The sequence below is a fragment of the Trichomycterus rosablanca genome, chromosome 17 (genome assembly GCF_030014385.1).
Source record: "Trichomycterus rosablanca isolate fTriRos1 chromosome 17, fTriRos1.hap1, whole genome shotgun sequence".
Classification (NCBI taxonomy): Eukaryota; Metazoa; Chordata; class Actinopteri; order Siluriformes; family Trichomycteridae; genus Trichomycterus; species Trichomycterus rosablanca.
The window spans coordinates 10899522-11022364 of record NC_086004.1 but is presented as its reverse complement, the minus strand read 5'-3'; the positions used below and the strand labels follow the sequence as shown (position 1 = coordinate 11022364).

Genomic DNA, 122843 nt, shown 5'->3' with positions numbered 1-122843 from the left:
TAATAGAAACAATGTTGTGCCTTGAATCATTAGTTGCATTAACCAATTTTATTTAACCAAGATTATTTATTTATTATTTATTAAAATGGTTTGATAGATGGTAAAGTTAATAGCTCTGTCTACCATGAGGACCTAGGTTCATTTATTTCAATCATTTGCTGCATCATCTGTGAAAGGATTGATATGTTCTCGTATCTAAATGGGTGTCCTCTGGGTACTTGGTTTTCTCTCATTTCCCAATAACATACAGATGTTGGGTTGACACCTTTGTACTGCCTTTAAGAGTAAGTAAATACATAAATAGAGTGTGGGTTCACATTTATACTGGCCATTTTGCTTCAAATAAATGAGCAACCCCAAAATGTACATACTTCATAATCATTGTAATTATATCAGATATATAAATGATTAATATAATTAACAAATCACAGATTTGTCCTAACTTTTCCAGATATGGGGTTTGTTTATGCACTGGTAAGTACTACTAAACCCAATTATGCCTCTCTGTGTGATACAATTGGTGCATCGGGTGTTTCTAAACATAGGTCCTGGGTTTGATTTTTTAATTGTTCCGTGAGGAGTCTGGTTTGTTGTTCATGTAGGTTTTTCATGTGATCTTTCAACCAAAGATCCCGGACCGCTCCGCCTGGGGATCGAACCCAGGACCTTCTTGCTGTGAGGCGACAGTGCTACCCAGGGGCGATTTAATGCATGGGCTTACCTGGGCTTCAGCCCAGGGGCCCCGAATAATTGAGGGCCCCGGATTGGCTGTTTCATTTTTTTTTTATTTTGTTAGTTATTTTGGTTGATAAGAATAGGGAAGCTTACATTTTTGTACATTTTTACATTTTTTTATTACATTTTGTAAATCATTTACGTGTTATTCATATTTCTCACTGGTGATTGGCCAAATAAACGAGCTGCCGTAATTCTGATTGGTGGTTTCAGTTAAGCAACGTGAACGTTAGAGCAGAGCCGTAGATAGAGAGAGTTGCGACACTCCTTGATCTCGCCGCTACGCGGTCACGTGGTTCATGTAACCCTCCAATAGTTCCAAACAAACCCGGCGCTGTCATGTTCTCATATGGGACAGGCAGCAGTGAGTGAAATATTAAACAGTAAATAATAAACATTTGTACAATTTCTGGGTATTTTCAACTGCGTTTACATTTACTGCATCTGCTTTAATATCAATTTGGTATATGAAGTGGAAGATTGATGTTTATAATGACTTAATAGGTCGTTCTTGTTAACACACAGTACATTATATTAGCATACATTACATAATGCGATATCATTAAGTAGTAGAGACAATATACAGTACAGAGATTAGACAGTTTTTTATGTTTTGTTTTTTACATAAACTAATCTCCCTTCACTTTCCTGAGGATTCATAATAATAATCATTTTGGTTAAACACTAAGCCATGTGGCTGGATTCATAAGGTTTACCTGCACTGAATGAACAGATTCATAAACACACTACCGTACCAATACCTTTAACATTATAGTGCAGGTACATGAAATAGCATTAATTCATGTCTTATTTCATGAGTAAGTAATAATTTATTCCTACATGTAATACATGAATTAATTCATAATTAATATGCACTAGTTCATTTTGTCTAATGTAAGTGGTGGACAAGGTACACAAACCATGTAGTTGAGTTGAAGTAGAGATATCCAAGGTAACATATTACTCCAGTAAAAGTAGTAGTAAAAGTAAAAATACTCTTTACCTCCACTAAAGTACTAAACTAAATTTACCTTCAAATGTACTTAAGAATGAAAGTAAAAGTATAATGATTTATTATGGCTCTGATGTTTTATTATCATTTCTGTAACAAGACTCTTGATTAATCAACTTTTAATTAATCAATTTTAGGTGAAAAGACTCTAGTGTCAATAATTTAGCTTAGCTGACTAAGCTAAATTCAGTTATACCTATTAATTAAGATAAACATGTAACATTTAGTGCTGAGCAAATGCTAAATAATAACAGTATTACGTATATTAATGACATCAAATTCATTATTTTTTTTAAAACAAAGCAACAAACAGCTAAAAATGCTTGATAAGTAGTGGAAATGAATGGGGCTCTATGGGATGTTTGGAACTATACAGAGCTCCACAACCCGGAAGCTGCACAGAAAATATGTCCCGCCCCCTTTCCAACGGTTCCCTATGGGAGTGTCGCCACTCTGTTCTCTCTACCGCTCTGCGTTAGAGCTAGTATGTGAGTGACATTCAGCTCAGCCAATCAGAATGCAGCACCAGGTTTATACACGTGTGTTCGGACGTTCTGCAGTTAGTTTTGTTTATGAGTCTCGCCTTATGATCCCAACATTGAAGTTCGGGTTCTGGAACTAGGCGGTCTAAAGTGCTGTAACGCTCATTGAAGTCCTGACTAAACAGTTAAAGTGACTCGACCCTGTCGTGTGTGTTTATTCCCACACCTCCACCACCGCACAGCAAAAGACCCGTAACATCCCCACCGGACAGCGGCTAGGTGAGCCGAGCCTCTACGGTAGCAAGTGGCTAATGCTAGCAGTAAAGTGCCGCGATAGCAAAAGAAAAAAAAAACACGGCAATGTTTTCGTTAAGTAAAATATAAAAATAACTAAAAGACAATGAAATATCAGAATGCATGTAATCACAATACACAGTGAGTGCACAGCAAGGGATTTTGGGAATCTGTAACCTGCTTAACGTTACTAGACTATATATATATAATTATTTTTTTGTACTGGGGCCCATGAGCTCCTAGTTACGCCACTGAACTCTGTTGTCTTGCGTTGTGTACTGATTTTATGAAAACTATACGTGGGGGCCCACAAGCAGCTGTAGCCTCTGGGCCCACAGGCAGGTTAAATCGCCTCTGGTGCTACCCACCGAGCCACCGTGCCGCCCGGATAATATTAAGAGAAAGTTGACAATTTAAGTCTCATCTGAATTCAATATGTCACTTTTAGTTATTCCAAATAGAATGAATTCAGTTTTCAATTTAAAGTTATAGCAAATTTTTCTATTAATAAAATTATTTAAATCAGTCCAAAAAATTTAGCAAAATGAGCAATCCCAAAATAAGTGAGAAAGGGATTCTTCATATTTGTGACAAAATGAACATTCAGTATTTATATCTTTTTTAAATTTAGCAAAGGTTTTATTGATTGGGTAACATCTATGCAGAATCCTTAGTTACTTCCCTTACCTTATTTGTGATAAAAAAATTTCTACCAAAATTTGCAGTATCGCGCATCACTAATGAAACTGACGTGATGCCTCAACCGTATAAAGCTGCACATGCACTCACGCACATGCAGAGTTTCTCCGTTATAAAAGCCCCACACACACAGAGAGAGAGAAGAGCCACTGAGGATGCTGAACTATCCAGTGAAGGGTGTACAGCCATGGCGATGCCAGCATCTCTCTTGACTATGAATGAGTCGAACTTTACCAACGACTCCTGTGAAGCTCCGTTTAAGTGTGAAGATGTGAGCTACAACCCCGCCGTGCCATATCTAGTGGACGCCTGGCTGGTACCGCTGGTATTTGCTCTCATCATGGTGGTGGGACTTATAGGAAACTCACTAGTACTGCACGTCATTTCAAACCACAAGAAAATGTGGACAGCGACTAACATCTATATAGGTGAGTTTCAATCTCTCTCCTTCCCTCGCTCTTTTTAAGGCTTAAATAACAACTGTAAATTAATTACTAACTTCTATAAACAAGCAATGACCTCAAGTGACAGACAACATACAGTGGTACTCTAAAACTCATCAATTGGTTCTGGGAGTGGCGTTGAGTTTAAAAGACATTGAGTTTCAAGGTATTTTTTCCCAATAGGATGTATGGAAAACCTGTTAATGTGTTCCATGATCCTGTAGAACTGCATATATTTTTGACTAATGTAAAATATGGGGGGTTGTTCTTGACACTTATACACTTGTACTTGTTGTACTAAAACAAAGAGTAAGGAATGTCATTAGTGGAGAGAACTTATGAGAAGTAATAATTAAGAGAGGTTTAGTGTTTCTATGTCATTCTTATAATACATTGTCACGTTAAGATTTTGTTTTAACTCTCTTGAAAAAAAAGCTGATTTTTACAATTTCTCAGAACTACGAGCTGTAACACAAGTTTAAAAGTGAAACAGGAAAATCCAGATAAACAAAGATAACTGTGTGTAATTTTAGAGTGGATTTGATGGTTATTTCACACAAATGCAGATTCGTCTTACTGGATCGCTCAAACAAAGCGGCTGTTCATTTTTCATTTGAAATTAAATAAATAAATTAAAAAAAAAGAACTGTACACATTGAGGTTAAGGTAAACATTGAGTTTAATGGTGCAATATGTGGGCAAGCCGTAGTCTTGTGGTTAAGGTAATGCATTAGTGATCAGAAGGTTGCTGGTTCAAGCCCCACCACTGCCAGGTTGCTGCTGTTGGGCCCTTGAGCAAGGTCCTTAACCCCCAATTGCTCAGACTGTATACTGTATCTGTAATGTAAGTCGCTTTAGACAAGTAAATTTCTTGACTTGGCGTTGAGATTCAAAGATTTTGAGTTTAGGGGACGTTGAGGTACAGTTAACGTACCACTGTATTTCAGTATGTAGGCATTCTATCCAAAAAGAAAAATTGGATAGAATTGTGGAAAAGTTAAAAATAAATTAAAACGAATATAATTCAGTATTGTGCAATAATCTCCTTTGTCAACAATAACGTGAAGTCAACAAAGTCAGCTCTTTTTATACAGCACTTTTACAATGAACATTGTTTCAAAGCAACTGTAGTTTCATTAATCATTTTGAAGAAAATGTTTGCCCCCTCTTTGTTACGAAATTGTGTCGGTTCATTGATGATTTCCGCCATTTATTTATGCATAGCTCTCTTAAGGTCCCACTACAGCATCTAGGTCTAGACTTTGACTTTTTTTTCCTTCTTCACTATTCAGATGTGAATTTGTTGGTGTGCTTGGGATCATTGTCATGTTGCTTGGCACTCCTTAATCTGCTGGACAGACTACTTCACATTTGTCTTATGAATGTTCTGGTATAAATTGTCTCATTGTCTCAAAGTCCTGTGTCTAAAAATCAAGCCCAAAATATTTTGTTTTATCCCTCACTGTTTCTGTTTCTTTTTCTAATGACAGACTTTGCATCATAAGATGTATGAGAGTGCTGTTTTATTGAAAATATAACATTGTCAGACATCCCAAGTTGCAAAAACTCATTTCAGGGAGGTACCCCCGGACCCTGACCTTGACCCCGACTTCCCAAAAAAAAAAAAAAAAAGCTAAAAAACCTCTCGCACACACCAAAGGATAGGGGTGATAACAGTACTTTTAGGAGCTGCTAACCGAGCTACTAAGCTAACTGTTCGCGTCACAATCAAATTAATGTGTACTACATAGTGCACTAGAGAGTGTGAAAGATAATAGATTTATGTTCCCTACATACTGCACTAGATTGTATATTAGAAAAAAATTTATGTTCCTTACTTAGTGCACTAGATAGTGTACTAGATAATAGACTTATGTTTCTTATATGCTTTAGGTAGCGTATTAGTTAACGGATTTAGGTTCCCTACATAGTGCACTAAATTGTATATCAGATAACGGATTTATGTTCCCTACATAGTGCACTAGATAGTATTTTAGATATGAATTTATGTTCCCTACGTAGTGCACTTGATAGTGAATTAGACAATTGGTTTATGTTTCCTACACAGTGCACTAGATTGTATATCAGATCACGGATTTATGTTCCCTACATAGTGCACTAGATAGTGTATTAAATAACGCATTCATATTCACTACATAGTGCACTAGAAAGTATAACTAGATGATGATTTGTGTTCCTTACATAGTGTATTACATAATTAATTATGTTCCCTACATAGTGCACTAAATTGTATATCAGATAACGGATTTATGTTCCCTACATAGTGCACTAGACAATATATTAGACAATGGATTTATGTTCCCTACACAGTGCGCTAGATTGTATATCAGATAACGGATTTATGTTCACTACATAGTGCACTAGAAAGTATAACTAGATGATGATTTGTGTTCCTTACATAGTGCGCTAGACAGTCTGTGTCGCCTGCATGTGTGTGCGCGTGTGTGTCGCTCTTGGCCGCTCGTTCTAGATTCAGGGAGATTTTATCTGACTTGCGGGCATCAGGGAACCGCTATGTACAGTGTATCACAAAAGTGAGTACACCCCTCACATTTCTGCAGATATTTAAGTATATCTTTTCATGGGACAACACTGACAAAATGACACTTTGACACAATGAAAAGTAATCTGTGTGCAGCTTATATAACAGTGTAAATTTATTCTTCCCTCAAAATAACTTAATATACAGCCATTAATGTCTAAACCACCGGCAACAAAAGTGAGTACACCCCTTAGTGAAAGTTCCTGAAGTGTCAATATTTTGTGTGGCCACCATTATTTCCCAGAACTTCCTTAACTCTCCTGGGCATGGAGTTTACCAGAGCTTCACAGGTTGCCACTGGAATGCTTTTCCACTCCTCCATGACGACATCACGGAGCTGGCGGATATTCGAGACTTTGCGCTCCTCCACCTTCCGCTTGAGGATGCCCCAAAGATGTTCTATTGGGTTTAGGTCTGGAGACATGCTTGGCCAGTCCATCACCTTTACCCTCAGCCTCTTCAATAAAGCAGTGGTCGTCTTAGAGGTGTGTTTGGGGTCATTATCATGCTGGAACACTGCCCTGCGACCCAGTTTCCGGAGGGAGGGGATCATGCTCTGCTTCAGTATTTCACAGTACATATTGGAGTTCATGTGTCCCTCAATGAAATGTAACTCCCCAACACCTGCTGCACTCATGCAGCCCCAGACCATGGCATTCCCACCACCATGCTTGACTGTAGGCATGACACACTTATCTTTGTACTCCTCACCTGATTGCCGCCACACATGCTTGAGACCATCTGAACCAAACAAATTAATCTTGGTCTCATCAGACCATAGGACATGGTTCCAGTAATCCATGTCCTTTGTTGACATGTCTTCATGTGGGCTTTCTTGTGTAGAGACTTCAGAAGAGGCTTCCTTCTGGGGTGACAGCCATGCAGACCAATTTGATGTAGTGTGCGGCGTATGGTCTGAGCACTGACAGGCTGACCCCCCACCTTTTCAATCTCTGCAGCAATGCTGACAGCACTCCTGCGCCTATCTTTCAAAGACAGCAGTTGGATGTGATGCTGAGCACGTGCACTCAGCTTCTTTGAACGACCAACGCGAGGTCTGTTCTGAGTGGACCCTGCTCTTTTAAAACGCTGGATGATCTTGGCCACTGTGCTGCAGCTCAGTTTTAGGGTGTTGGCAATCTTCTTGTAGCCTTGGCCATCTTCATGTAGCGCAACAATTCGTCTTTTAAGATCCTCAGAGAGTTCTTTGCCATGAGGTGCCATGTTGGAACTTTCAGTGACCAGTATGAGAGAGTGTGAGAGCTGTACTACTAAATTGAACACACCTGCTCCCTATGCACACCTGAGACCTAGTAACACTAACAAATCACATGACATTTTGGAGGGAAAATGACAAGCAGTGCTCAATTTGGACATTTAGGGGTGTAGTCTCTTAGGGGTGTACTCACTTTTGTTGCCGGTGGTTTAGACATTAATGGCTGTATATTGAGTTATTTTGAGGGAAGAATAAATTTACACTGTTATATAAGCTGCCCACAGACTACTTTTCATTGTGTCAAAGTGTCATTTTGTCAGTGTTGTCCCATGAAAAGATATACTTAAATATCTGCAGAAATGTGAGGGGTGTACTCACTTTTGTGATACACTGTATATGCAGGAGACTCCCGGGACTTCCGGGAGACTTGGGATGTCTGCATTGTTCAGTAAAATCAATCATCACCCCTCCATCACCATGCTTAGAAATACGCTTTGTGGTAATATGCTTTGTTTGGTTTTTAGCACTTATGGGACTGTGCATAATGACCAAACAGCTGCACCTTGGTCTAGATAGACAGGAAGATAGATGGATGAATGGATAGACAGGTGGATCTTTTTTTTAAACTCAGATAGACAAAACTTAAACAGAAATGTAAAGCAAATGACCCACTGTGCATTGTTGCCTGTGCAAACATAATCTGCATTAAAGAGTCCTAAAAAATAAACCTTAAAGTCAACATAAAAGTCTTTATGCACAATCACCTGAGGCATCTTTGAAAAAAGGCATACATTTTCAGGTTATCGTTAACTTGGACTACTTCAAGAAATGTTGATGCTGAAGCTTTTGGAATGGTCCTCACATTCCCCTGACTTAGACGTTGTTAAAATCTGTGAATAGATCTTAAATACACTGATCAGCCATAACACCAAGCTCCACTTACCATATAGAAGCACTTTGTAGTTATACAATTACTGACTGTAGTCCATATGTTTCTCTACATGCTTTTTTAGCCTGCTTTCACCCTGTTTTTTAAAGGTCAGGACCCCCACATGACCATCACAGAGCAGGTATTATTTGGGTGGTGGATCATTCTCAGCACTGCAGTGACAATGGCATGGTGGTGGTGTGTTAGTGTGTGTTGTGCCGGTATGAGTGGATCAGACACAGCAGCGCTGCTGAAGTTTTAAAATACTCTGTCCACTCACTGTCCACTCTATTAGACACTCCTACCTAGTTGGTCCACCTTGTAGATGTAGAGTCTACGAAGAGACAATCGCTCATCTATTGCTGCTGTTTGAGTTGGTCATCTTCTAGACCTTCATCAGTGGTCACAGGACGCTGCCCACGGGACGCTGTTGGCTGTATGTTTTTGGTTGGTAGACTATTCTCAGTCCAGCAGGGACAGTGAGGTGTTTAAAAACTCCAGCAGCGCTGCTGTGTCTGATCCACTCATACCAGCACAACACACACTAACACACCACCATCATGTCAGTGTTACTGCAGTGCTGAGAATGATCGACTACCCAAATAATACCTGCTCCGTGGTGGTCCTGTGGGGGTCCTGACCATTTAAGAACAGCATGAAAGGGGGCTAACAATGCATGCAGAGAAATTGATGGACTACATTCAGTAGTTGTAGAACTAAAGGTGCTCCAATATTGTAAGTGTTCGAAGATAAATCTAACATCCAATATTCACTGACTGACTGATTGTAACACCTGAAGAGCTGTTCAGTATCTACTCATAAACACAGTGAACCTAACTGCCTACTTTTCTCCACAGCTAACTTGGCACTGACTGACATCACCTTCCTTGTTTGCTGTGTGCCCTTCACTGCAGTGCTTTATCCTTTACCCAGCTGGATCTTTGGGGATTTTATGTGCAAATTTGTTAGCTACATCCAACAGGTGAGTTTTAACTCTGATGTGTGGTTTTACTAAACATTTTTATAAATGAAAATTGCAGTTTGATCAGATACAGCTGTTTTATATCTGCTTCTTGTTGGTATACATATACGTACTGACTTGAATCCTAGCTTCTTTGCACATTTGGCAACCACCCTCTAGCCCTTCAGATTTCAGTACAAAGGGATCACCACTGACAAGATATTGGATATCAATGACATAATGAAGATATAAATGACATACTGGACCTAACCCAAAACTGTTATGTAGTGTGCAGATTCACATACAAAATACTAGTCTGGGTTGATTCTTGCAGTGTACAACAAGAGAGTACTACACCCTGTACTGCAATACTACGGTTGTTTGATTTATATACGGCCAGACTGAAAACTAACCCCAAAGCAACAATGACATTAACTCCTATTAGCACTGGAGTACAGTATTTTTTCTTAGAAAAATATACAGTTATGTATAGATATGTACGCTAATGTGTAGTCAATATATGTTCCAATGTTTGTTATGCTTGTTTGTGTATGGATACAATAGAATTATTAGTTATATGGTTATTTTTGTTGGTACTTCTGTTAGAATGTAAAAAACAAAACAGTATTCCTGGAATGACTGAGTAGTTTGGTACAGTCTAAAGAAAATAAGCACATTTAAAACTGAAACTTACATCACAGAAAATATCTATCACCTAATTATACACTGATTAGGCATAACATTATGACCGATTTCCTAATACTGTGTTGGTCTCCCTTTTTGCTGCTAAAACAGCAATTTCAGCTACAGTAGCTCGTCTGTTGGATCGGACCACACGGGCCAGCCTTCGCTCCTCACGTGCATCAATGAGCCTTGGCCGCCCATGACCCTGTCGCCGGTTTACCACTGTTCCATTCTTGGAGCACTTTTGATCGATACTGACCACTGCAGACTGGGAACACCCCACAAGAGCTGCAGTTTTGGAGATGCTCTGACCCAGTCGTCTAGCCATCACAATTTGGCCCTTGTCAAACTCGCTCAAATCCTTTACTTGTCCATTTTTCCTGCTTCTAACAATGTTCACTTGCTGCCTAATATATCCCACCCGCTAACAGGTGCCGTGATGAAGAGATAATCAGTGTTATTCACTTCACCTGTCAGTGGTCATAATGTCATGCCTGGTCGGTGTATATAGCCTGGAATATCACATTATAACTAATAATATATAGAGTAATTAATAGACATTTGAGTCATCCATAGCTAACACCATTTAAAATGTTAGGGAAGGGAAACATTGTAACAGTGTTCTGTACATCATCTTTGGCTATTCTTCTATTGGTGGATTTTAGACGAACCTTATAGAAGGGGTCACACAGAGTTCTATGCAAAATTTCTGATGCTGTCAGAACTTGGCTGTCTTTGGTCGCAGCAGCACTAAACATTCCACCAGCGAGTCCATCGTTTTGTGCGCCGAGATCACAGATCCTTACGACCAAAGAAAATCTTGTGTTACACTAGCGTCAACATGAACTGGTATTGCATGACAGTGTGATCATTCCTGCACATCTATACAATAATGTACACTGCTACAGAAGCTATATGTAGAATGTCATTTATAGCACAGCCTATCTTTTGCCTGCCTTGCTAGGCCTGTTCCACAGGTAGACCATTATAAAGCAAATTTTCCTGCTGGGTTGGGCAGAGGAGTGGTTACCCATTATATATAGAACTAGGCCATCCCTCACAACTGGATTGGGATTCCCATTCCTAGTGTCTTTTTGATGATGTCTACAATGGTTACAAAATAGCTTTCTGTCTATTATCCAATCCAGTTACTTTTTTACTTTTGTAATAGGTATCTGCACAGGCTACCTGCATGACATTGACGGTGATGAGTGTGGACCGTTGGTACATTACTGTGTATCCACTGCGCTCTCTAAAGCATCGTACACCAAGAGTGGCAACTATGGTTAACCTGGGTATCTGGATGGGTCTGTTTCTTTTTATGTTTTAGGATTTACCACTACTAGAAGGCAAAACATATTCAGCATTACACTGATCAGCCATAACATTAAAACCAGCTCCTCTACACTCATTGTCCATTTTATCAGCTCCACTTACCATATAGAAGCACTTTGTAGTTCTACAATTACTGACTGTAGTCCATCTGTTTCTCTGCATGCTTTGTTAGCCCCCTTTCATGCATCCGTTCTTCAATGGTCAGGACCACTACAGAGCAGGTATTATTTAGGTGGTGGATCATTCTCAGCACTGCAGTGACAATGACATGGTGGTGGTGTGTTAGTGTGTGTTGTGCTGATATGAGTGGATCAGACACAGCAATGCTGATGGAGTTTTTAAACACCTCACCGTCACTGCTGGACTGAAAATAGTCCACCAACCAAAAATATCCAGCCAACAGCGCCCCGTGGGCAGCATCCTGTGACCACTGATGAAGGTCTAGAAGATGACCAACTCAAACAGCAGCAATAGATGAGCGATCGTCTCTGACTTTACATCTACAGTGGGGCCAAAAAGTATTTAGTCAGCCACTGATTGTGCAGGTTCTCCTACTTAAAAAGATGAGAGAGGTCTGTAATTTTCATCATAGGTACACTTCAACTATGAGAGACAAAATGAGAAAAAAAAATCCAGGAAATCACATTGTAGGATTTTTAAAGAATTTATTTGTAAATTATGGTGGAAAATAAGTATTTGGTCAATAACAGAAGTTCAACTCAATACTTTGTAACATAACCTTTGTTGGCAATGACAGAGGTCACCAGGTTTGCACACACTGTAGCTGGTATTTTGGCCCATTCCTCCATGCAGATCTCCTCTAGAGCAGTGATGTTTTGGGGCTGTCGCTGAGCAACATGGCCTTTCAACTCCCTCCACAATGGGGTTCAGGTCTGGAGACTGGCTAGGCCACTCCAGGACCTTGAAATGCTTTTTACGGAGCCACTCCTTCGTTGCCCGAGCGGTGTGTTTGGGATCATTGTCATGCTGGAAGACCCAGCCACGTTCCATCTTCAATGCTCTCACTGATGGAAGGAGGTTTTGGCTTAAAATCTCACGATACATGGCCCCGTTCATTCTTCCCTTAACACGGATCAGTCGTCCTGTCCCCTTTGCAGAAAAACAGCCCCAAAGCATGATGTTTCCACCCCCATGCTTCACAGTAGTTATGGTGTTCTTGGGATGCAACTCAGCATTCTTCTTCCTCCAAACATGATGAGTTGAGTTTTTACCAAAAAGTTCCATTTTGGTTTCATCTGACCACATGATATTCTCCCAATCCTCTTCTGGATTATCCATATGCTCTCTGGCAAACTTCAGACGGGCCTGGACATGTACTGGCTTAAGCAGGGGGACACGCCTGGCACTGCAGGATTAGTGTGTTACTGATGGTAGACTTTGTTACTTTGGTCCCAGCTCTCTGCAGGTCATTCATCAGGTCCCTCCGTGTAGTTCTGGGATTTTTGCTCACCGTTCTCATGATCATTTTGACCCCACGGGATGAGATCTTGCCCCAGATCGAGGGAGATTATCAATGGTCTTGTTTGTCTTCCATTTTCTTACAATTGCTCCCACAGTTGATCTATTCACACCAACCTGCTTGCCTATTGTAGATTCACTCTTCCCAGCCTGGTGCAGGTCTACAATTTTCTTCCTGGTGTCCTTCGACAGCTCTTTGGTCTTGGCCATGGTTGAGTTTGGAGTCTGACTGTTTGAGGCTGTGGACAGGTGTCTTTTATACAGATAACGAGGTCAAACAGGTGCCATTAATACAGGTAACGAGTGGAGGACAGAAGAGCTTCTTAAAGAAGAAGTTACAGGTCTGTGAGAGCCAGAAATCTTGCTTGTTTGTGGGTGACCAAATACTTATTTTCCACCATAATTTACAAATAAATTCTTTAAAAATCCTACAATGTGATTTCCTGGATTTTTTTTTTCTCATTTTGTCTCTCATAGTTGAAGTGTACCTGTGATGAAAATTACAGACCTCTCTCATCTTTCTAAGTAGGAGAACTTGCACAATCAGTGGCTGACTAAATACTTTTTGGCCCCACTGTACAAGGTGGACCAACTAGGTAGGAGTGTCTAATAGAGTGGACAGTGAGTGGACACGGTATTTTAAAACTCCAGCAGCACTGCTGTGTCTGATCCACTCATACCAGCACAACACACACTAACACACCACCACCATGTCATTGTCACTGCAGTGCTGAGAATGATCCACCGCCTAAATAATACCTGCTCTGTAGTGGTCCTGTGGGGGTCCTGACCATTGAAGAACAGAGTTAAGGCAGGCTAAAAAGGTATGTAGAGAAACAGATGGACTACAGTCAGTAATTGTAGAACTACAAAGTGCTTTTATATGGTAAGTGGAGCAGATAAAATGGACAGTGAGTGTAGAAACAAGGAGGTGGTTTTAATGTTATGGCTAATCAGTGTATAGCATTTCATTTTTTCCTTTCCATTAACTTACCATTGAATAGAATTCATAAAAATGACATTAATGACTAAAAGCGCTTGCCCACTTCTTCTGGGATCCAGGGTTTGAACATACAGAGGTCCTATCGGCAGGTCGGGTGTCTACCTGACCAGGTGCTAAAAAATTTATTACAAATTAAAATACATTAAAATTAAAATACATTAAAAACATGAATTTGTATTTTGGCTTTTCTAAATTTTATTATGTTAAAGAAAGCCCTCAGTATTTTTGTATTTACAAAGGACAACAAGCTGATTTATATAGATTAGAGCAACACATTAAAATGAATTCTAGTCTCTTATGCAATCCGTAGTCCTTTGCTGCATCCCAGCATAATTTGGTAGAAACTAATGGTGTTTTCAAAGCATATACACAAATATCCACCCACGGAAGAAAACCATAGTAGTGCCATCTCTAGAAGAGCAACTGTTTGTTTCTTAATAACTTTATTAATAATCTGTTCATTTCTCTCTTTGTTTAGGATCTTTTTTGGTGTCTCTGCCAGTACCACTGTACACTAAGACTTTAACTGGAGAATGGTATGGCCCTCAGGTGTTCTGCACAGAAAGCTTTCCAACATCAACTCACAGGAAAGTCTTCATCCTGTATAACTTCCTGGCTGTGTATTTACTTCCACTGGTGACCATCTGTGTGTGTTACCTGGTCATGTTGTACCAGATGGGCCGGCCAGCTGTTGAACCAATTGACAATAACTATCAGGTAATGTTAGTCTGACCAACTTTTTTGCAGTAATAGTTTAACTAAGGTTTAAATCGAATATGGGTAACTAATACAAAGTGGAGCTGATAAAATGGACAGTGAGTGTAGAAACAAGGAGGTGGTTTTAATGTTATGGCTGATTAGTGTATATGTCTGTGAACCATGCCATGATCAGACCAAAATCCGGTTTTAGTAAAGCTATCTTAGATACGCATGAAAAGTGATGTCATTTGTTTTTCAAATTCTTAATAAATTGAGTTTTAAAAGTGCGGAAACTTTTTGAAGAACCCTTGTACTACTATTTTAATAATATTAAATAACTTATGCGTTTCTTTCTTTTTTTTTTTTTTTGCAACTCTTGGATATATCAGCTCCCAGTTCAGGCAGAGCACAGTGCTGCTGTGAGGACCAGGGTATCTCGCATGGTGTTGGTGATCGTACAGCTGTTTATTCTGTGCTGGGGTCCCATCCAGCTCTTCATCCTAGCACAGGCATTCAGCCCACACTTCCGTCAGGACTATTACACGTACAAGGTGAAGATATGGGCACACTGCATGTCCTACAGCAACTCGTGCATCAATCCCATAGTCTACGCCTTCATGGGTGCCAACTTTCGCAAGTCCTTCAAGAGATCCTGTTTTTGCCTCTTTAAACACCGGCTAACTGTCGCCCAACAGCCGAATGTGAATGGTAATACTGAGATGCACTACGTGTCTTAGATTCTATCACTGTGGTTGCAGCAGTGTTTAACATTTGCATTTGGCATGGTGAGAGAATATGAGCTAAATCTTCAATACCATCAGAGAATAAGTGGCTAAGAGAGGAAATTATTGGATGCTGCTGTAACAATGATCCCAGCTTAAGCAGTGGAGGAATACAAGGAGCATAGCATGTTCTCAATACATGTAAGAGCTTTAATTCTTCTGCTGTCCAATAGAAAAGGTGCATCCAGCAGCTACATACATGTTGGAATGTGCGCAAACAGCCCTCCTCGACGCAGAAAAACAGTAAAGTGTGTACAAATATTAAAAGGATTTTTTTGTATAGAAAATATTTAAATTTATTAAGTATACAGTATTTTATACACATGGTTTTCGTAGGGTCATACCACCTGACAGTAAACTGAACCAGTCTAAATCAATCACTTTCTTAAATGCTTATCCAATCAGGGTCGCAGGGGGGGTGCTGGAGCCTATCCTAGCTTTTCAATGGGTGCAAGGCACACAGTAACACCTGGACGGGGCGCCAGACCATCGCAGGGCAGACACACATACACACACACATTCACCTATAGGGCAATTCAGTGTCTCCAATTAACCTGGCTGCATGTTTTTGGAATGTGGGAGGAATCCGGAGCTCCCGGAGGAAACCCACGCAGACACGGGGAGAACATGCAAACTCCACACAGACCGCCCCGTTTGGGAATCGAACCCAAGACCTTCTTGCCGTGAGTCGACAGTGCTACCCACTGAGCCACCACGCCGGAAGTCAAATCAGCGATATGATTATTTGTAAATGACTATTTTTTTATATAGAGTATCTGCATTGACATGAATTGGATTAAGCATTTGCCATACTTTATTAATTCATATCTTCAAAAAAATAATTGCATTTTTTTAAACAATTATTTCCCACACCGACTGTCCTGTGTGGAAAAGTAATTGCCTCCTTGGTAACTTCATTAATAAAACAAAATGTAACTGATACTTCAGCTCAAATAGACACACTTAGGTTTGTTTACTGTCAGTCTCAATAAATCTTAAAATGATTTATTGCACACTGTTCCTCAAACAAAAGACTATTTAAAATCAATGAAGCATGGCAAGAGCCATCTTCCGATGGAGAAAACTTAGAACCGTGGCCAGTCTACTAAAGTTATTTAAGTGCATTTTTGAATAATTGAGGAAATCACAAAATATCCTGGGTGCACATCTAAAACAATGCATGCTGTGCTTGCCTTAGATAAGCTCAGCGTTGAAGATTTTACCATAAAGTACCACAAAGTAAAATCCATTGCTTGTCGTCATGTTCCTCCCGATTTAGAGCACTCAATTTTGTCTTACGCTGCTGAGAGATACCCGATTACATCCGAGGAGAGCACGTCACTGTACACGCCTCTTCCGACACGTTCACAGCCCTCCTCTTCTCGCCCCTGCATTCTGCACAGGCGACTCATCCGCCAATCAGGGTCCTTACAAAGCGTATGAAGACCCACCCACGCTGCTGATACGGTGGTTTGTTTATTGTTTGTTTGTTTATTATGATTTTAACGTCATGTTTTACACTTTTTGGTTACATTTTAGTGTCTCTAATTCACCTCACTTGCATGTCTTTGGACTGTGGGAGGAAACCGGAGCACCCGGAAGAAAACCCACGGAGACACTGGGAGAACATGCAAACTCCACACAGAAAGGACCCAGACCGCCCCACCTGGGGATCGAACCCAGGACCTTCTTGCTGTGAGGCAACAGTGTTATGCCTAGTTCACACTACACGATTTTTGCCCTGATTTTCGCTCGGCGACTGGTCGGCGCTTGATTTTCTGGGTCGGGAGCAACTCAGCGTTCGCTCGGCGATCAAAACTCGCCTCTCAATCGCTAAGTGTGAACTATCCAACAACTCGATCCAACCGGCTCGCCGAGTGCTCGGCGACTGGATTGAGTTTTCTAGCACGTCAGTGAGTGACATGTCGAACAGCCAATAAGAACGCAGGATACAGTGTGAGGGGAAACGCAGGAGAGGATTGTAAACACTGGGACAGGGGCTTAATTAATATAGTTTATATCAGAATACACCGACACACACACGTTTTACAGTATTTCTGATTTGATCGTCCTCTACAAAACATAACACCCACGCTGCATTGCAAAATTATTAATTAACCTCCAACTTACTACAGAACAAGCCATATACTGTTCGTGTTGCCAAATCCACTCAGATTCATTTATTTTTCCTCCTTGATATTACGCTGCACATCAGCGCACAAACCCTTTGATCTCTCGCTACTTGTTGATGTGCATTTTTGGACGTGGTGTCATTAAACCCCTCGTCACTTCTCACGTGTGTTTTTGTAAAAAAAAAAAAAAAAGGGAGACCAGAGAAGCTCGCCTGCGATTCCAGTTGGTGATGGATCGTGTAGTGTGAAACCCCCTATCGCCGATCAGTCGTGTAGTGTGAAATATACACCGACTGAAAGACTCCCGAGTGCAAGAGATTCAGTCGTATAGTGTGAACTGTACAGCGACCTGACGACTTGGAAAGTCGTGTAGTGTGAACTTGGCATTAGACGCACAGCCACCGTGCCGCCCCAGATACGGTGGCCAATTAGTATCTGCTGCAGGCACTGCCAATCATGCCCGCCAGATGGCGCCCAGCCGACTGGTGGCAACACCGAGTTTTGAACCGAGGAGTTCAGAATCTCGGTGCTGGTGTGCTAATGGAATATCCCGCTGCGCAGAAAACACCTTTGTGATTCAATACAATTATACCATTTGAACAATCATAAAAAATCTAACAGGTAGTGGTAGTGGGATGATTTGGAGATGCTGTTCTGCTTTAGGGCCTGGGCCACTTGCCAACATGGACAGAAACATCAATTCTGCTGTCTACCAGAAACATCTGGAGATCATTAGTTCTTGATTTAAATCATATTGTGATTAATTTATTATCAAAACAACAATTCTAAGTCCTGTAGTAAGTCCACCTTGAAATGGCTCTAAATCTTAAATCCTTAAATATGTGATTCTGTGGCAGGACCTTAAACTGTCAGCTTATTTTTAAAAGCAGTTCTGCAAAAAAAAAGTAGTCCACTGCAGTGGCGGCTCCTGCCAAATCTCTCAGGGGGGCAATTATTGCGATGATGGCCAAGGTGACCCGTTCAATGGGTAAATTAAAGCTTAAATAATGAACATCTTAAGTCATCTGTCAGTTTGCCCTCACAAATAACTTGGACATGGAGACAGACCAGCATCGGGGCTGATGTGCAATGAATAACGAAGTACAATTAAACAATTGGGGAGATACAATAAGTGCAATCACAATTTTAAAATGACATTACTTACTTGTAATTTACTTGTAACTTATATGATTTCCCCCCCTTTGTAGATACTTGTTGTTTAAATTTGGTCTGGGTGTCCCTAAGTTGCTAATTTATCCTGATTACACGATGGAGTTGCTCCGAACTGAGGTAATGGTAGTCATGGTGACAAGATCGCGACACCAGGTTACGTGTGACGCAAGCACGTAAGTGCGAGCCCTCCCGGAATCCATTCAGATTGTATTGCAGCGCCTGCAGTTCGAAAAAAAGTGCCTTAACATGAGAGTCTATGAGAGCGATCCGGGGTGATTTTCAGTCAGACTGAAATCGCCCCAAAAGGGGCGGTACTGTAAGGAACACAACTCGACGCTGATTGGACTACAATATTCCAAGGCAAGACAGACTGTCCAGAACAGTCACAGCTGTGATCGCCCTAAGGAACGAGCTGCCCCTGGTCCACAGCAACGTAAAAGATTGAACTCCTTCTTACAGCAATGTATGTTGTAAAATGAGTCTTTGTGGCTGCTCCAGGCTCTGTTAACAACAAAATAAACCGAGGTGGCATGCAAAATTCAAACCATCACCACAAAGATGCTCTGCTTGACTGTCAGTCATGTATGAAAGCATGAATGCATATGTATGGGGTGTAAATTTCAAAGTAATACAAAGGAGGGAGGTTAATTTAGTGGTTGCTGAAAAGCAGCAAGGTGACATGGCTACAGAATGTGTTTTTACTCCTAAGCTCTGTGTTTTTGGGTGGCGCTGGACAATGGATAAATTAATAAATGGTTGTAGGCTTTTAGGCTGTGGTCCATTCCGAAGTGTTCAGGTGCACCTGGTGAACATTAAAGGGGGGACTGCCTGTGGCAACCGTTTGTAAGGTCATTCCAAATCAGGTGTGGTAAAGCCATACTTCAAAAGGGCGCTTTCAAACGATCCTGTTCAAAGGGAGCAACTGATCTTTACTACAGTCACTCAATCATTTGGCTGTGTTTTTACTCGGAATTAAATAATCAAACTTGTTCAAGTAATAACACTATAATAACAACAATAAATGATGCCTTTAAGGCTTTAAAAATGGCATTAACAGTGTAATTAGAATGGCTGGTGTGAGCCCTTGAAAGTTACAGGTGGTGTAGTCTGCAGAGGGGTGAGGGCACAGTCATGATCACTCAGTTAAAAGTTAGAGTCTTTAAAGACATTGTTGGTCATCCCATTTCGGGTAATGGCATTAACATGTAGCTGCTATAACTGCAAAGGCTTTCCACAAGATTTTGTAGCGCATCTGTGAAAATTTGTGCTTATTTAGTATTAGTGATGTCTGAGAATGCCTTAACATCACAATACATTTTCAGTTTTGTTTCATTGATTTAATCTCGTTGTAGTTTGGTTTTAAATATAGCTTGTTTGTTGTTGCTAAAGGAAAAACAATCGTTCAATGGTTTGTGGTATATAATGTCTGGAGGGGAATATACACCGATCAACCACCTCCTTGTTTCTACACTCACTGTTCATTTTATCAGCTCCACTTACCATATACAAGCACTTTGTAGTTCTACAATTACTGACTGTAGTCCATCTGTTTCTCTGCATGCTTTGTTAGCCCCCTTTCATGCTGTTCTTTAATGGTCAGGACTCTCCCAGGACCACTACAGAGCAGGTATTATTTAGGTGGTGGATCATTCTCAGCACTGCAGTGACACTAACATCGTGGTGGTGGTGGCAGCGTCCTGTGACCACTGATAAAGGTCTAGAAGATGACCAACTCAAACAGCAGCAATAGATGAGCGATCGTCTCTGACTTTACATCTACAAAATGGACCAACTAGGTAGGCGTGTCTAATAGGGTGGACAGTGAGTGGACACAGTATTTAAAAACTCCAGCAGCACAGCTGTGTCTGATCCACTCATCAGACACTCACAACACACACTAACACACCACCACCATGTCATTGTCACTGCAGTGCTGAGAATGATCCACCACCTAAATAATACAATTGAAGAACAGCATGAAAGGGGGCAAAGAAAAAAGGATGTAGAGAAACAGATGGACTACAGTCAGTAAGTGTAGAACTACAAAGTGCTTCTATATGGAAAGTGGAGCTGATAAAATTTACAGTGAGTGTAGAAAAATGGCTGATCAGTGTACACTTCTACGATTAAATCTTTCTCACATTGTATTTCAAAAATGTATAGACGTGAACGGAAATTAAGTTAATGGCATTAATAGTCGATAATATGATAGCTTATTTGGCCAAAGTGTGTATTTCATTTCTCCCTGTGGTCCACTAGGTGGAGACACAGTGCAATAAACCCAGCATCTTCATTTGTAGTTAAAAGGTAATAGAAACGGCAAAGTTAAAAATAAAATGTAAATGTGAAATGTAAATAATGTTAATTCAGTGTTTGAAAGGAGCTGATTGTGTCTGCTTTTCTTGTTTCTATACACCACTCTTTTTTAATTCAATAGTTATTGTTTAATTCAATAGAAAAAAGTACACTGAAATGAATAGAAGTTACAAACAAATGCAAGTTATGCACTACTTTTGTTCTCACTATATTCTAAAATATAATATCTACGATAATTGTAAGATTTTGTATTTATTTAATGTCTTGAAACATAAAGAAAATGTCTCTTTGATTTGAAACTAGTCTATTTTTAAAAGTTAATCACTGGTTTTGTGTGTTGCACTGAAAGTCTCTATGTATGAACTCCTAGGAGGTTGTATACTTTATTTACTATATCACTATGGCATGAGTATGTATAGACTTGTCCCTTGCAACCACCAGAACAATCAGCACTGCATAACTGATGTTACATAATGTTATTTGCAGGAATATATTGTAGAATAATTATACCCAGAGATTATGTGATGCAGCTTTAATACATGTCCTATTGCTACCAATTTTGAGACAGTAAAATATTTTGGAAATGTTTGTCTCCTGATTTCGGCTTTTCATTTTTGGGTAGGTGGTACAACAGTTACCAACATGTAGATTCTGCAAAGCTTGAGGGTCTTAGTGTGAGTTTTATAATCAGTAAGCAATGTACACTCACTGACCAGTTTATAAGGAATGTCGCACTATTGCCATGTAGGATCCCAACACCCTGTTCTCAGAACAGCCTCAATTCACTGTAGCATAGTTTTTACAATGTGTTTAAAACAATCCTGTGAAATTTTGGTTCTTGGTAAAATATTACAGCAAATGATCTAACTGATTTGTTTACATCTGTTGACTTGGGAGGTAAAAGTAGAGTTTAAGATTCGTTTTGATTTGTGACATGATGTATTATCATGCTGGAAGTAGCTATAATGAAACTATGCCCATACATGTATGCACATGATCAGCAACAATGCCTAAAAATATCAACCCTAAATATGTAAATGACAACACTCACAGCAGAAAACCAGGAAGACCTAAGAAAGTTAAAGAATGGAATGAAAAATGAGACGGCAGCTCAATATGAGAAAGAAGTCAGGACAACAGAAAAAAAACACTAACTTTACCTTTAATGGAAGTGGTTTGCAGCTTCTGCTTACTCAGGTCAATTATTAACAGCAAATAATCCAGCAGTTAGAATATACATTACATACTGGCACTTGGCAGACCAAAAATGGAGGAACTAAAAAAGCTGTCCAAAAGCTGGAAGTATATCGATTCCTTTGAACTTTGGATGGCAAAGTACCTTGGATGGCAAAGAAGACAACCAAATGGATTTTTGAACAAATTAAATCTAACTTCTTACTTAAAACCCCAAAATCAAACTTAAGCACGCTAGGTTTGTACACATTATGAGAAGAATCAATTCACTGGAACAGACGAGTAAGCTTGGAAGAGGACAGCCAACAACAAGATTCTTGGATATGATTAGAGGAACAATTAACAAGTCATTAAAAAGCCTGAAGACCCATATGGTCACCTCGTCTGGACGAACCTGTCTGGCCATTCTCTCCTGATCTCTGAACAACGTGTTTTTAAAAGTAAACTCTAGAGACTATTGTACTGGACAATCACAAGAGGAGTTTCTGTCATACTCATACTCCAGCCAGTCTGGCACCTATAATGCCACGATCGTTCTGATGTTTAATGGGCAGTGATAGCTCAGCGGTTAAGGTACTGGACTAGTAATCAGAAGGGTGCCGGTTCAAGAAGATATACTTTATTTGACATATATACATACACATTTGTACAGTACAATAAAATTCTTGTTTGGAAGCTGGGGTCAGAGCGCAGGGTAAGCCATAGTACGGCGCCCCTGGAGCAGACAGGGTTAAAGCACCACCACTCCCAAGCTACCACTGTTGGGCCCCTGAGCAAGCAGTAATTGTTTTGTGACATGAAAGACAACGACACTCTAAAAACAAGCATTTGTTTATGTTATTAAGCTTCTTTCAAAACGAAAAGAAGTAGACGTGTCCTGCTGATCAGAAGGTTGCCGGTTCAAGCCCCACTACTGCCAAGCTGCCACTGTTGGTCGTGTAAGTCGCTTTGGATAAAAGCGTCTGCTAAATGTTGAAACTGTAAATGTAATGAGAACAATAACTAAAGCTCTTTGTCTGTATGATTGTACACATTGCCTCCATACGTTTAGGAGTTGTACAGGTATTCCTAATAAACTGGCCGGACACATAGAAGGACAAAGAGTGAAATGGACTCTATTTTAGCATTGTAGACTGTCGTTTTGTGACAAGAAAGACGACGACTCTCCAAAAACAAGCATTTGTTTATGTGATTAAGCTTCTTTCGAAACGAAAAGAAGTAGACGTGTCCTGCTAATCAGAAAGTTGCCGGTTGAAGCCCCACCACTCCCAAGCTGCCACTGTTGGGCCCCTGAGCAAGCAATAATTGTAAGTCGCTTTGGATAAAAGCGTCTGCTAAATGCTGAAAATGTAAACGTAATGCGAACAATAACTCAATAAATGTAATGAGAACGTAATGAGAAGAAAGGGCGGTGGTAGCTCGGTGGTTAAGGTACTGGACTAGTAATTAGAAGGTTGCCGGTTCAAGCCCCACCACCACTGTTGGGCCCCTGAGCAAGGCCCTTAACCCTCAATTGATAAAAGCGTCCGCTAAATGCCGAAAATGTAAATAACTAAAGCCCTTTGTCAGAAGCTATTGTCTGTATGATTGTACACATTGCCTCCACACGTTTAGGAGTTTTAGGAGTACAGGTATTCCTAATAAACTGGCCAGACACGTAGAAGAACTATTTTAGCATTGTAGACTGTCGTTTTGTGACAAGAAAGACGACGACACTCCAAAAACAAGCATTTGTTAATGTGATTAAGCTTCTTTCGAAACGAAATAAAGTAGACGTGTCCTGCTAATCAGAAGTATTCGGTGGTGGGGGGAGATTTTCACTCAGGCGACTGGAATTTGCATCTAAATGTTGTTTGTCATCCAATGAATGATTTGACTCAACGGCTGTGGACACGCCTCAGATTAGTCAAAGATGTATCGTTACGAACAAATTAGCTCAAATGTGAAGCTAAAACCGAATTAACTGTGAACGCGGGCTGGACGGTACAGCGTACTTAACAATTTAATGTTTAATAAAAGTAGGATGAACACCTTGTTTTCACGGGGAAATCAGGAATGATTCTTCCGCTTCCCAAGAGTCTGAACAATCAAACGGAAGCTGAATTGGTAAGGATTTTGATTTAAGTACTCAATGTTCTGTCACGCTTTTGACCCGAACGTCTTGTTTGTTGCATTATTTCTTAATTTTTATATAGATCTATATTGGTAAATATTGTGTCTACATTTCTATTAATTTTCCACACCGGACACGATACAGTAACTGTGTGTTGAATTTACTGTAACGTTAGTAGCCATGGTATAGGCTACTTCAACCCGGTTGTCATGGCTGCGTCTAAAAACTCTCACTATTGTAATATATAGTGAGTCTAAATAGTGAACTCACGCGGGTACACGATGTACTGTTTCAGCGCGTCACGTACTACGATAGTGAGCGGTTTGGAACGCGACCGCATTTGTATTAATATAGAAAACCTTGCCTTATTGACTGACCAGCGCGAGCTGACTTGACAAAGCTTTACTACAGCAAGATATTCGTGAGCACATAAACCTGTGTGGATTAATAGTTTTTTATTTATTTATTTTTTTACATTTTTTACTCTTTCTGACAAGGTAAGGGGTATTTAAAATAATACTACGTGTGTCTGAGTCACTTCTTAAAGTATTATCTACAGTTAGTAAAACCTTACAAATGCTGCTTATCAATGCTGCTTCGACAGGGGAAGTCGAGTATTGGTTTCAACCCTTTCCAAAATACAGTATTGGATTACTGGTCGAGTCTGGATAAAACCGTTAAAGTGCACATAAAGCGATATAAAAAGCTTTAATGAAATGAAAATTAGAAATTAGTTGTTGAGAAAACCGTTAAAAAGCGATTATATTATAAAGTAACCGAGTGTTAAACACTCCCCCCCCCCACACACACACAGTAGTCCGACTACATACTATATATGCTACACTATATATAGTCTATACCATGGTATACAATAAAGCTCTTTAAATGTTCCACAAGCTACACAGTGTAGATAGTGTAGCCTATAGTAGGTAAGATATTCAGCTAGGTTTCCTTCTCAGTTCGTTTCCTTTCCGAGACATTTAACGTAAACAGTTTGGCAGGAAGCCCAAATGTATGTATGTATGTAAGCCTCTCCACGTGGTCGGACCTGCTGCTTCTGACAATCTGAAACACACATTCCAAAAATACCATTCTATTTACATCTGTACGTGTATAATTTGACGATCAAGCTTACTTTTAATACCTAAATCAGTCTGTAAAATAACCAGGTAGGCATATGGATTCGGAAAGGTTGTGTGTATGTGTACTATAGACTTTTTGTGTGGTGTTCTTCCTCTACTTCCTTTAAATTGAGTTCAATATAAGAGCTGAGCAGCATGACTATATATACTGCCCGATAGAGATTTGATCTTATACCATTCGTGATATAAAAATCAAAATACTGGCACAAAATTACTGAATTCCACTGTAACAAACTGCTATATGCCATTTAATTGTAAAATGAGAAAAGGGATTTAAACAGAGACCCCTAATAGAAGAACATAGTTAAAGCTGAAAATTATGACCCTTTGTAACACTTCTCTATATGTACGTATGTCAGTATATAGTCACCATTGAGTAAAATTCACTTCATCATTTCCGAACGCATTAACCCACAAAAAATCCTGCATTTTCTGAATTACCTAAAGATTAAAAGCCAAATATAGTACATTAACTTTTACTCAGCTTAAACTTGGTTTTGAACCCACCTCTAATGCCATGTACATAGCCTAATTAAGCGGGAATGGCAATAAACACAAACAAACAAAACACTTCATCATTAGGTCACAAGCATGGTTTGACATGATCTCAATAATCTATCTGGTCATTGAATTTAGAATCAGACTGTTAATTCATTAATTTCTCCTCTTCCAGCAAAGTCAAACTGGTCTTTGTGAAGAGTGTCCCAGAACAAAGTGGCTCACAAAAGCTGTGAAGGGTATTTAAAGGAACAAATTATGTTTCATTGTTTTCTTTAAAAGCTGCATTTCTTTTATTCTGTTCAAATTCAGTTATGTTGAATTAGAGAGAATAATACTTCATGCTGTTCTGGATTAGGAAAGTTGTGAATTACCAGCAAAAACTATATAACAATATTCATTCAAATGTACATTTGTCAGGTTATTATCTGCATTGTTACTAGTAAATCATACCATCATAGTAACCTCTGATCTCCCACTGCATTTTATTGCAATTTCATTAGCTGCTTTATTCCGTTCAGGGACCCAGCAACGTGACTACCCAGGACAGGGTGCCAGTCCATCGCAGGACCCCCCCCCCCCATACATAGCCATTGATGTCTGTGTAGATGCTTGGTTGTGGACTGGTGTAATAGACTTCGGCGCCACCCAAGCTCATAAAATGAATTGAAGTTTGAATTGGCAATGTCAAATGTAAATTCTGATGCATTAAAACAGACAAACAAGGCTTGTTGTGTGAGTTTAAATAAAAATTAACCTGGGTAATGCATCAAAAAAGCTGAACAAAGTATTTGTTTTAAGTGATTTTTACCTGTTAGAGGACTGGGCAATGCCTTTCATAAAAACTTAATTCTAAGTCTGTCGGATATTTAGATTTGGTGGTTTTGTTCATGTACTCTGACTTCATTAGCTCATTTGTCAAGTTGAAGTACCAGATGATCCTTCATGGTTCTTGAAGGTTGGACTACTAAGCAAATCTGATGTTAAAGAATTGAGGTCTGGTTGAAAAACAAGGCCTCGGTGGCTAGAGATCAAGCCGAGGCCTTCAAGAGCCGGGGCTGCATAATGATGGCTGGCCGATGAATAGTGTGCCTTGTTCAAAGTGAATACATACTACAAGACTTGTTCATGCACAGATGTAAGGAACGGCAGCATGTTTGCCATATGTCACACCGGGGCTGCAGAAACCGAACAATCGTGAACCGGATTTTTGTTTCCTGAATGAATTGGACATAAATTACTACAACATCGAAACTATATTAAAACGTAGGACGGCAAGGGGGGTAGAATGGGTACCACAGAGCAGCGTGGGTCCTGGGGACCTGGATTCAATCCTATCAATCACTTTCTGTCTGTTAAGGATTTGCATGTACAGTCTGTCTATGTTTACCTTATGAAACATGCAGACGTTGGATTGGCTGTTTAAAATGACCTATAGGTGGAATTGTGTAAATGTGTGTGTGGTGCCTTGCATAACTGGGACCTGGAAAAAAATTCCCTCCCAAACCTCCAAAGAAAGTGCAGAAGGTGAATTGGCATCTATTAAATACGGGCTTAAAATCAGTCTGTTCCAGCCCAGGTGGCGCAGCGGATAATCCGCTCGCACACCAGCGGCAAGATTCTGAAACTCCCGGGTTCGAATCCCGCCTCTGCTACCGGACGGCTGGGCGCTCTCTAGCAGGCAAAAATTGGCTTCCATTCTGCAGGGTGGGAAAGACCGGACAAAGGGTGGGATTATCAAAGCTGTGAAAGGATTTTGGTTGCGGAGAACGAAGCCGACCTCACACGCAAATCCACCAAGTATGGGAAAATAAGAAGGCGCACACATCAGTGGGATTGTGTGTCAGGAGAATAGACACCCTCCTTGGACGCCGTCGGGGTCCTCAGCAACGGATTGGCTAAATTGGGAGAAAAAGAGGGAAAATGCAATCTGATCATTCAGTTCCTCACATCTTAATTAAACGTAACACTAAGGAGAAGTCTATGACAAGAACAGGAAACAGGTTGATTTTGCCTTAATACTTCATGGGCCCATATGTCTCCACACTGTTGTGAAGGACTTATCCTCAGGTGTTGAAAGCGTTTGGCTGCTGTTGTTGCTGCTGAAGGCAGCAAAACCAGTTACAACCAGTTTAGGGGGCTATTACATATCTGAAGCCATTTATTGTGCCAAATATTCAAACCTAAAGAAAACAGGGTGAGGTGAATGCTTTACATTCATAGCACTGTAAATCACAAGATTTAAGTTTGCTTCAAATCTTGGCTTTACTAAGACGTGGGGGAGGGGGGTGTACAATTTGTGTGTGTGTGTTTTTCTTTTTATTGTTCCTTGGTTGAATTGTTTAAATCTTCAGATATCATTCAGATTATTTTGTTCTTTACATGACCTGATTTTTTGTGTTTGGACGTTCTGTACTCGTGTAATCATTTCCTGAATTGCCTGTAGGTACAACAATGTGATTCATATCAAGATTAAGAAATGGTTGTTGATGGAAGGGGAAGAGAAAGGGGGGTTTAAAGATAAATGAGGAACATTTAAACAGACAAAGTTTGTGGTATTCTTTTAATTATAAATATCTTTTTATTACATGTTGTATGATTTTTGGCAACAGATACAGTTGTTGCTTTGAATGAGATACATAATTAAATAATGCACACATCTAAATCAAGTGAATTAAAGCTTTCCAAATGTCTGCGGCGGAGTGTTATGCTTTTATAGATGAATTACAGTGCAACAGGTTCATTTATGCTAAAAAACAGGCTGAGGGGCCTCTACCCTATTTCAATGACACAGCTGGATAAAGCAGGTGTTTATTTGAGATGTGTTTTTCAATACACAGGGGTACGATACATAGTTTTGTGTATTAATAATACATGGGAAAACAATGAGTCTGTGCGATTTTGGCCTGGAACCCTTGATGGTGTTATATTTATGATAATCACAACCAGTTGTTTTGAATCAAATCTGCTTTCTAGGTTTTTCTTTGCAAATCCTCGCTCAAGCTGGCTGAACAGGTTTCTGCTTGGCACGTTACCAGGTATAATCGTATCAGATTTCTCGTCTTGCAGTTTTATTCAACCATATACAGTGTATCACAAAAGTGAGTACACCCCTCACATTTCTGCAAATATTTTATTATATCTTTTCATGGGACAACACTATAGAAATAAAACTTGGATATAACTTAGAGTAGTCAGTGTACAACTTGTATAGCAGTGTAGATTTACTGTCTTCTGAAAATAACTCAACACACAGCCATTAATGTCTAAATAGCTGCAACATAAGTGAGTACACCCCACAGTGAACATGTCCAAATTGTGCCCAAAGTGTCAATATTTTGTGTGACCACCATTATTATCCAGCACTGCCTTAACCCTCCTGGGCATGGAATTCACCAGAGCTGCACAGGTTGCTACTGGAATCCTCTTCCACTCCTCCATGATGACATCACGGAGCTGGTGGATGTTAGACACCTTGAACTCCTCCACCTTCCACTTGAGAATGCGCCACAGGTGCTCAATTGGGTTTAGTCCATCACCTTTACCTTCAGCTTCCTCAGCAAGGCAGTTGTCATCTTGGAGGTTGTGTTTAAGGTCGTTATCCTGTTGGAAAACTGCCATGAGGCCCAGTTTTCGAAGGGAGGGGATCATGCTCTGTTTCAGAATGTCACAGTACATGTTGGAATTCATGTTTCCCTCAATGAACTGCAGCTCCCCAGTGCCTGCAGCACTCATGCAGCCCAAGACCATGATGCTACCACCACCATGCTTGACTGTAGGCAAGATACAGTTGTCTTGGTACTTCTCACCAGGGCGCCGCCACACATGCTGGACACCATCTGAGCCAAACAAGTTTATCTTGGTCTCGTCTGACCACAGGGCATTCCAGTAATCCATGTTCCTGGACTGCTTGTCTTCAGCAAACTGTTTGCTGGCTTTCTTGTGCGTCAGCTTCCTTCTGGGATGACGACCATGCAGACCGAGTTGATGCAGTGTGCGGCGTATGGTCTGAGCACTGACAGGCTGACCTCCCACGTCTTCAACCTCTGCAGCAATGCTGGCAGCACTCATGTGTCTATTTTTTAAAGCCAACCTCTGGATATGACGCCGAACACGTGGACTCGACTTCTTCGGTCGACCCTGGCGAAGCCTGTTCCGAGTGAAACCTGTCCTGGAAAACCGCTGTATGACCTTGGCCACCATGCTGTAGCTCAGTTTCAGGGTGTTAGCAATCTTCTTATAGCCCAGGCCATCTTTGTGGAGAGCAACAATTCTATTTCTCACATCCTCAGAGAGTTCTTTGCAATGAGGTGCCATGTTGAATATCCAGTGGCCAGTATGAGAGAATTGTACCCAAAACACCAAATTTAACAGCCCTGCTCCCCATTTACACCTGGGACCTTGACACATGACACCAGGGAGGGACAACGACACATTTGGGCACAATTTGGACATGTTCACTGTGGGGTGTACTCACTTATGTTGCCAGCTATTTAGACATTAATGGCTGTGTGTTGAGTTATTTTCAGAAGACAGTAAATCTACACTGCTATACAAGCTGTACACTGACTACTCTAAGTTATATCCAAGTTTCATGTCTATAGTGTTGTCCCATGAAAAGATATAATAAAATATTTGCAGAAATGTGAGGGGTGTACTCACTTTTGTGATACACTGTATATGCGTTCAACCATGCATACGCAGTATATGTACTCATATATACACCGATGAACCATAACATTAAAACCACCTCCTTGTTTCTACACTCACTGTCCATTTTATCAGCTCCACTTACCATATAGGAGCACTTTGTAGTTCTACAATTACTGACTGTAGTCCATCTGTTTCTCTGCGTACTTTGTTAGCCTCCGTTCATGCTGTTCTTCAATGGTTAGGACTCTCTCAGGACCACTACAGAGCAGGTATTATTTAGGTGGTGGATCATTCTCAGCCCTGCAGTGACAAATGTAAAGTCAGAGACGATCGCTCATCTATTGCTGCTGTTTGAGTCGGTCATCTTCTAGACCTTCATCAGTGGTCACAGGACGCTGCCCATGAGGCGCTGTTGGCTGGATATACTTTTCTCAGTCCAGCAGGGACAGTGAGGTGTTTAAAAACTCCAGCAGTGCTACTGTGTCTGATCCACTCTTACCAGCACAACACACACTAACACATCACCACCATGACAGTGTCACTGCAGTGCTGAGAATGATCCACCACCCAAATAATACCTGCTCTGTGGTGGTCCTGGGAGAGTCCTGACCATTGAAGAACAGCATGAAAGGTGGCAAACAAAGCATACAGAGAAACAGATGGACTACAGTCAGTAATTGTAGAACTACAAAGTGCTCCTATATGGTAAGTGGAGCTGATAAAATGAACAGTGTGTGTAGAAACAAGGAGGTGGTTTTAATGTTATGGCTGATCAATGTATATAATAGCAAATAGCAATTTTGAGAACGTAAGTTGATGTCATTTTGAGGTCAGTTATTGAACCCCCAGTCTCACTACTTAGTGAAACATCCTTTTGCTGTGATGACCTTTAATGAGTGGTTTCACTAAGTGCTAACAAGCTTCTGAAACCTCACGTGCAACTCCTTTTTTCTTTTTTAAATCACACCAAAGATTTGATTGGATTTAAATACTAAGACTATGTACGCCACTCTGGAATATTCCAGGACTGATTAGATTCCACCCTAACCAAGCTTTGGTTGACTTGGAAGTGTGCTCAGTGGGATCACATTTACATTTACATTTACATTTTCGGCATTTAGCAGACGCTTTTATCCAAAGCGACTTACAGTTGTGACAGTATACAGTCTAAGCAATTGAGGGTCAAGGGCCTTGCTCAAGGGCCCAACAGTGGCAACCTGGTAGTGGTGAGGCTTGAACCGGCAACCTTCTGAATTCTGGACCAGTACCTTAACCACTAGGCTACACTGCCGATCACTGTATTGCTGGTGTTACCATCAAGATTCACAAAAGACATAACATTCCTTTTTAAAATGCTTTGGTATTTCAGTTACAGTCAAGACTGCTCATTTCTGCAGCAGAACAACCTCCCGACTGACCCACCTCCATGCTTGACCGTGAGGAGGGTATTCTCCTGGCTATAAGCCTTGTATTTCTCAACAAACCGCTGATCCGTATGGCCGAACAGTTCCAGTTTTGATACATCACTGGAAAGGACTGTGTCCCAGAACACAGCAACACTGCCACTGATCATGTTGTCCCAGCATTCAACTCCCAGTCCTCTTAAGGTTTTACACTGGGATTATTTTTCATTGTCCTGATAAGATTACTAAAACCCATAGATTAAATTTTAGTCTCTAATTCAATACAAAGACAGACAGGTTGGGGGTCCTTGTCCCTGTTGCTAAAAAGCACCCCCATAGCATGATGCTGCCACCACCATGTTTTACAGTAAGGATGGTATTTAGCCAGGTGATGTGTGCACTGGTTGTTTATCGCCAAACATAGCGCTTGCTGTCTTGCCCAAGAGAGTTCATTTTCCATCTCGTTGAGCACAAAAATATTGCATCTTGTCACTCTGTTATAAAATCCTGATTTTCTTACTGCTGCATAGGTTGTCTGTTCTCACACAGGACATTCAGAGTTTCTTTAAAGGGACTGTTGTACACTCTACCCACGATGCGTTGCGATTCACGATATTCGGTTCACGATACGTTTTTTTCCCGATTTTTATTTTTAACTGAAATTGAAGACAAATTATGACAGTTTCCTTTTATTATTTCTTTTAAAAAAGAAAATACTGTATTTGTGATTATAGTTTATTTATCTAAATAATAAATGTCCTTTTATTTCTGAGGTAGGTACAAACTATGCAAAATAATTTGTAATTAAGCCCAATCTGGCTGAAAAACCCCGAATTTGGCAACCAGGCATATAGCGCCAGTGACGTAAACAAGGCAAGGTGTATAGCGCTAGTGCCCTCTGCTGTTTAAAGTGAATATCGATTCAATTTACATGACAATCGTGGTATTTTTGAATCGGTTATTAACTGTATTGGGGCGAATCGTTACATCCCTAGACTGTTGTGTTTCTTTTTATTTCCCTGACCAAGGTCCTTTATGTTTGGCCAGCTGTAGAGAGTCTGTGTCAAGCTTCTACCATTTCAGAATGATTAATGATTGAGACACTGTTGTCCTTAAAACCTTAGATATTATTTTATATCCTTACCCTGATCTATGACTTGCCACAGTTAGAATTTGGAAATTCACTGACAGTTTGTTGGGGTTTAGGGGTTTTGGACTATGCCCAATCAGTTCAAATTTGGACTGTCACAGCGCCCAGGTGGCGCAGCGGGATATACCGCTAGCACATCAGTGCCGAGATTTTAAACTAGACAGACCGAAACTCGGCATTGCCACCGGTCGGCTGGACGCCATCTGCAGCAGACATGTTTCTGCTAGGGCGGGATGACCGGACTATGTGGGTGAGGTCTTTAAATGCTGTGTAAGGACCCTGATTAGCAGATAGAGAGGCGCCTGTGCAGAATGCATGGGTGAAAAAGGGTTCCGCTAAGGGCTGCGTGTGGGTCAGAGGAGGCGTGAGCAGCGATATACTCGCCTCAACTGCAATCAGGAATCCCCCAGCAGCGGAAGACAAATTGACTACTACACTAAATTGGGGAAAATGGGAAAAAACGGATAAATAAAGTAGAAAAAATGGACTGTCACTGCAAAGACAAAACTCAACTCTTAAAATTAGAGATGGGACGATCGGGGTTTTGGGCACCGATTCTGATCTGCGATTTCCTTTCAGGGACATCGGCCGATATCCGATTGCGATCGGGGGGGGGGGTAAATAAAATAAATACACTTAAAAAGAGCCTCACATTGAAGATAAACCGGAGCAGCGCGCGCGCGCGTGTGTGTGCGCGCCTTTAGAAGAGACGCTTTGTTCACTGTATCGCTATAAGTGATTCATTGATTCACGAGTCATTTTTCGCGAAGCGTAAGTTTCTCTTCTCAGTTATCTCTCCGTGTTTACTGTTATTAATTAAATGTCGTGTTTTTAAATAAACACCAACTACTACAGAACATTTTGTGTGACTCTCTTACATTAAAAAGCTTCATTAAAAAGCTTAATTAAACTGCTATTACCACAGATCTGTAACTGAGTCAGACTCGTTCCGTCTAAGGAGCTAAAAGTTCAGCAGATGATCCTGAACTAACGAATTTGGTAATGAATAAACTTTTGCCTCTGATTGGCTCTGTAACGTCTTCTGTTCTCATCTACATCACAAGTAAGAACCGCTTACGATTTACCAAAGTGAACCAGGAGTTTATATAACGTGCTGATAGAATCGACTCAGATGTGACCGGGTTGAATGATCTTTTTAAAGTAAATATTACAATCAGCAAAATTACATCATATGTATGATGCACAACGTTAATGATGTTATTTTAGGTCATGAAGAGCTTTCACTGTGGTTTCTGTACGATTGTTGATGAATGGTGATGTGATGGTTGGAGCGTCGTAGCTCAAAGTCTGGAACAATCCACTAAGCTGTTAACTTAACGTGATCTTTATATATCACACGATCGGATCGGCTACTTTCGCCGATCGCCGATAGCATATTTTGATTAAAAATCGGCCGATACCGATTCATAGCCGATCGATCGTCCCATCTCTACTTAAAATGTTTTCAGTTTATTAATGATTGGTTGATTAGGTGTCGATTGATGGATAAAGGTTATTACTATTATTATAAAATAAACATGAATTCACATACAAATGGAACATGCTCTTTATGTTGCTTATTAGCTTGACCCGGACTCATCTTTTTTTGCATTTTAAATCTATTATCATTAGTAAAACATGCTTTAAGACTTAAACAACATGTGTTCACAGAGCAGAAGGTGCTGACACAGAGGCGTGAGCGTGTATTAACACTGCAGCCGTGGAATCAGCTGGTTTGGCTCGCAATCAGTTCTTTAAGGGCTTTTGGCACGGTGTTGCTGCAGCCCTGTCAAACAGTACAATACTGAGCAGTAATCTGTGCCCTGGTAGTGTACCCATGTAACATTTAACTGATTATGATCTATCTCTCCAACCCCCCAATTTAGAAGATTTAATGCAGGACAGCAAAAGTGACAGCGGCAATATGCTTCTATTTTGCATACACTATATGGACAAAAGTATAAGGACAGCCCTTGAAATGACTTTTAGGTAACTTAGCCTCACATTTTGGTGAACAGGTGTGTAACACCAATAATTGAATATATATTTTAGACTTGGCAGTTTTAACTTACCTTGCAGCCATGAAAATGAAAATATAAAATGGACCAAAATATAAAGACAAGATAAAATAAACAGACTGAAACATTGTACCTATTTTGCCATTAAATAACACGTGTGAAACGGCGTTAAAACCTAAATGAATCAAATAAATAAATTTTAACTTTGTGGCAACCATTTGAAAAACATCCAGAAAGCTTGATCAGTTTGGTATAATGGAACTTCGGTGACCTGCTCATGACTTGAAACAGCGATTGCAAGCCTGGCCTTCTCGTCTAACATCGGTACTTCTTCACAAATGCTCCCCTGTGAGGCTAAAAAATGTCGGCAGTTAACTGATAACCAGAATCTAAAACATCGCTGCTCAGGTGGCGCAGAGGTAAAATACGCTAGCACACCGGAGCTGGGATTTCGAATACACCGTATCAAATCTCAGCTCTGCCACCCGGCTGGGTTGGGCGGCTACATGTACAACGATTGGCTGTTGTTCACAGGGTGGGATGAGCCGGACCAGGGTTCCTCATAACGATCACTCATCTATTGCTGCTGTTTGAGTCGGTCATCTTCGAGACCTTCATCAGTGGTCACAGGACGCTGCCCATGGGGCACTGTTGGCTGGATATTTTTGGTTGCTGTACTATTCTCAGTCCGGCAGGGACAGTGAGGTGTTCAAAAACTCCAGCAGCGCTGCTGTGTCTGATCCACTCATACCAGCACAACACACACTAACACACCACCACCATGTCAGTGTCATTGCAGTGCTGAGAATGATAGACTACCCAAATAATACCTGCTCTGTAGTGGTCCTGACCATTGAAGAACAGCATGAAAGGGGGCTAACAAAGCATGCAGAGGAACAGATAGACTACAGTCAGTAATTGTAGAACTACAAAGTGCTCCTATGTGGTAAGTGGAGCTGATAAAATGGACAGTGAGTGTAGAAACAAGGAGGTGGTTTTAATGTTATGGCTGATTGGTGTATAATATACATTCATATTTTTTCTGTTAGGGTTAAATGCATCTGTAAACTGAGATAATGCGCTAAAGTGCATTTAATATCAGCGGTTGTACAGACTGCAGCTTTGCTCTCAATTGGAATCGAGTGTCAGCTGTTGAAAATCAATAAAAATTAGTTCTTCAACCAACAGCTTTAATCGAACAATGACGACTTTGTCAGTTATTGGTGAACTGGTTAATCATTAATGTCCCTAGCTCATATAATTGAATGGACGTGAATTCCCACAAGCGTAGATCCACAAGTGCGGAGTGAACAAGCGCTCAGACTCCATACTGACGCTACACAGCTCACGTTTGTGATTTTAACACATGACTGTTCCATTCTTCATTTTTTATTTAAATCAGCTCAATGCATATCTGGGGAGATTCGGACCCGGATCTTGGCATAATGGGTTACTGTAAATGACCACTGCACCACATAAGCGCTCATATTATTGATTTTAATATTGTACTTATTGTACTTAATGTACTTTTGGGACTGCACGGTGGCTTGGTGGGTAGCACTGTTGCCTCACAGCAAGAAGGTCCTAGATTCGATTCCCAGGTGGAGCGGTCCGGGTCCTTTCTTTTTTTTAATTTTCTATTTTTCCAACCTCCTCCCCCCCCCCCCCCCCATTTTCTCCCCTAATTTTCTCCCCTAATTTAGTCGTGTCCAATTACCCTGATTGCATCCTCCACTGATTCAACCCTCCACCGCTGACCTCAACTGACACACGCCCCCTCCGACACGTGCTCAGTACAGACTGGATTTTTTTACCCACACGAGTCGAGTTCATTTAAATATATCCTGATCAACACTGTGCACGGAGAGCCACACCCTGATCAGCATTATTCCTCAGCCCTGTGCAGGCGCCATCAGTCAGCCAGTAGGAGTCGTAATTGCACCAGTTATGAGGACCCATGATCCGGCTTGCCCCTAACGCTATGAACAACAGCCAATCGTTGTTCATGCAGCCGCCCAGCCCAGCCGGGTGGCAGAGCTGAGTTTCGATATGATGTATTCGAAAACCCAACTCTGGTGTGCTGGTGTATTTTACCACTACGCAGCGGCTGGTCCGGGTCCTTTCTGTGTGGAGTTTGCATGTTCTTTCTGTGTCTGTGTGGGTTTTATTTGGGAGCTCCGGTTTCCTCCCACAGTCCAAAAACATGCAAGTGAGGTGAATTGGAGAGGCAAAATTGTCCATGACTGTGTTTGACATTAAACTTGTGAACTGATGAATCTTGTGTAACCTGTAACCACCTGTCATGTCATGAATGTAACCAAAGTGTGTAAAACATGACGTTATTTTGGTCATTTAAATACTAAGTAGTGTATTTTATATGTTGCTTTGATTGGTGTCTTATTAATACAATTAAAATACTCTCCAGCCATAAAGAACAAAACATTCACACGTTATCACGATTATTAAATGGTACAGATTCTGTTTTTCCAGTTTTAATCCTTACTATTCAAATCTTGAGTATCATCTCTTACTAGAAACAGCGTCACCTCAACTCTGTCACGGTTCATGATCTCACTGTCCACTTTTTCAACATGCAATACCCGCATCATTTGCATTATCTGTTACCATCAGTCCATTTGTTTTGCTAAGACAACAGCTTCCAAATTTCTCCACAGCTGCCAGTTGATATTTAAATTAGCAGTGAAGTATTGCAACAGTGCCATACAGAGAGAGAGAGAGAGAGAGAGAGAGAGAGAGAGTCTGTACTGTGCCGAAATATTATTTAGAAAAAGTTACATACCCATAACACGAAATTACCAGTTTGCCAAAGATGCAATTTCGACTTGAATAGCATTTTTGCCATTGGATGCAGAATGAAATAGTGGGAATTACATTTTATATTATATGTATTAATATGTGTCCACTGATCAGCCGTAACATTAAAACCACCTCCTTGTTTCTACTCTCACTGTCCATTTTATCAGCTCCACTTACCATATAGAAGCACTTTGTAGTTCTACAATTACTGACTGTAGTCCATCTAATTCTCTACATACCTTTTAAGCCTGCTTTCACCTTGTTCTTCGATGGTCAGGATCCCCACAGGACCACCACAGAGCAGGTATTATTTAGGTGGTGGATCATTCTCAGCACTGCAGTGACACTGATAAGGTGGTGGTGTGTTAGTGTGTGTTGTGCTGGTATGAGTGGATCAGACACAGCAATGCTGATGGAGTTTTTAAATACCGTGTCCTCTCACTGTCCACTCTATTAGACACTCCTACCTAGTTGGTCCACCTTGTAGATGTAAAGTCAGAGACGATTGCTCATCTATTGCTGCTGTTTGAGTCGGTCATTTTCTAGACCTTCATCAGTGGTCACAGGACGCTGCCCACGGGGCGCTGTTGGCTGGATATTTTTGGTTGTTGGACTATTCCCAGTCCAGCAGTGACAGTGAGGTGTTTAAAAACTCCATCAGCGCTGCTGTGTCTGATCCACTCATATCAGCACAACAAATAATACCTGCTCGGTGGTGGTCCTGTGACCATTGAAGAGAGTAAAAGCAGGTTAAAAAAAAGTATGTAGAGAAATAGATGGACTACAGTCAGTAATTGTAGAACCAGAAAGTGCTTCTATATGGTAAATGGAGCTGATAAAATGGACAGTAAGCGTAAAAAACAAGGAGGTGGTTTTAATGTTATCGCTGATCAGTAGGGATGTCCCGATCACGTTTTTTTGTTCCCGTTCCCGATCTTTAATTTTAATCCCGAGCCGATACCGATTCTCAAACCGATACTTGTATTTTCTAGATATTGTCTAGATAAGAACTAGATAATACTGTTCACACAGTGCACACTTCAAGTACATTACAGTTATTCAAATTAATCCAATGTACGTACATGTTTAACAACTGAATAGCTCTGCAGTGCTGTAGGAAAAATATTGCCTGCATCCAAGCTATTGCTTAATGTTCTTTTACAAAATAAAAGTAAACAAACCTAGTGCAGCATTGTAGTAAAAATGAAGTGAGATAATTACAGTTTCACTTTGAACTTTATATTCAAAGAACATAATTTTGTTTAATGCAGTGATACACTAAAAATGAACAAAAATCTCCACTCACAAGTGGTGTAGCAGCTTAACTTGAATATAAAAAAACAAAGAAGTTACTTAACAGCATTACAGTAAAACCTGAATACCAAAATAAAATGGAAAGTCACTCTTTTGTTATAAAGGAAAGCCAGTTCTTAAAGTGCTTGTATTGTGACAATGGTTTGATGGACGTTTCTATGCAAAGTGAGTGTGTTTTGTCCCTTTGGGGCTTCCATAGTGCATGGAATAGCGTGCTCGGCTCTAGCTGTCCGCAATTCAGTACAGTAACAGAAGAAGTTAATAAAGTGTTTTGCTCCCGACAATTTGTGAATATAGCGTGTATTTATTTCTTTATTAAGCAAGTGCATCGCTACGACGCTCGGTTACATAACTAAGCCAATCGGAGAGCTTGATACTGAGATGTCGTTCAGTCTTGTAACACGTAAACTCGTAAAAGCTTTATGTTATGGTCCTGAAGTTTTCATTCTCGGATTAAAAGTTATTGTTTTGTAAACCGGTGTGATCCTCGACTCACACACCATATAAACAGTAAAATTCTACAGTAATGAACGCAGCTCTGCTCCTACCGCCTCGTGAAACGCTCACATTACAGACATTACACCGCTGTTGGACTCGTTTCACTTTCCAATTTAAAGTATTTCCACACAGCGGACATGCTGACGTAAAACAAAAGATCGGGTTATGATCGGCATTAGTAAAGCCGATTTCCGATCAGTTAAAAATGCCTTGATCGGCCCCGATTCCGATCTTTGAGATCGGATCGGGACATCCCTACTGATCAGTGTATATATATGAAATATTTGGTACCCAGTCTGTAGTGAGTGTGAGACAGATAGCATGATATCATCAACTTTGGTATTTTATAGCTCTGGCAGTGTTTTTCTGACCCTAATTATGCAGCAGAATACTTCATGGTAGCTGCCAGGGTCATGCTGCTTCACCAAAAGATAAGATCTGTGTAATAACACTACTATTAGATATAAACCCGCATAGCTTGTCATGTTTTAAATCCTGTTGATTATTCTCTATCAGTCAGTCTGTCAAACGGTGCCTCAATGGAACATGTTGTACTTTCCACTTAGGCAATGCATATAAAATGAGAAATATTTTTACTAGAAGCACTTTGTAGCTCACGTTAGCCAACGCCATGTAACGGTATGCAGTAAAATTGTGAGACCTCGCATCCCGTTCGAAAACACAGCACTGATAGAATGCTGCGGATCATAAACTCAGGTGCCTACTTCAGTCACCCTGTATTTAATATGGAAATGCTCTAATTAAAATACTTGAGTTGTTTTTGTGCAGCTCTTCTGATAATGACTTTGTAGAACAGGTCGATCCGGACTTGATCATGAGGTATTAAAGAGGAACCGACATGTTTCGTTCTCAACCTAAATAACGTATAATGCTAAAGCATTAAAACAGTGTCACCGACCAATAACTACGCAAGTTGTAAGGTAAATTACGATTTTATAGTTACCTAATGTTTAAAACAATATTTACCTGCTGTGGCTGAACATTGTCTAATGTTACAGAGCTACATTACTAACTAAGCTAACTAGTATTGCATTTGGACATAAATGAACAGTGAAGTGAAGCTTTATTTAGCTTTATTTAGTGCTGTTGGACGATTTTCCTGCTCTGATTTTTTGCTTGAACTTTAATGAATGATTTCAGCCTACACATGGCTGTAAAGCCAAAAGCAAACAAGATATGATTGATTCAATATGTATAAAGCTCACAGGACAAAGAATTATGCTTGACTGCTTTCGAAAAATCTCAGTCTCAAATCGTTTTCTAATACGGCGCTGACGTTACGGTCCAGTGTTTAACCAAATAGGCCGTAATTGACTAGTTGGCCATCTGCACAGACATGTTTGGCTGATGTCTGGTGGAAGTGGGTGGCTAAACAGTCTAAAATAATGAGGGTTGCATCAGGAAGGGTCCCGATTATCTTTTTGCATGTAGCTTTGAAAACTTTGTTATGCATTTATATTACTTAAATCATGACGGAGCTACTACACATTACAATCACAAATGAAGGCTTTTTAGTGTTTTTGTGCATCATGATCGAGTAAAAAGATGAAACTCTTATTATCTTACAATCAAACACTATTGTTGTCAGGAAAAGCTTTAACATACTGAATGCATCTTCATTCTGTGGTTAGTACGTGTAGGTAACGCTCGTTATTAACTGTGGACCGCCAGCTGCTGTGTAAAATCCACATTCTTAATGTTGAACTGGTTCTGCTGACTGTTTGTTCATCTTACTCATCTATTTTGTAGGTAGTGACAGGAGGAACATGATTTCTGTCTGTCTATCTACCTTTCTGTCTGTCTGTTCATCTGTCCGTCTGTCTATCTATCTGTCTATCTGTCTGTCTTATCTACCTTATCCATCTTATGTATCTATCTGTCTATCTATCCACCTGTCTGATTGTTTATCTATCTATCTATCTATCTATCTATCTATCTATCTATCTGTCTATCTGTCTATCTATCTGTCTATCTGTCTATCTATCTATCTATCTATCTGTCTATCTGTCTATCTATCTGTCTATCTGTCTATCTATCTATCTATCTATCTATCTATCTATCTATCTATCTATCTATCTATCTATCTATCTATCTATGTACTTAATGTACTTTTGGGACTGCACGGTGGCTTGGTGGGTAGCACTGTTGCCTCACAGCAAGAAGGTCCTAGATTCGATTCCCAGGTGGAGCGGTCCGGGTCCTTTCTTTTTTTAATTTTCTATTTTTCCAACCTCCCCCCCCCACCCCCCCAAATTTTCTCCCCTAATTTAGTCGTGTCCAATTACCCTGATTGCATCCTCCACTGATTCAACCCTCCACCGCTGACCTCAACTGACACACGCCCCCTCCGACACGTGCTCAGTACAGACTGGATTTTTTTACCCACACGAGTCGAGTTTAAATATATCCTGATCAACACTGTGCATGGAGAGCCACACCCTGATCAGCATTATTCCTCAGCCCTGTGCAGGCGCCATCAGTCAGCCAGTAGGAGTCGTAATTGCACCAGTTATGAGGACCCATGATCCGGCTTGCCCCTAACGCTATGAACAACAGCCAATCGTTGTTCATGCAGCCGCCCAGCCCAGCCCAGCCGGGTGGCAGAGCTGAGTTTCGATACGATGTATTCGAAAACCCAACTGGTGTGCTGGTGTATTTTACCACTGTGCAGCGGCTGGTCCGGGTCCTTTCTGTGTGGAGTTTGCATGTTCTTTCTGTGTCTGTGTGGGTTTTATTTGGGAGCTCCGGTTTCCTCCCACAGTCCAAAAACATGCAAGTGAGGTGAATTGGAGAGGCAAAATTGTCCATGACTGTGTTTGACATTAAACTTGTGAACTGATGAATCTTGTGTAACCTGTAACCACCTGTCATGTCATGAATGTAACCAAAGTGTGTAAAACATGATGTTATTTTGGTCATTTAAATACTAAGTAGTGTATTTTATATGTTGCTTTGATTGGTGTCTTATTAATACAATTAAAATACTCTCCAGCCATAAAGAACAAAACATTCACACGTTATCACGATTATTAAATGGTACAGATTCTGTTTTTCCAGTTTTAATCCTTACTATTCAAATCTTGAGTATCATCTCTTACTAGAAACAGCGTCACCTCAACTCTGTCACGGTTCATGATCTCACTGTCCACTTTTTCAACATGCAATACCCGCATCATTTGCATTATCTGTTACCATCAGTCCATTTGTCCATTGAAGACAACAGCTTCCAAATTTCTCCACAGCTGCCAGTTGATATTTAAATTAGCAGTGAAGTATTGCAACAGTGCCATACAGAGAGAGAGAGAGAGAGAGAGAGAGAGAGAGAGAGAGAGTCTGTACTGTGCCGAAATATTATTTAGAAAAAGTTACATACCCATAACACGAAATTACCAGTTTGCCAAAGATGCAATTTCGACTTGAATAGCATTTTTGCCATTGGATGCAGAATGAAATAGTGGTAATTACATTTTATATTATATGTATTAATATGTGTCCACTGATCAGCCGTAACATTAAAACCACCTCCTTGTTTCTACTCTCACTGTCCATTTTATCAGCTCCACTTACCATATAGAAGCACTTTGTAGTTCTACAATTACTGACTGTAGTCCATCTAATTCTCTACATACCTTTTAAGCCTGCTTTCACCCTGTTCTTCGATGGTCAGGATCCCCACAGGACCACCACAGAGCAGGTATTATTTAGGTGGTGGATCATTCTCGGCACTGCAGTGACACTGACATGGTGGTGGTGTGTTAGTGTGTGTTGTGCTGGAGTTTTTAAATATCGTGTCCTCTCACTGTCCACTCTATTAGACACTCCTACCTAGTTGGTCCACCTTGTAGATGTAAAGTCAGAGACGATCGCTCATCTATTGCTGCTGTTTGAGTTGGTCATTTTCTAGACCTTCATCAGTGGTCACAGGACGCTGCCCACGGGGCGCTGTTGGCTGGATATTTTTGGTTGTTGGACTATTCCCAGTCCAGCAGTGACAGTGAGGTGTTTAAAAACTCCATCAGCGCTGCTGTGTCTGATCCACTCATATCAGCACAACAAATAATACCTGCTCGGTGGTGGTCCTGTGACCATTGAAGAGAGTAAAAGCAGGTTAAAAAAAAGTAGAACCAGAAAGTGCTTCTATATGGTAAATGGAGCTGATAAAATAGACAGAGAGTGTAGAAACATGAAGATGGTTTTAATGTTATGGCTGATCAGTGTATATATACAGTGTATCACAAAAGTGAGTACACCCCTCACATTTCTGCAAATATTTCAATATATCTTTTCATGGGACAACACTATAGAAATAAAACTTGGATATAACTTAGAGTAGTCAGTGTACAACTTGTATAGCAGTGTAGATTTACTGTCTTCTGAAAATAACTCAACACACAGCCATTAATGTCTAAATAGCTGGCAACATAAGTGAGTACACCCCACAGTGAACATGTCCAAATTGTGCCCAAAGTGTCAATATTTTGTGTGACCACCATTATTATCCAGCACTGCCTTAACCCTCCTGGGCATGGAATTCACCAGAGCTGCACAGGTTGCTACTAGAATCCTCTTCCACTCCTCCATGATGACATCACGGAGCTGGTGGATGTTAGACACCTTGAACTCCTCCACCTTCCACTTGAGGATGCGCCACAGGTGCTCAATTGGGTTTAGTAAATCACCTTTACCTTCAGCTTCCTCAGCAAGGCAGTTGTCATCTTGGAGGTTGTGTTTGGGGTCGTTATCCTGTTGGAAAACTGCCATGAGGCCCAGTTTTCGAAGGGAGGGGATCATGCTCTGTTTCAGAATGTCACAGTACATGTTGGAATTCATGTTTCCCTCAATGAACTGCAGCTCCCCAGTGCCAGCAACACTCATGCAGCCCCAGACCATGATGCTACCACCACCATGCTTGACTGTAGGCAAGATACAGTTGTCTTGGTACTTCTCACCAGGGCGCCGCCACACATGCTGGACACCATCTGAGCCAAACAAGTTTATCTTGGTCTCGTCAGACCACAGGGCATTCCAGTAATCCATGTTCTTGGACTGCTTGTCTTCAGCAAACTGTTTGCTGGCTTTCTTGTGCGTCAGCTTCCTTCTGGGATGACGACCATTCAGACCGAGTTGATGCAGTGTGCGGCGTATGGTCTGAGCACTGACAGGCTGACCTCCCACGTCTTCAACCTCTGCAGCAATGCTGGCAGCACTCATGTGTCTATTTTTTAAAGCCAACCTCTGGATATGACGCCGAACACGTGGACTCAACTTCTTTGGTCGACCCTGGCGAAGCCTGTTCCGAGTGGAACCTGTCCTGGAAAACCGCTGTATGACCTTGGCCACCATGCTGTAGCTCAGTTTCAGGGTGTTAGCAATCTTCTTATAGCCCAGGCCATCTTTGTGGAGAGCAACAATTCTATTTCTCACATCCTCAGAGAGTTCTTTGCCATGAGGTGCCATGTTGAATATCCAGTGGCCAGTATGAGAGAATTGTACCCAAAACACCAAATTTAACAGCCCTGCTCCCCATTTACACCTGGGACCTTGACACATGACACCAGGGAGGGACAACGACACATTTGGGCACAATTTGGACATGTTCACTGTGGGGTGTACTCACTTATGTTGCCAGCTATTTAGACATTAATGGCTGTGTGTTGAGTTATTTTCAGAAGACAGTAAATCTACACTGCTATACAAGTTGTACACTGACTACTCTAAGTTATATCCAAGTTTCATGTCTATAGTGTTGTCCCATGAAAAGATATAATGAAATATTTGCAGAAATGTGAGGGGTGTACTCACTTTTGTGATACACTGTATATATATAATCAACGTTTGAACCCAGGACCATGGTGCCATGCAGCACCCACATTACCTGCAGCAGTTGTGTGATTAACTATTTATTTCCTAAATAAAAGTTTAGCTTCAGGGGTAACTCAGTTTATTACAGGTACTATAGTGTGTTACTGACCAATTTTTTTCAGACTTCCTAGTGCTTCCTAGTATTGTTAATGTTTAACATGATTGAAGTGCCCACTGGATGGCACGTAGTACAGTGAAAGTTTAATCAATGGTTAATTTCCTGCATAGTATGTTGTATTTAATCAAACTAGTGTAGATTTCATCTGCAGATCTGTAGTTTTGAGCAGTTCCATGTTTGAATCTCAATATTTCAAACTCGATGTTAAAATTTAGGCACCGAATGAGGGAAATATTTACTGGTGGGAGTGGGACACGTGAGCTTCATGTTAGGAAACAGAAGCTGAGGTTAGTCGGCAGCAATACCATAGCTAACAATCATGGACCTCACTTGTTTATTAAATAACACAAAATATAGCTAATGCCTGTGTGTACCAAAGCACAGAAACGTTTTTTGTCCTTTCTAACAAACAGCACCCGGGTGGCACTGCGGTCTAAATGTTTAGCCCATCATCACTGGGATTTTAAGCTTTCAAGTATTATCGACCAGCCAGGTGACTACACAGACATGCGATTAGCCGTTTGTCGGTAGGAAGGGCCAACAACGGGTTGGGGGTGGGGTTGGGGGTGGGGTTGGGGTTGGGGGTGGTGCCAGCGACAAGAGCGAGAGCTAGACGCCTAACGGACACGACTGGATTGGGTGAAAGTAATAATTAATTAATAGAATAGAATTATTTGGTACCCCTGGGGGCACTTAGTTGGTGCAGCGGTAAAACACGCTAACACACCAGAGCTGACATTCCGAACTCATCTGTTCGAAACTCAGCTCTGCCATCCGGCTGGGTGGCTTTAAGAACAACGATTGGCTCTCCTCAATCAGGGCGGGGATTGTGTGTATATATATATATATATATATATATATATATATATATATATATATATATATATATATATATATATATACAGGGGTTGGACAAAATAACTGAAACACCTGTCATTTTAGTGTGGGAGGTTTCATGGCTAAATTGGACCAGTCTGGTGGCCAATCTTCATTAATTGCACATTGCACCAGTAAGAGCAGAGTGTGAAGGTTCAATTAGCAGGGTAAGAGCACAGTTTTGCTCAAAATATTGCAATGCACACAACATTATGGGTGACATACCAGAGTTCAAAAGAGGACAAATTGTTGGTGCACGTCTTGCTGGCGCATCTGTGACCAAGACAGCAAGTCTTTGTGATGTATCAAGAGCCACGGTATCCAGGGTAATGTCAGCATACCACCAAGAAGGACAAACCACATCCAACAGGATTAACTGTGGACGCAAGAGGAAGCTGTCTGAAAGGGATGTTCGGGTGCTAACCCGGATTGTATCCAAAAAACATAAAACCACGGCTGCCCAAATCACGGCAGAATTAAATGTGCACCTCAACTCTCCTGTTTCCACCAGAACTGTCCGTCGGGAGCTCCACAGGGTCAATATACACGGCCGGGCTGCTATAGCCAAACCTTTGGTCACTCGTGCCAATGCCAAACGTCGGTTTCAATGGTGCAAGGAGCGCAAATCTTGGGCTGTGGACAATGTGAAACATGTATTGTTCTCTGATGAGTCCACCTTTACTGTTTTCCCCACATCCGGGAGAGTTACGGTGTGGAGAAGCCCCAAAGAAGCGTACCACCCAGACTGTTGCATGCCCAGAGTGAAGCATGGGGGTGGATCAGTGATGGTTTGGGCTGCCATATCATGGCATTCCCTTGGCCCAATACTTGTGCTAGATGGGCGCGTCACTGCCAAGGACTACCGAACCATTCTGGAGGACCATGTGAATCCAACGGTGCCGTGTATCAGGATGACAATGCACCAATACACACAGCAAGACTGGTGAAAGATTGGTTTGATGAACATGAAAGTGAAGTTGAACATCTCCCATGGCCTGCACAGTCACCAGATCTAAATATTATTGAGCCACTTTGGGGTGTTTTGGAGAAGCGAGTCAGGAAACGTTTTCCTCCACCAGCATCACGTAGTGACCTGGCCACTATCCTGCAAGAAGAATGGCTTAAAATCCCTCTGACCACTGTGCAGGACTTGTATATGTCATTTCCAAGACGAATTGACGCTGTATTGGCCGCAAAAGGAGGCCCTACACCATACTAATAAATTATTGTGGTCTAAAACCAGGTGTTTCAGTTATTTTGTCCAACCCCTGTATATACAGTGTATCACAAAAGTGAGTACACCCCTCACATTTCTGCAAATATTTCATTATATCTTTTCATGGGACAACACTATAGACATGAAACTTGGATATAACTTAGAGTAGTCAGTGTACAGCTTGTATAGCAGTGTAGATTTACTGTCTTCTGAAAATAACTCAACACACAGCCATTAATGTCTAAATAGCTGGCAACATAAATGAGTACACCCCACAGTGAACATGTCCAAATTGTGCCCAAATGTGTCGTTGTCCCTCCCTGGTGTCATGTGTCAAGGTCCCAGGTGTAAATGGGGAGCAGGGCTGTTAAATTTGGTGTTTTGGGTACAATTCTCTCATACTGGCCACTGGATATTCAACATGGCACCTCATGGCAAAGAACTCTCTGAGGATGTGAGAAATAGAATTGTTGCTCTCCACAAAGATGGCCTGGGCTATAAGAAGATTGCTAACACCCTGAAACTGAGCTAAAGCATGATGGCCAAGGTCATACAGCGGTTTTCCAGGACAGGTTCCACTCGGAACAGGCTTCGCCAAGGTCGACCAAAGAAGTTGAGTCCACGTGTTCGGCGTCATATCCAGAGGTTGGCTTTAAAAAATAGACACATGAGTGCTGCCAGCATTGCTGCAGAGGTTGAAGACGTGGGAGGTCAGCCTGTCAGTGCTCAGACCATACGCCGCACACTGCATCAACTCGGTCTGCATGGTCGTCATCCCAGAAGGAAGCTGACGCACAAGAAAGCCAGCAAACAGTTTGCTGAAGACAAGCAGTCCAAGAACATGGATAACTGGAATGCCCTGTGGTCTGACGAGACCAAGATAAACTTGTTTGGCTCAGATGGTGTCCAGCATGTGTGGCGGCGCCCTGGTGAGAAGTACCAAGACAACTGTATCTTGCCTACAGTCAAGCATGGTGGTGGTAGCATCATGGTCTTGGGCTGCATGAGTGTTGCTGGCACTGGGGAGCTGCAGTTCATTGAGGGAAACATGAATTCCAACATGTACTGTGACATTCTGAAACAGAGCATGATCCCCTCCCTTCGAAAACTGGGCCTCATGGCAGTTTTCCAACAGGATAACGACCCCAAACACAACCTCCAAGATGACAACTGCCTTGCTGAGGAAGCTGAAGGTAAAGGTGATGGACTAAACCCAATTGAGCACCTGTGGCGCATCCTCAAGTGGAAGGTGGAGGAGTTCAAGGTGTCTAACATCCACCAGCTCCGTGCTGTCATCATGGAGGAGTGGAAGAGGATTCCAGTAGCAACCTGTGCAGCTCTGGTGAATTCCATGCCCAGGAGGGTTAAGGCAGTGCTGGATAATAATGGTGGTCACACAAAATATTGACACTTTGGGCACAATTTGGACATGTTCACTGTGGGGTGTACTCACTTACGTTGCCAGCTATTTAGACATTAATGGGTTATTTCAGAAGACAGTAAATCTATACTGCTATACAAGTTGTACACTGACTACTCTAACTTATATCCAAGTTTCATTTCTATAGTGTTGTCCCATGAAAAGATATAATAAAATATTCGCAGAAATGTGAGGGGTGTACTCACTTTTGTGATACACTGTATATAAAAATTTTATCAGCTCCACTTACCATATAGAAGCACTTTTAAGTTCTACAATTACTGACTGTAGTCCATCTATTTTACATACCTTTTAAGCCTGCTTTCACCCTGTTCTTCAATGGTCCCCACAGGACCACCACAGAGCAGGTATTATTTGGGTGTTGGATCATTCTCAGCCCTGCAGTGACAATGACATGGTGGTGGTGTGTTAGTGTTTGTTGTGCTGGTATGAGTGGATCAAAGCATGCAGAGAAACCGATGGACTACAGTCAGTAATTGTAGAACTACAAAGTGCTCCTATATGGTAAGTGGAGCTGATAAAATGGACAGTAAGCGTAAAAAACAAGGAGGTGGTTTTAATGTTATCGCTGATCAGTAGGGATGTCCCGATCACGTTTTTTTGTTCCCGATCTTTAATTTTGATCCTGATCTTTAATTTTGATCCCGATCCGATACCGATTCTCAAACCGATACTTGTATTTTCTAGATATTGTCTAGATAAGAACTAGATAATACTGTTCACACAGTGCACACTTCAAGTACATTACAGTTATTCAAATTAATCCAATGTACGTACATGTTTAACAACTGAATAGCTCTGCAGTGCTGTAGGAAAAATATTGCCTGCATCCAAGCTATTGCTTAATGTTCTTTTACAAAATAAAAGTAAACAAACCTAGTGCAGCATTGTAGTAAAAATGAAGTGAGATAATTACAGTTTCACTTTGAACTTTATATTCAAAGAACATAATTCTGTTTAATGCAGTGATACACTAAAAATGAACAAAAATCTCCACTCACAAGTGGTGTAGCAGCTTAACTTGAATATAAAAAAAACAAAGAAGTTACTTAACAGCATTACAGTAAAACCTGAATACCAAAATAAAATGGAAAGTCACTCTTTTGTTATGAAGGAAAGCCAGTTCTTAAAGTGCTTGTATTGTGACAATGGTTTGATGGACGTTTCTATGCAAAGTGAGTGTGTTTTGTCCCTTTGGGGCTTCCATAGTGCATGGAATAGCGTGCTCGGCTCTAGCTGTCCGCAATTCAGTACAGTAACAGAAGAAGTTAATAAAGTGTTTTGCTCCCGACAATTTGTGAATATAGCGTGTATTTATTTCTTTATTAAGCAAGTGCATCGCTACGACGCTCGGTTACATAACTAAGCCAATCAGAGAGCTTGATACTGAGATGTCGTTCAGTCTTGTAACACGTAAACTCGTAAAAGCTGTATGTTATGGTCCTGAAGTTTTCATTCTCGGATTAAAAGTTATTGTTTTGTAAACCGGTGTGATCCTCGACTCACACACCATATAAACAGTAAAATTCTACAGTAATGAACGCAGCTCTGCTCCTACCGCCTCGTGAAACGCTCGCATTACAGACATTACACCGCTGTTGGACTCGTTTCACTTTCCAATTTAAAGTATTTCCACACAGCGGACATGCTGACGTAAAACAAAAGATCGGGTTATGATCGGCATTAGTAAAGCCGATTTCCGATCAGTTAAAAATGCCTTGATCGGCCCCGATTCCGATCTTTGAGATCGGATCGGGACATCCCTACTGATCAGTGTATATATATGAAATATTTGGTACCCAGTCTGTAGTGAGTGTGAGACAGATAGCATGATATCATCAACTTTGGTATTTTATAGCTCTGGCAGTGTTTTTCTGACCCTAATTATGCAGCAGAATACTTCATGGTAGCTGCCAGGGTCATGCTGCTTCACCAAAAGATAAGATCTGTGTAATAACACTACTATTAGATATAAACCCGCATAGCTTGTCATGTTTTAAATCCTGTTGATTATTCTCTATCAGTCAGTCTGTCAAACGGTGCCTCAATGGAACATGTTGTACTTTCCACTTAGGCAATGCATATAAAATGAGAAATATTTTTACTAGAAGCACTTTGTAGCTCACGTTAGCCAACGCCATGTAACGGTATGCAGTAAAATTGTGAGACCTCGCATCCCGTTCGAAAACACAGCACTGATAGAATGCTGCGGATCATAAACTCAGGTGCCTACTTCAGTCACCCTGTATTTAATATGGAAATGCTCTAATTAAAATACTTGAGTTGTTTTTGTGCAGCTCTTCTGATAATGACTTTGTAGAACAGGTCGATCCGGACTTGATCATGAGGTATTAAAGAGGAACCGACATGTTTCGTTCTCAACCTAAATAACGTATAATGCTAAAGCATTAAAACAGTGTCACCGACCAATAACTACGCAAGTTGTAAGGTAAATTACGATTTTATAGTTACCTAATGTTTAAAACAATATTTACCTGCTGTGGCTGAACATTGTCTAATGTTACAGAGCTACATTACTAACTAAGCTAACTAGTATTGCATTTGGACATAAATGAACAGTGAAGTGAAGCTTTATTTAGCTTTATTTAGTGCTGTTGGACGATTTTCCTGCTCTGATTTTTTGCTTGAACTTTAATGAATGATTTCAGCCTACACATGGCTGTAAAGCCAAAAGCAAACAAGATATGATTGATTCAATATGTATAAAGCTCACAGGACAAAGAATTATGCTTGACTGCTTTCGAAAAATCTCAGTCTCAAATCGTTTTCTAATACGGCGCTGACGTTACGGTCCAGTGTTTAACCAAATAGGCCGTAATTGACTAGTTGGCCATCTGCACAGACATGTTTGGCTGATGTCTGGTGGAAGTGGGTGGCTAAACAGTCTAAAATAATGAGGGTTGCATCAGGAAGGGTCCCGATTATCTTTTTGCATGTAGCTTTGAAAACTTTGTTATGCATTTATATTACTTAAATCATGACGGAGCTACTACACATTACAATCACAAATGAAGGCTTTTTAGTGTTTTTGTGCATCATGATCGAGTAAAAAGATGAAACTCTTATTATCTTACAATCAAACACTATTGTTGTCAGGAAAAGCTTTAACATACTGAATGCATCTTCATTCTGTGGTTAGTACGTGTAGGTAACGCTCGTTATTAACTGTGGACCGCCAGCTGCTGTGTAAAATCCACATTCTTAATGTTGAACTGGTTCTGCTGACTGTTTGTTCATCTTACTCATCTATTTTGTAGGTAGTGACAGGAGGAACATGATTTCTGTCTGTCTATCTACCTTTCTGTCTGTCTGTTCATCTGTCCGTCTGTCTATCTATCTGTCTATCTGTCTGTCTTATCTACCTTATCCATCTTATGTATCTATCTGTCTATCTATCCACCTGTCTGATTGTTTATCTATCTATCTATCTATCTATCTATCTATCTATCTATCTATCTATCTGTCTATCTGTCTATCTGTCTATCTATCTATCTATCTATCTATCTATCTATCTATCTATCTATCTATCTATCTATCTATCTATCTATCTATGTACTTAATGTACTTAATGTACTTTTGGGACTGCACGGTGGCTTGGTGGGTAGCACTGTTGCCTCACAGCAAGAAGGTCCTAGATTCGATTCCCAGGTGGAGCGGTCCGGGTCCTTTCTTTTTTAAATTTTCTATTTTTCCAAATTTTCTCCCCTAATTTAGTCGTGTCCAATTACCCTGATTGCATCCTCCACTGATTCAACCCTCCACCGCTGACCTCAACTGACACACGCCCCCTCCGACACGTGCTCAGTACAGACTGGATTTTTTTACCCACACGAGTTGAGTTTAAATATATCCTGATCAACACTGTGCATGGAGAGCCACACCCTGATCAGCATTATTCCTCAGCCCTGTGCAGGCGCCATCAGTCAGCCAGTAGGAGTCGTAATTGCACCAGTTATGAGGACCCATGATCCGGCTTGCCCCTAACGCTATGAACAAAAGCCAATCGTTGTTCATGCAGCCGCCCAGCCCAGCCCAGCCGGGTGGCAGAGCTGAGTTTCGATACGATGTATTCGAAAACCCAACTCTGGTGTGCTGGTGTATTTTACCACTGTGCAGCGGCTGGTCCGGGTCCTTTCTGTGTGGAGTTTGCATGTTCTTTCTGTGTCTGTGTGGGTTTTATTTGGGAGCTCCGGTTTCCTCCCACAGTCCAAAAACATGCAAGTGAGGTGAATTGGAGAGGCAAAATTGTCCATGACTGTGTTTGACATTAAACTTGTGAACTGATGCATCTTGTGTAACCTGTAACCACCTGTCATGTCATGAATGTAACCAAAGTGTGTAAAACATGACGTTATTTTGGTCATTTAAATACTAAGTAGTGTATTTTATATGTTGCTTTGATTGGTGTCTTATTAATACAATTAAAATACTCTCCAGCCATAAAGAACAAAACATTCACACGTTATCACGATTATTAAATGGTACAGATTCTGTTTTTCCAGTTTTAATCCTTACTATTCAAATCTTGAGTATCATCTCTTACTAGAAACAGCGTCACCTCAACTCTGTCACGGTTCATGATCTCACTGTCCACTTTTTCAACATGCAATACCCGCATCATTTGCATTATCTGTTACCATCAGTCCATTTGTCCATTGAAGACAACAGCTTCCAAATTTCTCCACAGCTGCCAGTTGATATTTAAATTAGCAGTGAAGTATTGCAACAGTGCCATACAGAGAGAGAGAGAGAGAGAGAGAGAGAGAGAGAGAGAGAGAGAGAGTCTGTACTGTGCCGAAATATTATTTAGAAAAAGTTACATACCCATAACACGAAATTACCAGTTTGCCAAAGATGCAATTTCGACTTGAATAGCATTTTTGCCATTGGATGCAGAATGAAATAGTGGGAATTACATTTTATATTATATGTATTAATATGTGTCCACTGATCAGCCGTAACATTAAAACCACCTCCTTGTTTCTACTCTCACTGTCCATTTTATCAGCTCCACTTACCATATAGAAGCACTTTGTAGTTCTACAATTACTGACTGTAGTCCATCTAATTCTCTACATACCTTTTAAGCCTGCTTTCACCCTGTTCTTCGATGGTCAGGATCCCCACAGGACCACCACAGAGCAGGTATTATTTAGGCAGGGCTCTAGACTAACTTTTTGCACTGGTTGCACTGGTGTGCCTAACGTTTTTTCTTAGGTGCACCAGCACAAAAGTTAGGTGCACCCAAATTTTCGACTGCATCGCATTTAACACCTCAGTTTTACAGGTTCAATTATTTTTTTTTCACTGTCCATATAGGCAATATTGCCTTGTAAATGATCAACTAACAATCTGGTCAACATAAAGTTCTTTATTTGAAGCACAATTATACAAGAAAGGTAACTTACTGAAAAAGTGTTGGTGCTTAAAGTGCTTCACTGAGCTGAAATTTAAACTCAAGATAAATGAAATAAAAAGAAAATCTAAATTAACAGTGCAAGTGTTTTAAGGGCTTCAAATCTCATTTAATGATACGAATATTACATATGGTTAATGCAGTAACGAGACACATATTATTGACATAGGCTACATGACATGACATTATTACATTTTGAGTCAGTTTGCTGCTGATATTTTTAAAGTGCCTTAAAAAAGATGAACTGTGTGATATGACGTGGTAACAGTGACCCAGACAGAACGAACAACGCTTAACGTGAAATATAAACAGCACACGTGAAGTAAATCCAGCTAAACACAGATACATGTGGAGCTGTTAGACTGGGTTTGATGGTTATTTCACACAGATGTTTGTTTGTATTATGGAACTTTAATGATGTTTTATCTATCGAGTCGAGCGCTGATCAAATCGGTTATTTGTGCCGAGAGTCGCGGTGAAAGCGAAGCGCAAAACTCTTCTCACGTCAGTGAGCTAAAGAAAACAACAACTGAGACAAACACGTCACGTCTTCTAATCACCGATATTTGTTTGATGTTTTTACATAAAAACCAACATCTGTAACAGCAGCACAGACACTCACGCCCACTGTTGAAGACGCTGGTCCTGCCCTTCACTATCTCCGATTGGTTAGATATGATTAGATATGATTAGATATGGATCTAATGACTTTCAGAGTCACAGAGACTTTTTTTTGCCTCGAACGGCTGGTCGCACCGGTGCGACCTCAGATTTTTTTCAGTCGCACCATTGAGAAATTAGGTCGCATGTGCGACCAAATTGGTCGCACTCTAGAGCCCTGTTAGGTGGTGGATCATTCTCGGCACTGCAGTGACACTGACATGGTGGTGGTGTGTTAGTGTGTGTTGTGCTGGTATGAGTGGATCAGACGCAGCAGCGCTGCTGGAGTTTTTAAATATCGTGTCCTCTCACTGTCCACTCTATTAGACACTCCTACCTAGTTGATCCACCTTGTAGATGTAAAGTCAGAAACGATCGCTCATCTATTGCTGCTGAGTCGGTCATCTTCTAGACCTTCATCAGTGGTCACAGGACGCTGCCCATGAGGCGCTGTTGGCTGGATATTTTTGGTTGTTGGACTAATCCCAGTCCAGCAGTGACAGTGAGGTGTTTAAAAACTCCATCAGCGCTGCTGTGTCTGATCCACTCATACCAGCACAACACACACTAACACACCACCACCATGTCAGTGTCACTGCAGTGCTGAGAATGATCCACCACCTAAATAATACCTGCTCGGTGGTGGTCCTGTGACCATTGAAGAGAGTAAAAGCAGGTTAAAAAAAAAAGTATGTAGAGAAATAGATGGACTACAGTCAGTAATTGTAGAACCAGAAAGTGCTTCTATATGGTAAATGGAGCTGATAAAATAGACAGTGAGTGTAGAAACAAGAAGATGGTTTTAATGTTCTGGCTGATCAGTTTATATATATATAAACGTTTGAACCCAGGACCATGGTGCCATGCAGCACCCACATTACCTGCAGCAGTTGTGTGATTAACTATTTATTTCCTAAATAAAAGTTTAGCTTCAGGGGTAACTCAGTTTATTACAGGTACTATAGTGTGTTACTGACCAATTTTTTTCAGACTTCCTAGTGCTTCCTAGTATTGTTAATGTTTAACATGATTGAAGTGCCCACTGGATGGCACGTAGTACAGTGAAAGTTTAATCAATGGTTAATTTCCTGCATAGTATGTTGTATTTAATCAAACTAGTGTAGATTTCATCTGCAGATCTGTAGTTTTGAGCAGTTCCATGTTTGAATCTCAATATTTCAAACTCGATGTTAAAATTTAGGCACCGAATGAGGGAAATATTTACTGGTGGGAGTGGGACACGTGAGCTTCATGTTAGGAAACAGAAGCTGAGGTTAGTCGGCAGCAATACCATAGCTAACAATCATGGACCTCACTTGTTTATTAAATAACACAAAATATAGCTAATGCCTGTGTGTACCAAAGCACAGAAACGTTTTTTGTTCTTGCTAACAAACAGCACCCGGGTGGCACTGCGGTCTAAATCTTTAGCCCATCATCACTGGGATTTTAAGCTTTCAAGTATTATCGACCAGCCAGGTGACTACACAGACATGCGATTAGCCGTTTGTCGGTAGGAAGGGCCAACAACGGGTTGGGGGTGGGGTTGGGGTTGGGTGTGGTGCCAGCGACAAGAGCGAGAGCTAGACGCCTAACGGACACGACTGGATTGGGTGAAAGTAATAATTAATTAATAGAATAGAATTATTTGGTACCCCTGGGGGCACTTAGTTGGCGCAGCGGTAAAACACGCTAACACACCAGAGCTGACATTCCGAACTCATCTGTTCGAAACTCAGCTCTGCCATCCGGCTGGGCGGCTTTAAGAACAACGATTGGCTCTCCTCAATCAGGGCGGGGATTGTGTATATATATATATATATATATATATATATATATACAAATTTTATCAGCTCCACTTACCATATAGAAGCACTTTTAAGTTCTACAATTACTGACTGTAGTCCATCTATTTTACATACCTTTTAAGCCTGCTTTCACCCTGTTCTTCAATGGTCCCCACAGGACCACCACAGAGCAGGTATTATTTGGGTGTTGGATCATTCTCAGCCCTGCAGTGACAATGACATGGTGGTGGTGTGTTAGTGTTTGTTGTGCTGGTATGAGTGGATCAAAGCATGCAGAGAAACCGATGGACTACAGTCAGTAATTGTAGAACTACAAAGTGCTCCTATATGGTAAGTGGAGCTGATAAAATGGACAGTAAGCGTAAAAAACAAGGAGGTGGTTTTAATGTTATCGCTGATCAGTAGGGATGTCCCGATCATGTTTTTTTGTTCCCGATCTTTAATTTTGATCCTGATCTTTAATTTTGATCCTGATCTTTAATTTTGATCCCGATCCGATACCGATTCTCAAACCGATACTTGTATTTTCTAGATATTGTCTAGATAAGAACTAGATAATACTGTTCACACAGTGCACACTTCAAGTACATTACAGTTATTCAAATTAATCCAATGTACGTACATGTTTAACAACTGAATAGCTCTGCAGTGCTGTAGGAAAAATATTGCCTGCATCCAAGCTATTGCTTAATGTTCTTTTACAAAATAAAAGTAAACAAACCTAGTGCAGCATTGTAGTAAAAATGAAGTGAGATAATTACAGTTTCACTTTGAACTTTATATTCAAAGAACATAATTCTGTTTAATGCAGTGATACACTAAAAATGAACAAAAATCTCCACTCACAAGTGGTGTAGCAGCTTAACTTGAATATAAAAAAAACAAAGAAGTTACTTAACAGCATTACAGTAAAACCTGAATACCAAAATAAAATGGAAAGTCACTCTTTTGTTATGAAGGAAAGCCAGTTCTTAAAGTGCTTGTATTGTGACAATGGTTTGATGGACGTTTCTATGCAAAGTGAGTGTGTTTTGTCCCTTTGGGGCTTCCATAGTGCATGGAATAGCGTGCTGGGCTCTAGCTGTCCGCAATTCAGTACAGTAACAGAAGAAGTTAATAAAGTGTTTTGCTCCCGACAATTTGTGAATATAGCGTGTATTTATTTCTTTATTAAGCAAGTGCATCGCTACGACGCTCGGTTACATAACTAAGCCAATCAGAGAGCTTGATACTGAGATGTCGTTCAGTCTTGTAACACGTAAACTCGTAAAAGCTTTGTTATGGTCCTGAAGTTTTCATTCTCGGATTAAAAGTTATTGTTTTGTAAACCGGAGTGATCCTCGACTCACACACCATATAAACAGTAAAATTCTACAGTAATGAACGCAGCTCTGCTCCTACCGCCTCGTGAAACGCTCACATTACAGACATTACACCGCTGTTGGACTCGTTTCACTTTCCAATTTAAAGTATTTCCACACAGCGGACATGCTGACGTAAAACAAAAGATCGGGTTATGATCGGCATTAGTAAAGCCGATTTCCGATCAGTTAAAAATGCCTTGATCGGCCCCGATTCCGATCTTTGAGATCGGATCGGGACATCCCTACTGATCAGTGTATATATATGAAATATTTGGTACCCAGTCTGTAGTGAGTGTGAGACAGATAGCATGATATCATCAACTTTGGTATTTTATAGCTCTGGCAGTGTTTTTCTGACCCTAATTATGCAGCAGAATACTTCATGGTAGCTGCCAGGGTCATGCTGCTTCACCAAAAGATAAGATCTGTGTAATAACACTACTATTAGATATAAACCCGCATAGCTTGTCATGTTTTAAATCCTGTTGATTATTCTCTATCAGTCAGTCTGTCAAACGGTGCCTCAATGGAACATGTTGTACTTTCCACTTAGGCAATGCATATAAAATGAGAAATATTTTTACTAGAAGCCCTTTGTAGCTCACGTTAGCCAACGCCATGTAACAATATGCAGTAAAATTGTGAGACCTCGCATCCCGTTCGAAAACACAGCACTGATAGAATGCTGCGGATCTATCTATCCACCTGTCTGATTGTCTATCTATCTATCTATCTATCTATCTATCTATCTATCTATCTATCTATCTATCTATCTATCTATCTATCTATCTATCTATCCACCTGTCTGATTGTTTATCTATCTATCTATCTATCTATCTATCTATCTATCTATCTATCTATCTATCTATCTATCTATCTATCTATCTATCCACCTGTCTGATTGTCTATCTATCTATCTATCTATCTATCTATCTATCTATCTATCTATCTATCTATCTATCTATCTATCTATCTATCTATCTATCCACCTGTCTGATTGTCTATCTATCTATCTATCTATCTATCTATCTATCTATCTATCTATCTATCTATCTATCTATCTATCTATCTATCTATCTATCTATCTATCTATCTATCTATCTATCTATCCACCTGTCTGATTGTCTATCTATCTATCTATCTATCTATCTATCTATCTATCTATCTATCTATCTATCTATCTATCTATCTATCTATCTATCTATCTATCCACCTGTCTGATTGTCTATCTATCTATCTATCTATCTATCTATCTATCTATCTATCTATCTATGTATCTATCTATCTATCTATCCACCTGTCTGATTGTCTATCTATCTATCTATCTATCTATCTATCTATCTATCTATCTATCTATCTATCTATCTATCTATCTACAGTGCCTTGCAAAAGTATTCAGCCCCCTTGAACTTTTCAACCTTTTGCCACATTTCAGGCTTCAAACATAACGATATGAAATTGTAATTTTTTGTGAAGAATCAACAACAAGTGGGACACAATCGTGAAGTAGAACGAAATTTATTGGATATTTTAAACTTTTTTTAGAAATAAAAAACTAAAAAGTGGGGCGTGCAATATTATTCAGCCCCTTTACTTTCAGTGCAGCAAACTCACTCCAGAAGTTCAGTGAGGATCTCTGAATGATCCAATGTTGACCTAAATGACTGATGGTGATAAATAGAATCCACCTGTGTGTAATCAAGTCTCCGTATAAATGCACCTGCTCTGTGACAGTCTCAGAGTTCTGTTTAAAGCGCAGAGAGCATCATGAAGACCAAGGAACACACCAGGCAGGTCCGAGATACTGTTGTGGAGAAGTTTAAAGCCGGATTTGGATACAAAAAGATTTCCCAAGCTTTAAACATCTCAAGGAGCACTGTGAAAGCGATCATATTGAAATGGAAGGAGTATCAGACCACTGCAAATCTACCAAGACCCGGCCGTCCCTCTAAACTTTCAGCTCAAACAAGGAGAAGACTGATAGTCACCTGGTAGACACACCAAACATGTGGAAGAAGGTGCTCTGGTCAGATGAAACCAAAATCGAACTTTTTGGCCACAATGCAAAACGTTATGTTTGGCGTAAAAGCAACACAGCTCATCACCCTGAACACACCATCCCCACTGTCAAACATGGTGGTGGCAGCATCATGGTTTGGGCCTGCTTTTCTTCAGCAGGGACAGGGAAGATGGTTAAAATTGATGGGAAGATGGATGGAGCCAAATACAGGACCATTCTGGAAGAAAACCTGTTGCAGTCTGCAAAAGACCTGAGACTGGGACGGAGATTTATCTTCCAACAAGACAATGATCCAAAACATAAAGCAAAATCTACAATGGAATGGTTCACAAATAAACGTATCCAGGTGTTAGAATGGCCAAGTCAAAGTCCAGACCTGAATCCCATCGAGAATCTGTGGAAAGAGCTGAAAACTGCTGTTCACAAACGCTCTCCATCCAACCTCACTGAGCTCGAACTGTTTTGCAAGGAAGAATGGGCAAAAATTTCTGTCTCTCGATGTGCAAAACTAATAGAGACATACCCCAAGCGACTTGCAGCTGTAATCGCAGCAAAAGGTGGCGCTACAAAGTATTAACGCAAGGGGGCTGAATAATATTGCACGCCCCACTTTTCAGTTTTTTATTTCTAAAAAAAGTTTAAAATATCCAATAAATTTCGTTCCACTTCACGATTGTGTCGCACTTGTTGTTGATTCTTCACAAAAAATTACAATTTCATATCGTTATGTTTGAAGCCTGAAATGTGGCAAAAGGTTGAAAAGTTCAAGGGGGCTGAATACTTTTGCAAGGCACTCTATCTATCTATCTATCTATCTATCTATCTATCTATCTATCTATCTATCCATCCACCTGTCTGATTGTCTGTCTATCTATCTATCTATCTATCTATCTATCTATCTATCTATCTATCTATCTATCTATCTATCTATCTATCTATCCATCCACCTGTCTGATTGTCTGTCTATCTATCTATCTATCTATCTATCTATCTATCTATCTATCTATCTATCTATCTATCTATCTATCTATCTGTCTGTCTGTCTTATCTACCTCATCCATCTTATGTATGTATGTCTCCTATCTATCTGTCTGTCTGTCTGTCTGTCTGTCTGTCTGTCTTTTCCATCTTATGTATCTATCTATCTATCTATCTATCTATCTATCTATCTATCTATCTATCTATCTATCTATCTATCTCTCTATCTATCTATCTATCTGTCTATCTCTCTATCTATCTCTCTATCTATCTGTCTATCTGTCTGTCTGTCTTATGTACCTTATCCATCTATCTATCTATCTATCTATCTATCTATCTATCTATCTATCTATCTATCTATCTATCTATCTATCTATCCATCCATCCACCTGTCTGATTGTCTGTCTATCTATCTATCTATCTATCTATCTATCTATCTATCTATCTATCTATCTATCTATCTGTCTATCTGTCTGTCTGTCTGTCTTATCTACCTTATCCATCTTATGTATGTATGTATGTATGTCTCTATCTATCTATCTATCTATCTATCTATCTATCTATCTATCTATCTATCTATCTATCTATCTATCTATCTATCTATCTATCTATCTATCTATCTTTCTATCTTTCTATCTATCTATCTATCTTATCTACCTTATCCATCTTATGTATGTATGTATGTACAGTGTATCACAAAAGTGAGTACACCCCTCACATTTCTGCAGATATTTAAGTATATCTTTTCATGGGACAACACTGACAAAATGACACTTTGACACAATGAAAAGTAGTCTGTGTGCAGCTTATATAACAGTGTAAATGTATTCTTCCCTCAAAATAACTCAATATACAGCCATTAATGTCTAAACCACCGGCAACAAAAGTGAGTACACCCCTTAGTGAAAGTTCCTGAAGTGTCAATATTTTGTGTGGCCACCATTATTTCCCAGAACTGCCTTAACTCTCCTGGGCATGGAGTTTACCAGAGCTTCACAGGTTGCCACTGGAATGCTTTTCCACTCCTCCATGACGACATCACGGAGCTGGTGGATATTCGAGACTTTGCGCTCCTCCACCTTCCGCTTGAGGATGCCCCAAAGATGTTCTATTGGGTTTAGGTCTGGAGACATGCTTGGCCAGTCCATCACCTTTACCCTCAGCCTCTTCAATAAAGCAGTGGTCATCTTAGAGGTGTGTTTGGGGTCATTATCATGCTGGAACACTGCCCTGCAACCCAGTTTCCGGAGGGAGGGGATCATGCTCTGCTTCAGTATTTCACAGTACATATTGGAGTTCATGTGTCCCTCAATGAAATGTAACTCCCCAACACCTGCTGCACTCATGCAGCCCCAGACCATGGCATTCCCACCACCATGCTTGACTGTAGGCATGACACACTTATCTTTGTACTCCTCACCTGATTGCCGCCACACATGCTTGAGACCATCTGAACCAAACAAATTAATCTTGGTCTCATCAGACCATAGGACATGGTTCCAGTAATCCATGTCCTTTGTTGACATGTCTTCAGCAAACTGTTTGCGGGCTTTCTTGTGTAGAGACCTCAGAAGAGGCTTCCTTCTGGGGTGACAGCCATGCAGACCAATTTGATGTAGTGTGCGGCGTATGGTCTGAGCACTGACAGGCGGACCCCCCACCTTTTCAATCTCTGCAGCAATGCTGACAGCACTCCTGCGCCTATCTTTCAAAGACAGCAGTTGGATGTGACGCTGAGCATGTGCACTCAGCTTCTTTGGACGACCAACGCGAGGTCTGTTCTGAGTGGACCCTGCTCTTTTAAAACGCTGGATGATCTTGGCCACTGTGCTGCAGCTCAGTTTCAGGGTGTTGGCAATCTTCTTGTAGCCTTGGCCATCTTCATGTAGCGCAACAATTCATCTTTTAAGATCCTCAGAGAGTTCTTTGCCATGAGGTGCCATGTTGGAACTTTCAGTGACCAGTATGAGAGAGTGTGAGAGCTGTACTACTAAATTGAACACACCTGCTCCATATGCACACCTGAGACCTAGTAACACTAACAAATCACATGACATTTTGGAGGGAAAATGACAAGCAGTGCTCAATTTGGACATTTAGGGGTGTAGTCTCTTAGGGGTGTACTCACTTTTGTTGCCGGTGGTTTAGACATTAATGGCTGTATATTGAGTTATTTTGAGGGAAGAATAAATTTACACTGTTATATAAGCTGCACACAGACTACTTTTCATTGTGTCAAAGTGTCATTTTGTCAGTGTTGTCCCATGAAAAGATATACTTAAATATCTGCAGAAATGTGAGGGGTGTACTCACTTTTGTGATACACTGTATGTATGTCTCTATCTATCTATCTATCTATCTATCTATCTATCTATCTATCTATCTATCTATCTATCTATCTATTTATCTGTCTGATTGTTTATCTGTCTGTCTGTCTCTGTCTGTCTGTCTTATCTATCTGTCTGTCTCATCTACCTTATCCATCGTATGTGTCTGTCTGTCTGTCTACCTGTTTGTCTGTCTGTCTGTCTTATCTACCTTATCCATCTTATGTGTCTGTCTGTCTGTCTATCTACCTGTTTGTTTATCTGTCTGTCTGTCTGTCTGTCCACCTGTCTGATTGTTTATCTATCTATTCACCTGTCTGTCTATCCGTCTATCCATCCATCTATCCATCCGTCTGTCTGTTCAGCCATACTATATTTGTTGAGTGTAAGTATGTAAAAGTTTCTGTGTTCAATAAAAATAGTTTTGTTGTGTTCACTTTAACCCCAAAATCAGTCTGATCTGTATCAGCCTACCAAGGGAGTGTAAACGGTAATTACAGCTTTATTTGTTAAACAACCTGACTAACAATTTGACCTTTGTGTGTAATCTGTTGCTCTTTAGCTGTACATGCTGTGTTCCTTTGTGTCTAGTGTTTATCAAGCATGTTGGTTTAACACTGGGGATTTTGATGTGTATTGTAATCCTGTGGTAGAGTTGGCACGTCTACAGAGGCATTTAGGAAGACATGAGCGTGCAAGTGAACATGAAATATGTAACACCTTGTGGTGAGAGATTGTGGTATTGTGTAGGTGTTGCCTAATTACATTCTCATGACGCTACATTACTACATACTATAAGCTCAGATTTTTTTCTTGTAGGTGTTTAGAAAGATCTTTTCTAAATCTGTTTAGTGGGTCGTTTATTTTAAAACCATTGAACAAATCATAATGTACATGAATAAAAACTAAAAGTTTTAATACAAAATAAATGTAATAAAAGGGCACTTAGGTGGCACAGTGGTCTGTTATGCTAGCCCACCACCGCTGATCCACCCACCACCGGTCTCAGCAGTGTTATCAGCTGTCTGGGAATCTACACAGGCATGATTGGCACACGGGCATTAGTGTCTGGGCATTAGTGTCTGGGGATGTTGCACTGTTAAGGGTGTTCCTGCCTTGCGGCAAGTATTTTCCTGTTAAACCGGGCCCGCCACAACCCTGACTAGATAAAAGTCTTCAAAGGAAATGAAATGAATGTAATATTTATTATAGAAACAGTAATTACAGCACATTAGCTACCATTATAAAATAGTCCAAACAGTCTTTATCAATATATTTTCCTCAAAACAAAGGGGTTCTGGGGGCACAATGGTGCTATCAGCCATTCAGGTGTTGACATATAAACATGATCCATGTTGGGGCAGGCTGGGGGATGGCTGAAGCCCCGCGTTTGATTGGCGTCCTGTCTTGTCAGGGAAACTAGACCCACCATAAACCTAACCAGTATTAAGCAGTGGTAAATATGTAAAAAATTTAAACAATAATACCATTTTAATTCTTTTTTTTTTCTTTCTAGGCTGTGACCAAGCTGTCTGCATATTGTGTTGGGAACCTCATGCTCTCTGAATCCTGCTGCTGACAAGTCGAAAAAGCCTGAAATTCCACCCAAACATTGGAATCAAGTTCCCTCAGGTTAAAAAAAAACCCAACTGTTTGTAAGTTCATTGACTTCAACTTGATTGGTGCTGCCTTGACAAAGACTGGGTCGAAGGAGGTGAGACTTAAGGCGTGTGTCCTGTTTGCCTGGAGATGAAGCTGCAGGCAGTAATGGAGAACTTGCACAGGCAACAACGGGCCAGACTGCTGATGGAGATGGAACAGCAGCAGCAGCAACAGCAGCAGGCGGGAACATTTCCGAGCTCCTCCCCTACAAGCGACGAGTTGAAGCTGAGCGCCGCCTCTGAAACAGAGCATGCTCAGATGGCAGCGTTGGCAGCTATGAGGGCCGTGGCGGCCGGGCTGCAGAGGAGAACGACAGCCGACAGTCCCACGTCAGAGCACAGCAGCAGCGGAGACGAGAACGAAGAGGATGGAGCGCAAGAGGAGAACGGAGAGGACCACTATAGGGACATGATGGGGTCAGAGGAGGAGGAGCAAATGTAAGTTGTGCCATTGGTTACTTGGGTGCCAACCTGAATAATTAGAGATGTTGCGTTTAGTATGGTTGTGATACGTACTTATTGTGGGTAACAAATTTTGATTGCTGTTGTAATGAAACAACTGCTGCTAAGAAATGTTATGTCGTCAATGCATGTTGACACCCAACATAATTATTTTTTAATGGGTACTTTTTTTTTAATTAGAGATGCGAGGTCTACTCTAATACAAACCCTATTTCTGGAAAAGCAAAATAGAGCAGATCCACCCACCCAGTTGCTCAGGGAGTGCTCCAAGATTCTATCTTTGGACCTATCCTTTTTATACTATACACCGATCAGCCATAACATTAAAACCACCTCCTTGTTTGTATGCTCACTGTCCATTTTATCAGCTCCACTTACCATATAGGAGCACTTTGTAGTTCTACAATTACTGACTGTAGTCCATCTATTTCTCTACATGCCTTTTTAACCTGCTTTCACCCTGTTCATCAATGGTCAGGACCCCCACAGAGCAGGTATTAGTTGGGTGGTGGATCATTCTCTTCTCAGCACTGCAGTGACACTGACATGGTGGTGGTGTGTTAGTGTGTGTTGTGCTGGTATGAGTGGATCAGACGCAGCAGCGCTGCTGGAGTTTTTAAGAACCGTGTCCACTCACTGTCCACTCTATTAGACACTCCTACCTAGTTGGTCCACCTTGTAGATGTAAAGTCAGAGACGATCGCTCATCTATTGCTGCTGTTTGAGTTGGTCATCTAGACCTTCATCAGTGGTCACAGGACGCTGCCCACAGGGTTGGTTGGTGGACTATTCTCAGTCCAGCAGTGACAATGAGGTGTTTAAAAACTCCATCAGTGCTGCTGTGTGTGATCCACTCATACCAGCACAACACACACTAACACACCACCACCATGTCAGTGTCACTGCAGTGCTGAGAATCATCCACCACCCAAATAATACCTGCTCTGTAGTGGTCCTGTGAGAGTCCTGACCATTGAAGAACAGCATGAAAGGGGGATAACAAAGCATGCGGAGAAACAGATGAACTACAGTCAGTAATTGTAGAACTACAAAGTGCTTCTATATGGTAAGTGGAGCTGATAAAATGGACAGTGAGTGTAGAAACAAGGAGGTGGTTTTAATGTTATGGCTGATCGGTGTATATGTGTATATCTCACTGCTAGGTTTATTCAGCTTTACATTAGCATCACATCCCCTAAAGCCTTATCTCAGTAAATATATGCAAACATTACAGATTTAAAACACTGGTTAAATAATATTTGCTTAGTTGTTGGCCTTAAAGTGCTGGTTTCTTAACCAGTCTTACTGTAAATATGGATTATGTACCTGTTAAACCGGTCCAAGTAATTACAAACTTTGGCTTCATTTTTAATTCATCACAAAATCCCAGCTCTGGTATAGCGGTGGTATAGCGGCTCTGGTATCCCCAGCTCTGGTATAGCGGCGACTATATAAATGTAAAGGAAGGTTTTATTATTTTTTAACTTATTATTATTATTATTAGTCTCATGTCATCAAGTAGGGCGGCTAAGTGGGTAGCACTGTCGCCTCACAGCAAGAAGGCCCTGGGTGGGTGTGGAGTTTGCATGTCCTCCGGGTGCTCCGGTTTCCTCCCACAGTCCAAAAACATGCAAGTGAGGTGAATTGGAGACACTAAATTGTCCAAGACTGTGTTTGATATAACCTTGTGTGAACTGATGAATCTTGTGTGAAGAGTAACTACAGTTTCCTGTCATGAATGTAACCAAAGTGTAAAACATGACGTTAAAATCCTAATAAACAAACAAACATGTCATCAAGAAAAAAGAGGCAAATAGACACTTGAATCCAACTGGCTACAAAATATGTTGTTGGTTACTGTTGGCCAGTATATTGACTTTTGCAGTAACACTTGGACACTCGTGTGGTGCAGCGGTCTATTACATTAACCCATCGGCCAACTAGGCGTCTACGCAAACCTGATTGGCTATGCTTGAGGGAAGGGGAGTGTAGGGGGCCCTGCGATGAATTGGCACCCTGTTCAGGGTATTCCTGCCTTGCGACCAGTATTTCCCGGTGGAACCTGATCTGCCAGGGTAAAGCGGTTAATAAAAATGAAGCACAAGTGCTGACACTGTGAAGGCCTTTATTATGTAAATTAGGACTCCAACAAGCCATGAGCTTGAGCATTGTGGACAGTTTACACACGTTTTCTGTGTTCAATCAACAATAACCGAACTTTGTTTTGGATCATGCAACTGCCCATAACATGTTTACCAGTAATTACAATACTGAATTTGCCTGTCTGCTTATCTGTCTATGACTAGCTGCCCGCCTGCCTACCGCTCTGCCCATCTTCTTATCATGATGCGTGTGTGCACGTATGCAAAAGACTGCCGTTTCCTATTTTTTGCACATCGATATTCTTATTCCCAAATATTTTCTTGCTTTTACACACCGTAGAGTGTCTTGTGTAGCCAATATGAACTCATTTAGGATTTACCCTACTGGCTGGCTTTGCTAATACATCTCACAGGACTTTTCCATGTTATTTCCATCACTTTTAAAGAATCTTTGACTGCTCAGCAATTTGTATTATTATTATTTATATAGACTTATTAATCGGCTATAGTCTGGTGAGCCGCATAGGTCCGCACAGAGCTATTGTTGGTATTGGGCCTACTCATTCCTTGGAATGAAACGAGAATCTTAGAAAGTTAGCTACAATTTGAAGTGCAATACAGTTTAAAGAGGAGATTTAAAAAGATGCTTTTTGGAGGTAGAGATTAAAGCTCAAATGTACTGCCTTTTAAACTGACATACTATTTAGTTCTTTGCAGATTGGGAACCGTTCTATATTAGGTTAGCATTAAATACAATGACTTGCAGTGCAACTTGTAATGCATTTTTCCCAATTTTCCTCACAATCTAGTCATATCCAGTAGGGCTGCTGCGATTGGTCAACCTAGTCGATGATGTCGACTGGAAACAGGGTCTCACACCCGTTCTCTACTCTCCATGATTCCTTCATTTCTATCGAGCAAAGGCCAGAACAGCAGCATTGAGGAACCCGTTCAACCATTCATCCCCTGAGACACAGACAGTAATGTCTGTGTGGGTGCCCGGCCAGACGATAGCAAGGAAGAAATTCGAACACGAGAGCTCAACATTTTAGCCGCTTGAAATCCCTTTGAATCTTTGACTGTTCAGCAGATTGTAGTAATATTATTTATATCGATTTATTAATCAGCTAGTCCGGTGAGCCGCATAGGTTTGTTATTTTTGGTATTGGGCATACTCACTCCTTGGAATGAAAATACCCAGAATCTCAAAGTTAGCTATAATTGAATTTCTTTTAACCGTGTTACTTGCCTTTTTTTTAGAAAGCAGAAGTGGGATGAGGATGACTTCGAGGGGGAGATGGAGGAAGACTATGATGATGACATGGCAGAGGAAGGCCTGCAAATGGGCCTGGAATCGGCAACCCCGGGCCGAGGCATCCTGCTGCTGCCTCATCGTCAGCATCACCCTCAGTTTAAACTGCAGAAAGCCCGACCGGGGCTCGAATCTGAACCACGGGTCTCAAGTTTACCGACGCCTCCTTCTCACAGCCAGCAACTTAGTCAGGACCACACAGACTGGACATACGAGGAGCAGTTCAGACAGGTAGGACTTTTGATTTAACAACAGGTTTTCTTTCGGTGGTTGTGTTTTCTTTTCTTGTGGAGACACTAGCAGTTTTGTACTTCAGTAGTCTGCAGTGTTTTAGTTCAAGATGAGCCAAACAAGAAAACATAGTAGATAATTGCAAATGTAATAGTGGTAGTAAGTAAGTAAATTATTTATATAGCATGTTTATTTTACTGCTTCCGTACATAGAACATGCGTACATTACACAACAATGTACAGCAGTCCAGCTGCTGAATGCTTATCGATCAAGGTGTGTTTTAGGCTTAGTTTTGAAAACAGTCACAGGTGGAGCATGTGTAATGTCACATGGGAGACCATTCAAGGTTCTGTTGCGGCGACAGTAACGGCATGATACCCTTTTTTGTTTAAGGCTGGGATGTAAGCCTGAGAGATGTTAAGCATGTTCACAAAATATGCTGTTTCTAGGGCTGCAACTATCGATTATTTTTGTAATCGAGTATTCTGTCGATTATTCCAGCGATTAATCGAGTAATCAGATAAGAAATACTTTTGCTTTAAGAAAGAGCAAAAACAAATACGTATAAGATTAAATAAGACGCGTCTTTTAAAACAAACTGTACATTTTTATTCCTTGCATACGGTACAGTTTAAAGAGAACATTTTTGATATGCAAAAACAAATACATCAAAAATAAAACGCATACTTTTAAAATGTAAACAGGCAACCTAAAACTAAGGCATAAATAATAATAAACAATAATACATAAACATTGTCTCTAACTTTCAGAACTAAAAGTTTCAGCTACAGCTCGAACAGAACATAAAGCTTTAGTATTTTGTTGGGAGGCTTTGTGGCATTTGTAGGAGGAAAAAAAAAAGTTCTGTCAGGATTGTATCATGTGTGTTTGCCTAAGCCCTCAAAAAAGCCTGTGGGTGGCTGTAATGAAGAAAAGTAAACGTATCAACACAACGCTCTGATGGTGTGGATGTTGTTCTGAGTTTTCAAATCGCACACTTCCATACTGAACAGTACGCAGGAGCGGCGAACGTGTCCAAAAAACGTAGTATTCATGGAACTGTACGCGAAAAGTACCCAGATTAAGTCCTGTTAAGTACTATTTAAGTATGAGATTTCGGATGCAGCCCTCGGCTTCTTCGCGTCACCTGCTCACAGCGTGAACGCGTTGTGCAAAAGTGCGAAACACCGTGAGCTGTATGTAGTTGTATGGATCAAACGATGCCTCGATGTGAAAAATTTGAATCGATGATTTTTAGTAATCGAATTACTCGAGTTTCTCGAGGAATCGTTTCAGCCCTAGCCGTTTCATATGAGAGAGTCAATTCTAAGCTTTAAAAAATAATCAATGCCATTTTATACTGGATTATAAAATGGATAGTTCTGGTCCTAAAATCTGATTGGCTGAGCCGCATTCGAAGCCGTTGTAAAATCCCCGATAAACGCACACCTACGACCACCTCACATCATTCCGTATTAATACGCCACTGAAAAGAAAAAGTGAATGTTATGTTCGCCCTCATGTTGCCTAGCAACACTGTTAATTGAACTACCTTGCATCGCGGAAGAATGCTTTATTGTAAGTTTATACACAATAAATACATTTATGAATTAAACATTGTTGTATTTATTGTATTATGTTGACCGCCATTTTATAAAAGCAATAAGCCACTCGAGACCGTGCGTTACTGCTATGATTTTATCACGGGGAAAGAAGACATTCTCTCGTGGCTTATTGCTTTATTCTATAATGGGAGCCAATGTACAGTACATATACTAAACTGGAGTAACATGCTCTCTTTTTTTATACCAGTTAACATTCCGGATGCAGCATTTTGAACTGAGATGCTTTGTTATTTCTGAACTGAAGTGCATTACAGTAATTCAATCTAGATGTAGCTAAGGCATTGATATCTGAAACATTATGAAATGGGGAATAATTGCATAATAATACAATGGATTTATAGAGGTTTTAATCCAAATTAACTATCTACTAGGGACTCCTTGGACTTCTGCCTGTCAATCATACCTCACCACAAGTAACAACTTGAAAATTACATAACACATTGTAAGGAGTGCAGAACATCATTTATTGCCCAATTCTAATTAATACCAGCCTACAAGCTACTTCATGCAACACTGCACAGACCTGTCACCATATGCTCTTTCTAATGAATGACATCAACCGTAGTTTTGTATACATGCTAGAAGTACAGTGGGGTCAAAAAGTATTTAGTCAGCCACTGATTTTGCAGGTTCTCCTACTTAGAAAGATGAGAGAGGTCTGTAATTTTCATCATAGGTACACTTCAACTATGAGAGACAAAATGAGAAAAAAAAATATCCAGGACATCACATTGTAGAATTTTTAAAGAATTTTTTTGTAAATTATGGTGGAAAATAAGTATTTGGTCAATAACAAAAGTTCAACTCAATACTTCGTAACATAACCTTTGTTGGCAATGACAGAGGTCAAACGTTTCCTGTAAGTCTTCACCAGGTTTGCACACACTGTAGCTGGTATTTTGGCCCATTCCTCCATGCAGATCTCCTCTACAGCAGTGATGTTTTGGGGCTGTCGCTGGGCAACACGGACTCCACAAATTTTCTATGGGGTTGAGGTCTGGAGACTGGCTAGGCCACTCCAGGACCTTGAAATGCTTTTTACGGAGCCACTCCGTCGTTGCCCAAGCAGTGTGTTTGGGATCATTGTCATGCTGGAAGACCCAGCCACGTTCCATCTTCAATGCTCTCACTGATGGAAGGAGGTTTTGGCTTAAAATCTCACGATACATGGCCCCGTTCATTCTTCCCTTAACACGGATCAGTCGTCCTGTCCCCTTTGCAGAAAAACAGCCCCAAAGCATGATGTTTCCACCCCCATGCTTCACAGTAGGTATGGTGTTCTTGGGTTCTTCTTCTTCCTCCAAACACGACGAGTTGAGTTTTTACCAAAAAGTTCCATTTTGGTTTCATCTGACCACATGATATTCTCCCAATCCTCTTCTGGATCATCCATATGCTCTCTGGCAAACTTCAGACGGGCCTGGACATGTACTGGCTTAAGCAGGGGGACACGCCTGGCACTGCAGGATTTGAGTCCCTCTCGGCGTAGTGTGTTACTGATGGTAGCCTTTGTTACTTTGGTCCCAGCTCTCTGCAGGTCATTCATCAGGTCCCTCCGTGTAGTTCTGGGATTTTTGCTCACCGTTCTCATGATCATTTTGACCACACGGGATGAGATCTTGACCCCAAGGGAGATTATCAATGGTCTTGTATGTCTTCCATTTTCTTACAATTGCTCCCACAGTTGATTTATTCACACCAACCTGCTTGCCTATTGTAGATTCACTCTTCCCAGCCTGGTGCAGGTCTACAATTTTCTTCCTGGTGTCCTTCGACAGCTCTTTGGTCTTGGCCATGGTTGAGTTTGGAGTCTGACTGTTTGAGGCTGTGGACAAGTGTCTTTTATACAGATAACGAGGTCAAACCGGTGCCATTAATACAGGTAACGAGTGGAGGACAGAAGAGCTTCTTAAAGAAGAAGTTACAGGTCTGTGAGAGCCAGAAATCTTGTTTGTTTGTTATTGACCAAATACTTATTTTCCACCATAATTTACAAATAAATTCTTTAAAAATCCTACAATGTGATTTCCTGGATTTTTTTTTTTCTAATTTTGTCTCTCATAGTTGGTGTACCTATGATGAAAATTACAGACCTCTCTCATCTTTCTAAGTAGGAGAACTTGCACAATCAGTGACTGACTAAATACTTTTTGACCCCACTGTAGGTACCAAGCTAGGCACAGCCCAGTGAGGTTTTAGAACAGGAAGAAGCATAGAAGAATTACCAAGCATCACTGAGATACAACATTGCAAAGGACAGAATGGGTTTCAGAGTGCGGCCCCCTAATAAACAGACATTTTAAAGTTAGACTGGGACCATATTATCAAGATCCTCTATCCAGGAGCTAGGGGTGCCCCAGGGGAGCATTACTACAGAATTAGACCCGAGTATCATGTGCAGCCTTTAATGTGGATGATTTATACGTATGCCACAGGGGAAGAAATATGGACAAGATTAGAACGTAAACTACCATAGCGTATAAACAGAGTTCAGGTATGGGCAGTACAACAAGGATTAAAATCTTCCAGAACAAAAAGGCTCTGCATGCACATATGTCGGCTGCGAACCCTCCACCCGGAGTCAGAGCAATCCCGGGACGGAGATTTCTAAGCTTGATGCTAGAACACAGGGTATCTCTTGTCTCACACATAAAATCCCTGGAAGAAAAATGTCTCAAAGCCCTAGAAGAGTAAAATGTGGAGCAAATAGATCCCTACAGCTGCATCTGTATAGATCCCTGGTCTTATCCTGACTAGATGTTATGCATCATCTATGACACAGTCAGAAAATCTCTCATATAAACATTAGATACGGCGCACCTTTAAGAACTAATACTTGCCCTAGGTGCCATCAGAACATCCTCGATCCAAATTTTGCACATGGAAGCAAACGACCCCCCACTGAGCATTAAACGAGTAAAACTGGCTTTACAGTATACAAGAGCAAACATGTAAAAATCAGCCTACCCTCGGTGTCCACCCACAGTATATACCAAGGTCTTACAGCTAGAAATAAACTTGAACCTTATAGCCTTATTCACCATCTACTGTACATAATATTGTGAAAAGATCACAGATTATTTTTATTGCGTTTTACAAAGCTTCCCAACCTTTTTGGGAATAGGGTTTGTACATGACATCAACCCAATCGTAAGAAAATCAACCATACTGGAAAACAGTCAGTGGGACCAAGTAATATATGAGGGATCTTCAAAAAGTTTCCGCACTAATTTGGTTGGAACCAGTGAGGGTGGGAGGAGTAGTAATTGGTCGTGTCTGAGAGACTGAGAGAGAGCTTATAGTCCGGATTTAGTGCCATCTAGTTTCCACCTTTTTCCACCTGCCCAAAGAAGCTTTAAGGGGAAGAAGATTTTCATGTGATGAAGTGAAAGCAGCGGTGCATCAGAGGCTACGTGCTATGCAAAACATGTTTTGCTGATGGCATTTAAAAGTTGGTACGATGCTGGGAAATATGCATCGGAAGGTGACTATGTAGAAAAGTGATCATTTGGTTTTGAAATTTTTAATAAATTGAGTTCTTTTTAAAGAAGCCTCGTGTATATATAGTGCCCGGTAGCACATACAAGGCTCACCTACAGGTTCTTGTTCGGAGGAGTGGTGGGCCCCCCTACGCCAAGCCTGTCAAACCACACTTACAATAAAGCATATTATCTTACAGTGCCCCACCCTGGGTGAAATAAGTCTATTCTCCAGACCAAATAAAGTATACAAAATATATTGAAATTCCTACACGCAGCAGGCGTTACACCATACGTATAGAGACTGAACGCTAGACCGGCGCTCTGTCAGACAGGGAGAACAAAGAACCATATCCATGTCATGCAAATAGCCATGGATCCTAACATGACGTTAAAAACAAATTGTGTTGTATCAGATGATAATCAGGTCTGTCTGTAGATAGCACGCTAGCACGTAGTCAGCAGGCTAGATTGTAAAATGCTATTTGGGAAATGTAATAAAATGGATTTGGAAGTCTTTGGTCGCTATTGCTCTTACTTCTCATGTAAGTCCATACACTGATCAGCCATAACATTAAAACCACCTCCTTGTTTCTACACTCACTGTCCATTTTATCAGCTCCACTTATCATATAGGAGCACTTTGTAGTTCTACAATTACTGACTGTAGTCCATTTATTTCTCTACATACATTTTTAGCCTTCTTTCACACTGTTCTTCAATGGTCAGGACCAACACAGGACCACTACAGAGCAGGTATTATTTAGGTGGTGGATGATTCTCAGCACTGCAGTGACACTGACATGGTGGTGGTGTGTTAGTGTGTGGTGTGCTGGTATGAGTGGATCAGACACAGCAATGCTGATAAAGTTTTTAAACACCTCACTGTCACTGCTGGAATGAGAATAGTCCACCAACCAAAAATATTCAGCCAACAGCGCCCCGTGGGCAGCGTCCTATGACCACCGATGAAGGTCTAGAAGATGACCAACTCAAACAGCAGCAGTAGATGAGCGATCGTCTCTGACTTTACATCTACAAGGTGGACCAACTAGGTAGGAGTGTCTAATACAGTGGACAGTGAGTGGACACGGTATTTAAAAACTCCAGCAGCGCTGCTGTGTCTGAACAGGTCATACCAGCACAACACACTCGAACACACCACCACCATGTCCACTCACTGTCCACTCTATTAAAAAATACATATAAACATCTTGGTCCTGGATTCAATTCCTAGGTGGGGTGGTCCGGGTCCTTTCTGTGTACAGTTCGCATGTTCTCCTCGTCTCTGTGTGGGAGAACGCAGACTGTCCATGACTGTTTGACATTAAAGACCTGAACTGATGAATCTTGTGTAATGAGTTACTACCGTTTCTACCGGGGCAGTTGTAGCCTAGCGGTTAAGATACTGGACTGGTAAGCAGAAGGTCGCTGGTTCAAACCCCACCCTTAACCCTCAGTTGCTTAGACTGTAAGTCGCTTTGGATAAAAGTGTCTGCTGAATGCCAGAAATGTAAATGTTTGTCATGAAGGGGCAAACCATAGCCTAGTGGTTAAGGTGCTGGACTGGTAAGCAGAAGGTCGCTGGTTCAAACCCCACCACTTCCAGGTTGCCACTTTTGGGCCCTTGAGCAAGGCCCTTAACCCTTAGTTGCTTAGACTGTAAGTCACTTTGGATAAAAGCATCTGATAAATGTAAATGGTTCTGTCATGAAGGAGCAAGCCGTAGCCTAGTGGTTAAGGTGCTGGACTAGTAATTAGAAGGTCACTGGTTCAAGCCCCACCACTACCAGGTTGCTGCTGTTGGGCCCTTGAGCAAGACCCTTAACCCTCAGTTGGTCAGACTGTATACTGTAATTGTAATGTAAGTCGCTTTGGATAAAGGCGTCCGCTAAATGCCGTAAATGTAAATGAATGTAACCAAAGTGTGTAAAACATGATGTTAAAATCCAAGTAAATTAATAAATAAATAGTTCCAAAAAATAAAAATCACTGATGCCAAGGAATTAATCAGTATTATTGCATCATTGCATAATTATGTTGTAAGAATTATATGCAAGATCATTTTTATTGGTTTAACAAAATGAAGAAAATCTTTTTCCAAAGATGATTCTTTAATAAATAATTCTTTTTTGTTTTCAATGCATCGTGTGTAAAGTGTAACAGCTGCCAGTTGCAGTTAAGCCTTAATCAAACGTTGTTTAAAGATAGATCACCATATCATGCTGCAACCAGAAAGCAAAGAGATCAGTCACCATTATTCAGGAGTTGCAGTGCTACATGTCTGTGAAGATAATATTACACAGTCTTATAGCTGAGACCCCACCAGCCCACTAGTCTCATACTCTAACAAACACCCAAACATTTGTTAATAATTGCTAAAAACTTCACTCATAATTAATGTTCATGGAAAGCTGAACACTTCTCGATCGGTTGAAACCATGGGCGTGTTCCGGCGAGCACGTTTCGTAACTGAAAGGGTTAACGCACCGCTGTTTATTTTGGGTAGGTGGGTGGAAGCACTGTGGAATGTGCCTGAGGGTAAGTGATAATCTGTCCATTCTGGCCTGTCTGTGGCAGGGCTAGCCAGCATGTCTATCTCTGACAGTTGGAACTCCTCCCAAATGTTGTTTGGCACGACAGTAAAAAAAAATGCTTGTGTTTCAGGTGTGGGGGGGGAGACAACGACATTAAAATAAGGTATAAAGTTGTGGAACCTGCCCAGGATCAGACTAAACCAGAACGTGCTTGCTGACAGAGTGGCGGCTTGAGGCTAATAAAGGAAATCTGCCAAGTGTTGATAAGGCGTTATATAAGGCTGATATAAAGGCATACTGCCAGTGTGCTATCAGGCGTGGCCATGTAGCTGAATGAATAATAAAAAAAAAACCCCGGATTTATTCACCGCTATCTTAAGTATACAAGCGTGCGGTTTGTAAATCAGCAAAACTGATTTGCATTTAATGCCAAGTTTGTGGTTTTAATTAAACAGCTTGGAGTGAGTTAGCATCTAGCAGACGCTTTCTGTCCAAAGCGATTACAAAAAACTACCTAAAAGTGGCAGCTTGGCAGTGGTGGCTTGGCATTTAAAAAAAACAGCAACTTTCTGATCATTAATCCAATACTTTAACTGCCCACTCATTAAAGCTGCTCATTAAAGGTCTACGATGCGGTGAATACCGATATACCACACTCACCCATGTTGTTTTTGGATTAGTATAATTTGGCAGACACAAACAACCTTTACTAAACAGCTAATTGCAAGCTAACACACTTTTTTCACAATATTTTCTATTGTGTTTTTATCGGCACCGTAACTTTTGTCACACATTCATCACAGCGTCTTGGCAAGTAGCCACGTTGTCTTTTCTTTTACTGAAATATATAATTATTTTTTAAATTCCTACACTGTCCTACTGGTTTGAAATGCAAATCGAGAGCACAGTGCAAATTTTTACTGACTTCAAGCACAACAAGGTTTAATAAGGTTTAACTATTTTTTTCTCAACCGAGTACAAGTACATGTATTTTTGTACTTGCCGATACCGATACCAATACCTATTTAGAATACCGTTTTTTTTTTTAAACAAAAACACACGTGAGAAGTGACGAGAAGTTTAATGATACCACGTCCAAAAATGCACGTCAACAAGTAGCGAGTGATCAAAGTGTTTGTGCGCTGATGTGATGAAATCAAGGAGGAAAAATAAATTAATCTGAGTGGATTTGGCAACACGAATAGCATGGATTGTTCTGTAGTGAGTTGGAGGTTAATTAAAGCAATAAGCCACGAGAGGCCGTGCGTTACTGTGATTTTAGCACGGGGATGACGTTTTTGACGACGCGAAGCGGAGTGCCTAAAACTTCTTTCCCCGTGCTAAAATCACAACAGTAATGCACGTTCTCGAATGGCTTATTGCTTTTATAAAACGCCGGTCAACATAAAATATAATAAATACAACAATGTTTAATTCATAAATGTATTTACTGTGTATAAACTTACAATAAAGCATTCTTCCGCGACGCAAAATAGTTCGATTAACAGTGTTGCTAGGCAACATGAGGGCGAAAATAACATAAACTTTTTCTATTCAGTGGCGTATTAATTTGGAATGATGTGAGGTGGTCCTAGGTGTGCGTTTATCGGGGATTTTACAACGGCTTCGAACGCGGCTCAGCCAATCAGATTTTAGGACCGGAACTATCTGTTTTATAAAAATATTTTTGCAATGTTGGTGTTTTGTTGTTCTGTTTTGTAGAGAACGATCAGGTCAGAAATACAGTAAAACGTGTGTGTGTGCCAGTGTATTCTTACATAAACTATATTAAGCCCCTGTCCCACCTGTTTACACTCCTCTCCTGCGTTTCCCCTCACACCGTATCCTGCGTTCTCATTGGCTGTTCGACATGTCACTCACTGCAAGTCGCACATCTCAGATCAGATATCTGACGTGCTAGAAAACTCGATCCGGTTGCCGAGCGAACGCCGAGTTGCTCCCGAGCCGGCAAACCTAGCGCCGACCAGCCGCCGAGCGGAAATCAGGGCAAAAATCGTGTAGTGTGTACTAGGCATAACGCAGCAACATGCACTAGGCACACGGTATGGGATGTTTAGTATCGGAGCCTCGTTTGCGAGTACGAGTACAAGTAAATGAGCGCGGTATCGGGCAAATACCCGATACCAGTATCGGTACTCATGCATCTCTAATAAGGACCAATACTTACGGATATCCAGAACAGATACCAAGATACGATATGGGAGGCCGATACTACCGCCAAGGTTGTTGTTATAGTTGTGTTCTGGGTGTTTTAATACTTTTTATTGATTGTAATGAACACTTGATAGAAAAAAAAAAAGATATACAGTATATATACTGTGTATATACAGTGTATCACAAAAGTGAGTACACCCCTCACATTTCTGCAAATATTTCATTATATCTTTTCATGGGACAACACTATAGACATGAAACTTGGATATAACTTAGAGTAGTCAGTGTACAGCTTGTATAGCAGTGTAGATTTACTGTCTTCTGAAAATAACTCAAAACACAGCCATTAATGTCTAAATAGCTGGCAACATAAGTGAGTACACCCCACAGTGAACATGTCCAAATTGTGCCCAAATGTGTCGTTGTCCCTCCCTGGTGTCATGTGTCAAGGTCCCAGGTGTAAATGGGGAGCAGGGCTGTTAAATTTGGTGTTTTGGGTACAATTCTCTCATACTGGCCACTGGATATTCAACATGGCACCTCATGGCAAAGAACTCTCTGAGGATGTGAGAAATAGAATTGTTGCTCTCCACAAAGATGGCCTGGGCTATAAGAAGATTGCTAACACCCTGAAACTGAGCTACAGCATGGTGGCCAAGGTCATACAGCGGTTTTCCAGGACAGGTTCCACTCGGAACAGGCTTCGCCAGGGTCGACCAAAGAAGTTGAGTCCACGTGTTCGGCGTCATATCCAGAGGTTGGCTTTAAAAAATAGACACATGAGTGCTGCCAGCATTGCTGCAGAGGTTGAAGACGTGGGAGGTCAGCCTGTCAGTGCTCAGACCATACGCCGCACACTGCATCAACTCGGTCTGCATGGTCGTCATCCCAGAAGGAAGCTGACGCACAAGAAAGCCCGCAAACAGTTTGCTGAAGACAAGCAGTCCAAGAACATGGATTACTGGAATGCCCTGTGGTCTGACGAGACCAAGATAAACTTGTTTGGCTCAGATGGTGTCCAGCATGTGTGGCGGCGCCCTGGTGAGAAGTACCAAGACAACTGTATCTTGCCTACAGTCAAGCATGGTGGTGGTAGCATCATGGTCTTGGGCTGCATGAGTGTTGCTGGCACTGGGGAGCTGCAGTTCATTGAGGGAAACATGAATTCCAACATGTACTGTGACATTCTGAAACAGAGCATGATCCCCTCCCTTCGAAAACTGGGCCTCATGGCAGTTTTCCAACAGGATAACGACCCCAAACACAACCTCCAAGATGACAACTGCCTTGCTGAGGAAGCTGAAGGTAAAAGTGATGGACTAAACCCAATTGAGCACCTGTGGCACATCCTCAAGTGGAAGGTGGAGGAGTTCAAGGTGTCTAACATCCACCAGCTCCGTGATGTCATCATGGAGGAGTGGAAGAGGATTCCAGTAGCAACCTGTGCAGCTCTGGTGAATTCCATGCCCAGGAGGGTTAAGGCAGTGCTGGATAATAATGGTGGTCACACAAAATATTGACACTTTGGGCACAATTTGGACATGTTTACTGTGGGGTGTACTCACTTATGTTGCCAGCCATTTAGACATTAATGGCTGTGTGTTGAGTTATTTTCAGAAGACAGTAAATCTACACTGCTATACAAGTTGTACACTGACTACTCTAAGTTATATCCAAGATTTATTTCTATAGTGTTGTCCCATGAAAAGATATAATAAAATATCTGCAGAAATGTGAGGGGTGTACTCACTTTTGTGATACACTGTATGTATATATATATATATACACTACCGCTCAAAAGTTTGGGATCACTTGCAAATTTCCCTCTTTTCCAAAGAAAAACACATTTTCATGCAATTCACAAACAATTTAGTCCATTACACAATTATTTTAAATGTATCAGATGATTTTTGAAGAATGAAAATGTTTGCATTAAAGCCTATTTTTGTATAGAGGCCTATTTTGCATATAGTCCTATTATCAGCCATTCTTAGTCCTCTGCCTCAATCTCCTGGTTTGGCTGCCAATCCAAGTTAAGAATGTTATTAGGCTAATTGATTGTTAGGAAACCCTTTTTTAATTTTGCTGCACAGCTGAAAAACGTTATACTAATAAGGGAGCATAAAAGGGAGCACAACATTCTAGGTTAGTTTAGTATCTGAAGCATCAGCAGTTGTTGGCTTGCTTACTGGCTCAAAATGGCCAGAAAGAAACAATTTTCTTTAGAGACTCGTCAGTCTATTGTTGTGTTAAGAATGGAAGGCTACTCAATGCGAGATATTGCAAAGAAACTTAAAATATCTTACCATGCTGTTAACTACTCCCTTCAGAGAGTAGCACAAACTGGCTCTAATAAGGACAGAAAAAAGAGTGGGAGGCCCCGGTGCACAACTGTACAAGAAAATAAACGTCTTAGACTGTGCAGTTTGAGACAAAGACGCCTCACAGGTTGTCAACTGACAGCTGCACTAAATGGAGCCCGTCAAACACCAGTGTCAGCATCAACGGTGAAGAGGTGACTTCAGGATGCTGGACTTCATGGCAGAATTGGCAAGAAAAAGCCATACCTTACACTGGCCAATAAAAAGAAAAGACTGCGATGGGCCAAAGAGAAAAGACATTGGACACTGGAAGATTGGAAGAAGGTGTTGTGGACAGATGAGTCCAAGTTTGAGGTCTTTGGATCAAACAGAAGAACATTTGTGAGGCACAGGAACAATGAAAAGATGCAAGACCAATGCTTAATGCCAGCTGTCAAGCATGGTGGAGGCAGCGTGATGGTCTGGGGATGCTTTGAAGGTGGTAAAATAGGAGATTTATATAGAGTGAATGGGATTTTGAAGAAGGAAGGCTACCACAAGACATTGCAACGCCATGCCATACCCTGTGGACAGCACTTGATTGGGGCCAATTTCATCCTACAACAGGATAATTACCCCAAACACACCTCCAAAATGTGTCAGCAATATTTAAGAAATAAGAAGTCAGCCAGAATTTTGACTGTAATGGAGTGGCCAGCACAGTCTCCGGATCTGAACCCTATTGAGCTGTTGTGGGAGCAGCTGGACTGTATGGTACGGAGGAAGACTGCATCAAGCCAATCCATGTCATGGGAGATGCACCAGGAAGTATGGGGTGAAATCACATCAGATTACCTCGAAAATTTACAGCTAGAATGCCTAAGGTCTGCCAGGCTGTAATTGCTTCAAAAGGTGGCTTTTGTTGATAAAGGCTAAATTTGAAGTACACAGTCATCATTTCCATCAAAATAATTTTTTTTTTACTCAGACAATGTCTGCATGTCCTGTTTATTAGCTATATTTCCTAATCTCATGTGCGTTTTCATTGAAAACAAGAAAATTTCACAGTGATCCCAAACTTTTGAGCGGTAGTGTATATATATATATATATATATATATATATATATATATATATATATATATTTATATATATATATATATATATTATGCTGTTCTTCAATGGTCATGACTCTCCCAGGACCACTACAGAGTATTATTTGGCTGGTGGATCATTCTCAGCACTGCAGTGACACTGACATGGTGGTGGTGTGTTAGTGTGTGTTGTGCTGGTATGAGTGGATCAGACACAGCAGCGCCGCTGGAGATTTTAAATACCGTGTCCACTCACTGTCCACTCTATTAGACACTCCTACCTGGTTGGTCCACCTCGTAGATGTAAAGTCAGAGACGAGCGCTCATCTATTGCTGCTGTTTGAGTTGGTCATCATTGAGATCGTCATCAGTGGTCACAGGACGCTGCCCACAAGGCGCTGTTTGCTGGATATCTTTGGTTCGTGGACTTTCCTCGGTCCAGCAGTGACAGTGAGGTGTTTAAAAACTCTTATCCACTCATACCAGCACAACACACACTAACACACCACCACCATGTCAGTGTCACTGCAGTGCTGAGAATGACCCACCATTCCTGACCACTGAAGAACAGCATGAAAGAGGGCTAACAAAGCATGCAGAGAAGACAGATAGACTACAGTCAGTAATTGTAGAACTACAAAGTGCTTCTATATGGTAAGTGGAGCTGATAAAATGGACAGTGAGTGTAGAAATAAGGAGGGGTTTTAATGTTAATCAGTGTCATTTCCTGACCACAGGACTCCTGGCTGAATAATTTTGGTCGGAAGATTATTTACTGAAATGGACTTCTTAAATTCATTCCTGCATGTGTCTTGTGCATTGTCATTTGCCATGTTCTCCCATTCCACTAACTTCCTGAGGCAAAAAACAAGGTAGAAACTGGCTTTGATGTCTCATCTGTTTAGTAAATATACCCAGCAGGGCAAATGCAGCCCAGATGGACAGTAATGCAGACATGTCTTTAAAAATTCATTGCACTCTCCATAGTGAGGTTCCATTTAAAGAGCTGCACATTAAACATTGATGCTGGAAGTGGATTGGTGAGTGGTGATTATAACCGTCGCACTAAATCAAGAATTACACAATGCATTTATTCCGAGTCGATTCATTCATGAGATGTTTTGTATTAGATGAAGCGTATTGAACTACTTCATGAATTAAAAGCAGATTAAAGGGGACGCATGACAAAGCCCTCTAATCAAACACAGTCAACGATGCATTATTCATGTCTAAAAACAAGTCCTAAAGACTCGTGTTAATGGTTTGTATCATGTTGGCGCTGATGGTTATTTGTCATAGTGGCATCATGTTGATGCTTTTAGCCCAAACCAGTATTGTTCTTGTTCTTCATATTGAGAGTGCATCGAGAGACCTCTGAGTCTATGACGTACCCCCCCATTTCATACCTTAAAAACAATTACATTTACATTTTCAGCATTTAGCACACACCATTATTCAAAGCGACTTACAGTACAGTTACAGTATACAGTCTGAGCAACTGAGGGTTAAGGGCCCAACAGCAGCAACATGGCAGCCGTGGGGCTTGAACCAGTGACCTTCTGATTGCTGGTCCAGTATCTTAACCATTAGGCTACAGCTTAGTGCAATCTTAGTACAATATTTAAATGAACATTTTAATGGAAATCTATTTAAAAATGTGATATTGGCCCAGCAGTAAAATACGCTAGCACACCAGAGCTGGGATTTCGAATACATCGTATCAAATCTGGGCTGGGCGGCTATATGAACGTTTGGCTGTTGCTCATCCAGGGAGGGAGGCGGATAGGGACCTCATAACTGATGCAATTACAACCTCTGCTGGCTGATTGATGGCGTCTGCACACAGTAGAGGAATAATGCGATCAGGGTGTGGCTCTCTGTGCACAAAGCTGATCCGCATATGAACTCACCTCGTGCAGGTGAAAAGATGCAGTCGGCTACTACACACGTGTCCTCAATCGAGGCGCGGGTCAGCACCAGTAGAGGGGAAGCATAACGCAATTATGTGAAAATTGGACGTGCTAAAAATCTGGAGAAAATGCTTAAATAAAACATTTGACATTATTAAATTAATCATAATTTTTGGCGTTAAAACCATTTACAATTCTTTATTATGGGTGGCTGATCTTGCCAAAATTTATTCATTAATTAAATATATTCTTCTATTTTGGCATCTCCTGTATTTTAGGGTGGGCACAGTTTTTACACCAGATGCCCTTCCTGGCACAACCCTCCTTATTTTTATCTGGGACCGGCACTAGTGTACCTCCCAATAGCTAGGCTGTTCAGCCATCCTACCACCCAAAAGTGAATCTCCCAATAGCTAGGCTGTTCAGCCATCCTACCACCCAAAAGTGAATCTCCCAATAGCTAGGCTGTTCAGCCATCCTACCACCCAAAAGTGTACCTCCCAATGGCTAGGCTGTTTAGCCATCCCACCCCCTAAGAGTGTACCTCCCAATGGCTAGACTGTTTAGCCAACCTACCACCCAAAGTAAACCTGTTAATGTTTAGGCTGTTGAACATCCCACCCCCCTAAGAGTGTACCTCCCAATGGCTAGACTGTTCGACCATCCCACCCGCCTAAGAGTGTACCTCCCAGTGGCTAGGCTGTTCGACCATCCCACCCCCTAAGAGTGTACCTCCCAATGGCTAGACTGTTTGACCATCCCACCCCACTAAGAGTGTACCTCCCAATGGCTAGACTGTTTGACCATCCCACCCTCCTAAGAGTGTACCTCCCAATGGCTAGACTGTTTGACCATCCCACCCTCCTAAGAGTGTACCTCCCAATGGCTAGGCTGTTCGACCATCCCACCACCCAAAAGTGAATCTCCCAATGGCTAGGCTGTTTGAACATCCCACCCCCTCAAGAGTGTACCTCCCAATGGCTAGACTGTTTGACCATCCCACCCCCCTTAGAGTGTACCTCCCAATGGCTAGACTGTTCGACCATCCCACCCCCCTAAGAGTGTACCTCCCAATGGCTAGACTGTTTGACCATCCCACCCCCCTAAGAGTGTACCTCCCAATGGCTAGACTGTTTGACCATTCCACCTGCCTAAGAGTGTACCTCCCAATGGCTAGGCTGTTCGACCATCCCACCCGCCTAAGAGTGTACCTCCCAATGGCTAGGCTGTTTGACCATCCCACCCTCCTAAGAGTGTACCTCCCAATGGCTAGACTGTTTGACCATCCCACCCCCCTAAGAGTGTACCTCCCAATGGCTAGGCTGTTTGACCATCCCACCCTCTTAAGAGTGTACCTCCCAATGGCTAGGCTGTTTGACCATCCCACCCTCCTAAGAGTGTACCTCCCAATGGCTAGACTGTTTGACCATCCCACCCTCCTAAGAGTGTACCTCCCAATGGCTAGACTGTTTGTACATCCCACCCCCCTAAAAGTGTACCTTCCAAATAGCTAGGCTGTTCGACCATCCCACCCCCCTAAGAGTGTGCCTCCCAATGGCTAGACTGTTTGACCATCCCAACCACCAAAAGTGTACATCCCAATGGCTAGGCTTTTTAAACAACCCACCTCCCAAAAGTGTACCTCCCAATGGCTAGACTGTTCGACCATCCCACCCCCCTAAGAGTGTACCTCCCAATGGCTAGGCTGTTCGACCATCCCACCCGCCTAAGAGTGTACCTCCCAATGGCTAGGCTGTTCGACCATCCCACCCGCCTAAGAGTGTACCTCCCAATGGCTAGGCTGTTTGGCCATCCTATACCCCAGACCAATGATATCTTTGTAGATGTCTGACAGGCCGATAGCACCGCTAAGATCCTGTTTCAAAGAACCTTTTGTACTTGGGCACAAAGCAAGCTCCACAAAGACATGGTCTGCACTGTCACACAAGCACATGCTCGCAAAGAATTAAAAAGTCGGTTGAACTAAATCTGGCCAGCAGCAGTCAGACTGGCGTCTAAACCGTGTAACCTCTGGCTTCTGAAAACTGCCAGCTTTTCATTATAGAGTTGAATGAAAGGGAAGCGCTGGAACGTAAACAAATATTACAGAAGCTCAGCACAGCACATTTCCTGTCTTGTTCTCTTTTTGTGTCTCACAATCGTTTCTTGTACTTCAGTTTGTTCCTCTTTTTTCTGTTATCTTTCATGGTAATGTGTACTAAAAAAACAAAATGTTCAGACTCTGCGATAAAGGAATATCACTATAGGATTTTTTTTTTACCATACTTGTAGGTAGATGCATTGAAAATACACTGATCAGCCATAACATTAAAACCACCTTCATGTTTCTACACTCACTGTCTATTTTATCAGCTCCACTTACCATATAGGAGCACTTTGTAGTTCTACAATTACTGACTGTAGTCCATCTGTTTCTCTGCATGCTTTGTTAGCCCCCTTTTACCCTGTTCTTCAATGGTCAGGACCACCACAGAGCAGGTATTATTTAGGTGATGGATCATTCTCAGCACTGCAGTGACACTGACATGGTGGTGGTGTGTTAGTGTGTGTGGTGCTGGTATGAGTGGATAAGACACAGCGGCGCTGCTGGAGTTTTTAAATACCGTGTCCACTCACTGTCCACTCTATTAAACACTCTTACCTAGTTTGTTCACCTTGTAGATGTAAAGTCAGAGACGATCGCTCATCTATTGCTGCTGTTTGAGTTGATCATCTTCTCCACGGGGTGCTGTTGGCTGGATATATTTTTGGTTGGTGGACTATTTTCAGTCCAGCAGTGACAGTGAGGTGTTTAAAAACTCCAGGAGCGCTGCTGTGTCTTATCCACTCATACCAGCACAATACACACTAACACACCACCAAAAAGAAATCCAATCTGTTGCTTATTCTAGTTCTATCTTCAGGCCAACACTATAAATAAGACATGGATTTAATTATGTTGAAGTTTGATATTGCTGGTGAATGTCACCACATGATGTATTGTGATTGCCAGCACTGCTAGGTACTTCTCCCTTCTCGAACACGTAAAATCTATTTTATAAAATCAATGATTTGCTTCCAACGCCATGGCAACAGTTTGCAGAAAGGCCACTGTGCCCAAAGCAAGGCCCATAAAGACATGTTTTGATGATTTTGGAGAGGAGGAACTTCTCATTGTTTTATGTCAAACAAGTTAATAGCCATGTGTCTATAAAAAGACTGAAGTTAAGAATATTTGTTTCGATGTAGCTTACTTGAGCCATAAATGTGTTATAAAAACTGGGCCAATAAAGCCAGAGGAACTCCAATAGCCTGCACAGTTCCCTGGCCTCAACCCTATTAAACACCTTTGGGATGGGTTGGAACGTCAATACAACTGAAGTGCATGATTGAATAAGCAAAAATTTGGACACACTCGCGTTCAAGCATTGCAGTTAAATGGGCTTCTTGAGTCTTGGACGTATTGTGGGCTAGCTCTCACTCTTCCAACTTACACGTTGTGTAATAGTGGGGTTTTAGTAAATGGGTGGAAATTTTGAATGACTAAATTTGGAGGAAAACAGGTAATATAATGAAAAGACAAAACATGCAGGTGCTCTCCGTCCAAGCTTCAGTTGTTTAGAATTGTAAGGAAGGGGGTTTCTGTTGATAAGAGGACGAATTTGTGCTTTGTCAAAGGTCACATGTGCGTCAATCCTTTTATTGATTGTGATGGACTCGTCTCGTAAGCAGAGATTGTTATTAGAGGCGAGATTTCTTGACATTTGGAGGGGGTTGAAGAAAAGCCACAAAAGCCCCAGTAAGCCTCAGAGGATTGATTCGTGACACTGGCAGCTCATATACAAAAACAAAGGAAGGTGACAGAGCAGGGTAGACTACCTTCCTTGACACGAGTAATTCCAGCTAGCTCTTCTTATTTAGTCCCAGTATTTTTTGAACCATCATCTTGGCACTATGGGAAGAAGGCAGGCCGGCGGAGGCAGTGTGATGTTTTGGGCAATGTTCTGCTGGGAAACCTTGGGTCCTGCCATCCGTGTGGATGTTACTTTGACACGTACCACCTACCTAAGCATCGTTGCAGACCATGTACACCCTTTTATGGAAACGGTATTCCCTGATCCTTCAGGAATGGTTTGAGGAGCACAACAATGAGTTTGAGGTGTTGACTTGGCCGCCAAATTCCCCAGTTCTCAGTCCAATCGAGCATCTGTGGGATGTGCTGGACAGACAAGTTCGATCCATGGAGGCCCCACCTGACAACTTACAGGAGTTAAAGGATCTGATATCGCCAGATATCACAGCACACCTTCAGGGGTCAAGTGGAGTCTATTTCTCGACTGGTCAGGGCTGTTTTGGCAGCAAAAAGAGGACCAGCACAATATTAGGATGGTGGTCATAATGTTATGCCTGATTGGTGTATAACTCTGTAGATGTTTTTACTCAAGTTCCGTTTGTGAAACGTTTAATGTTTGAAATCATGCCGTTTATAGCACTGCGGGCAACATGCTATACCATGAGCAGATGCAACCTACGTTAATATTGGGGTGTGGGTTTGAATATTTATATTTATGTATTGGGAAATGCCAAAATTTTCCACATATGCAGGGGTTTGCTGGGTAGGCTACCTTTATTGACATGATTACTTCACGCTAGCTCTCGTCATTTTGTCCCAGTATTTCTTGAACTAATCATCTTTTCTGGTCTATATATTCTTTCTTCATTGAACCACTTGTTCCCAGTTGTACATTCAAGTTCTTTTGTTGAAGGACCAAAGTTGTCCAACACATATATAATAGAAGAGTTAATAAAAGAAATGGTGCAGTCAGTTTTTATAGCACTGTGGGCAACGTGGTACAACATGGTTAGATGCGTCCTACCCTAATATTGGAGTGTGGGTTTGAATATTTATTTGTATGTATTGGTGAATGCCAACATTTTCCACATATGCAGGGGTTTGCTGGGTAGGCTGTCTCCCTTGACATTATAATTACTGCTTGCTCTTGTCATTTTGTCCCAGTATTTCTTGATGTAATCATCTTGGCTGCTGATAGACTAACCCTATTTCTTATTCTTCCTTCATTCAACCATTTGGACCTGGTTTAACAGGCAGGAACTTGAAAAAATATATATTTTATTGAAGGACCAAAGGTGTCCAACCCATATGTAAGAGAGGAGATTAGAAACGGTGCAGTCAGTTTTTATAGCACTGTGGGCAACATGCTTTACCATGGGCAAATGTGTCCTACCCTAATGTTGGGGGGTGTGGTTGAGTATTCATGGGTATTTGTTGGTAAATGCCACATATGCAGGGGTTTGCTGGGTAGGCTACCTTCATTGACATGATAATTACTGCTTGCTCTTGTTATTTTGTCCCAGTATTTCTTGAACTAATCATCTTGGCTGCTCATAAACTAACTCTAATTCCTAGTCTTCCTTCATTCAACCATTTGGACCAAGTTTAACAGGCAGGAACTTGAAAAAAGATATATTTTATTGAAGGACCAAAGGTGTCCAATCCATATGTAAGAGAGGAGATTAGAAATGGTGCAGTCAGTTTTTATAGCACTGTGGGCAACATGGTTAGATGCGTCCTACCCTAATTTTTTAATATTTATATGTATGTATTGGGAAATGCCAACATTTTCCACATATGCAGGGGTTTATTGGGTAGGCTATCTTGCTCTTGTCATTTTGTCCCAGTGTTTCTTGAAGTAATCATCTTGGCTGCTAATAGACTAACCCTAATTCTTATTCTTCCTTCATTGAACCATTTGGACCTAGTTTTACAAGCAGGAACTTGAAAAAATATATATTTTATTGAAGGACCAAAGGTGTCCAACCCATATACAGTTTAATAAAAGAGTTTAGAAATGGTGCAGTCAGTTTTTATAGCACTGTGGGCAACATGCTATACCATGGGCAGATGCAACCTACGTTAATATTGGGGTGTGGGGTTGGGTATTCATGGGTATTTATTGGTGAATGCCAACATATTCCACATATGCAGGGGTTGTTGGGTAGGCTATCTTCCTTGACATTATAATTACTGCTTGCTCTTGTCATTTTGTCTCAGTATTTCCTGTTATTACTAATTATCTTGGCTTAGTGATAAATTAACCGGTTGGCTGGTTGTAATTGCCAGCACTGCTAGGCTCTTGTCCCATTATTAACATCTAATTCTTATTCTTTCTTTCTTTAACCACTTGTTCCAAGTTTAACAGTTGAAAAAATATATATTTTATTAAAGGACCAAAGTTGTCCAACTCGTATATAATAGAAGTTGGGAATGGTGCAGTTTTATAGCACTGTGGGCAACATGCTATACCATGGGCAGATGCAACCTACTTTAATATTGGGGTGTGGGGTTGAATATTTACTGTTATGTATTGAGAAATTCCAATGTTTTCAAATATGCCGGGGCTTGCAGGGGTTAATCTGATACATGCATCCTGTTTAGTGATCACATGTCATGGCAAACTCAACCCGAAGTCATAGTGGATTTTTCTCGATTGGTATATCTAGAAGAATAGCAGACAAACATTATTTTATGCTATTAAATGGCTCACTGAACCTAAATGTAGGAAAACATTTAAATCTTTTATATTGTCCTTTTTGAGAAATTCTGCTTGTACAGGCCATTTCAATAGAATCACTTTACATGAAAATCAAAGCCATAAAAACTTGCAAATTCGTTTTTTTCTTTTTTTTTTTCTTTACTTTGTGTCTAATTAGTTTTATTAAAATTGGATTGGCATGAGGAAAGCCAGACACATTGCATGAATAAACCTGAACGCTCATTTTGGCACAAGCCCAAACCATTAGGACTAACCAGTAACCACGAATGAGGTTGCATTGATCATGAATAGAAATAAGTCATTGATGTCTTTGAATAATGAAGTCTTGATAAACATTTTTATTCACTTTGTTTTAAAAGGAGCTCAAAATGCAAAAGAATGGCGTTAGTGTATAAATTATAAATCACAAATGTATGGCATTGATTTTTGGGGCCCTCATTGTCTGACAGTCTGAATAATGGAATAATGGAAGATTGGCTCAAAGGAATTTTTTTAATGCATTTTGTCCTTTTTTATCCCGATTTTTAGCGCGTCCAATTCTTGCCCAATTGCATTATGCTTCCTCACCACTGGAGCTGACCCCCGCCCCGATTGAGGAGAGCGAGACCGTCACATGCCCCCTCCGACATGTGTGCAGTTGCCGACTGCATCTTTTCACCTGAACGAGGCGAGTTCATATGCGGATCAGCTTTTTGTGTACGGAGAGCCACACCCTGATCAGCATTATTCCTCGACTCTGTGCAGACGCCATCAACCAGCCAGCAAAGGTTGTAATTCGCTCAGTTATGAGGAATCCCTATCTGGCTCATCCTACCTCATGAACAACAGCCAATCGTTGTTTATGTAGCCACCCAGCCAGATGGCAGAGCTGAGATTCTATACAATGTATTGAAAATCCCAGCTCTGCTGTGCTAGCGTATTTTACCGCTGCACCACCTGAGCTACTTGGCTCAAAGAGATTTTAAGAGTGCGAATCGGCTAAAATCTCTCTCTTTATTTTTGGTTTTGTGTTTCCATCGTGTTTTGTGCTTACTGGACAGTTAAGGACAAGAATGGGCAGAATAGAGCCTGTAATACTGGATTGTGTACAACCTTGGTGTGACTGTATCGAAACAGACTAAAAATGTCTGTTTTAAGTCTGATTTCTTTTAATTCTGTTTGATTTCATTCCATTGTGTCACTTAATTGAAATAAAACACTTTTAACTAGTCATGCAAATATTTACTTTGTAAAGTACCTTGAATTTTGATGGGAGTTAATAGGTCTGTTTGACAACCTAGTGAGCTGCCTTGCTGCCTACTGACTACCTGGGCAGCTGCTTAAGTAGAGAGGCTTCTAATAAGACATCAAACTCATAAGGCAGATGATCTAGACGCACTACTTAGACGGTGATTACGTCAGTTTTACGACAGTTTTTGCTTACTAAGCTAACGCAGTTATCCCCATGCCATTCAAACCAATGGGCTGAGACGGCACAACCCGCTAGCATGCCAACTAACATCTCCCTCTGCATAGCATAAACGGTTAAATTGTCACTGACAAGCCCGAATTTGCAAATAAATTACACTTGTGCATCTTTATACTATTTGAAGATCAGTGAGAGGCGCCCAGGTGGTGCAGCGGGATATTCCGCTAGCACACCAGCGTGAGATTCTGAACTCCTCAGTTCAAAACTCGGCGTTGCCACCGGTCACCATCTAGCAGGGCATAATTGGTAGTGCCTGCAGGGAGGGATGACCGGAATATGTGCGGAATAAAATGCTGTCACTAAGATGCTCACTAGGTTTTCGGACAGACCCAGTGAATCCAGAGGCTTGGTGTAGCCGTTCCTTCACCCTATCACTTGTTCTGTGTAGAACCAAAACATCTTTTTTCGGTTTCATGAGGAACCAGGAGAGCAGCCCATCTTATCAAACCGTAATATTCATTCAGCTGTGTCATTCTAATGGCTACAGATGTTAATCTCACTATCAGGGGGAAGGAGTGGTTATCGAAAACGTACCGAAATCTGCAGAGTCGAGAACAGTTTTGTGTCATGTCTGCTTTTCGAGATTGCTCATATCAAAAGTCATTTGAATTATGAAATGATGCGAATCTTTCAGAGTTTGGGGTTTCGCTCTGATACACAATGACTTTTGATTTTGCAGGTGTTATTACAGCTTTGTCTCTGGTGTTTACTTTACTTGGTGTTTACATCACCATTATGCATTGCCACACAATGGCTCTTCCTTTTATCAGAGAGCTGTTTGTAGGGATCTGAATCATGCTTTTTCGTTACTGATTTGGGGGGCATGTTAAGCAAATTTGCTTCGGAAGGTTAAAAGTTATCAGTCGTTTCCTGCCCTTCCCCCTCGCTGCGATCGGCAGGTGTGAGATGCCGTTACAGGGTTTCAGGACCAGCAGCTTTACATTACATTAGCATAATATCAGGGTCTTTTCACTGCCCACGTGGGTAATTCAGTATTCATTCCTTTCTTCTTGTACCTTTTAAGCATTTGAAATATGACACACTTCTGACTGGGTGAAATAATGTACATACAGGTGCTTGTTTTGATGCATACCGTACTACACAATAATGTATGTGGTGACATATACAAAGAACAGTGCTTCTAAACCCACCCTCGACTAAGTAATGGAACATTTGACTCCAAATAGAACACAGTACTTAGTTTCCTGGTATCAAACAAACTACTACATATGGATAAAGACCTATAGATGGGTTTTCTGTGTAGCAGCAGGGTTTTGGGCTGTGTGTCCACAGCTGTATCCTGTCATAAAGGCACAACTCTGTAAAAGGAAGCCAGTGGAACAATGCATGACTTATTTTTCTGTAAAGAAATTTAGAATAAGCCCTGTGGCTAGATCTGTCTGTTTTTAGTTATACTGCTGAGTCCAGGTTTCCATCACAGTTTATAAATATTTGTCTAGGATGGGTCTAAACTGTGTAAAAATCTGTGTAAGAATATAATGAAACGTTAAATGTCACTCGTCAAAAATGAGGCAACTGCCTTGTTGAAAGTTGCATCCTTTTGTATTTATAGTTCAACCAATGACCAGTTTAAATTGGCGTGACGGTTGGCTCTGTTTACGCTGGTGTCGTAGTATAGTCATGTATTTACATTGGTGGTGTAAGTTGATGGTATAGTATAGGACTTTGCTTAAACTCTGCATCCTAGTACATAATGTGCGATTTATAGGGACTTTCTTTCTTCAAAGTTCTTTAAAACCCACACCTGTATTTTTGTATCTAGATGTGTATATGTTTATTTGTAAATACATGTGTATATACACGTACCCTCAAGGAGACACCATAAAGGGCACTCTATTCTATTCTATTGTAAACTGGTAGGTCAGAATAGTCATCTGTGGTGTACATGGTGCGTGCAGCATAGTTCTGTTTATACTGATAGAGTAGTATCACATATAACTTGTTATTTGTTGTCGTTAGTGTTTCAGTTGCGTACTTTATCTATTTTTGTTTTAAGCTTGTTAATGTGTTTGAGGGGTAAACTGTACAGCTCTTCCGATTAAAAAAAAAAATCTGCTTTGCTAGTCGGTATCAGCAAATTAAAGTACTTGTAGCAGAATAGGGAAATTTTAAGTAATGCTATCATCTTGCATTCAAGGTTTTGTACATTTTGCTTAAATGAATTGCCCCGAATACAGTATAAATACTGTAAACTGTTAACTGTCATTAAAATCAATACCAATCAAAACTCTGCTTACCCTGGGATATCCTTTTCTGATTTAGACCACCAGACATTTTGGCCTATATTTATGACTGTGCGTTTATAAATGCACTGACACAAATCATACAATTTGAAAACAAAAAATTTTTAAGCTAAATTCAATACCGCTTCATGATCAAACAAAAAACACCAGGATGATTTTATAAATGTTTTGTTGGTAATACCTGCCAAAAACTGATATGGATCCATTGTATGGTTTTGGTGAGTTGAAATGCTAGGAAAAGGAAAGCCTGTTTATTAGCCAGAGGAAGTACACACTGAAGGAATTTCATCACAAAACGAGAAAGGGCAGCCGTTTAAAAAATGTATGGTATGGCGCTACTCAAAAACGCATGCATCCTGTAATTAGACCCACGCTGCATTAACAACCCATCCCCCAGCCCCCGCTCAGTCATCCAACTACGCCCTTCCCCCCTTGTGTATATATAGCCTTCTGGGACTATTTCACCCCAGCCAGTGTGTATCCCTTGATGTCTTGCTCTTTGCTTTGTTCCCAAGAGATGTAATAATTAACCTTTCCTATCTCTCCTCGGACAGAAAATAGAGGCTGTGTGACGATGAGCATGCACTAATGGGCCCAGCATTAACTAATGATATCTGACTTCCTCTCTGGCAGCCCTGATATGGCACTGTCACAATGAACCCTTCAGATTAGGGTTGTGTGGTGTGATGGTGTGTATATACCAGATGAAAGCAGAGTATCAGTAGTATATTTATATTATATAGTGATTTGCTTTTTTTTTTAAATCTGACCGAGTAATAAAGTGCCTCCGAATTGATCATTTTACATCATGATTGTACAACTATCCATGTACAATCATTTTTATCAGCCACAATTTAAGAGTTTATGAGAGGCTTTTTTTTGTCATCTCAGCTACATACAAGTACATTTTGAAACAAAACGGTTCTCCCAGGACCTGGGTGCAACACAGAACACAAGTGCAAAACAACACCATATACACAGTGCAGATTAAAAAAAAAATACAAGAGACATTCTAATCTAAAGAAATTGAGGGGGACAGGACCAAAGACAAGAGTAGTGTTGGCTAGTACATGGTACTGAGTAAATGATAAGGTAAAAAACATTTTGTATACAGTTAGCAGCGTAAGGTTAATGTAGAAGCAGAGATATTAAAGAGTAAGGTAAGTAAATATTGTGCAAATTGAGACAAGTAATATAGTCACTGGGTAGTTGGGTATTGAAGACGTTTAGATAAATAGATAGACAGACAGACAGACAGACAGACAGATAGATAAAAACTTAATTTATTCTGAAGGAAATTATTGGTCTCCAGTAGCTGAACAAAAGAAAAAAAAAGAAGAACTAAAACAAATGTACAATGTGCATGTATACAATATACAAGAAAAAGCAAAAAATGTGCAAATGTGTGTTCGAGACTTGAAATACAACTAAAAATAGCAGCAGTAATCTATATATTCTTATTAACAATATATACAAATATTATATATATATATATTCATAATGACAATAGGCCAATAATCTAATCAATTGCATGCAAATAATTGTGAATAACACTTACACTCATGATTTTAAGCTTTTTAAAACATTCTTATGTTTATACTGTAATATAAACATATTATTGAAAGTTAATATCCATTATTCAACTTGAAAAGAACCAAAATTGTAAAAACTTTTGCTAAAATACACGCAGATACAAATACACCTGAATCCAATAGTTGGAAGGGGCGTTCTTTTCTAGAGAATGTCGTTTCAGCCACACCCATTACTAGCATGTATATAAAATCAATTTCATTATCAACAACCCTTTATCTTAGTCAGAATACCCTGGACAGGACATAAATCCATCGCAGGGAATTCCCCACCCCCTCTGATTTGAACCTAGATCTCAGCGCCTTCATATACATAGAATCAATTATTTGAATTTAAAATTGCTTTTAGACGCTACTGGAGATGTGCAATGTTGAGCTGCAGGTACATTAGGGAATCAAAATGTATGGCTCTTTCACACAAAGTAATGGCAGCAAATACAAAGCCAGATATGCAGTGTTATCCTCCACACAGCCTTAGATCAGTATATGAGCTAATAGTCTGAACTAAAACTTTTGGATGTAACCTATTGTTGCAGCTCCTTACAGGCAGTGACTGGAGGTGAGGATCAGACATATATACATATATATACAGTGGGGCCAAAAAGTATTTAGTCAGCCACTGATTGTGCAAGTTCTCCTACTTAGAAAGATGAGAGAGGTCTGTAATTTTCATCATAGGTACACTTCAACTATGAAAATTCTTAAAGAAGAAGTTACAGGTCTGTGAGAACCAGAAATCTTGCTTGTTTGTTATTGACCAAATACTTATTTTCCACCATAATTTACGAATAAATTCTTTAAAAATCCTACAATGTGATTTCCTGGATTTTTTTTCTCATTTTGTCTCTCATAGTTGAAGTGTACCTATGATGAAAATTACAGACCTCTCTCATCTTTCTAAGTAGGAGAACTTGCACAATCAGTGGCTGACTAAATACTTTTTGACCCCACTGTATATATATCTATATATCTATATATATACACATATACACACACACACACATATATATGTTTAATGTTATTAATTATGTTTCATAGTTAAACACACATGACATTCTGCGATAATGCATTGTATGCCAACTGCACAGCAGCAGACAAAAAAAACCCTCCAGGGGGTCATACACTGCCCAAAAAATTATCAGTCGGTCCCTGCTTACACTGAAGGATCTTCAGAACTTGCTGTCTAATCAGAGCTGGAGGGATTCTGAAAGATGCAACTCACCCTGGACACAATCTCTTTTCTCTGCTTTCATCTGGAAGGTATCATAGGGTTCTTAGGACACACACCATGCCACATGCCATTATTGTATTAAATAAAATACTCTCCTCCTACCTCCTACTTCAATATCAATGCAAAAAACTTTAAATCGTTCAATAATACTGTTATTTGTACATGTGCAATACCTCTACACATTTTATATACTTATATATGTAAATATTTTTCTATATATATACTTTTTCTTTTTATTCTTTTAGATCTTTATATTTAGGGACTTAATTGTTGGGTATATTTTTCATTGTTTTAATTGTTGAGTTATATTTTATATACACTGATCAGCCATAACATTAAAACCTCCTTGTTTCTACACTCACTGTCCATTTTATCAGCTCCACTTACCATATAGAAGCACTTTGTAGTTCTACAATTACTGACTGTAGTCCCTCTGTTTCTCTGCATGCTTTTTTAGCCAGCTGTCACCCTGTTCTTCAATGGTCAGGACCCCCGCAGGACCACCACACAGCAGGTATTATTTTAGGTGGTGAATCATTCTCAGCACTGCAGTGACGCTGACATGGTGGTGGTGTGTTAGTGTGTTGTGCTAGTATAAGTGGATCAGACAGCAGCGCTGCTGGAGTTTTTAAATCCCGTGTCCACTCACTGTCCACTCTATTAGACATGCCTACCTAGTTGGTCCACCTTGTAGATGTAAAGTCAGAGACGATCGCTCATCTATTGCTGCTGTTTGAGTTGACTTCATTTCATTAGTGGTCACAGGACGCTGCCCATGATGCGCTGTTGGCTGGATATATTTGGTTGGTGGACTATTCTCAGTCCAGCAGGGACATTGAGGTGTTTTAAAAACTCCGTCAGCATTGCTGTGTCTGATCCACTCATACCAGCACAACACACACTAACACACCACCACCATGTCAGTGTCACAGCAGTGCTGAGAATGATCCACCACCCAAATAATACCTGCTCTGTACTGGTCCTGGGAGAGTCCTGACCATTGAAGAACAGCATGAAAGGGGGCTAATAAAGCATGCAGAGAAACCGATGGACTACAGTCAGTAATTGTAGAACTACAAAGTGCTTCTATATGGTAAGTGGAGCTGATAAAATGGACAGTGAGTGTAGAAACAAGGAGGTGGTTTTAATGTTATGGCTGATCAGTGTATAATGACATTCATCAGAGGAATCTTCAAATATGGGTTTTCTTTCAGTAACATTTCTACCAAAGCGACGAACAAATCTCCACCAGCTACTGCAGCTTTAAAATCAAAAGTACTTCATCACACATATTTATTCAGACACTACTACCAGATTTTCAGGATGTTTGACCTTTTGAAACGTAATCTTCTTTCCCCGGTGCTAGTCTGTTAAAGATCACCTTTCTTCATGGATCACGGCTTTTAGTATGAATACTTTTGACATGACTGTTCCATTGTGTCTTGAAAAATGCAGTGATGCAGGATTAGTTTAAAAGCAGCTCATTTTATTTTCTTTCTGATATAAAGAAAAACGAATGTAAACAAAAGTGAATACACCCATGAGCATAATATGCTGTCAAAACATTTACATCTGTGGAATTTTGCATTCGCTTCTATCCAAAGTGACTTACAATTGTGACTGAATACAATTCCAGCAACTTAGAGTAATGTGATGTTGGGGCTTAAACCGACAACCCTTTGATTAGTAGTCCAGTACCATAACTGCTGAGCTACCATTGCCCTAACAAAACAGCTCCCTTTAGCCGACACACTGACATTTGAAGGAGTCCTGTGGTATCTGTTATCAGCAGGTCCTTCAGTTTGAGGTGGATCGTCCTACAGTGCATTCTGGTGCCGTATTTCCAGAGGTAAACAATGCACACATGATCAGCCGTCTGCCTGATCTTGGAGAAAACAGGATTTGTCTGACCCATTGATTTCTTCACTGTCCAGAACCTTTCCATATGTGGTCAATTTACTTTAATACAACAAAGGTTTTGATGGTAACAGTTTTAAATGAGTTTGTTTTGTAATAAGGCTATAATTTACCAAGGTATGAGTGGTAGCCATAGCCTCTAATTTCTTTTTCTTTTGTCTGTTATTCTCTGTAGCTTTATGAACTGGACAGCGACCCGAAGAGGAAAGAGTTCCTGGATGATCTGTTCAGCTTCATGCAAAAAAGAGGTACGTTTAAGGAAATCTACCATTTGAATCCACTTTGAGAGGAACCAGAGCCAATAGGAATCCATCCTTCTTGGAGGCTTAAAGCAGGGTCGCAGAGTTAATAATAATAATTAAATGAACTAATTTTAACAGGTACTGACTGGAGGTGGTTGTGGAGGTTTTATTTTACATCTTGTAAACCACAGTGGGACCAGATTGTACAGGGCAGAGAGTAAGATGCATTGTTTGTGTTGCCTGGGTCGCATATGAAATCATGGACATAACCATGAACCTAATAAGACTAATACAGACTATTAGAGACTAATAATAGTCTGTAATGGTGGGTTTTATGACGTTAAATGCAGCCACTGCAGACTTCAGAAGAAACTGCATTGATGTCATGGCAGAGTTCAATACAGAAAACAATATTCTGCCGCAGATGGGTGACAAGGTACATGCCCAAACCACCTCAGGGTAAAAAAAATATGTACTTAAAATATTAACAAAATAATTAATAACCACAATTAGACTCTGGTACCCCTAATTATAACAGAATTAATAAAGGGAGAACCAAAATGTACTACAGTTTTAAGGGCTTGGTATTTTGGAACATCATTGCCCACATCTTCCACCGTCAACAATCCTGAGGGATCGTATGTAAGAGGCAGAATGACGGCAAACTAACATCCCATCACTCGCAATAACCAACACAATCTGATGGCCCAAGTCTTCCAGTCAGTATTGAGCCAGCAGGTCTGGCAGACCGTGACATCATCTGGACTTAAAGTTTTTGGACTGTGTCTGCATCTCTAACAAATTATTCCAAAGATGTGGCGCCATGTACAAGAACACTTTTTTCCTCCTGCTGTGACATTCTAGGAAATGAGGTACTTCTGGGAACTGAAAGCCACACTTGTTTCCAGATCATTAAGTAGTTATAAAATAATTATTAGTAGTGATTATTATTAGAAATGTCAGCCATACTGCTCCAAATGCCAAACTAGTGACTGAATTATAAAGGAGAACAAAATAAAGGAACTCTTTTATCCAAAGCGACTTACAGTTGTGATTACAGTTGTGAGGGTTAAGGGTCTTGCTCGAGAGCCCAACAGTGGCAACCTGGCAGTGGTGGGGCTTGATCCAGCGACCTTCGGATTACTAGAGAGAGAGTTGAACATCACAGAAGTGTAAATGACCATTGCCAAGGGCACTGACACAGCCCCATACCATGACAGACCCTGGCTTTTGGACTTGTTGCTCCTTTCGTCTTTTGTCCGGAGCACACTGTGTCAATTTTTTCCAAAAAAAGACCTGGAATGCTGATTCATCTGATCACAATACACATTTCCACTGTGTGATGGTTCATCCTAGATGCCTCCGAGCCCAGAGAAGTTGCCGCCGCTTCTGGACATGGTTAACATAAGGCTTCTTTTTTGCACAGTAAAGTTTTAAATGGCATTTCTGCATGTAACTCTGTATTGTAGTGCTTGATAAAGGTTTGCCAAAGTAATCCCTCACCCATGTGGTTATATCAGCTATTGTTGAGTGGCGGTTCTTGATGCAGTGCCGTCTGAGGGACCAGAGATCACGGGCATTCAGCTTAAGCTTGCGCCCTTGGCCTTTACGCACTGAAATTCCTCCCCATTCCTTGAATGGTTTAATGATATTATGCACTGTAGAGGGAGAAATATGCAAATCCCTTCCAATCTTTCTTTGAGGTTCATTTTTTAAAAATCATTTTCTCACACATTTGTTCCTCTGATCATCTTTGCTTATGGATGCTGCTTTTGTACCAGACCATGATTACAATCACCTGTTGACACCTGTTTGGAATCACATCATTATTTAGTTTCACCTCATTACTAGCCCTAAATTGCCCCCGTCCCAACTTTTTTTTGGAATGTGTTGCAGGCCTGAAATGCAGGAATGGAGGTATATTAACAAATCAAATGAAGTTTAGCAGACAAAACATGAAATATATTGGGTTCTGTTAAAGTAAATGTGAGGAATACTGTTTTTATTTTATTTGCATTTTCCATACTGTCCCAACTTTTTGGGGATGTACATAAAAAAGTACATACATCATAGCACATAAATAATAAATAAAACTCTATGAAAGTGCATGGATGTGTAATGGATGACTTTGACATTCCAACAAAGTTAAGTATTTAATGAACGCCATCTTGTTTTTACCATCATTTTATACCTTCACTTTCTAAGATTCCTAATGGCACCTGGCTGCGGTTTAGTCTGACAAGAAGACATTTTTTAAATAACTGCTTTAGATCTGCTGATGTTTTAGTGTTTACAGTATGCTACAGTTGATCTATGGCCCCTGAACACGCAAACCTATTGTATGTTGTAAACATGAGCACATGCTGTGTCGCTTGGCCCTGAGGCTTTTTTTCCGAAGAAATTCGGAGAAACAGTAATCCAGGGGGTGTTTTTTTTTTTTTTCCCCTCTGATATGTGCACTACTACTGATTTCCCTTTCAATGCAAATAATGTTTTATTTAGCTTTTGTGCTTGGAAAGCAGTTCGTGAAATGAAACACATTCATTTAATCAGTTACTGCCATCTAGGGACACACAGAGGGAAAAAGCCAGAACCTTAAGACGGATATTGTCAACCATGGGGTTGTATAACAAAAGTTTTTTTATTTAATTTCAAATGAACAATGAACAGCTGCTTTGTTTATCACTTGGCTTGAGCGATTCAGTGAGGCGTCATCAAAGTGCGAATATGAGACGAATCTGCATTTGTGTGGAATAATTGTCAGATTTACTCTGAAAGCTCCACAATTATCTTTGTTTAGCTAGATTTTTTTCCTGTTTCACTTTTAAACTTGTGTTTCAGCTCAGGGTTCTGAGAAATTGTAAGAATCAGCTTTTTTTTCGAGAGTCTAAAATGCTTATTGTTTAAAAAACCAAATGACATGAAATCACTAAACCTCTCTTAATTATTAATTCTCATAAGTTCTCTACACTAATGAAATTCCCTGTTTGTTGTTTTAGTACAATAAGTCACGTTAAGCCTATATTTGTGTTATTTTCAGTGTATATATGTCAAGAACAACCCCCCATATTTTACATTAGCCCAAAATATATACAGTTCCACAAGACCATGGAACGCATTAACAGGTTTTCCATACATCCTAATGGGAAAAAATACCTTAAAACTCGACGTCTTTTAAAATCAACGCCAGTCCCAGAACCAATTGATGTTGAGTTTTAAGGTACCACTGTAGTTTATTTCATACACACCTGTTAGCAGTGGGGGTGGTTGAAACACATAACAAACTCATAATGTCTATATATTTTTGGACTTCTAGAGTTTGGGAGAAACGGGAGTCATACAAGTGAACGACAGACTTTTTTTTGCTGCCAGGCAACTCGTAATGTGCCCTGTTTAGCTTTTGTGCTCACTCTTGTTTGGGTCACGTATTGTTTTGGTCTGCTGCCAGATTCTGCAAGTGTACAAATCAAGCTATGCCTACCTGTAAACACTGTCCTGTCGCAACAGTTCATAGATGCATTGACTCAGGGTTCTAAGAAAGCAGTAACGAAACACCCAGTGTATCACAATGTCAGAAAATAACAGAGTGAAATAACGAATGGCAGCTTAGATAGCTACTTCAGAGTCAATGGAAGTATATGAACAACCTGGTTCATAATACAATAGCACTTCATCCAAATCAAGCCTTAATACACAGTCGAGTCACATTACTATAACCACCAGCTAATATCCAGAATAACCGCCGTGTGCAGCACGGACAGCCGCTAGACGGGCTGGGAGTGACTCGATAAGGTCCTGGTAGGTTATCACAGATGTCTGGAGCCCTGCTTACTGCAGTGCATCCCACAGCTTCTGAAGGGTGCGTGGGGGAGGATTCACAGAGCGAACTCGACGACTGAGGTTGTCCCACAGCCACAGCACTCAATTGAGTTCAATTCTGGGGAATTAGGGGTAGTACTTGGAAGCCTTGGTCTCGCTCTTCCAACCAATGTCAGACATTTCTAGCCGTTTGACATGTCGCATTGTCTTGCTGGAAGATCGCATTCGCCCCAGAGAAGTCAATGTATATGTGATATATGTGCAGACAGCCTATCGCACACATTATATACCCACCAAGCCAGCTCACGAAACGCGACTTCCTTCATGAGCTACGTGCTGCCGCCGTCGAAAGTAGGAAGTGGTCGTAATAATGTGACTCGACTGTGTAAATGCCATTCACTTTTACTAGGTGAGGTTATTCATAAGCTGGACATGTGTAGGAATCAGTTGACCAGAACATTTATCAAAAAAAGCTAAGTGCCAAATTGAAACAGGAACTTCACTCGGTTGCCTATTGTGTCCTTAATTCATCGTAACCCTTAAGGTAACCCTATATTCAGACCAATTTTTTTGTCCTTGTCGCCTGAATCTCTGATGCTATGGCAGTAAAGCATACTTTACCGGCTAGTTTCTACAGAGCATATGAAATAAAAACATCACAAATCCTACCTGGTTTCTATGACAATTTAGATGTATTCTTGCAATTATTGAAGGAAATTGCTCGTCTATAAATTTCATGTTGCCTCACAGCAAGAAGGTCTTGGGTTTGCTTCCCAGGTGGGGCGGTCTGGGTCCTTTCTGTGTGGAGTTTGCTCGTTCTTCCCGTGTCTGTGTGGGTTTCCTCCGGCAGCTTTGGTTTCCTCCCACAGTCCAAAGACATGCAAGTGATGTGAATTGAGATACAAAAATGTCAATGACTGTGTTTGACATTAAGCTTGTGAACTGATGAACCTTGTGTAACCAGTAACTACCATTAATAAAGCTTTTTTTCTTAATAAAGCTGAGTGGACCAGTCACTCATCCCTAGTATGCACCACAGTGTAGAAATACACACCTGTTAACATGCTCTGTTTTGTTTCTTCTCAGGGACACCAGTGAACAGGATCCCCATCATGGCCAAGCAGGTGCTGGATCTGTATATGCTATACAGGCTGGTGACTGAGAAGGGCGGTCTGGTGGAGGTCATCAATAAGAAGCTTTGGAGGGAGATCACCAAGGGTCTGAACCTGCCTACGTCCATTACCAGCGCTGCTTTTACTCTGAGGACACAGTGAGTATCTGATGCTGTACCAATATAAGTGAATGTGGCTTATCAAAATCCATATCATGGGAGGACACACCATCACACTATCAACTCCAAGACTAAACCACATGTGGCAACATGGCCCTACCAAATTCACAGCCTTGAAAATCGCATCACAGTAGCGTTCAAGTGCCTCACTTTTTTTCTGCACTATGATGTGGCCCTAGCAATCTTACGGCAATTCAGTTAGCAATTGCTTCGTCAAAATGTCCAAGATGTCGAAGTGTAAAGCAGCTAAAAACACAACTCGCAATTTTCGTCCGAGATGGAGCCTCGCACCGTCGTAGTTTACATTTCCTGTAGCCACAAGATTAAAACCAACTGCCTGATATTGACATTTTAAGGCATGAACTGACTGTGGTATCTGGCACCAAGACATTTGTAGCAGATCCTTAAGTACTGTAGGTTGCCAGATGGGGCCTCCATGGATCAGATTTGTTTGTCCAGCAGGTCTCGCAGCTGCTTGATCGTGTTAAGCTTTGGGGATTTAAAACCTTGAACTCTTTGTCCTGTTACTCCATACATCACCAAGGCATCAGACTGGCACTGGGTGCTTTTCGCACATCCCCTGTGCAAAGCATGGAGCCCGCTCTAGAATACAGATGATTGAAACTCACTCTTCAATATGCCATCAAACTGTGCGGAAACCCACTCAACCCTGCATGTGAGGCCACTCTTCCCCCCCCCATACACTCTTCTATACAACACCAGACCAAACAATATACAACCCTTTAGTCAAAGAATCAAACACCATCTCAACGACCTAAAAATAGAACCAAACAACATAATTCTCCCACACTCAAATACCCCTCCCCGTGGAAACTCAAAAAACCAAATATAATAATGGATATGTTTAAACTTTGGAAAATAAACACACACCCGAACGACTATCTAAAGAAATTTCTTGACATCAGAAAAATTTCACACCCCCACACTACTTTTTACGGACGGCTCTAAAACAGAAAACTTAGTATCATCAGCAATAGTAGTCAAACAACACGAAGAAAAGGAAACCCTCCCATTAAACAGTTCAAGCTACACAGCAGAAGCACACGCTCTACAAATGGCGATATCATATATTGAACGATCAGATTTACAAAGAACACTAATCTGCACAGACTCTTAGTCCTGCCTCCAAGAAATGGAAACACTATCACTCCATCACCCAATCCTGAATAAAATACTAGAAAAACTAAAAGAGCTCCACAACCGGAATTATGACATCAGACTGTGCTGGATCCCAGGACACTGCGGCATTGAGGGAAATGAAAAAGCGGATCGCTTAGCAAAAGAAACAACAGGAGGAAAAGCTGTAAACTGCAACTACCGACTAGGAAGAGATTGGAACAGCCGACATATACAAGATGTCGTATTGGGCACGCTCGCCTAACACATATACACCTGGTGAAGGGAGAAAGGCCACCGATATGTGAACAATATAATACACAAATAACCATTGAGCATCTATTGACAAAGTGTACAAAATATAACACAGAACGACAAAGACTTGCAATGCCAAATACAATGGCTGAAATTTTTTAACAAAACCAAAACAGAAAATTTTTTGAAAAATACAGGACTGATAGTACACATCTAGAACTAAACACAGAAAGGACAGTAGACAAAGAACATGAATAATCAAGCAGTGAAGCATCAAGGCTGCTCACTAGGTTTTTGAACAGACCCCAAGTCTTCTAGCCATTACAATGTGGCTCTTGTCAAAGTCGCTTCCATTATTATGCCTACCCAACTTTAAGAGCTGACTGTTCTCTTGCTTGACAGGTCCCAGTGATGCAAGGTGATCAGTGTTATTCACTTCACCTGTCAGGGCCTTTAATGTTGTGGCTGATCGGTGTATATTCAATAGTTACAGAATGCTAGTGTTTCGGCACCACCCAGAAACAGGGTGCCAATTCATTGCTTATGACCCACCATTACACATTCACCTGCTCACACTGATTCTCTCTTTCCAGATACATGAAGTACCTTTACCCCTACGAATGTGAAAAGCGGGGTCTCAGCAATCCCAATGAACTCCAGGCTGCTATAGACAGTAACAAACGGGAGGGACGACGCCAACCCTTCGGCAGCTCTATGTTCCCCTACTCGCCTAACGGGGCATCTACTGTACTCTCTTCCCCCAAGATCTCAATGCCCAGCATCGGAATGGCTGTGGGCACCAGTGATGCCTCTCTGTCTTCCGTGCACAAAGTCAAAAAGGGTAATTCTAGATTTACAAAGTCGGACTGACCAATTCAAGTGTGATTATGCTACCTTTTGAAGTACCACATGGTGTCTGTTTACTGTAGGACACTTTTCATAAACTAATAGCAGCCATGCAGCACATGGCTTTTATACACTGATCAGCCATAACATTAAAACCACCTCCTTGTTTCTACACTCACTGTCCATTTTATCAGCTCCACTTACCATATAGAAGCACTTTGTAGTTCTACAATTACTGGCTGTAGTCCATCTGTTTCTCTACAAGCTTTTTTAGCCTGCTTTCACCCTGTTCTTCAATGGTCAGGACCCCCACAGGACCACCACAGAGCAGGTATTATTTAGGTGGTGGATAATTATCAGCACTGCAGTGACAATGACATGGTGGTGGTGTGTTAGTGTGTGTTGTGCTGGTATGAATGGATCAGACACAGCAGTGCTGCTGGAGTTTTTAAATACTGTGTCCACTCACTGTCCACTCTATTAGACACTCCTACCTAGTTGGTCCACCTTGTAGATGTAAAGTCAGAGACGATCGCTCATCTAATGCTGCTGTTTGAGTTGGTCATCTTTGAGATCTTCATCAGTGGTCACAGGACGCTGCCCACAGGGCGCTGTTGGCTGGATATATTTTTGGTTGATGGACTATTCTCAGTCCAGCAGTGACAGTGAGGTGTTTAAAAACTCCAGCAGCGCTGCTGTTTCTGATCCACTCATACCGGCACAACACACACTAACACACCACCACCATGTCAGTGTCACTGCAGTGCTGAGAATGATCCACCACCTAAATAATACCTGCTCTGTGGTGGTCCTGGGAGAGTCCTGACCATTGATGAACAGCATGAAAGGGGGCTATCAAAGCATGCAGAGAAACAGATGGATTGTAATTGTAGAACTAGAAGTGTTTCTATATGGTAAGTGGAGCTGATAAAATAGACAATGTGTGTAGAAACAAGGAGGTGGTTTTAATGTTATGGCTGATCAGTGTATATGAGTACTGCACAAGCTGCACAAAAATGTACACTTAACATACAGAAATACAATGTAAATGATAAAAACACTCCACTGTGATCACACAGTAAACATCTGTATTTTTGACACACCCCAACTTGTCATGTTAAGGCTTATAGTAAGTTTCTGACTAGTAATTACAACATTGTGGTGATGTTCATGTAGACTCATCTTTTAATGATGGTTGTTCTGACAGGACTTGAGGGTAGCATTAGTGATGATAAATGATGTACTTTAAAGCTGCGCTTGTTTGTTGACCATTTCTTAATTTGGAAATGATGACAAGTATTTGGAGGCTCAAGAGTGCACATACAACAAGATTACAAGCTGCCAGCAAATGGTACATTTTTAGTTTTTTTTTGTTATTTGTGTTCACGGTCGTTGTGAAGGAAATTCTTGGAAAACACATTAGTGGTCAGGGCATTCGTCAGATCAAAATAATAGGTAATGTTCGGACAGTGGCTGTAAACACTAGTGTTTATTGGATACAGATTGCAAAAATGTTATCAGTTTTTGCTTAATCCAAGACTTCAGCTGCTGAACAGTTCATGGTGGCTGTTGTCTGATTCATCTCTCGGTGATGCAGCATACGTTTAACTAGGAGACAGATCGAGACAGCTGGCAGTACAGTCAAGCACGCACTCTGTGTCTACAAAGACAAGCCGCTATAGGGTGTGCAGGAGTACGCCTGGGATCGTCTTGCTAAAACGTTATGTGTACATTGACTTCCTAGAAAAAGACGTCTCGATTGCAGCATATGTCTCTCTAAAATCCCAAAATATGCCTCTGCCTTAATGGTGCCTTTACTTAATGGCACTGTTGCACCACTATGTGACACAGATAGATGTTGACACAGAGTTTTTTACATGTTTCCTGGGAAAAAGCTGAAAGCTGGATAAGAGCATCTGCTAAATGCCGAAAATAAATAAATAAACCTGGATTCATGAGACCACGGCTTATGTTCCCACTGCCTTGCAGTCCATCAGAGATGAGCTTAGGCATAGATAGTGCAGTTTTAGTATAGGATAGATTTACAGCTCTCATTATGTACTTAAAAAAACAACAGTATAATAAAGTATTCCTAAACCCATGTGGCTGTATTTAACACAGTAGCATAACAGTTTCTCACACAGTGCCATCAGATAGATAGATTAGACAGACAGACAGACAGACAGACAGACAGACAGATTGATAGATGTATAGATAGATAGATAGATAGATAGATAGATAGATAGATAGATAGATAGATAGATAGATAGATAGATAGATAGATAGATTAGACACAGATAGATTAGACACAGATAGATTAGATAGATTAGATAGAAAGACAGACAGACAGACAGACAGACAGACAGACAGACAGACAGACAGACAGATAGATAGATAGATAGATAGATAGATAGATAGATAAGAGAGACAGACAGACAGACAGACAGACAGACAGATTAGACAGACAGATTAGACAGACAGATTCAACTTTGTCGTTGCTCAGTACAGGTACAAGGAAACGAAATGCAGTTAGCATCTACCAGAAGTGCAAATGTAGCATTGTGCAAGAAAACAGAGAATATCAGTAAAGTTACATATCTATGAGTACTATTAATATATAATTATAACTATAGCTATTTACATATATGTAATTATATCTATGTACATAGTACTATATACATAATAGCAATAATAATTATGAGCAAATGAATAAAATGCAATTAGTTAGGTGTATATTATAATAATAACAGTAATAATAATAAAAAGTATAGTCAGGTATGTGTTATAATGATAACAGTAATAATAATTAAAGATGTGTAAATAGATAACTATACAACTGTAACTATAACTATATAAGGAAGGTGCTAAATAACTATAACTATACATATATATGTAAAACAGTTGTGTAAAGTGCAGGTGCAAATAATAAATAATAGGTCCAGTGTGTAGTCCAGGGTGTTGATGGTATTAACGGTGCAAATGATAAATAATAAATAATAGGTCCAGTGTGTAGTCCAGGGTGTTGATGGTATTAACGGTGCAAATGATAAATAATAAATAATAGGTCCAGTGTGTAGTCCAGGGTGTTGTGGTGTTAACGGCGAATAGTGGTGTTCAATAAAGTAATTGAGGTGGGAAAAAAAATTTTTTTAAGCTGAGGTCCTGTATCTCTTCCCAGTGGGTTCTAACCTTGTCTGACACAGAGTGAAATCTCACCGGGTGTCTTTAATCTTTCCACAATATAATGTACTGTAGATGGTAAAAGTCCTCAATTATTTGCAATCTTGCATTGGGAAATGTTTCTCTTGAACTGATTTACAATTCTCTCACAAAGTTTGGCACAAATTTGACACAAAATGTCCTCTTTTTGTACCCAATCATAATATCTTAACATAGCCCAATCAAGTTTGTTGTTACAATTTTTTTTTTTACTTTCAAGGTTTAAGAGAATTAACACATCAAATATTTTTTGTATTGATTGCATTTTACAAATACCTTTTCCAGAAATAGGCTTTGTTGTATATACAAGGGTTCTTCAAAAAGTTTCCAATAGAATTATAAAAGCCACTGATGCACTGCTGCATTCCCATTATCATCACATGAAAATATTCTTCCCCTTAAAGCTTCTTTGAGCGGTCCAAAAAAGGTGGAAATCGGATGGTGCTAAGTTCAGACTATAAGCTCTCTCTCAGTCTCTCAGACATGACCAATTACTACTCTTCACGCCCTCACCCTTTGCAACCAAAATATAAAAGTGCGGAAACTTTTTGAAGATCCCTCAGACGTCTTTTTGGAACATTCCGAAAGGTTCCGTTAGCCTAAACTGAAGCTTCTAAAACCTGTCAGTGCCCTAACAAAAACTTACTGAGTCTTCTCCCCATCTTCCTCTACTCTACCTAGAAGATGACAGCAGCCAGTTTTTAAACGCTCATGTCAACAGACTGCCTGGTCCTCTGGCAGCTCACTCGGTGGCAGTGGCTCAGGCTGCAGCGGTGCAGGCAGCCATGGCCGCCCAGGTCGCTGCACTTGAGCAGCTGAGGGAGAAGCTAGAGAGCGGTGAGCCACCTGAAAAGAAAATGGCACTGCCCTTCGAGGATCATCAGCGGCTGTTGCAGAGGGCACTGCAGCAGAACCTGCTGGCCATGAGCACCCAGATGCCCATGAACATTCGCATCAACAATCAAGGTAACAAGGTTTGAGCTGTTGAGTGAGGCTGTGTCTAAAACCACTGCATGCATTTGAATTTTGATAATTGACAATAATAATCTTATAAGTCATTGTTTTTATTATGTGCTTGTGTGTGTTGTGCTTTAGAAGAATATGCTTTAATTAATAGTTCTCCTGAGCCAATTTGCTTGACCCCACGACCCCTCTTCACTTGCTGGTTAAAGTAATTTCTATGCGCCCAGTTGGCGAAGCAGGATATTCCGCTAGCACACCATCACCGAAACTCGGTGTTGCTACCGGTCGGCTGGGTGCCATCTGGTGAGCATAATTGGCAGTGCCTGTAGCAGATATTAATTGGCCACCGTATCTGCTGGGTGGGGGGTGGACTATGTGTGGGTGGGTGGGATTGGCGGAAGAGACGCCTGTGCAGAATGCAGGGGTGAGAACAGGAGGGCTGTACACGTGTCGGAATAGGCGTGTACAGTGATGTGCTCTCCTCGGATGCAATCTGGTATCTCTCAGCAGCGGAAGACAAAATTGAGTGCTCTAAATCGGGAGGAAAATGGGGAGAAAATTCATTAAAAAAAAGTAATTTTTGATTTGAAGATACCTGTAAAATCTTGCTTTTTTTAATATGCAGCACTCTTTTAGTGTTTGTAAACTCAGAATCTCTCCTCCCTCTACTATGGTACACATAACCGTTACTCCCTTTGTCACCCGTATTTTAAATCTAATTTATACATTCTAAACTGGCATACCTGGCTATAGAAAATTGACACACTTCCCCAACTGACACACTGACAGGTAGCAAGTGAAAGCCCTACTACACATTTTCCAGCAAATGAGGGGAAGTCTGCAACTAACTGAGGTGAAAACTTGTCTTGCATTTGTGGTCCACGTGCAGTGATCTCCTGTCATTTCACTGAATATCATATTGTGCAAAAATGAATTTGTAGTAAGACCAGTCATTTCGACATTCACTAGGAACAGTTATCATGAGTCATTTCATTTCCTTGTTCCAGTCCGACATGATCAAGCGTTTCTATTCTTCCTCTGTAGCAATCTTCACGGTCACGGGCTGCATTTCACACCAGTGATTGCTCTTACTGTTTAGAAAGCTGACAAAATGGGAAGTGTGTGAGTGAAGCCGTAACATTAAAACCACCTCCTTGTTTCTACACACACTGTCCATTTTATTAGCTCCACTTACCATATAGAAGCACTTTGTAGTTCTACAATTACTGACTGTAGTCCATCTGTTTCTCTGCATGCTTTGTTAGCCCCCTTTCATGCTGTTCATCAATGGTCAGGACTCTCCCAGGACCACCACAGAGTAGTTATTATTTAGGTGATGGATCATTCTCAGCCCAGCAGTGACACTGACATGGTGGTGGTGTGTTAGTGTGTGTTGTGCTGGTATGAGTTTTTAAACACCTCACCATCACTGCTGGACTGAGAATAGTCCACCAACCAAAAATATCCAGCTAACAGCGCCCTGTGGGCAGCGTCCTGTAACCACTGTTGAAGGTCTAGAAGATGACCAACTAAAACAGCAGCAATAGATGAGCGATCGTCTCTGACTTTACATCTACAAGGTGGACCAACTAGGTAGGAGTGTACAGTGAGTGGACACAGTATTTAAAAGCTCCAGCAGCGCTGCTGTGTCTGATCCACTCATACCAGCACAACACGCACTAACACACCACCACCGTGTCATTGTCACTGCAGTGCTGAGAATGACCCACCACCTAAATAATACCTGCTCTGTGGTGGTCCTGTGGGGGTCCTGACCATTGAAGAACAGGGTAAAAGCAGGCTAAAAAGTATGTAGAGAAACTGATGGACTACAGTCATTAATTGTAGAACTACAAAGTGCTTCTATATGGTAAGTGGAGCTGATAAAATGGACAGTGAGTGAAGAAACAAGGAGGTGGTTTTAATGTTATGGCTGATCAGTGTATATGAGACACCGAGTAGTACATCGAGTACACAGAGTTCTGAAATACTGAATTATGGTATGATGTGTAATCATGCTGACCCACTTTACACCTGAGTGCACGAGCCCCAGATCAGCATGTGTAGGTGGGGGGAATCCCAATTGTGACAGAGTGGAAATAAGCAGATTGTTGCCAACCAAAAAATAAGTGGTTTGATAACCTGTGGTTTTAATTCATAGTAAAACATGATTGAACACTTCAAGTTTTTCAGTTTCATCCTGAGTTAGTCATGTAGAAATCGACAGGAGGGTAATAATGCTTCACCTGGAACGTTTTGAACTCATTTTAACCTTTTTTTTTTTTTACTGATTTTGATGCCAATGCTCAATGTAAAAATACCCAACTTCTGGGTTTATTAAAATGAATGAAACAAGTTAACCAGCATAACCACCCACCTGGCTGCGATATGTTTCGGGGGATTATATGGTGCTTACCATGGATCTCTTTCTCCGAGTGGGAACCCAACACTGGCAGGTCAAAAGAAGCAGACGCAGATTGGAAACACGTCGGAGAGGGCTTGTGTTGATCCGGCTCTCCTAGATCAGACAGGTTCAAGTTGGAGCAGGAGCAGGTTCACAGTTGGAAATTCGAAATAACTAGATTGGGAGGGGGGGGGGGGGGGCACAGTGGCTTAGTGGGTAGCACTGTCACCTCACAGCAAGAAGGTCCTGGGTTTGATCCCCAGGTGGAGCGGTCCAGGCCCTTTCTGCATGGTCTCCCCGTGTCTGCGTGGGTTTCCTCCGGGAGCTCCGGTTTCCTCCCACAGTCCAAAAACATGTAGTCAGGTTAACTGAAGATGCGAAATTGTCCGTGACTGTGTTTGATATTGAACTTGTGAACTGATGAATCTTGTGTGACGAATAACTACCGTTTCTGTCATGAATGTAGCCAAGATATGTAGAGCATAAAAAGACGCACTGCAACCAGAGCTGGATTCTGAGTACATCGTATCGAATCCAGCTCTGCTTTACCGGTTCGAGGCTGAGTGGCTGTATGAGCAACGATTGGCCGGTTGCTCAGTTGGCGGGTGGGACAAAGAACCGGATGTGGGTCTCTCTCTGTCGGATGCGATTACGACCTCTGCCTGCTGATTAGAGGCGCCTGCACAGAGATGAGGAAGAGTCCCCTTAGGGTGTGTCTCTCCGCATGCAACGCTAGGTGGCACAACACTCATCAATGTGTGGGTGGCAAAAATGCATCCGGCTGCTGCCATGTTTCGGAGGGGATATGGGTTAGCTTCGATCTCCTCGGTCAGGGCAGGGTTCGGCATAGACGGAGAGGAAGCACGATGCAAATTGAACGATTGGATTTTAAATTATTAAAATAAATTATTTTTAAAAAATCCTAATAAATAGGACTAATTAAAAGAACCCTGTAATCTGCAGAACTACAACCTGCAGAATTTTCAATCTTAAGCAACCTGCAGCATCTTTAGGCTGACACCCAAAGATTACCAAACAATATCACGCAACTTGATGACCTTAAGAACATCAGCAAAAATACAGCAAAATAATAAAATAATAGCTGTAGCAAGACAAAAAAAGAAAGCAGTCATTTCATGTTATTACTTCTAAAGGTATTTGTTTAATTAAAAACATCTCAGCTGTGCCTCAGACCTGGTGGGCTCAGCAGACACAAATGAGGATGGAAAACAACTCCTGGTTTCTGTTTGAGCTGTTAGCAGGAATGGCGTGGGGATACAAAGAGCATAGCTTGATTCTTTACGTGTTTAGGGTCTCTACAAGAACCTGCCGCTCTCCTCTGCCAGCTTGGGTGTTGTACATGCGCCAGAGAAATCGCGTTAGTAAAAAAAAAAGGTGCTTGATAGTGATTGTAACCAAAACAACAAAATCAATAACCAGAGCAAACTGAGCATTTATGAAAACTTGAAATATGTTAAATAAAAATATTAAATAAAGTCTTTGATCCTACCCAGTAAAATCATTAAAACAAAAAATCACAACTCACAGCATAAAATAGCAGTCAAGCTTTTTAAACAAGTGCCATCAGTGTGTCCTAACAGTAGTCACTACAACAAAGATAAACCCCCCACAATTCAAAGCACAAGCCATTGAAAGCCATGATAATGATCAGTAATTGGACATTGGATGTTAAACATACAACAAGATCAACCGAAAGGGGTAATATTGCAGATATTTGCAAATAATTTGATTGTATTTTCTTTCGATCTTAGAGAGCAGACAGGATTCAGCCCTCAACCTCACAATGAATGGCCTGAGCAGCATCAGTATGTCGGTGGAACTCAATGGAGTCGTCTACACTGGTGAGTGATTTCATTATAGAAATATCAGAATTAAAAAACTCAACCGAATCAGTTAGCTTTATGATTTACTTCAATAGTTCATGCAGGAGGCGGCACGGTGGCTCGGTGGATAGCACTGTCGCCTCACAGCAAGAAGGTCCTTGGTTCGACCCCCCCCCCCCAGAGACTAATTGGATAAGCGGTTGAGATAGTGAGTGAGTGAGTTCATGCAGTAGATATGCAATACAATGTTGCATTTGCTTTGTTGCTCGGTGGATAGCAGTTGCCTCGAAGCGAGAAGGTCCTGGGTTCGATTCCCAGGTGGAGTGGTCCAGGTCCTTTTTGTGTGGAGTTTGCATGTTCTCCCCGTGTCCACGTGGGTTTCCTCCGGGAGCTCTAGTTTCCTCCCACAGTCCAAAAGACATGAAGTGAGGTGAATTGGAGATACAAAATTGTCCATGACTGTGTTTGACATTAAAAAAACACTTGAATTGATGAATCTTCTGTAACCAGTAATTACCAGGTAATTAAATAAAGAATTTACAAAAATACATTTGTATGGCGCAAGAACCATTTTACCTACGTCCCAAGCCGAAACACCAAATTATGAATGTCTGGCGCCGCCGGGTGGTAAAACAGTAAAGTTGCAGAAATTGTCTTTCATGCCTATTATAAAGTATTGATACTAACAATTTGTTCCGAAATCTTGACATTAACCACAAGTAAAGACTTTGTGCACTAGGGTTGGTAATTTTAATTTGTCCAAGTATAGATAAGGGTGTGTGTGTAAGTGTTTGTATGTGTGAGAGAGAGAGAGCTCAGGGGCCTTGCCCTCAAGAGGAAATTTGTAGTGGGTCTTGTTTCAACGACTTTCTGGCCAATAGTCCAGTAGCTTAACCACTGCCAATATAGGTTGGGTAAATTGTGCCCTTAAAGGGATAGAGAAGGTCAGAAAGAATATTTGGATAGACTGTGACATTTAAAAATGCTATATCTGGGCCGCTCAGGTAGCGCAGCGGTAAAAACACACGCTGGAACCGGAGCTGGATATCGAATACATCGAGTCTCAGCTCTGCCTGCCGGCTGGGCTGAACGACAATTGGCCTGTTGTTCAGATAGGGGTGGGACTAAAGCCGGATAGGGTCTCTCTCATAACTAATGCAATTACGACCTCTGCTGGCTGATTGATGGCACCTGCACAGAGAAAATGTGAGAAAAGTGTGCTGTCAGGGTGTGTCTCTCCGTACACAGTGCTGAGCTGCACTGCACTCGTCAAAGTGTTGCCCACGTGTCGGAGGGGGGCGTGGGTTAGCTTCGTTCTCCTCAATCAGAGCGGCGATCGGCATTGGTGGAGAGAAAGCATGACGCAATCTGGCAATTGGATGCGCTATTAAAAAGAGAGAAAATCCTTAATCAAAATAATAATAAATGCTGATTCAATGTATGCCATGAGAACATGACTCCTCTGTTTAATGTGATATTTACTTCTGTGCCTCAGGTGTGCTTTTTGCACAAGCTTCGGGTCTAAACTCTTCTGGAGCAGCTACCAAAACGTCCGGGGATCGCAGCGAATCACAACAACTTCCTCAAACACCTACCTCATCCACCTCCACCAACCCCTCACCGTAAAAACACCTCACCACCGTCTCCGTCTCAAAGCTAGCTAAAGCCAAAAGTCAACCTCATTTTTTCAGAGCCTATGCCAAATATCATGCAGGAATAATCAATTCCGTGATCACTTGATGCACACTATCTCAGGTTCTTTTACTTGTACTCTTGTACCTACTCTTTTGTTCAGAAGCCAAAATGAACACAAACAAAAGAGTTAATGGGGGGAAAAACCAAACAAGCCTATATGATATATGCAAATGTGTGAATAATATATTTCTTTATTGGGTACACATGAATAGAAGAGTAGGAAGCAGTAAAGGTAGCACACTGTTAGGCACTGTTTACACACCTGCTGACTGACAATGAAGATTCTTGTTGAAAAAGAAGATGCAATTTTATCAGAAGTGTTATGAAACTGAATGAAAATAAGGTTCTGTACATGTAGCAGTCATGTATACCTAGTGCCTTGCAGAACACAACACATCTTTTTTAATGTTGGCACGAGCCACGACAAACTCATCTGCACCCCAACATGATCGTGAAGGTGTGGAACTTTATGCTTATTTTCTGATGCAACAAGCCGACTGCCTGACATGGCATTTTGGAAGGAGCGAAGAGCATTTTTCAGTTATTGCTACTAAAAATGGCCATTATATCAACCACAGAAAGAAATCATATATGGCAGTGTCATTACTCGTATAGGGAAGTGAAAGTGAACTTCTTAACATACGGAGGATATATTTTTGCAAGACATGTACACTCTTGTGTATGTAAATCATGTTTAATGAGATCTGAAAGCATTTGAAGGTTTTTTCCCCCTCATTCAGTTCTGATCAGCAGCAGCTGAAATTTTGCAATGATTTTTATACTTGTTACATACAGGAAACACATAAATCCATTTTCATACTTGAATAATCTTGTAGGCGGGCACTGTTCTCTTATAATCCTGATATTTCCTGAGAATACCAACACAGATCAATGCTCAAGCCATTGTCTTATGTCAAACTAAAATTTAACAGCTGCAGGCCGCTCAGGTGGCGCAGCGGTAAAAACACATGCTGGAACCAGAGCTGGATCTCGAATGCGTCGTATCGAATCTCAGCTCTGCCTGCTGGCTAAGAACTACGATTGGCCTGTTGTTCAGATATGGGCGGGACTGAGCCGGATGGGGTCTCTCTCTCATGACTGGCTGATTGATGGCGCCCGCACAGAGATGAGAAATGGGTGCTGTCAGGGTGTGTCTCTCCGCACACAACGCTGAGCTGCACTGCACTCGTCAAAGTGTTGGTGATAAGATGCGTACGGCACGCTGCCCACGTGTCGGAGGGGGCGTGGGTTAACCTCGTTCTCCTCGATCAGAGCAGGGATCGGCATTGGTGGAGAGGACGCATGACACAATCGGGCAACTGGACGCACTAAAAAGGGAGTAAATGTTTTTAAAAAATTTTACAGCTGCAAATTCGAGTGATTCAAAAGTGAAAAATCTGTCAGCCGTTAAAATTCTTCTTTGACTGGCTTTTATATAGTAGCAGAATTTTCTAGAAGCAAATCAGCATCATGTATCTGTGACAGTTTGATTAGTATACAAACTTAAGTAATCTTACACTCGTTCTTTTACGTTACAAGTACTCGGACTGATCTGTCAGGTGGATCAGCTGGTTAAAGGCCGGGTTGAAGCCTGCATTTCTGAACGATACAAAGGTTACCTTTAATGGTAACCTAGTAATGCAAAGAGGGTTAAGACACAACTGAAGATGGGAAGAATCTTGATCATCTGTACTTCAACCTAAAACGTTTAGAATAGAAAATATGATTTAGTGGAAACTAGTTGAACTATCTTCCTATTTTAAGCAACATGTCATTAAAAACATACACCGATCAGCCATAACATTAAAACCACCTCCTTGATTCTACACTCACTGTCCATTTTATCAGCTCCATTTACCATATAGAAGCACTTTGTAGTTCTACAATTACTGACTGTAGTCCATCTGTTTCTCTGCATACTTTGTTAGGACCCCCACAGGACCACTACAGAGCAGGAATTATTTGGGTGGTGGATCATTCTCAAGCGCTGCTGTGACACTGACATGGTGGTGGTGTGTTAGTGTGTGTTGTGCTGGTATGAGTGGATAAGTCACAGCAATGCTGATGGAGCTTTTAAACACCTCACTGTCACTGATGGACTGAGAATAGTCCACCAGCCAAAAATATCCAGCCAACAGCGTCCTGTGACCACTGATGAAGGTCTAGAAGATGGCCGACTCAAACAGCAGCAATAGATGAGCGATCGTCTCTGATTTTACATCTACAAGGTGGACCAACCAGGTAGGAGTGTCTAATAGAGTGGACAGTGAGTGGACACGGTATTTAAAAACCCCAGCAAGCTGCTGTGTCTGATCCACTCATACCAGCACAACACTATGTCAGTGTCACTGCAGTGCTGGGAATGATCCACCAACTAAATAATTTCTGCTCTGTGGTGGTCCTGACCATTGAAGAACAGGGCAAAAGCAGGTAAAAAGATATGTAGAGAAACAGATGGACTACACTCTTCTGTATGGTAAGTGGAGCTGATAAAATGGACAGCGAGTGTAGGAACAAAGAGGTGGTTTTAATGTTATGGCTGATCAGTGTATATATATTATAGATAAAGTGGCTTAATTTAGCTATAGTCTTTATTAGTATGCATACTTTAAGTTATGTTAATTTTTCCATTCAATATGGAGTTCATTTAATTTGTCTGTACTGGAAACATTATTTATTCGAAAGCAGAGTTTCTCTAGATGTCAGCATATTTCTTTAAATATTTGTATTTTATTGCCTTACTTTTTTGTATAGAACTGACTTTGCAGAACTAGGATGTAGTGTCAAACTATGGGGGAAAAATACTATCAGGTGGTTATGTATTATGCTGATAAGATTTTAATTTTGGGGAATTTCAGGGAATTATTTTCCTCACTGTTTTAACTGCTTATATAAAAGATAGGCTGTAGATGTCAGGTTTTTATATAATGTTACCTCACCACCACAGTAAAGTACAGTTCCTTCAGGAAGCATTGAGCTCACAGAACACATTACAAGTAGCGTATTACGCCTAGCCGAAAAAACTTACACAGACAAGATTTCATTCTTGACAGTATACCCTCCCCTGCTTCTCCTAGCTTTAGCTGTAATATATGTTCAACATTGCTTTGTTAAACATTTATTTACATAAACGTTGCCTATGCTGGCATCTAAGATGCTTTAGCCATGCACAGGAACTAAAGCGTCTCTGTTATTCAGGATAATGATGCTAATACGATGTATTCAACAATCCCAGGGGTGATGTTCTTAATGCTTTGTCAAGCAGAAAACTATAATATACCCCATAGGTTTCTAAGTCGTGTTGTTATTATTAGACACTCTACCTCAGATACTCGGTTCCTTTCTACCGTCAGGTAACAATCAAATCAATTCAATCACTTCATAGAAAATGTAAAGATATTGTGCAAGATACCTTTACATTATATATATAGAATTTTTAATCACACTGAATGCAATGTACAATCTGTGCCATTTGCTGAGCTTTATAATGTTTTTTAAAGCTTCATAATAAAGTGTGGCGTTAACTTAGTTCTATCATGCTGTAAACTTGCTGTTGCTGGACTTTTGATACATAAAGCAAACATTAACTTATTCCTTTGTAATAGCTTACCGTTGTTTAATGATTTTAACAAAGCTGTGCAGTCTTCTAGTGTAACATTAGCCTTGGTGAATCTTAAATCCACATGTATTTTTGATCCTACACTTATATTCCTTTCTTGTTTCCTTGTGTCTTATGTTAATTTCTTAAGCATACAGGATTTGTGCATATAAATCTGCCCCCATGTTCTTATCGGCGAAAGACAGTTTGAAACAGGTTGCTGGTCTTTTTCAACCCCAACAGGTCATATATACACCTAGGATTGCTTGTCATTGGGTACACTTAAATGCTATTCCTCTCGCCCACATTTAGTGTTCTTCCAAGGTTAGGTATATAGAATAGGGTAGTTACTCTTAGGTATTTAGGTGGTTAGGTAAACAGTATAGGGTAGATACAGTTCCTTCAGGATTAGGTATACAGTATAAGATAGATACTGTTCATTCAGGATTAGGTATACAGTTCTTTCAGGATTAGGTATACAATATATGGTAGATACCTGTCCTTCAGGATTAGGTAAACAGTTTCCCTCAGGATTAGGTATACAGTATAGGGTAGATACAGTTCCTTCAGGATTAGGTATACAGTATAAGATAGATACTGTTCATTCAGGATTAGGTATACAGTTCTTTCAGGATTAGGTATACAATATATGGTAGATACCTGTCCTTCAGGATTAGGTAAACAGTTTCCCTCAGGATTAGGTATACAGTATAGGGTAGATACAGTTCCTTCAGGATTAGGTATACAGTATAAGATAGATACTGTTCATTCAGGATTAGGTATACAGTTCTTTCAGGATTAGGTATACAGTTCTTTCAGGATTAGGTATACAATATATGGTAGATACCTGTCCTTCAGGATTAGGTAAACAGTTTCCCTCAGGATTAGGTATACAGTATAGGGTAGATACAGTTCCTTCAGGATTAGGTATACATTGTAGGGTAGATACAGTTTCTTCAGGACTAGGTATACAGTTTCCCTCAGGATTAGGTATACAGTATAGGGTAGACACAGTTCCTTCAGGACTAGGTATACAGTTTCCCTCAGGATTAGGTATACAGTATAGGGTGGACACAGTTCCTTCAGCACTAGGTATACATTTTTCTTCAGGATTAGGTCTACAGTATAGGGTAGACACAGTTCCTTCAGGATTAGGTATACAGTATTGCCCTTGTGCTCAGATAAGTCTAAGTTCAGATACAAAAATAGGTTACACTAAGGCTGGTATGTTTTGAGTTACAAATGGTCATTGTTATGATAATGCAATGTCGAGACAAACTGTCATTTTATCATTTGTCATTTCTTTTAAATTTCACAAACCACAATTCAATATGGCAACTTATTTTAATGGGTCAAACAAAACTTAGAAATATTTATTTTCTTTTTATATTGTTCTTGCAAGAGTTCTAACATTTGGAAGGAGTGAACCCATGAGTAGTAGATACACACGTGCTAAATGTAACAAATTGTGTACTGAAAAAAAACTGCAGGATTCTGGAATTTGATCAGGAGTGTGTACATTTTCATAACACTGTATTTCCATGTAAATGCCTAGAGAGCTATAGATTCTGTATGCATAACATTACATTTACCTTTACAGCATTTAGCAGATGCTTTTATCCAAAGCAAAGTTGTGATTAAAAACAAGCTAAGCAATTTAGGTATAAGAGACTTATTCAAGGGTGGCAACTTGACGTTTGTGGGACTTGAACCAGCAACCTTCCAGTGCTTAGTC

General features: G+C 40.8%; 2 protein-coding genes across 2 annotated transcripts; both read left to right on the top strand.

Annotated features, from left to right (window-relative positions):
- Nucleotides 1-3436: 3436 nt before the first annotated feature.
- LOC134331094 (G-protein coupled receptor 54-like) lies at nt 3437-15579 on the top strand. The gene is made up of 5 exons (XM_063012355.1): nt 3437-3650; nt 9230-9354; nt 11189-11324; nt 14313-14551; nt 14923-15579. Exons 1-5 carry the CDS (start codon nt 3437-3439, stop codon nt 15268-15270), a joined length of 1062 nt encoding a protein of 353 aa, XP_062868425.1. The 3' UTR covers nt 15271-15579.
- Nucleotides 15580-24106: 8527 nt separating this feature from the next.
- arid3a (AT-rich interactive domain 3A) lies at nt 24107-117782 on the top strand. The gene is made up of 9 exons (XM_063012941.1): nt 24107-24236; nt 65381-65963; nt 69350-69632; nt 99971-100043; nt 104943-105126; nt 107133-107380; nt 111286-111570; nt 115744-115833; nt 117311-117782. Exons 2-9 carry the CDS (start codon nt 65614-65616, stop codon nt 117439-117441), a joined length of 1644 nt encoding a protein of 547 aa, XP_062869011.1. The 5' UTR covers nt 24107-24236; nt 65381-65613; the 3' UTR covers nt 117442-117782.
- The last annotated feature ends 5061 nt before the right edge of the window (nt 117783-122843 follow it).

Bases quoted from the DNA above. Each gene is read 5' to 3' on its own strand.
- LOC134331094 (XM_063012355.1), top strand. From the start codon at position 3,437: ATGAATGAGTCGAACTTTACCAACGACTCCTGTGAAGCTCCGTTTAAG. The intron at 3,651-9,229 runs GTGAGTTTCAAT...TTTTCTCCACAG, and splicing joins AGCGACTAACATCTATATAG to CTAACTTGGCACTGACTGAC. The intron at 14,552-14,922 runs GTAATGTTAGTC...TGGATATATCAG, and splicing joins CAATTGACAATAACTATCAG to CTCCCAGTTCAGGCAGAGCA.
- arid3a (XM_063012941.1), top strand. From the start codon at position 65,614: ATGAAGCTGCAGGCAGTAATGGAGAACTTGCACAGGCAACAACGGGCC. The intron at 107,381-111,285 runs GTAATTCTAGAT...TACTCTACCTAG, and splicing joins CGTGCACAAAGTCAAAAAGG to AAGATGACAGCAGCCAGTTT. The intron at 111,571-115,743 runs GTAACAAGGTTT...TTTCGATCTTAG, and splicing joins CATTCGCATCAACAATCAAG to AGAGCAGACAGGATTCAGCC.